Source organism: Phyllostomus hastatus, unplaced genomic scaffold (assembly GCF_019186645.2).
Source record: "Phyllostomus hastatus isolate PE091 unplaced genomic scaffold, TTU_PhHast_1.1 phas_contig_283, whole genome shotgun sequence".
Lineage (NCBI taxonomy): Eukaryota > Metazoa > Chordata > Mammalia > Chiroptera > Phyllostomidae > Phyllostomus > Phyllostomus hastatus.
In genome coordinates, this window is record NW_025333833.1 from 4,152,076 (window position 1) to 4,282,995 (window position 130,920).

The 130,920-nt window shown below is 47.4% G+C and overlaps 2 protein-coding genes across 18 annotated transcripts; one reads left to right on the forward strand and one right to left on the reverse strand.

Annotated features, from left to right (window-relative positions):
• Window positions 1-16,386: 16,386 nt before the first annotated feature.
• PRRC2C (proline rich coiled-coil 2C) lies at window positions 16,387-92,236 on the forward strand. Of its 17 annotated transcripts, none has more exons than XM_045838695.1 (36): window positions 16,387-16,595; window positions 32,424-32,589; window positions 33,338-33,515; window positions 35,252-35,361; window positions 36,479-36,604; window positions 38,258-38,481; window positions 41,769-41,851; window positions 42,425-42,558; window positions 42,635-42,722; window positions 43,937-44,081; window positions 45,502-45,555; window positions 48,769-49,375; window positions 54,415-54,584; window positions 54,984-55,245; window positions 56,415-56,625; window positions 57,821-60,067; window positions 62,005-62,213; window positions 63,425-63,579; window positions 64,637-65,429; window positions 65,769-65,854; window positions 69,555-69,740; window positions 69,882-70,133; window positions 71,288-71,380; window positions 74,173-74,274; window positions 77,613-77,814; window positions 79,579-79,782; window positions 80,915-81,027; window positions 81,382-81,518; window positions 84,638-84,869; window positions 85,073-85,195; window positions 86,162-86,380; window positions 86,753-86,856; window positions 87,240-87,366; window positions 88,222-88,458; window positions 89,913-89,965; window positions 90,402-90,611. In XM_045838695.1, exons 2-36 carry the CDS (start codon window positions 32,478-32,480, stop codon window positions 90,472-90,474), a joined length of 8,451 nt encoding a protein of 2,816 aa, XP_045694651.1. In that variant the 5' UTR covers window positions 16,387-16,595; window positions 32,424-32,477; the 3' UTR covers window positions 90,475-90,611. The 17 variants fall into 17 exon arrangements, with proteins under 17 accessions (XP_045694651.1, XP_045694652.1, XP_045694644.1 ...); XM_045838696.1 differs by having other exon boundaries at window positions 89,913-89,961; window positions 90,402-90,592; XM_045838688.1 differs by lacking the exon at window positions 89,913-89,965 and having other exon boundaries at window positions 90,402-92,236.
• Window positions 92,237-101,226: 8,990 nt separating this feature from the next.
• On the reverse strand, window positions 101,227-109,762 carry MYOC (myocilin). The gene is made up of 3 exons (XM_045838600.1): window positions 109,096-109,762; window positions 103,197-103,322; window positions 101,227-102,046 (listed from the first exon to the last, which is right to left on the reverse strand). Exons 1-3 carry the CDS (start codon window positions 109,655-109,657, stop codon window positions 101,262-101,264), a joined length of 1,473 nt encoding a protein of 490 aa, XP_045694556.1. The 5' UTR covers window positions 109,658-109,762; the 3' UTR covers window positions 101,227-101,261.
• Window positions 109,763-130,920: the final 21,158 nt, after the last annotated feature.

Consider the following 130,920-nt stretch of genomic DNA (forward strand, 5'->3'; position numbering starts at 1 on the left):
AGAAAGAAGGGCATGAGAACGTTTCCTGAAGTTTAATTGTATCAACTAAAAAAGCAGAAGACATTCAGTGCCCAACACCACTTACAAAGGAGGAAAAAGGAAAACCACATTAACCATTTTGTCTTCAGGCAGAGTTGAAGGTCAAACAATTTTAAACCTGACTTTTGTCTATCAACATAATTAATAGTTAGATTTTCACCTGTATAAAGAGGGCTTTTACTCTTTTAAAATTCTTTAAAGTTTTACTGAGAGACTTAAATCATCTCTGCTGTTAACACTGTTTCCCCAGCTCCCTGCAATTTAAAAAAAAAGCAAAACAAACAAACAAACCTTATAAACAAGTCTGTGAAATGGTGACTGTTTGAAATCCAATCCTTTAATAACAACAACGAAAAATGACCAGGCTAATTGCTTCGGTCCAGCAGGAACAGAAAATGTGTGAGCAGTTATTTCCCATGTGCCTTTGAGGGTTATTATATAAACAGATAATAACACACTCACCAGATCATACCTCACTGAAGGGCTTATTATAAATTCTTTCATAAGGAAAATGCAATTCTTTTTGTCTGACATCAAACCGAATGCCATAAAAATCAATTTGCTAATTGTGTAAAATTTGTATCTAGGTTTCTATTTTCTAAATGCTTCTCCCTGCCTTTTCAAATACCTGAGTACTTGACTGGCAAAATTATTCGCCCCCAGACTGATTAGAAATGGAATAAGCCTTTGCAAATGAGACACATACAAATAATTAAAATTCCGAGCATTTAGGTGTGGCCTTGATGAAAAGGAGACTACCCTTTAGAGAAAGAAAATCTTCTCGATATGAACAGTTTACACTGAACAGTGACACACCCTCTAGATGACTGACCTTGTCCCCACCAGGTGGGGACACCAATTTCATCTCCTATCCTTCTGCCCCGAAGAGGAGGGTCCCTTTCCAACACGTTAGGCAACACTCCTTTTACTGTAATTGGTCGTTCTTTCAATTTACACATTTCAGGAAAGTTCTTTGTACGCAACCATCAAAAGAAAGTGAGGTCTGCTCAGGTCCTTGCCCCGCTCTTCCTGAGCCAGCGACGGATGCTTCATTCCTGAGGGGATTTCTCATCTCCCAGAGCAGCAGCGTGGTGTTCTGCCAAAGGGTTCGGACAACCAAGGCTCTCTCGTGTCTGGGGATCTTTCTTTCAACATTTTCCAGAACAAAAAATAAATCCACTTGAAATACCCAGCCACCAGGCAGACACAACAAGCACCGACCTAACCATTTCAGCACGCTATTTTTACGTGCACGCGGCCCACGGGGAACAGCGCACAAGAACATCGCCCCCCTCCTCCACCTCCCACTCCCCACCTCCCACTCCCTTCAAAAGGATGAAACACCAAAGAAAGGGAACGAGTGGAGAAGCCAATTTAAGACACCGTGGGTGAAGTTTCAAACCTGTTGGAGGATGCTTCCCAACTGTCAGCACCCCCAAACCATGGAAACGTGGGTTTCATCTGAAATGTCATTGGCCCTTAGAATCTGGATGAGCCAGTCTGCCCTTAACCAGATTGCTGAGACTGTTCTTTGTACACAGAAATCTTCACATCTTCTCAGTCTTTAAGAAAGAGGAAGACCTTACTTTGCCAAGTAAGGTTTGTTTGTAAATTATATTTTTATAGGCAAATCATAATTGAAATAAACCACTGGACCAATCAATCTAAAGGATTCTTGCAATAAATTTAATCAACCATGATTAAGGATTTAATGGGGACTACTTGGTGCTTGGTAGTCTGCCATCTGAAAATACCTTTGTACTTGTTGTATTATCTGTCTCCCATACCAGGATGCAAGCCCAGGAACTTCAGGGACTTTTAAAAAAAACTTTATCTTTTCATCTGCTTTATCTACTGCACCTACAACATAGTAATGGAGGTCAATAAATATTTGCTGAACAAATTTAAGTGTGCCAGCAGCTAGCCAAACATCTTTTATTCCTTCTAGAATCTCTCTGGTGGCCATAAAATCCCAAACCGCTTTTGCCCAAGTCTCTCTAGCATTGCCCTGGGTCCCTGCAGCAGCAGGTAGCTAACAAACTGCCTCCCAGATGTTCCCATGACGACAGTTTGCTGACGTCATCAAGGTTATCCCTCCAGGCCCTCCCTTCATTCCCTTGCTGCAAAGCTAAGACATGTCCACACCAGGTAAAATTTAGACTAGCTCGTGACTCTCAGAAGTCTTCACAAGTTTTTAAAAGATGATGTTAAAACCAGGAACCCACAGTTACTCTGATACAGATTGGGTGACCCTGTCCCCCACCCAATCCAAAATGTGAGCATCAGCAGGTGCCCAGGGTGGGGAGCGGGGACAGGAGGGGGGAATGCGAAGTGGAATGACAGCCCACCTACCTCCCGCTCTCTCTACCTGCGCACAGCTACTCTCAGAGGCAGGGGCAGCTCTGGACGGTAGTGGTTAACAGTTGGCTCTCAGTATCTAACCTGAGCGTAGGCTCCAGTCTTCCCTCTTGCCAGCAATGCTTCCCCTGCTCCCCAACTCCCCCAGATTTCTGGGTCCTTCTCACTTCAGAGACATCCCCGATGTTATTTTGACTTGATTTCACTCAGATGAGGATGGTAAAACATGTCTTCTGACTTTACCGGATTGTAATATTTTTAAAATGTTGTTTCCAAGAAACTTCTAGAATAGTCATAGATAGGTAAATATGCATCCCAAACCTCCTGGAAAGCATGCAAAGCACTAACAAAAACAACAAAGCATGAGAATTAATACCCAGTTTGTATATACCAGTGTTCATGGCAGAATTATCCACAATAGTCAAAAGGTGGAAACAACCCAAATATCCATCAAGGGATAGATGGATAAACAAAACATACATAATGGAATATGATTCAGCCTTGAAAAGAGATGAAATTCTGACACATGCTACAACGTGGATGAAGCTGTGGACATTATGCCTAATGAAATAAGACAAACACAAAAGGACAAACACCGTATGATTCCACTTATCTCAAGTACCTAGAAGAGTCAAGCACATGAGGATAGGAAGGTAGAACGGCGGTCACCAGGCTGAAGCGAGGGAAAGGTGGGGAGTCAGTGTGTAAAGGGGACAGAGTTTCGGTGTGGGCGACGAAGAAGTTCTGGACACGGGTGGACAGCAGTGATGGCTGCACAGCAGTGTGAACGTCGTAATGCTGCTGCCCATTTAAAAAATGGTTCGTGTGCTCCAGACCTCACTGGCTTTTTGCAGCTAAGAAAAATAACCGTAGTGTAGAAGGCATGAACTGCCTTTAAAACAAAAAAAAAAAAGCAAAAGTAAAAACAAAACCCTGGCTGGTGTGGCTCAGTAGATTGAACGCCAGCCTGAGAACCAAAGGGTTGTGGGTTGGATTCCCAATCAGGGCACATGCCTGGGTTGCAGGCCTGGCCCCTGGTAGGGAGCATGCAAGAGGCACCCACACATTGATGTTTCTCTCCCTCTCTTTCTCCCTCTATTCCCCTCTCTCTAAAAATACATTAAATAAAATCTTTTAAAAAGTAATTTAAAAAGAAGCTAAGCTATCAAAATGCTAAGCTAACCATTTTGATTAATATGATATTTCAGGATGTCATAAATAGTGCAAGCTAGAGCATATATGGTCTGACAATGAGTCCATCTTCTACTGAAAATAAACATGCCAGCTGATTTCAAAGATTCTCCCAAGTACTACAAACACTCTAAGTCAGGTTCTTGAATGCAACTATTTGGCTTAAAAGCCCAGATCATTCTCGAAAAGAAGCCACCGCTGGGAGAGCGCGTTCAGGGTGGCTGGCAGAGAAGTGAGTGCTATGAAGTGTCTCACGGGAAGGAGCAGACACTTACCTGGTGCAAAGCCACCTGCCCTGAGGTGCGCATGTATTCCAGGTCTCATTGTCTCACACTGTCGCAGCCACAGGATCACCACGATCCTTCTTCCCAGAAGCTGGATGCAGAGACACATAGAACTGGACAGGGATTGTCGAGGTCACCCAGTCCCGTGCTCATGGTCCGATAAGGAAACTGAAGATCAGAGGTGTGACTTGCTCATGGTGACCAGGTCACAGGCTCCTTCTTAGTCCCCTTGCTCCAGCACAGGTTCTTTGACTCATGGGCGCTGACCTTATATTTATGAACAAAGAATGGGAAGGGACATTCCCACTGTGTTTACCTCCTAGGTGTGCTCGAGGAAGAAGGTTTGCTGAAAGAAAGACTTCCAACGGAGGGCAAAGTAAGAGTCTGACATAGAACCACTGAGACAAATCTTTTAAAAAGCTTTCATTGTGGACATTTTTTTTAAATGCATGAAAAGGGAGAATATAATGAACTCCCACGTATCCATCAGCCATCTTAAACAATTACCAACATTCTGCTATTCTCCTTACAGATGTATTTCCCGATTTTCTTTTTCTTTGCGCTTTGTTTTGCCTGGCTGACATATTTTTAAAGCAAAATCAAGACGTAGCGTCATTTTACCCATAAACATTTTTGTATGTATCTCTAAGAGATGAGGACTTTTAAACAGCATTGACACAATCACATTATCACACTCTATAAAACTGACAGTGAGTTCTTAAATAGGCTAACTGCTAGTCCAGGAGAAACAATTCTTTGGAAGTGGTCACTAATGGGTCAAGTTCGAAAATGACAGTCCTTCAGTAAGGCTGAGAACTCGAAAAAAGAAAAGAGGAGAACTTTACAACTAAAAATAGCAATTTCCTTTTTTCTTGTAATGCTCTGCAAATACAAATCTGGACACTCATATTCCAGAGCAGGATAAAAACAGGCTATGAATCAAAATGTTAATCATATCCTGTTATTTTGTTATTGATTTCCTCCTGATATATTAATTTAGCATCAGCTTAATATGTTTAATCATACTTTTTCAGGGAAAAATTTTTTAGATCAATCATGGAAATTTTTGACCAAAAGTAAATTTAAAGCTAATGTAGGGTGATGGTCAGGACCTACGTCCATGACCTTGGATGAGACGCTAACTTAGTCCCTTGGAAAGTCCTGTGTTAATAGTCTGTCCTGTGATCCAACTGTCTGCCATTTAGAAGAGTGTAAAACACCCTCAAAAGACTCATACCTACACACGTGAAAAATAAAATCACAAAAAAATAAATAAGTGAGAACTGGGTGATAAGTCTCATTACCCTCCCTGCTAAAAGCAGACACTTTTAACAGGAAGGTTGAGATAGCTTTTAAACATTTTGCTCTAAATAAACTCAGAGTTAACTAAATGGCTTTTTCATTGGAATATTTAGAAAGACCCTTCCGTACATAATAGGTGCGCAATAATATTTGTTGATTGGGTGTAACGTTGGGACCAAACTTTTCCATCCTAGTAACTGTCAAATTTGTGATTGTGTAAAATGCAGTAGCTAGGCATTATTTCACATGCAGGAACTGAGGAGGAGAAAAGCTTCTACTGCTAGAGGCCTTGGCTCGGCACTGAGCACATTTCCTGCTGTCCCAAATCGACACATTCGTATTCGGGATTAGGGCTTACTTTGTGTTTGTGTGGGTAGGGATGTCCAGCGCCCCCACATTATCCTTGCCTCATCCCCATTCCCAGTTTCCAGGGAAGCCAGAGGACTGTCCACAGGGTGGACGATACTGCAGACATTTTCTGAATATTGATAGAAAGGCGCATATCAATATTTTGACACGTCAGTATATTGATTCTCCTAGATTAACAACCTGTTTGGTAAGTCATACCTCTGCAGACAGTCTGATCCAATCTTTTCCTGGCCTGCAGTCATTAGACCTAAGTCGAGTTTATGTTACCGTGCATGCTTCTAATTATGGGCTAGCTTGTGTACATAAACACATTCCATCAGCCCACATATTCTCCTACCAGCACGCCTTCAGCCCCAACAGCAGTAACACGAATACAACAATATTCCTTGACCTTGTCTACGGAAGCCTTAGGCTCTGTTTTGCAGGATGGACGACATGGGCCAATAGATTCCTTCTACCCAGAGCCAAAACAAACCAACAAACAAAAACAAACCAACATTACTTGACTGAGTTTTTTGTATTACCTGTGCTCCAACCATCTTTGTGGATAGGGACAGAGCCTTTAGTGTGTTCCCTTTCCCAGAATAGTGCATCAGCATCACGTGAAATGTTTTTCTAAAACACAGCCCCAGGGCCACCCTGGGCTTTATCAGAGTGTGACACCCAAGCACCTGTAACTTTAGTTCCGTGGGTGACGTTTCCATGGCCGGCACTAGAGGTGTGAGCCTCACTGCCCAGAGTACCTAGAGCAGCAGTCTACGTACAGAGAGCTTTGTATGGATGTGTTATATAAGTGTTTGATGGATGAATGAATCCAAACAGGACATCAGCAACTCCATGGGCTCTGGCTCTGGCCACACCCAAGGTCTACAGGTCCGTGGATCTTCTAAGTGTCGTGCATCTTGCACTGTCTGGCCTGGAGAGATGCCGACTCAACCCTCTCTGTGCTGCCTCTCCCCACCCTGGGCAACCAGCAACGATCCCACTCGGCTGAGAAACAGCCATTTTTAAAAAACCACTCTGCGGTATTCACTCCTTGACTTGTATATTAAGGAGACTGAAATCCTAAACCCTAGCCCCACAAAAATATTATGTACCATCTAACTACTTACTGACTATCTGCTAGAGACTCTATATATGCCAGGCAGAGGACAGGATATAAAATGATGCTAAGGTTTGATACTTGCCCTTCAATAGTTCACATTCAAGGTTGGAAATACAAAAGGATGTGTCACATTCTATGCTGAGAACTTTTTGATACCATCGTATTTGTTCCCGAGAGCAATTCTGTAAGGGGGACAAGTACTATCATCTCTATTTTATAGAGGAAGAAAGGGAGGCTCAGAGAGGTTAAACAGCAGCTCGAGGTTATACGTATATTGGCAGAATTTGGACTTGAACTCCTTTCCGACTCCAGAATCCAAGCTATTGCCACAGAGAGACGTGGTGCAGTGGAGATTCTGATGCGTTCAACATCCACTCGAGAAGTCCTGTAAGCAAGTCTTGTAAGCTCTGTGCCCTTGGCCCTGGCACGGAAGCGAATCGCACAGGGTCCCTGTCCTCACACAGCTTCGGTTTAACCGGGAAGGCAGACATTTAATAGTGAGTGGAATGTCTGTGTTATACGGGACAGCTGGAGGCTGTGGCCCAGGAGCCTAGGACCAGGGACTTTCCTCGGTCTGAGGATTCAGCAAGCAGCTGTACCTCAACCCAGCAACTTCACTTCCAGCTGCACGATTCGGGGGAAGGTTCAGGTCCTGGTGTGCAAAATAAGGACGCCACCACCAACTGCAGGTTTTGTGAGGATCAAGTGATAGGATGTGGGTGAAGCAGAAGCCTGACAAAAAGCAAGCACTTAAAAACCATCAATTAGCAGTTACTTGCAATACTCATTCATATTCGAAAATATGCTGAAGCAGGGGCAAAAGCAGAGAGAAAAGAACAGTAGAGGGAGAGCAGGAGGCATGGGCAAAGGCCCTGAGGCCGGGGGCAGGGGGTGGGGAGGAACACAGCAGCACATAACTTAGTTTAAGATCCAGTCCGGCCTGGCTAGAAGACAGGCGTGCCAGAGAACCCTGGAAAGGTGGGTGGGGGACCAGACTGAACCTTCAGGTAGGTAAAGACTTTTACCTTTATCCAAAGGTAATTGAAGCAATTAAAGGGATTTAAGCCCAGGCCAGGTGGCTCAGTTGGTTGGAGCATTGCCCCGTGCACCAAAAGTTCAGAGGTTCGATCCCTGGTCAGAACACATACCTAGGTTGTAGGTTTGAGCAATACGGGCAGCAGCCAGTGACATTTCTCTCTCCTTCTCTCTATCCTGCTTCCTCTTTTCTAAAAGCAATAAACATATCCTTAGGCAAGGATTTAAAAAAAAAAGTAATTTGAGACAAGGAAGAAACTTGTTGAGATTTGCATTGTAAAAGATTACCCCAAGAGATCCTATTGCATGTGTCCACATATTTGCCCAACCAGCCTGCACATCTTTCGTAACTTAAACATCATAAAGTTAGTGACAGATTTTGAATATGGTCCTAGTTTTACAATTATAGACATATGTCAAAATGTATCAACTTGTACACTTTAAATATACGCAGTATATTGTAGGTGAAATATACCTCAATAAATACACTAAGCATAATACTTTTTAGAAATAGTCATTTTGATCAAGACAAAGGTAAAGACAGGGAGACAAATTAACGGCAATCAAAACAGTGCGGCTAGAGGACAGGTGGCGATGCCCCGGGTCCTGATGGTGGCCACTGGGAGGCAGGAAGCAAGGGTTTGGTGACTGAGCGGACACGGAGGGTGCCCAAGGTTACAGGAGAGGGAGGGGCCTGGAGTTTCCGGACTTCTGGCTCGAGCGGGCTGGGTAAGCGGTGGCATTGCAGGTGGGCGGGAAGATGACACCGCTTCAGCACTTTGACGAGACTGCTCTGCGGATCCCCACCAGTGGAAGCGGGGAGGGAAGAGGCAGAACGAGGCAGACTGAGGCGTCGATTACAACCGGTCCCAGGGAGATGTGCCCTCAAATAGTCCTCCGAAGAGGCAGAAGGACCAGGCCTTCACACGCAACCATCAGTCATTAGAGGGCGGCGCCATAGGCAGGAGGAATGACCTCGGGCAAGGCAGGGTCTTAGACTAGGCGGTCCCCCAGGAGGGCTCCTTCCTGAAGCCCTCCTGGGGAGGATCTGGGTAGCACGTCTCAGGGGCCTCCACAGTGGGCGGCCCTCTCCCGGAGACACGGGACAGTTTTCTCAGCCTGATGACAATGTTTTTTAATCGTGCTGTGGCAGGAATGCCTCCCGGGTTTCTGATGATGATAGGGAGGAAGTTTCTGTGAAATAAAAGCCATCTGAGGAAACGGGCTCTGCCTTTTCTCTCCGGCCACACTGCAGGGTCCAAGCCCCGCTGACTCATCCTTGGGTTCCTGGGATCGTCCTCAAGCAGCTGCTCCTGTGCCCAGGCCCCGCTTCCCTACATTTCCGCTGAACAAATGTCTCCAACACTAACCATTCATATCCGCAGCTGCTAGCTCAGTGCCCCGCACGCACAGTACATGCTCAATTAATATCTGTTGGAAGAAGAAATGCTATGGAGTTATATACAGTGAGCTCTGTTTCATGGGATGTCAGTAAGTTTCCAGTTCACACCCATTCACAGGCTCCTCTTGTTCGGGGAGTGGTAAAATCCAAACTCGGTTGGGAGGGCTCTTTGCAGACTGGTCTCTGATCACCCGGGCAGGTGTGCCTTCTTCCTCCTAGTTCTTCCCTCCCCCTTTCTACACAACAGGACTGAGAGGCTTTAACGTCCTCCAACGGGTCATGTTCCCCTTGGTTTGGAGGCTCTTCTGCTTGAACATTCTCCCCACCTGGGCTCTCTACGCAAGCCTCACTGTCCCCTGCCATTGTCCCATCATGTTGCCATACCTCCTCCCAATGCAGAGACACACTCAATCAGTCCCTTTTAACACACACACACACACACACACACACACACACACACACACATACACACAGCTGATTCCCATAAAACATGAGGGTTCATCTTGCCTGGCTGGCCCCTCCCCTGCAAACCTGGGATGAGTACCTTCTCATTCCCTCATCAGTGTGTTTTATTCCCTTTATTGGTGATCATGTATAATGTGTTTTACCTCGCCCCTCTCCCACCTCGTGTGACCAGAAACACCCAGGAGCAGGAGTCTAGCCTACAGTAGTCATGTCACGTCTTCTGCGGCTGGCACAAGCCTGGCAGGCACAGGTTCTTATGTGTGTGTTGAAGAAAAGAGTGAGTCAAGCACAGCACATACTGAGTTCAGTGTCCTATATTAAAAATAAAAGCAAATGACACAGGTTTACGATGTATGCCGTGACACTAACAAATCGCAGATACAGAGTTGGAGAAAGGAACCAAGTCCCGTTCCATTTGCAGGGGTGGGCAAAAGCAGGTTTATAGTTAGGAGTCTGAGAAACACAGTTTATTCTTGGATTATTACGTATTCATTATGATATTACTTATTATTAGCCTGTGTTGTCCACCCCTGTATTTTCGGTGATCCATGCAGAGAAAGGTGAACTCTTCCCCTATCATCAGGCCGCTTCTGTGACCCAGTCAAGTTCCATGCAGTTCCTGTGTGCACGCGAGAGGCCAGTTTCTGAACCACTGCTACGTCGGGTTGCGTCAATGAGCTGTGGTAGACCGAAATTTTTCACCCCTGGTCCTGCCTTGCTCCTCGGCAACCGAGTGTGGTGGTAGCCACTGTGTGTCCTCTCGCTGATGCGCTCAGGAGTAACACCGAGAACTTCCAACTCTGAAAATGACACCAATAAAACTCATGTATGGGAAAGGTGGGGAAAAAAGAAAAAGGGTATCAGTTCTTCAAAGCAACATTCCCCTCGAAAGGTGACTGAAGGGAAATCTCTCTGATTACAAGACGACATGCTGGTTGGCCCCTAAACCCTCAGCAGGGACTGGGCCTGGCTGGTTGGCCCGGCAGCCACACTGCCAGAGAGCAGGCCAGCGCCTGCTGCTGCTGCTCTTGGAAGAAATTTTCTTCTCCGCTGCTCCTGGAAGAAAAAGTTTGACTTTTGCAACTTTGGGTACTGAGCACGAGACCAAAATTTTCTCTTACCTTTTGACCTCAGAGGTCAAACTGTGAAGTGCGTAACACACTCGGTACTGTCTAGGCGTCAGTGCTTTTCCATTATCTCATTTCGTGATGCTGATGAAGGAGGTTGAATAGACACAGAGTGCAGTGCTGAACTGTCGATTCGATTTGAATCTGAAGGAGGGGAGGCGTTCCACTCCCCAAATCTATCAGCAGTCGTTACTTTGTTAGTGCTTTTCACTGTATCAGATAGACCAAACTCCTGATGATTCGTTACTTAATGATTTTGTTTTCTTGCATTGGGTGCTGATCTTTTTACAGTGGATAGTATTCATACATGCTTATTGTTTGTGTGTGTGTGTGTGTGTGTGTGTGCACGCACGCAGGCGCTTTTTAGAGAATCACTTTAAATTGCTCTGTAGAGACAGATGGCACCAGCACAGGTCACGGGGCCTAATGGTCTCAGGAGCCTGGTCTGGTCAACGGCATCGGTCAACGTGCCTCCAGGTCACAGAGCAAGTGAAGAGACCAGGTCCTTGAGAGAAGGGTCAAAGAAAAACCGCCACCGCCTGGGAGGCTGCAGGGTGGACGAGGGCATCAGCTGTGTTTGACGTTGGACCTCAGCTCACGCGCCAGCTCCATCACCGATGAGCACCGTGAGCTCAAAGCAGGTCCCTTGTCCCCTTTGAGCCTCAGTCTCAGAATCCACAGTGCAGTCTACCAAGTACCGTGACATGTGCGGAGCACCTGGCGCAGGGCTGGCCCCCGTAGGCCTTGGCTGACTCGCAGCTCTAAGGGGGTGAACGGAGCAAAGGCAGCAATGACAGCCAGGTGGGAACCACGCCGGCTGTCCAGTCGCTGCTGGGGCTCTGCAGGCCCACCTTCTCCGCTTGGCTAGCCCCTCGAGATTCAAAAGACCTTTTCAGGGATCAGGCACAGCACCTAGTGGTGTCCTCCTAGTGGCCTCATCAAGGGCATCGTCTCAGGCAAATGGTAGGGACCAGAAGGAAATTTTAATGTGGAAGAAGTTTGAAATGAAGACCCATGTCCCCACCTCACTGTGGCCAGCGTGGGGTGACCAACTGTCCCATTCTGCCCTGGACGGAGAACTTTCCTGAGTCATAGGAAGCCACAGAGCTCTGACAGTCCTGTGCAAGCTGGGATGATTCACCACCCCACCAGCCTCTTCTCAAGATCGAGCCGGTGGCCTGGTCACACGAAGCTGACAGGTGGCCCTAGGTTGTTAATCATTACCATGATTACGGCTTGGCAATTAGACGTTTCCTGTAAGTAATACTGAATGTTGACACGAAGAGTTTCATTTCACTGCAATTTACCCAGGCTGTTCAGTACTTGGAGAAGCTTTTTCCCAGTTCTCTTTGCCGAGGCTCCTCTTCCTTTGCCTTCCTACCAGGACTGTCCCCCTTAAGTTACCAGCAGCCTCATCCTCAGAGCACCGGGCGACCAATTCCCATTGGCAGCAATTAGCTCACGGAGACTCAAAGAAATATTTCTGAAGTAACTCTTAATTAACCCCAGCAGAAATAAGAATGGAGACTACAAAGAAACAAAATCTGAAGCAGGCATGAGCTGCCGATTCTCTGTAACACATGAAATTCTCTTTGCCATCAGCAGCCTAAAAGTTATTCAAGATACTCTGAGCCACTGCCGCCAAAGAAGTGGACTACCCATCATAGTTCTCTTAATTACTCTGGAGCAATAAAAGATTTGAAACTGGGTGGTTTCATTTATACATTGTATATACAATTGGTTGGGTAGCAAAAAAAAAATAAAAATAAAAAGTGCCTTAAACTTTAAGAAATGTAACAGAAAGCAGCCCGAGTTACAATTTTAGAGGTAATTCTATCCATTATCAGTATCTCCAGTTTCTATTTTCTGGCCTAAAATGTTAAGAAATCACCTATTTTGTATCTTCAGTTACTGCCTTGGCTGATTTCCTTTGTCCCCTTTTCTGCTCCGCATTCCCCAGACCCACCCCATTTCCTTTTGGTCTCTTGACCTTTATCATTACTCACTTCCTGTCTCAGGTGAACTTCCAGCCTGGGGAGGAGCTGTGAGCCTGCAAGTCTCCTTGCCTTTCCCCTCCCTTCTTCCCAGATATTACTCATTAACAACCCTGTGACCTCTCAGCTGGGGGCCACTGCTCCCAGAACTTGGTTTCCTCCTCTCAGCTAAGAAAATCTGGGGGAAATTTCAGGGGGACAGTAAACCCCATGAACATATAACCTGTGGTAAACAAATAACATTTTGGCCAACAAGTAGCTACATACTTTTTATTCCATTATAAAAAGGGGTTACTGAGATAAATAATAATAGCAGGTAGTTATTCCACTTTAGAGATGATGTAGTATTTTGCATCTAGCACATATAATAAATATATAATTTATTATATAACCTTCTACAAGTTGGCCAAGGTGATTTTTCAAGCACTGGCAATATTTTTTTTATCTTAATTAGCAAAGTTACAATATCTGTTGACATTCACAACGGAGATTACATTTTCATACAGTATTTGGGTATTATGATATTTATTACACCAGGCATATAATGTTTCACAGTTTTACTACATATGATTTTCTGGAACATCATTGAAGAAAAGAAACCAAAATCGTCACGTGCACACAAACCTTTAAAGAAGCATTACTACTAATAAAACATGATACCTTCATCGATTCTTTTATTTTTTATTTTCACTTGATAAAGGCCTCTCCTGCTTTTCTGAAAATTCACATCACGCCGCTTTGCTTTCAGGAAAGACCTACCTTAGTACCTCTTTTCACTAACTGACAGAAATCCGAAGAGGACCTTCACCTCGAGGGAAAAGGGTGAAAGGTGAAAACGGTGTTCTGCCGTGACACGTTTGGCAGCGAGGCCTATAAGTCAGCATGCACCGAGCAGCGAGGGTGGTCGCGCGAGGCTCCTTTCCCAGAAACCACCGCACTGAGCGTCTCAGTTCAAGGCCCCCAGCGCACTGATCTGAGTCTGGGAGCATCCGCGCTTCATGCCTATTGACCCTATGCATCCGTTAGCAATGTGTGTCCCAAGGTCTCAGGAAGGCCCAAGAGCGCTGGTAAGGGTGTTTGCTTAGCAGAAAACTGCACGTAATTAAGCATATTTGATTTAGTAGGTTATTTGGGGGGTCTGGAAACTCTTAAAATTTTTTCCATGTAAATGAATGCTGATTGCTACTTTGCGCCATGCTTACAAGAAGTTTCATAGGAACACTCTAATTTTGGATATTGGGAAAACCTATATCCCATTAAGTCTTTGGTGCCTACAAGTTTATAGAATCAATCCCAGTGAGAGAGGTAGAAATTCAATAAAACCATTCATTAGCTTAACAAGGCTGGGCAATCACAAAGGAAATAGGTTATACTGTTTGGGTAATCCCTTTGTTTTCAAAAAGAAACTTGTCTGCCTGAGTTTATATCCCCAAGTGACAAGTTGATGATATTACCCTAAAATTACTGTTTACAAAGCAGAACTGGAAATTAATCTGCCATGAAAATGTTTTGTTATGGCAAATTTATTTACACTGAAGGAGTTACTCGGAGAGGTGCAAATAAGCCATAACAAAGTAAATTTTAAAAGAATATTATTTGACTTTGGATGCTGTACCAATATGTAGCAATTGCCCCCAAGATAATGGAAATAAGGGAAGTAAGACTGCTCTCTGAGGAGTGGCAGGAAATCCTCAGATTTAACACACACCATAGATCATTCATAAAGTAGACACAGTTACCATCCACCACACACACACCAGATGTCCAAACTCAATATTACAGTCGCTCACCTACAGAGGCCTTCACCTCTCCAGATTACACTCGCCTGAAAAAAACCCAGCCCCGGGGAATCAAACCGACTGTCTTCTCTGCTGCTGCGCCAAAGAGCTGCCCACTGCAGGAGAAATCATGTAAGTCATCGGGACGGCACAGTTCACACCCATAATCGCAAACGTGCAAAGTGCTCTCTGCAGAGCATGCCGTCCCAGCAGGGCTCCTCACACCAGATTTACCTGCTCACTTTGGGATCCTCCTCTCCTCAGACCCCTACACACTGAGCCTGAAAAGCAGGCTACCTTGTCCCTCACTGCACTGAAATAATAGAAGCCATCAGTGGGACGTGCCTTAGGTCCCCACCATCAAATAATCAACAGTCCCTAGAGGTGTACCTCCTTCTCCTTCAAAGGCAGATGCTGGGCCTGCACTCTGGCCACACCCACACACACACACACCTTCCCGAGGACTTGCCTCCCTCAGCTTCCACCCCCTGCTACCTAATTGCTGCCCACCTCGTTCTTCTGAATTATTCCCATCACCATCCAAACATGATCTACTGTCCCCAATACTTTAAACTGCCTCTCTTGACTCTACATTCCTTCCAGCCACGACCTTGTTTCTCAGTCCCGGCTGAATTCAGGCCCTGGAAAAACTTGTTTATCTAGTCTCCATTTTCTCAACATCTATTTTGCTCACAAGCATTTGGCTTTTTGACCTCATTGCTCCACCAAAACTTCTTGAAAAAGGATACCAGTGACCTACCTCCCTCCCCATTGCCAAGTACAGTAGACACCCCTGGCTCCTCCTTTTTAGCCAGACCTCTCAGCAGCGTTTCACTTAGCTGATTGCTCACAGGCCCCTGTAAAACTCTCCTCTCCTGGCTTTTGTGACATCATCCTCTTTGGGTTGTCCGGTTCTAGGCTTCCCTTCTGTGCCCGTTGCTAAGCGCGCTCCGCCTCCACCCAACCTCTAAATGTTTAGGTCTGGGCCCCTTTACCCTTCTTCCCCCCACTCTGTCTCTGAGTGACCTTATCACGTCCCACTATTTTTAAACACGTGTCTGTGGAGCCGAAATCTCCAATACCGATCTCCCCTCTGAGCTCGAGACGTGGCAGCGGCCTACTTAATCTACAGTGGGACATTGCACAAACACCTCGAATTTAACACGTTAAAGAACTTCCCCCATTTTTGAGTATTTAATTTGTATTGCTCTACCAACCAAAATGTTTTGTTTTCCTTTCCTCTTCCATCTCCATAGTCTCCATAAACGTCGGTCATCCACCGCGGTTGTTCAAGCCATAAATCTACACGTTGTCATCGACACTTTACTTCCCCACCACCCATTGAGAAACGATCATCTCGCACCAGAAAGTATATTCTCGCTCCAAAATATATGCCATACTCGGTCTACTTCTCTCCATCTCCACTGTAGGAGTATTTTCCTGCTCATTAATATTATTCTGAATTTAATGGCTTTACAATATTATGGGACATAGATGTTTCATAACGTATTTACGTCTCTATCAACGGGCAGGTTTTGGTATTACGAATGTTGCGCGTGTACCTTTCTGAAAAACATCAAAGTATTGTCAAATATGAAGATGAAAGATTATTCATAGTTTAATTTTGCTTCATACTGCCGGACTGTCGCGAAGCAAATCACACACCTATCCCCCACGCCCTGGAGTGCTCGCTCTCCTTCGGTGAGGCTTAAAGACCTGTAATCGTGGTCTACCCGAGAAATCCTGGATTTCACGGCGCCGCCGGAACTCCGACTGCGGGAACTCCCTCCGTCCAGCAGGTGGCGACGTCGCCTTCCGCCGGGGCTGGGTCGCCACGGAGGCTTCACGTGATCCGGCCGTGTCTGCGCCGGGGGGCGGTCTTGCGGAGATTGCCTTACGTACGCCGCGGCATAACGTCATACGTAGGGGCTGGCTAGCCGCCATCTTGCTTCTTTTTCTCGCTTGCTCTCAGCGTTTCGGGCGGCAGCGAAAGTGCTTTGGAGGTTTGTCCATCCGCAGCTGCGGCTCTGCCAGTCCTGTGGTCTTTCAGCCACTCCCTGCGCTTAGCCCTCCCTTTCCCCTTCCCTGGGTCCGGGGTCGCGGAGACCCTCGAAGTGCGCACACACTCGGCTTGACACCCTGGCCGGTAAGAAAAGCAGCGCGGCGGAGGGGCCGCGATCACCGCGGGCCCCATCGGGGCGGGCGGGCGTGGGAGCACCCCGACCCTGGGGAGCCGCGTGGGGAGGGCCTGGGGCCCGGGCATCCCTTCCTTTTTCTGCGGCAGCCTCCCTCCCCGTGGCTGGGGAAGTCTTGGCCTCCTGCTCGGTGAGCGGGAAACCGGAGTCAGACCCGCCCCATGTGGTCTGCCGCGGGAGTTCCGGACCCGCCGGCCTCTCCCACCCACCCGGGCCGGCTTGGGGACGGCGCGCGTGGCCGGGGAGGAGGTGAAGGGGGTTTCCGTCCCGTGGGGTGGGCGAGCGCGCGGCCTCTCTCCAGCGTCCCCCCCGACCATTCCAGGGCTTCTCCAGGGCCTTTCCTGCGCGCCTTTCGTGTGTGTGTAGCGTGGGGGGAATTGCAGCGAGCGGGGTCCGGGAGACCGGATTACAGACCTGACTCGGTGAGAGGCTCACGGAGGAATCGGGACCAGCCCTGCTTCCGCTAGGGACGTGCTGCCCCAACTCCCGCGGAGCGTTCGCGTAGGCTTTCGCACCCTAGGCCTCTCCATCCCCTAACCTGCGTGGTCAGTCCCACTCCGCGGCTCCCCCACTTTGAGTTACCAGTAGTGTTGTCCATGTTACCGACAAGGCTCACGGTAGGACTTGAAGAAAGGGACAGGGGCGCCAATGAACACGGATAAATTCTTCGTTGGCCCTAGAGGAATGCGTCAAATTCCTGTAAAGGGATGTATATTTGTTTTGACTTGATTTGAGATTTCTTTGGGAGATTTCCGACATGCCTGATGTTTGCTGGCTTCTGAAGCCACCCGGATTTCCGCATTGGCTGTTTTTCAGCCTAGGCTCATAGATTCTTACTTCGCTAGGGTATTTGAGGTTGTACTGTAAGCGGCTGTGCTGTGAGATTTCATTTGGAATGCACTGGAAGCATCAGGATCCTTGATTAAGTGCTCGATAGCTTATTCCTGCAAATAAAAGGGATACTTAAGCGCCCACCAAGCCTACCTCTCGCATTAGTTAAAAGTAGACTTACCCTCCTCTCTCGGTATTTAAGATGCTGTTCCGACTGGAGCCATTTTTAGGTGTGTGTCTCAGATGCACTGCAGCATCTTTTCTGACCCCCCTCAAATGCATTGGTCTTCTAAAACCGTTAGGAATAGGTCGAATTTGAGTTTTATCTTTAGCAGATCGTCAAATTGTCTCTCCTTTTTTTACAAAGGGATTTTCAAAACACAGACTTTTTACTTAATATTTTGGTCTGGTGAGCTTATAGATGTGGCTGTTCTCCCTCCACTGTTAGGTTGACCTTTTTCTGTGTGCCGAACACAGCGATCAGCCCTTCACACGCGTTACCCTTTTTAATCTACAGCAAGCCTTTGAGGGAGGTGCTGTTTATTATCATTCCCATTTTACAGATGAGGAAGTGAAATCTGAGAGATGAGAGCAGTTTGCGGTAATTGGTGGTGCTGTACAGAATCAAATCCGGACTGTCTGAACCCAAGAGAATGCTCTGAGTCTAAACCATCAAACTGCTTCCCTGTTCCGTGTAATTTTATGAACTGTGGAAACATTAAAATACAGCATTATTAACCTAGTTTCTCCCACTTGACTTAAGTATAGAAACACTGTTACATGTGAGGGTGTAAAGAATGGATTATAGCTGTTTCGGGGATAGGGGAGGAGCTCATTTTTGTACACTTCACTGTTTAAAGGCCAGTCGAGTAAAACTAACTCTACAGTATGACAGATAAAATTTTTAAATTTTGTGATTTGGCCTATATTAGTGATACAGTATTTCTTCATCTGTAAAATGGAGGTGATGATAATAATAGCTTCTCCCCAGAAGGCTTGCTGTAGGATTAACAAAGATAATGTAGGTAGAGGATTTAGTACTGTTCTCAGTACATAGTAAAAGGTAAGTAAGTAGTAGAGGGAGAATGGTAGAATATTGGCAAAATACTCTCTCCCAAGCAGTAAGGGGAGTCTGCCTGGAAAGTATCCATCTGCATAATATGAAAAATAAGAGACATTTACTGAAGAAGGTACAAGATACAAGAAACATTGTACATAGGACAATGACGCCTCAGTCCCCTTCAAAGTAGGCACCTTGGGCCCCCACACAGCTTTCCCAATCGCCATCAGTTGCCCCATCATATTTTCCTGAATCTCATTGATGGTCTGAAATCTCTGCCCTTTCAAAGGTGATTTTAGTTTGGGGAAAAGCCAGAAGTCACAGAGTGCCAAATCTGGGCTATAGGGGGCTGAGACACCTGGGTGATTTGATGTTTCACCAAAAAAAAATCCACACAAAAAACAAATTTGGCCCTGGCCGATGTGCATGGGCCTGCAAACCAAAGGGTTGCTGGTTCGACTCCCAGTCAAGGCACATGCCTGGGTTGTGGGCCTGGTCCCCAGTAAGGGGCAAAAGAGAGACAACCACACATTGATGTTTCTCTCCCTCTCTGTCTTTCCCTTCCCTTCTCTCTAAAGAATAAATAAATAAAATTAAAACAAACAAACTTGGCAGCAGATAAGATACATGAGCCCACCTGTAGCCTTGATGGAGCTGCCAGTCACCAGTTGCCCATAGCTGTGGCCTTCTGAATCATCCAGATGGTTTCCACAGAGTAATGTTCAAGCTTAACGCAATATTTGAAGCAGGTTCATTGCTCTTCTCAGTCATTTTGAATGTGATGGCTACACAGTACACTTGCTCACTCAATGGTGTCTACCGCCCCCACTCACTAGTACAGTGAAGTCCTCATTGTCCACGCATGCCAGCCCACTCTCCTGGGCCGCCAGGTTATGTTGATGTTGTGCACACTCTTCTCATTATATTTTGGCTGGGCTTTTTCCAGACAGACCTTGTATTCTCAGAAAGGAATATATATTCTGGAAATTTAAGACCTATATTTTATGTTCTTTTTTTAATTAAAGATACTTTTTCACGCTTCCATGCTGGATTTTGTTTCTTAAAGATTTATTACTGCTACACAGTCTAACTCTGTAATCAGCATATTACACATAGCTGAAATACAGAAGTCCTGGCTCATTCCAGCCCGTCCCCACCCACCCCTACTCGATCTCACCATCCTTACTGGTGAAATGTCTTTGAAGAGTATTACGCCTCTCTTTCCCTCTCCAGTGGTTTTCTCCAACCGCCTAAACAGTGCTTCAGTTTTTGTAGTCAGTTTAATGATTTGCACAAATATTTGTACCATATTTGTTTAAGACAAGGACTGATCATTGATACAAATGTTACACAAATTGGTACAGAGTCCTGTTGTTCTAGTGAATGACATCCCAAAATTGTATGACTGAGTTATGACTAGGGAACTTCCAGTAAATTGAGATTTGTCACCTCATAAATAGGGTAACACAGTGAAAGCTTATCTCAGTCTGTTAACTGTAGCTTAGAGGTCTTGAGAATTAGTTTACTGAGTCACAGCATTTTAAATTTCTCAATAATGCCATTGATGTGTCAGTCAGGACATCTTTGTGAATAAGAGTGTTCTCTGGAGAGGGTACCTTCAGTAAATTTTCTATAGTATATTTTTACCAACCTCCAGAAAGGCTAAATAGATACCGATCTGCTGGTTGCATTTCTAGTTATTTTGCTCTAGATTAACAGAATGCCAGTCATGTTTTGGGACTTGCGTGTACATGTATTTGCTCACAAGTCAGATCAGACAAGGGCTGTCACTGAGTTTCAACACTTGCCTGGTTGGGAGACGAAAACTTTGATATGGTTAGCCGATACTTGGAGTGTGAACACAGAGGAGCAGTGAGGTTGCTGGTCCCTGTGGTGCTGCTGGTGCTCTGCGTCATGGGGCGGGGGTGGCACAGTCAGCGTTTGTGGAGCATAGCTGGGATGGAAACACTATTGGGTATTCTTTACATAGCACCTCATCTGGTAATTTTCTCTCTACTCGCTTGTATTCCAGAAGTGGTCTCTTCCTGTTCTAGACTGTGTCCGTGTCCCCCATCCCTTTGCATGGTGGGTGGCACATACCTGGTGGTTATTGAATGAATGAGATTGGGAAATGGGAGTAGACCCATCAGCTGAGGCTCCGCTGATGACTGTCTCAGTGGAGCAGAGGAACACCCTGTGGCTTTTCCTCTACTTACCCATCAGGATAGCATCAGAGCTTTCAAGTAGTGGATGTACCGTGCATGGTGAGGTTCTTCTGCATCAAAGACTCTTTTAATTTTGTAAGGCCCAGTAATCTGAGGAAATGGCTTTTGGTTCCCTCTGCCAAGATGTTCAGTCTTAGGAATGAATGATAACAGTTATTGTGTGATTTTTTTTTAATTTGTACCAGAAGATAAAACTGAAGACAGTACAAACAGGTAAGGGAAATTTGGGGCAGAAACCCCTTCTGTGGAAGATTGCCTGTAATACAGATCGAGTGCCTAGTGGACTACGAGTGGAGACGTGATGGCCTGCAGAGATCAGGAGTAACTGTAAATGTTAATATTTCTGAGCACTCACAGTGCCAGGCAGGCACCCAGCTAAGAACATCTTGTAGATGATCTCTTTCGGCCTGTAGAGCAGGTTTAGGAGGGGGTTACTTTATCCCCACTATACCACTAGAAAACTGGGATTTAAAGAGATTTAAGTAATTTGTTCAAAATTGCTTAGCTCATAGGTGAGATTCTAATCATTGATCCACAGCCTGAGTGCTTAACTTCTGTGTTCCATGGGTTTCCCAGCGGCCAGTATTTCTGACAAGACATTCACGGTTTTTGCTTTGTCTTCAAGTCATCTGTCTGTTAATATCTTTATTTAATTCAACTGACTGTCTTTTAATTAAAAGAAAAACTTACATGGTTATGTGGTTTTACAGCTTCCCCCCAACATGTGTTAAAATAAACGTAATTTTAAGTATTCCTCTGTGGACCCCTTAAAGTCATTATAGCATACCATCAGCAGTCCTGTCTCCTACCCTCGGGGACGGAACCGCTACGAAGCGAGTGCTGCACAGGCCCGGGCAGCAGCTGGAACTGAGGAAGGCCAGGAGTGATTGAGCCTAGAACGGACTAGATCCATGAAACAGGAAATGGCAGCATTACAGGCAGAGAAAGAGATCGGAGGCATTACTACATAACTGGGACAAGCATTCCATGATGAACTGCAGAGTGGAGTGGGTTTATTTAGACGGAGTTGTAACAGGGTGCTGCAGACAGTCTATGGCGAGAAAAGGAGAGCAAGAATGAGGGAGGGAGGGAGGAAGTCCCTAGTGAGGTAAGGGTGGAGGAGAATAGTCTGAAAAGTGCAGTGTTAGAGCCCAATGCAGCCAAGTTCAGAAGAATGCTGTATACGAGAGGTGGATTTGGATTTGGCTGAGAGGTCCTTGGTGACCTGAAAGAATTTAGGTCGAGTCGTGAGGATGAAGGGTTAAGCAGAGAGGACTGAGTAGTGAGACGTCTTAACTTTTAGGCATTTTGAAACTCAAAATGAGCTCTGGATTTGGAGTTTAAAAATGTAAGTTTAGTCAGCTGTCAGCTGGGCCAGTGACTTGGCCTCTTCGGGTTTTAAATATATTCATCTGTGAAATTAGGAGACTGCCTTTTCCCCAGTCAGAACATTGTTTCAAAGATCACATTAAATGTGTTTCCATGTATCTTTTGAATTTAATATTTTTTGATATCATGCAAATCTTGACCACATTTAAAGTAAAAAAAAGAGAGAAACCGTGAAAAATTGGAAGTTAAAGGTAAAGGGAGAAAAGGTTCTCTAAGAAGTTGGAAGGTCCCCTCCAAACAAATCTTGTGTTGGCACGGTAAGGGATGGGCACGTATGTTGGTGGAGAATGGGTGTCTGGCGAAGTTAATAATGGAGCTTCCTCTCTCCCTGTTCCCAGGGAAGAACCTGAAGGTGCGGAGCTGCGGTCTGCAGCTGTGCGTTTGTGCGCTGCACAGAGGTGCGGGGCCGAGGGGTCAGCAGACTGCAGCCCTGCCTGCAGATCGCCCGCGTCCTGGCTGGGGCTGGGGGCGGGCTTGTGCCTCCACCTCTCAGAAGACCTCGGCCCCTCATCCAGAGGAGCGCCTGCGACCTCCCAGGAGGACAGGCCCTGTGGAGGCCAGAGACGCTCTGCGAGGCTCCTTAAGGAGGCACACTAAAGATATGTTTAGAAATACATCAGAAGCAATTTGGTGATTGGAGAAGTGGTCACTGAGAAATAAAAAGCTTAGAACTTTTTCCTGAGATTGGGTAAATAGTTGGGCAAATACAGAATTCCAGTTTACCCAGTGCTGTTTTGGAGATGGGTATTATAGCTTATTAAATATTTCTAGTAAATGGGAAATAATATATTAAGTGTACATTCTCAAATTTTAAAGAGAGGAGGAAAATACTGTCTTTAAAAAATCACTTTATAAGTTTTCAGTTCCTGTTAACACTAGGATTATTGGCAGTATGGCTAGTGTAGGTTGGCCTGTGTTTTAAGTAACTGGTTTTAATGTTCGGTTGAAATGTTGTAGATCTTAATTGAAGAAGCACACTATGGGAGGTATAGAGCTGCTTTCGAAAGTTAGGGAAATGAAACAAATAGAGGAATTTTACTTTAAAAGCAGAATAAAAGGTGATTGAAATGAGGCTTTGACGGAGAGGTGGAGATTGGTTATATTGCTGTGTGAATGCTTAGACTAGGAAACACTGGACTTGCTGGTGTGCAGTTCTGGGAGTTTTCATTTGTATAGGCCTGCAGCCCACACCACAGCTGGGGCAGAATGTAAAAAGATGAAATATCACCCGGTTGTAGAACCAGTCTTCTGACATTTTAGAGGCAGAGAAAATCTGTCTTCCTGCTGAAGAAAGAACTATTGAATAAGGATTTAAAAGGCAAGAATAGCCTACATATATTGATTGCATGCTTTCCTGACCAGAAAAGACAAATTGTTCAGTTAATATCATTAGTTCTGTCATGACACAAGAAAGCAAAAAGTGGGAGAAAGAAGGACATGGGCAGGTGCCCATGGGTAGCTGTCCACCGGACGGGCATGTACTAGTGGTCGAGGGATGAGCCAGCCCTTGGTGGGGAGGGGTGCTGACCGATTCTCTGCACTTAGAAATTGCAGCTGAAAATTCCAGCCTTTACAGGCAGCCCTTGAATTACCTGTTCCAGTCTCTCAGGGCCTGAGCCCTTCTCCCCTTCTAATTAGAACTCCGACAGATTTGTTTTGTGCTGTTTTTTGAATGAACAGTGTTTAATGCTTTTGCTGTAGTGCTATTTATTGTAAAGGCGTTCAACATGTGGTGGTCTTAGCTTTATTATAACAGCTTCAAGTGTGATCTTGAAAATATTTGATGTCAGTAACTTCAGAGTTACTAATGATTGATTATAACAATTAGAAATGGAAGTGACCTTAGAAGTTGACCAGTTCAACCTCTTACCCAAAGTAAGAATTACCTTTTAAGATATTTCTGACACAGAGTTAGCTTGCTTTTTTTTAAGGCATCTGGTGATCAGAAGGTTACTATAGTCAGCCTTTAACATTCATATCTTACTTAACGATCTTCCAAATATTTGAACATCATGCTGGCATTCAAACCTTATCGTTTTCCCTTTACTTCCATCATCATCAGTAGAATTTGGCTTTCTTTTCAGAGGTTTGTTTTGGGGTGTGTTTTTTGTTTGTTTGCTTGGTTGGTTGGTTGGTTGGTTGGTTTTTTAGAAAGTTATGTACCTCTTTGCAAGAGTTACTGCATCTCTAAAAGAAGAAAGCAAGCCTTGGGGAAGGGAGTACAGCAAGAGAGGTAGGGAGGAAAGTCCAAGTTTATTTCCTAGAAGTGCCCTTCTCGAAGTTCCTTGGGGCATGGGATGCAAACTTTGTGCCTCAGCAAAATTACAGATTGCTTCATTTCACAGCGCTGTGGGTTGCTTGGCAATTGTGAAAATAGAGAATGCTAGGAATTAGTTTTCAGATAACTTGTTTATACCTATGGATAAACCGAACAGTTAGAAAGTTTTTCCTTTGTATCCAGCTTAGTTTGTTTTTAATATTTGTCTTAATGAAGCCCAGATTTGAGCATAATATTTTAAGCATTGTGAGGGGGAGAATACACCACAAAATTCAGTGGAATTTGTACAATTCCAGATCTGTGCATTAATGTTCTCCTCAAGGCACAAGTCTCACTGAGCACGGCTGTGACGATACTGCCTGTCACTGGCCCTCCTGTTCCGTATTAGCAGGCTGGGTCTGGGTTCTGCACCGCAGTTTCTGAACTGTGGCTGTACAGCTGTTCTTCTGGCCAGTTTAACTCTCCCTGGCATTCCAAGACCTTTCTAAATCTTAAAGTCACTGACTGCATGTTACTGTCAAGGGTAAAGTGATTTTCAACTTCACATATTCTATAATTCTCATTGGTGTTGTATTTAAGGAGGAGTGTGTAGAGACTAGTACTTTGCTTAATGAATGTCTTTAATATCTAGTGGGGGAGAGTTCATCTAGGTGTAAATTTTTTAGGAAGTTTGTATTTTGTGAATGCTGCCTGATTGGCCTGCAATTCAGAGAAGTGTGGTAAATTTATGGACTTTTTGTTTTAATGGAAAATGTAGTTAAAATTTGAGTGATAAACAAAATGCTCTTTTTCTGAAGTTAATACATCTGTTCCCCCTTTTTGTCACCTCTGTCTGCCATGAGAAAATGCCATAGCCTAGGTGACTTAGTAAAAGTTTATCACAGATCTAGAAGTGCAATAAATCAATTTATTTATTATCACAGAGGCTGGAAGTCCAAGATCAGGGCGCCAGCAGTTAGGTTCCGCCTTGCACGACGTGGCCTTCTGTCACGCTGCAGGGCTGGCGTCTCCTCTTACTTAGTAAGAGCATGGTCCCCAGTGAGACCCCGTCCCAGATCCATCCATCACTCTGAGAATTAGGACTTCAACTTATGGGTTGGGGGAGGCACAATCCAGTGCATAGTACCCCCTTTTTTCACCCCTTTTTTAGGGTTTTTTGTTTTGTTTTGTTTGTTTATTTTAGAGGGGGGAGAGAAGGAGAGGGAGAGAAGCATCACTGTATGGTTGCCTCGCATGCACCCCTTGTTGGGGACCTGGCCCACAACCCAGGCATGTGCCCTGAATGGGAATTGAACTGGCAACCCTTTGGTCTGCAGCCTGCGCTCAATCCACTGAGCCACACCAGCCAGGGCTGATTCTTATATTTCTTAATTATACTTCAAAATGACATTTCTACAACAGATGAAATACTTTGGTTAATAGAGATTAGAGATATTATTGTGTTTTGTTGGTATAATTTTTTATCCTTGGTATTTTACTCTATCGTAGCACAAGTTTTGATAATAGAAACTTGAATCTCCTAGGGTCTCTTAACCTCTTGATAGTTATTTATTATTATATATTTTAAAGGTTTGGTGTTTATTTCTTCTATAATGAAAATTGAATTCTGACTTTCATAAGGTTTTTATCTTGGGCATTGGCTTTGAGGTCAAGCTTGGATTTAGTCTTGGCCCCTCGCTGTTGGCTGACTGAGTCTGAGGCGAGTTATTTTACTTCTCTAAGGTTGTTTCTTTATTGGTAAGTTTTGGTGACTTGGGTTAGGAGCTCTTATTCCCAAACTGATACTCTTTACATTACACTCCATCTCTAGAGCTTCATTTTTTTTAATTGGCTTCAAGAGGCATTACTAAATTAGAATGTATGAAAGTTGGATTCATCTCTATGTTAGAATTGGGAAAAATGAATATCAGAGATTACTCAAGGTCAGGGAAGATGGCTCTGTGAAATTGGGGAAAGGAAGATGTTTGGGAGAACGGATGAGCTTTTTCAAAAAAAAAAAAAAGTTTTTTTTTTTTTAAGGGAGAGAGAGATTTATTGTTCCACTTACTTATGCATTCATTGGTTGGTTCTTTTACATGCACTGACCAGGGATTGAACTCACAGCCTTGGCTTATCTGAACAACTCTTGAACCAAACTACCCAGCCAGTGACAGAACCAAAAAAAAACCCTTTCTCTTTTGGAATAATTTTAATCTTACAGAAAAGTTGTGAAGCTAGTACAGAAAGTCCCATGTTCCCTCATCTGCATTCCCGAGCGTTAATAGTCCACCACATCGGTTTCATCATTCTCTGTGTGTTCCTCTACATATGCACATGCAGTTGGTCACACAGTGTGTGTGTGGTTAAATTTAAGCCACAGGCTCCTGTGCCTCTACTTTTCTCACTCGAGAAAAGTGTAAGGACGCTTTCTCCTGTTGCGCTTACGTGAATAAAGCAGCCCATGGAAACTCGACTCAGCCAGCATTCGGTAATCACTGTAGACCTCCTGTTCGTCCTTGGCGAAGCTGCCTGCCCCTCCTGCTCTCCGCATTCTCTCCCACCCTGGACTTCCCGGAGATGCTCCTCAGACCGACCCCTGGCAGCAGCCTCTTCCCCCGGCTTGGCTTGTCTCACCTCCGCTGCACCAGCACGGCTGTCCTTCCTTCCTCCCCGCCACTCCCCCGCCTGGACCAGGGGCTGGATGTCCGTCCGAGGAGTGTTCAGCCGTCCAGGCTGCAGAGGACTGTGCACCCTGCCCTCCAGCTCCCGCGGGGTTTCTGTGTGCTGGCCAGTGCCCTGCGGGCCGTCTTTCCTCTGGGTTCTTTGCAGACCTTTTCCAGCCATCTCAGGTTTCCAGGTGTTACCTGCACTCTGCTGATGAGGACAGTGTGTCTCTTCTCCGTCTGTTTCTAGTAGCACCTGATAACCTCGTAGGCACTAGGTAATGTTCGAGTGAGCGAATGGTGGGATTCAGCATTTGGAGTGTGTAGTTCTGTTGGAAGTTTTAAGCTGTTTTCTATAGACAGTTAAAAAGGTATGTCTGAAGACTGGAGTTTGCAGGAAGGTTTTGGGAATCATCCTTACTGAAAGCGGTGAGCCAGAGGTGGGGCGGCCAAAGCGCAAAGCACGCGGAGAGGGGGGGAGAGATGGCGGCAGCCTGTGAGCGTGAGCGTGGACGAGGGGCGGGAAGAAAGGGGACTGAGGGCGGCGGGGTCACAGAGACCAAAGAAAATGGCTTGCGAAGCAGCTGCGACTCCTTGTGCTTGTACGGGAGGCCGACGTGCTGCTTCGTGGACCTACTCCTCGACTTGTTCGGTAAGATGTTTGTGCAGTGTGTACCGTGCTCTCATCTGGAAATGGTTCCGGTTTCTTTTGAATGCTAAGTGTTTAAATCAGCGGGGCACTGTACTATATTTAGCAGAGGAACTAAACTCTCACTCCGGGAAAAATGAGGAAAAGGAGAAAGCACAACCTGGGTGGATGCTTAGAAGTCCATCATGGCTGGAACCATGACTGTCTTTTAGCTGAATTTACCAAGTTGACAATTTGCAATTTTTTTTTGCCAAATATACTAGATTTTAAATATGACTTGAAATATTTTCGGCATCGAATACTTTTGAATCCTTTTGTGATTGATAAATGAGTAACCTTAGGCTCTCATAATTTTTAGCACTGAAGGAATTTTAGGGATCACAGCTTAATCAACAGTCTTCTTTAGAAACACTGGTTTTTCCTTTATTCCTTTTCTTATCTTAACATTTTTTTGCCACAAAAATATCTGTTTACATGGTGATTAACTGTTCAAAATCTGGAAAATGCATATGAACATGTTTTGGTGCACCTAATTTCCATGAAAAATGCTAGGTGTTTTGTTTGTTGCTGGCATTGCTCAGTTGGTCATGGAATCTTGAATTTAGGAATATGATTGCTTTCTCGTCCCTTAAACAGAGAAAGGGGGTGTGTTATTCAGATGGCTTTGATTTTGCTGTTACTCTCAGCTCTTAATGACTTCAGTTTTTAGGTACACAGCAAGCAGAACAGTAACATTAAAAGTATTCTTAACAACATACAAATACAAATAACAAGGAACATTTCAAAGTTAAAAGTGGTAGAAGAATGATGGAGTTCTTTGGTCCCCTTCCTGTAACTGTGCCGATCCTTGTTTTGAAATCAGAAGTTAGCAAGTGGAAAAGAAATGTTCCTGTTGACCTTACTGTTTCAAGGGTTTTGAATTACTGTTTTATGTAAATTGTACAATTTTGTTATTTAAGTGTGGGTCTGCTGAATGCAGCCAAGCATTAACTCAGCTGTTGAGATTTTTTAAAATTAGTTTTTGCCTGGCATTTAGAATAAATTCAGGCAATGCAGCTTTTCCCAGACTAACTGCTGGGTTCTGCTAAATGTGCCTTCTACCTACCCTGGCTTTCTCCGACTTCCCCGCTGCCCCTCAGGCATGGCCCCTGTCTACAATGGCACCTCCTTCTCCCGACTACAGCTGGCTTGCCTTCTCAGTGCTTCTCTCGGTGTGTCTGTCCTGCAGGCGCCCACAGGGAGCTTTTCAAAGAACACCGCTGCCAGCCCAGCCCAGCAGGTCCGAGTTAATTGGTCTGGCATGAGGCCTGGACTGGAGTGTCTCCTACAGTTTTCCTGGATAAGTCTGTGCAGCCTGGGTTTTTCCATCCTATCCAACTTCTTCCCCTGTTTGCTCTCCCTTTACCCAGTGAGGTTTTCCATCCCTGTGTTTTTGTTTACTTATTTATCGTTTGTTAAAAGGTCCATGAAGACAGGGTCCCCGTCTATCTTCTCACAACCCAGCCCTGTTTATTAGTTCTCAACCCAGTTTGTTTGTAGCTGTTGTTGAATGACTGTGTTGCTGAAGCAAGAGGGAGGTCCTGTGTTCTCCTGTGCTAGCCATAGAGGATGGCTGTGCCCCGAGGTCTTGCAGAGAAGACACTAACTGCTCAGCGGGCTTGGAGAGGACCTTGTTTTCGGTGAGGCTTTAGTATCCAGGCACGAGAGCACACGAGAGAGATCTGTCGTCCCTCGGAAACTGTTGCGTGTGGGTCCGGTTCCCAAGCCAGCTCTCAGAAGGAAGAGGCCTTGCTGCACTTGCAAGCAGCTGTGAAGGTGTGAGGAAGGTTCACAACTATCCTGTATCCAGTTTCCCGTTTCCAGCCACAGCGACATCATCTGTGTCTAGGCTGTTGCCGTCTGCGGTGTCTCTGCATTCCTCTCTTGGCCCCCGTCCGCATTCTCCACCTGTAGCCAGATGAGACTTCTAGACAGGCACAGCTATCTGCTCAGAATCTAATGGTCCCCCATTGCTTCCGTGGGGAAGGGGGGAGAAAGAGAGGGAGGGAAACATGTGCCAGAGAAACACTGATCAGTAGCCTCTCACACACCCCCCAACTGGGGACCTGGCTCACAACCCAGGCGTGTGCCCTGACTGGGAATCGAACCTGCAACCTTCTGGTTCCAGGTGGGCACTCAACCTGCTGAGCCACACTAGCCTTTTCCTCAGAGAGGCCCTATCCTCCTCCAGAGAGGGGAGAGGAACTGGAGGTTAAATTCATAGCCCATGGCCAGTGATTTAACCAGCAGTGCTATTAAAATCCCTGAACTCTGTTGGTTGGGGGACCTCCTGGAGGTGGAGCACCACAGACTCGCGTGCTCCGGACCCTTCTGGGTTTCCTCCCGCACACCTCTTCCTCTGGCGGTGTCCTTGAGCATCTTTGTAATAAACCAGTCATCTAGTAGATGCACTGTTCCCCTGGATCCTGTGCAACGCTCTGCTAAACTAACCAAACCTCTGGTTTATAGCCAGCCAGTCAGAGACCCAGGCAACACCCTGGGCTTTTAAATGGCATCTGAAGTGGTGGCCGCGATGGCAGCGATGATCCCTTGTTCACCTGAGGGATTTGATGCCATCTCCAGGTAGATAGTGTTGGAATTGAGTTCAATTGTAGGACACCCAACTAGTTGGCCAGAGAATCTAAGAATTGCTGGGTGTGGGGAACCGCCCCCCACCTTACACACACACGCGCATGCACCACCAGAAATATCAGAAGGGAACTAGTGTATTAAGAGTATAGGAGACGTGCAGGAGTAGTTTTATTTTTCTTTACTCAAGGGAAGAGGGGTGCAAGGGAGGCACACAGTTTGGTGAGATTTGAAATTGCAGAAAGCAGCGGCCCTGATAAGGAATAATGAGAAACAGTGTAATAATAGATCTAATATTGAAGCAGAAAATGTCACAATCAGTAAGGAGTCACAAATAATGTTTTTGTCCCTAGGGTTGTTGATAGGAAAGCAGTTTAAGATTCTTGTGGCTACATTGTTAACCAACAGATAGAGCTGGAAATGTGGAAGTGAATCCATTGGAGATGAAAAGCAAGCCTCTCTTGGAAAAAGGAGGAACTCAGAACCAGCCCGGGGAGTCTTCAGCCCCCACTGCGCTCCTGCTCAGTCCGGGAGCCGGGGGCTCACTTCGTTGTGTCGCGTCTCCGTTATTGCTGTCCTTCCTGCTTGTGGGCCCCTGATTCATTGATTCACTTTAGGCATCCAAACAGGAATTACATTTTTAAAAATGTTTTTATGTAATTATACAAAGTGAAGCTAAGTCTTACGATGGTCCTTATTCTGAATGGGCTGAACTCTTTCGACACTGTGTCCTAAAAGGAATCTTTCTTAAAAATACATAATTTTATTTTATGTAGTTTTGCATTCCTAAAAGTAATTTTAATTTTTGAACTGGTCCCTGCCTTTTCTCTCAAGCATATGTTGAATGAAGTTTCAACCTGTTGACTGTTTCAGGGTGTCTCTCAAGACTTTCAGAAGTGAAACACCAAACTAAGGTAGTAGGCTAAATTAAACTTTGACTGTACACTAAAAGTACCCACTCTTTTTTTCCCTAAGATTTTTTTTTTTTTTTAATCTTTACTGAGAGAGGGAGGGGGGGAGAAAGAAGGGGAGAGAAACATCAGTGTGTGATTGCTTTCGCACGGCCTGCACTGGGGACCCTGCCTGCAGCCCAGGCATGCACCCTGACTGGGAATCGAACCAGCGACCCTTTGGTTCTGTTTTCCTCAATACGTTGACTAGTGAACATACATTGTGGTTGAATAGTCTTCCCCTGTCTTTTGTTATTGGTGAACACCTGTCAACAAGGACAAATTCTGGGAGTACAGCTCTCTTCACCCTGTCGTCATTCTCAGCACCCTCGGGGTATAATTGATTACATTCTTCTGCATACGATAGCAACCCCTCTGTCTACCAGGGTGGTTTTAGCTGCGGATGAGGTTTTCACAGTTTGTCTCCAGGACTGGTGGCTTACTGTAAATGTGTGCTCAGAGCACTGAGAGGTCACCTGGCTGTGTGAGGGGGACGTGGTCTGGTGCCGTGGACTGACCCAAAAGCCTTGATTTTTGGATCCAGTCTCAGTTACCTCTCAACGTTGGCTTCCTTGTCTGTCAAACCAGAGTGCTGACTGTGCCATCTGGTTTTTAGACTGGAACGAGATAATGCGGAAATTGTTGATAAATTAAGTGGCATTACACAAATGTTGTGTGTGTGGCAGTTGGTGTGCATATAAAACCACATCCTGCATGTGATGCTGGTCCTGCAGTGGACAAATATGAAATGATCGTTATGTCCTTAGGGCCTGCTCCTTGACCTTGAATGCCTTTTGCAGGATGTACCTGTCCTGCGCCATCTTTGACTCCTGCGCCTCCGCTGTCCATGGTGACTTCTTGGTAGAATTCGCCACTTTCTGCCCTGCTGTGCCCCAGCCCCTCCAGACAGACAGCCCTAAGGCTGACGTGTGTGTGCACCTTACTAAATTGAAGGGAAATGGGATGAGATGTAGTTTGTGGATTATTATTGGTATGAGTTACTGAAGATTGATTGAATTTTTCACTTTTTATTTCTCAGAATTTCTGCAAACATTTACATATGAGGAGTATTTAGTAAGCTAATTCTAAAACTTTTCTTACTTTTCTTTTTTATGTGCATCTTAAAGGCTGGTTTTAAGGGGTGTGGCAGGAGGTTTCGGACTCGATGAGTTTCCACCGAAATGTCGGAGAAGTCAGGCCAGAGCACAAAAGCAAAGGATGGGAAAAAGTATGCAACACTCAGTTTATTTAATACGTACAAGGGTAAATCACTAGAAACTCAGAAAACCACAGGTGAGTAAAATCAAGTGGCATTTACATTTTTAGGGTTTTGTGCTATTGTTACTAGAGGTGATACGCTGGGGCTCTTGCTGTTAGGAACTGGGACAAACCATACTTACATTGGACTTATATACGCAACACTTTTCACGGGGCATCAAGTAAATATCTTACAATTAAAAATCCATAAATACGTTTAAATACATTTATTTTTCCTTGTTTGTTGTCAGTACAGTTGTGGGGCTCCAAAGGGGAAACTCAGTCAGTAGGATTGGTAGGCAAAGAGCTACAGATCAGTGGGTGTTTATTTCCACCCCGAGTTATGCACTAGAGAGTCCTGTGGTGTTTTGTTTTGGTTTTTGATACCTTGGACCCAGTGTTTGCAGTTAAAACTGGACCATGTATTACATTGGCAGTTTCATTATGCATATAAAGTTGGCATATTTATTCTTTAACATGCTAAGTTTTGAGTTTGAAATAGAGTCCCTGGAAAATACAAAACAGCATCGTCAGTGTTTTTTTCATAGTGTACAGAGTTTATTATTAGAATTTTTACAGCATTTGTTCAGTGGCTTGATAGTTTATTTTAAATACAATTTCTGCATTGGATATTGTTGCAGGTGTCTGACTTACAGATTCTTACCTTAAAATATTAGAAAATAATAGTTGCAGATTTTATTAATTCCTGTTTCTATATGGTTTTTAAGAATAAGGTGGGTGATAAAATAGATGTTCTAAGAAAGTTGATGTTATTGATCTTTAGTTGCAGCTCGACATGGATTACAGAGTCTTGGAAAAGTCGGTATTTCACGGCGCATGCCTCCACCCGCCAACCTCCCCAGTCTCAAAGCGGAAAACAAAGGCAACGACCCCAATGTGAACATCGTACCTAAAGACGGCACAGGGTGGGCATCAAAGCAAGAGCAGCATGAAGAAGAAAAGTAAGTCAGCGTCTGCTAAAGAATGGGACCAGTCCCCGTCCTTGCAGGGAACTTCGAGTTCCTCGTGCGTGCTAGGTGTCGTGCTGCGCATATGGCGTGTCTCGTGCCCTTTAGAGTCTTCCACGTACGACTTTGGATCCCTCCTCCCTCCGCGTGGAGGTAGTGGCGGTATTTCCATGTGTCAGGGCATAGCAGTGACAATTGCTCGTGACAACTTTTCATATATGCTTTGTCGGGTCCTCCCTCTCTCACTCCCACCAAATCAGGCATTCTCTTTCTGCTGTGATTAGAAGTGGGTTCTTACAGGGGTGTCCAACACGCAGGCCACATGCGGCCTAACACAAAATCGCAAATTTACTGAAAACATGATGAGATTCTTTTGTGATTACGAGTCGCAATGTAGTTAATGTGTGGCCCAAGACAACAACTTCTTCCACTGTGGCCCAGAGACACCAAAAGGTTGTACGCTGATTGATTGATTGATTTAAAAAAATTTTTTTTTAGATTTTATTTCTTTATTTTTAGACAGAGGGGAAGGGAGGGAGGGGGAGAGAGGGGGCAGGGACAGAGAGAAATATCAATGTGTGGTTGCCTCTCGCACAGCACCCACTGGGGACCTGGCCCACAACCCCAGCATGTGCTCTGACTGGGAATCAAACCAGCGGTCCCTCAGTTCACAGGCCAGCACTCAATCCACTGAGCCACACCTGCCAGGGCTGTATGATAGGAATTTTTGGTTGCCTGGTTCCCTGGAACTATGCCTGATACACATTGTAGGTACTCAAGTAATGTTTCAATGGATAAAGATAAGAAAGCCAGCATAGAATTAATAATGTCCTTACTGATCATCATTCATTCAGCAAATATTTAACATTCTGTCAGTAAATATTTAACATTCTGTATGTCAAGGATTATGCAGGGCTCTTAGTTTATTAAATGACCAAGTTAGGTAGTGGTAATTTTAAAAAATAAGGCAAGCATTTGGGGACTTGGTGCTTTTTGCCTGTATCTGTTACCAGATTTTCTATACTCTTGTTTGGGGAGCCAGCTCTCTGTAGAAAATTTGACTAGTAAAATGAAGCCTGTCGAAGTCAGACTGACCTTTGCTTCCTAGTTGTAGAATTATGTCGTAATAGTAAGAGTCTGAGTATACCAGAAATAGATTGTATTTGTTAAGTCTGCTAACCACCTTTTTCATTTTTAAACAATCAGCTTATTACAAGGATTGAATAAACCTGTGTAGACCCCTTTTCAAACACCTTTTACTTGGGGTGCATCAGGCAGGTTGCTGTTAGCTCTGAATACAGTAATAATTACAGGCGCGAACCTGTTGACTGCCCGGTGGAGAACTTGCTTAGCCTCGCCCCAGGGCTAATTCTGTTAGTCCAGACCATATGTATGCCTGCGCTGGTACTTCTCGTTATAAATGCTCACTTCTTCAAAACAGGTTTTTGGGAGCTGTGTTCAATAATGAGTGTTTCTTTCTTTGCAAAGTGAAAAACGAACAGAGCTGTCTTTTCCTCGGGTTATTTACTGAAAGGGAGACATGAGAGGGGACAGAAACAACCGCGCTGTGCTGACAGGAGTGTTGCCGAGGGAAGCTTCTGTGGAGGCTACATGTACAAGTGAATGTGTAGCCAGGATCATGGGCACAGGAACTCACCTTAGGTGTAGTATTCCATCTGTTTCATTTAAACATACAATATCTGAAATAATGGATTCATATTTTTTTTAAGAACGCCAGAAGTTCCACCAGCACAGCCAAAACCTGGGGTTGCAGCTCCCCCAGAAGTAGCACCTGCTCCAAAATCATGGGCCAGTAACAAGCAAGGTGGGCAAGGAGATGGTAAGTGGACATTAGCCGGGGAACCTGGTCAGGCTCGGTAGTTACTGAACAGCCATGCAGGAGATGCGGGCGCTTCAGCATGCTGGCGGGGCCGGAGAGCATCCTCACAGGGCATGCTCCGGCCCTGTGGGGGGTCTTTAAAAATGTCTTGGGCTAGTGAAGTTTCTGTCAAGAGCCATGCATGCCCTAATAAAAATGACCAGGATTTCAAAGGGAGTCTTTGAGATGCCCTCTGCCCCACATTGTTTTATCTTAACCCTCCACGACCAGGCAAGACCTTGCACTTCCCGGTCTTCGGGCCCTAAGCACCCGGGCAGTGCATAGGTTGCTAGAAACCGCTTCATCTCCGTCTGTGCCCCAGCCTCTCTGTTGCGAACGTGCTGCTCAGGACTCCCGCACAGGCACAGGGAGGGAAGAGCCGGGGAGGAGACACGCAGCGCAGTAGCTGCAGTACCTCCCTCCCCCTGAGGAAGGATGGCCACCCCCCCACCCCCCAGCAAAAAATTTTCCGCTAGCAAAACAGGAAATGTCTATAAAACATAGTACAGAAAAACCCACCTAGGCCCTAAGGCTAATAGCATCAGCTCTTTTAACTTATAGAAGTATAAAGTAAATACACAGGCAGGAGGGTGGGTTGAATAGTGAGGCGTAACCAGTATCTCAGCTCAGCGGTAAATTAAATGAGGTTAGTCAATTAAATGAAGACATTTCACCCTCATTGTGGTACTAGTGGTGTTTACTCATAAACTCTACTTCAATGATGTAATTTGAACTGATTCTTAGAGATATTAGCAAAGGAATTTGACTTTTACAGAAATAAATGAGAGAGAGAGAGAGAGACAGAAGTGAACCTCTGCACTTGCTTCACCATCTTAATGAGTCCTCTGGGACAGCGTCTGGCAGGTTCCTTCCTCGGATTTTTATCTCCTCATGGCTGTTCATTAACTTTCCAAGGGATTCTAAACCTAAATAATTAAAAAGTTGTATGGATATGACTAGTCATCATTGAAATGTGAAATAATTTATCAAAAAAAGGCAGAGAGCTATATCCAGGGAGGGTTTTTTAATTATCTTTGGTATGAAAGTTACATTTAATGCTTTCTTAAAAAACCTCTAGGAATCCAGGTGAATAGTCATTTTCAGCAAGAATTTCCCAGCCTGCAGGCAGCTGGGGATCAGGAAAAAAAAGAAAAAGAAGCCAATGATGACAACTATGGACCTGGGCCCAGTTTACGCCCACCAAGTAAGAGTGCTGCCTGTTTAGTAAAGACACCAAAGGAGATTATGTGTGTGTGTCATGTCTTGTGATGCCTGCCTGCTAGTGTCGTGTGTGTGACTTGCCTGCTTTTCAAAAGCAGACAGACAGTAGCTAGGTGCTCGCCACTCAGGTGCGGTTTCTGTATGCACAGCTTCAGTCCAACTTGAGAACTGGTTGGAAGTGTGCCTCTTAACAAGGTGCCTGGGTGACTTATTTGCACAGTAACACTTGGTCAATTTTGCAGTAGTAAAGTATTTAGGGCAGACTTCTCATATGCAAATACTTATTTATAAATTATATCCACTTATTTGCTACACCGTTAATATTCAGGGATCACTTGCTTTCTGAACTCAGAGCCAGGAACCAAATCAGTTTGGGATAGTGAGAGAAACTTGCATTATGTACATTACAAAGCAAAAACTAAAATTAGAAATATAAAGTCTTTGAGAGGTTTCTCTAATGCTTATTAATTTTAGTAGCTTCATACTGTCATTACCAAATATCTCAGGACCTATATACATGGGGAAAGTTCCTCTTTACAGTAATAGTTACAGATCCATATTTCTGATAACCTGATGTTTCACATTTCTTTTGGCTCATTTCTTGTCAGGTCTGGATAAAGCATCTTCTATTTTTTAATTGTCATAATGATCATGAGTTTTTATTAGGAATAGACGTATAATCTCTACTGTTTTGTTTTCACTTGATTTTCATCAGTTCTCTGTTGCTGCAAAACAGATTTGTCAGCTTCAGACAAGAAGCTGGAGTGCATTTGGGGTTTGATACTGCCTCAGGGTCGGGGAGTAGGAGCAGCTTAGCTGGGGCCAGCTAAGGAACTGCCGGCAGAGTCGCAGTGGAGCCGTTGTCTAAGGCTGACTGGGCTGCGGCTCCTGCCCCAGGCTTACTCGTGGTGGCTCTGCTTGTGTGCGGCTGCTCACAGTGTGGCTTCCCAGAAAAAGTAAGGACAGACCGACGGGCGTCGCCCACCTCAGATGGAAGCCCAGTCTTTCGTAACCCAGTCTCAGAAGAGATGTGCCATCACTTCTGTTGTGTTCTGCGTGTTTCACAGACCAGTCCTGGTACACTGTGAGAGGGTGGCACTCAGGGTGTGAATGCCAGGTGCTAGAGACCCTTTGGACCATCTGGGAGGCTACTGGCCAAACAAGGTTTCCCTGTAAAACCATCTCCCAGTCTCATTTGGCTGAGTGCAGTTAAACCAGATGGTATCATCATTAAGTCTGCTCACTTGGGCCCATGTAACTAGCAACCGTAGACTGAAAACAAAGGAAGAGCTTCACTGCCCACCCTTCCGGGGGAAGAACCCCATCCCTTAGGACACCACAGGCGTAACTGTGACGGTAACTCCCTATCACATGCTAGTAACGTTCCACGGAGAGGTTCTGCGGAGAGGTACGAGTGTTTCCTTCCCGCCCCAGTATTTGATTTGGGTGACACCCTCTGATGTGTGGCTTCTCTGCTTCCATTTAAAAGCATTAGGAGGGCCTGAATTAGACTTGTCCTGCTCCCTCACTGCGCTTACTTGTCACATGCTGAAATTTTCTTGAACTACCTGTGTGGTTCCACTCTGTTCCATTTTCAGATTTTTTTTTATTGGTTTCTTATCTATCTCTGTGCTAGATGTTGCTTGTTGGAGAGACGGTGGTAAGTCTGCTGGCTCATCCTCAGTATCTGACCAAGACGAAAAGCTCCCTGGCCAGGATGAAAGCACAGCTGGGTCATCGGAGCAAAACGACATCCTCAAAGTGGTGGAAAAGAGGATAGCTTGTGGTCCTCCCCAGGCTAAGCTGAACGGACAGCAGCCTGCCCTGGCGTCCCAGTACCGCGCCATGATGCCTCCTTACGTGAGTGTTGCTGGATGAGCAGATGCTTGAGTGGGAGCTTTTCGACCCGGGTTCAAAGAAGAGAACTGAAATGGGGAGAAGTTTGGGTCTTTAGTAACACCTAATAAAAACTAGCATTTTATTTGACTGTAAGTATAGGAAACATCGCAGTACCTGTGCTTTTACCGTTAGTGGGGATGACAGGTATTGTCAGCCAGCCAGAGGGGTTGTTTATGGCACAGAGGAGGTTAATAACTATTTTAGTTGTAAACTTATTATTGGTATACCTTTAATTTTTTAGCTTTTCATTATGGAATATTTCAAACATGAAGAATGAGAAAAATAGATAGTACAGTGAACCTCTCTCTCCCCATATCTGTCATCCATCTCGAACAGTTAATCAGTTTGTGGTCAGTCTTGTCTCCACTTTCTTTCCATCTTGGATTACTAAGGCAACTCCCAAATACCTTCTTTTCATACATATCTATACAGTGACATGCGTGCATGTGTGTGTGTGTGTGTGTGTGTGTAATCTTTTTTAAAAATTTATTTACTGATTTTGAGAGAGAAGAACACTGAATTGTTCCACTAATTCATGCATTCATTGGTTGATTCTTGTACATGCCCTAACCAGGGATCGAACCTGCAAACTGGGCGTATCAGGATAACACTAACCAACTGAGCTACCTGGCTAGCGTCTTATGTTGTTATCTTTTTTAAAGATAAAACTATTGGGAGAATTCACAGTGCAATTATCATACCTGAAAAGAAATGTTCTTTAAAAGCATCAAGTCAATACTCAAATTTCCCTTATTGTCTCATAAATAGGACCCAGATACTGTCTGTTCCTGGAGATCGGTTCATATTTCTCTTAGGAATGTCATTATCTTTGGGTGCCTTTTTCCCTCCATCTCTTATTTTTCTTTGGACCTTATCTGTTACAATTTACTTTTGTCCTGTTGGGTTTCTCAGTCTGGATTACTTTTATCCCGTTGGGAAACTCAGTCTGAGTTGCTCAGTGCTGATTTCAATCTTTGTAGTCTTGTTTAATACATACTTCTGACCCTTATATTTTCCATAAATTAGTAGTTAGATTTGGTGCCCTCACTCATTGGTTCTCAGCCTACTGTGAAATTAATATGGCAAGTTACATGTGCCCAAGTAAATAAATTTACATTTTTAAGAGGCCACTAATCTCAGAGGGAGGAAGTAACATAGTTCCTATGTTTATTTTTTTATGATTTAACTTTTAAGTATTTGAGCTTTAAATATCATATTTTCTTTTTTCATATTTTCTGTACTTTGAATTATTATTTTTATTTAGCCATTCTCTGGCAGAGAAGGGAAATAAATGATTAAAAACAATTACTTGTTAAGTATTTTCTTTTAAAAAAATTGGGAGTGTGATCAAAATCAGCCACATGCTAACCTGTCCTTGAAAAATAATTTACACCCAAGTACTTGTATGCTGATCTCACTGTTTCCGGAGACCCTTGCTTGTTCGGATGTGGGGGCGGGATGGGATGGTGGGGGCAAACGGGGGGACCGAGTGGGCTTTGTCGCCAGTGTCATCAGTGATTTCATTTGAATAAAGTGTTCCACTAATTAGCAACAATAAAAGCATTTTGAAAACCACTACCGTATACTGAGAATTTAAAGGTTGTTTCTACAATTAATTTTATGGCAAATTTCTAAATTTTAAACATTTAATACCACACAAAATTACTCTGGGTAGTCTGCATGGGGATACAGTGCATTTTACCTATGAGCATTTGCCCCCAATAGTGTATTTGCTAATAATTTCAGTACAAAAGCGCGAGTGATGCAACTCCTGGTGCTCCGGAGCAGTCCCCAGACAAAAGGCTTTTCCAGTGGGGTTTCGGTTGCTGCTTAACTTAATTCACTTAGCTCTGACCCTGAGTTTCTTCAGACAGCTTAATCATGTAAGCATAGCCTTTCAGGTACGAAGTAATTTCCTCATCAAACAGCTACTTCTTTTTAAGAAAAAGTAGTCTGTTTTAGGAGTACAATTTCATATATTTATTGGATTGGCCAAAAATTTGGTTTGGTTTTTTTCTGTACGATGGCTCTAGCAGCACACACTTGTCTTTAACTTCATATGAAACAGTTTTGTTAGATTTTATTGTGACAGCTGTCATATCAGCGTGCATTTAAAAAGTAACAAAATTGGTGAATTTTTGTGCAGCCATTTTAATATTGAAAATGGAAGAAAATACGCAACATTTTTAGTGTATTATGCTTTATCATTTCAAGAAAGGTAAAAGCACAACTGAAACACACAGAAAAGTTTTGTGCAGTGTATGGAGAAGGTGCTGTGACTGATCCAATGTGTCAGAAGTGGTTTGTGAAGTTTCTTGGTACTGTTGACATTTTGGCCAAATAATTCTTTGCTGTGGGGCTGTCTCACACACTGGAAGATGTTTAGCAGCACCCCTGGCCTCTGCCCACTAGAAGCCAATAACGGGAGTTAGCCGACATACTCAACATATCCAAATCAATGAAGTTATTGATGAAAATGAAAAATGGTCTTTTATTTTACAAAAAAAAAAACAAAAATACATTTTTTATAAGCAGATAGTAAGTAACCAAGGACTCCTTGATATTTCTTCCCTTTCAAATCATAGGATGAATGAATGCTTTGATGTGTTATTTCTCTTTAAAATCTGTCTTATAACTTCTTCTAAATTTAGCTTGTCCAAGCCAAGTTCTCATAGAGAACATCATTTTTGTGCCTCAGTTTATAATTACTGTGTGTGTAGTGACTTGACTCAGAACCCGCCTGTGCTCTGTACAGAGAATCTCCAAGTCACTTCGCACCCACCTCCTTTCTCATTCATCCCCTTGGGTTATGGACTCCCTAATTTTTTATCTGAACTGAGTTTCTCTTTATCAGCCCATCTGCCTTCAATTAATCTACTCCTGCACTAGGATAAAGTCTCACATTATTTTCTTTCAAATGTCCAAACTTGGTTAAGGCTTTGCTGTTTTCTGGTGTGCCTGCACGTTATCTTCTTTAGTTTTTCATGTCAGTACACAGTCACGTTTATGTGATTTGTTAATGGGACTACAAGTTCTCCCTATGTGGTGTGCTAGTTATTAGTTGTTACCTTCATAAAGACTTGGTGGAGGCAGTAGTCTTACAAAGCGCTTGTTGTTGAGGGTGAATGATGATCTGTACTGGCAGATAAAATGAATTATTCGTAGCAGTTACAATTTCAGGCTTAGGGTGATCATTTCTTTAAATGACTGGGTTGCTAAATTTATCAGTGTTTGTTTCCCACATTCAGATGTTTCAGCAGTATCCAAGGATGGCGTATCCCCCTCTTCATGGTCCCATGCGGTTCCCACCTTCCTTATCTGAAACAAACAAGTAAGACGATTAAATGATTCAAGTTTTCAAGGCATCTATGTGCTCATTAAGATTTTCTGGAGGTTGAAAGGATTGAAGTACAACTGCCGCACTTGGCTAGCTGTCATACAAAGAAATGCTTTATTCCTCCTAAACTTTAAACTGTCTTTCACAAAACTCTGAAAACGGGGAAGTATGACCCCCAAAGTTGGCATGTGTTTCTCCTTCTTTCCATAATGTTAAGGACCCCCGTTCTCTTTTTTGCTGAATGCTGAGCATCCTCCTGAATGATGGTTTTTCTTAAAATTCTGTAGTTTGAGATTAGTATGAGTCTTAGCCACATTCTTTAATCTACATTTGTTTTATTTTAAATCTTTGACAATTAAAAAACCTTGCCTGCTATTAAATACTTGCGTAAGAATTATTACGTATTGCCCAAAGGTTATGAAATTTCATACACGTCAGGTGCAAAATATTTTTATATCATGTAGATAACACTGTTGAATCAAAATGAGCTAATTTCTCATCTTTTACTTGTTAAAATGTAGTATTAAAACTCTGCGTCCTTTTCCCCTACCACATCTTGTTCATTAGAGGCCTTCGAGGAAGAGGCCCCCCTCCCTCCTGGGCCTCTGAGCCCGAGCGCCCCTCCATTCTCAGCGCGTCCGAACTGAAGGAGCTGGACAAATTCGACAACCTCGATGCTGAGGCTGACGAAGGCTGGGCAGGTATGAGGCACAGTTAATTACTTTTATTCTTTACGTGCTCCGAAAGGGTCGTTCTGAGTGTCCCCTCGCTGTGTAGGTGCCCAGATGGAAGTTGACTACACGGAGCAGCTGAACTTCAGTGATGACGACGAGCAGGGCGGCGGCAGCCCCAAAGAGGACAGCAGGCAAGTCGTGGTGTTGCTCGCGGCCCTCGCTGAGTGTGGATGGGACGCTGCCGTCTCATCAGAGGGGTTTCATTAACAGGCCTTCGTTCCTTACTAACAGTTTCTACATTCTGCCCCAGGGGTTTTCGTTGAGTGGGAAGGTGATTAACGGGCTAAACTTTGAAGGTACAGCCAATCGAGGAATTAAAGTTCGACGTTTCTAAAGAAAGTACAAATCATTCTGCCATGTATCATGTGCGCTTTTTTGCCCTAATTTTTGAGAGAAGAATAAAGATGTTCATTGTTTATATACACACCATGAATATAGCAATGTGTATGGTAATCCTATGTCTAATGCGCACGGAAACGTGGGTGTGCATTGTACACGGCAAAATACAGTATGTAACAACGATGTTCAGGTGCTTGCCATCTAATTGGAGTTACTTTGGGAAACAGTATTAAGGACCATTAAAAACTTGTTACTTGCTTGACCTAATTCGTACTTATAAAACTAGTTAAAAATTACTTGGGTTACAATAGCTATTTCAAGTCTTTGATTTTTTTCAGCTTAGCAACCAATGTCTTAGAAAATGGGAGCTTTTCCTTTTCTTCTGAAAAAATGGGGGCGTCCAAGTCAGGAATGTGTGGGTTGTATGGCATACCAGTTGGGTTCCTGCCATGTGCAGAAACTTGCATGTAGACATGGGTATAGTTTTTCAGCTATTAGTTTTACAGAGTTGTAACGCACTGCTGTTGCGTGACCAATTGATTGTGAGATGCCTGTGATTTGTTGTGATTTTTAAAAATATTGTAATTAGATTTATGCTTTTCATTAAGTCAGTATAAATTAGAATACAGGTATGAATTACCTGTAACATCACTTAGTTGCATTCAGGTGAGGTTTTTATTGAGGGTGGTGAGAGAAACGGTGGGGTTCTGTCCCACTATCGGGTTCTGTGCTGGGTGTGAGCATCCGTGCCTGATAGCGGCTGCGCTGTGCTTTTTGTCTCGTGGTGATAACCTGGCCGAGGCCGATCCCCGCCACGTTGTAGACGCATGGCACACACTGACTGAGTCAGCAAACCCGCACTGTTGTGTCCCCAACTCGTCTCATTCCTTGATAGATTTCCCCTCAACACCATATGGTGGTAATGTCTTTTTCACATAAAGAAAATGCATTTACTTAGGGTAAAATCTGTCTGCTTTTTTATTTCCTCTGGTTTTTTACTCTCCAGTGAGGATCAGGGTTCAAAGGCCTCTGAAACCACTGAGACCCGAAAAGAGGCAGACGAAGGGTGCAACGCCAAGCCGCCGTCTCAGCCCCCCGCCCCGCCAGCGGCGGCCAAGGGCCCCTACGGCAAGGGGCCGCCGTTCAGTCAGGTTTGTTCGTCCCGAGGGCTTTGTCACTGCGGTGCTGTGGGTTCATGAACCTTAGAATCCTGGAGTTGGGTGAAGAAGACTTAGGAAAAGGAAATACATTTTTTCTTGATTAGCTCTGGATTTGAACCATAATTTTACTGTCTATAACAGAAACTATTAATATAGTAGCTAAAATTATCAAGTAGAAACTAAAGTTTTACTTTTTTTTCCTTGTAACAGTTCAGTCATATCAAAGTAGAGGGATAAAATATTTTGCCAAACTGTAATGCCGTTGCTGCAGTGCTTTATGGCATACTGAATACTTTGTACATCCTAGCACATGTGAAATCGTACCCTGAGTAGGGAGATCACTCGCAGGGACCAGAGAAATCTCTGAACTCTGAGCCATTTGAAGAACATTGTTAAAGAAGGGACGACAGCATGTGGGCAACAGACAATCCTACTTCTAACATGTAACAAGAGTTGCCTTGAGAACAGGGAATAAGAAAGGGCTTCCTTCCAGAGAGTCCACTGAACTCCTAGCCCGTTGAGCTCATACAGACAGATGGAGGAACCTGTCCCTTCAGGGGGGCAAGAGTGTAGCTCACATTCTCTGTGAAAGGAAAAGCAAGCCAACAAGCATCAGTTACAACCTGCCGTGACAGAGAGTGCTCTGGAAGAGCTTTTGCCAAGGGACTTGGTACTCAGAGCAGGAACTAGCCGGTGGACACAGAAGAGCAGGGGTTTCCCAGCAGTGGGAGCAGGAGTGAGAGCTGTGTAAGGACCCGTCGTCAGTTTTGTGTGCTGTACAGGGGCTTTGAGCTTCGTTCCTAAGGCATCGGTTAGCCACTGGGGGATGCATTTGAGAGCTCTGGAAAAGGGTTTTTCAAGTATTATTTTTTAACAAAATCCATGTTTTGTGTGATTTTTAACCTATTAGCATAATAGGGAATGATAATTCATTTTTATGTGAAAGAATACAGGAATATTGTACACCATACTTTGATGTCTAAATTTTTTCTGTTTCCTGATACTGATGTATATATTAGTAAGCGAATATTTCACATATTCTGTCTGGTTCCAACATGTTTTAGATTTTTTTCTTTAGGTAAATCTCAGTTTTCATTTGCTATTATAAAATCCAGAAAAAGTATTGGGTTTACATAAATAAAAATTTAAAATTAGAGGTGTGCTTCCAGAATTTATACACTAAAATTCTACTTTTTGCAAAGTTTGGGATTCTAACCCCATTGAAATTGCAGGGTACTTCTCTGGTGTGTAAAGTTGCCTTGCCAGTGACTGGCATACTTCTGTTAAACATGGGAAAAAGATAATGATGATTTGCTTTTTGTAATCTTGAGGTCTCCCTGAAATAATCACATTCAGAAATATTTTCAGTAGATACTTTCCCTCTGATTGATTATTTTATAACCCTTTATAGGAACGGGGACCATCTTCTCACCTGCCACCACCTCCAAAGTTGCTTGCACAGCAGGTAAATTTTAACTGGTTTGTGGTCTCTCTGTATTGGACTGTTTGCGTGGAAAGATTCTCTGTGTGTGTTTTATTTATAACTTGTGTGAAACAGCTGTGGACGTTACCTTGCACCTCCTGCGTGCCTCCCCGTCACCCTCCCCTCTGCTGTGCGCTGTTGCGTGCACTGCCCGCTTCGCTGCGGAAAGGAGAAGCGCCCCTAGTTTTCCCATTTAGTGTCTTTCCTCGTCGGCTTCCTCCCTGTCGTCCTTACTGCTGAGGACACTTCTCCCTCTTCCCTGTGTCCCATCTCCTGTCGGTTGCTGGTAGTGCTGTCTTGCTAACGATAGCATTTTTGACAACAGCCCTCCTTTAACTCCCACCACCCTTCATCCCCGGCCGTCTCTGCCCTGTTGCTCTGCTCTCCGCAGGGCAGAGCCATTCCAGCAGGCTGTTGGCACTTTCTGTCGTCACCTGCTCTCGTTGACATCTCCCACTAGACCTTTGGGACTCTTATCGTCAATGTCTGTAATGACTACCATCTTGCCAAGTCCAGTTTTCTTGTCATTTTATTTCATCTCAATAGCCGTTGACATAGTTAATTTCTCCATCCTTCTTGAAAACTTTCTGGGCTTACTTTTGAGACATACTATTTTCTCCCCTTCTATGATTGGTATCCGCCTGGACCCTCAGTACTGAACTTCGGTGTTGCGGGCTTACGGCCATGTTCTCGTTCCTTTCTCTCGCTGCGGTTGACCCTTGAACAACGAGGGGGCTGGGCGCACCAGCCCCTCTCCCTGGTGGTTGAAAATCCAGATTTAACTTTTGACTCCCCCAAGATTTAACCACAGTCATCCTTCTGTATCCATGCGGTTGGTTCCAGGCCCCCCGCGGATACCAAAGTCCACAGATGCTTGTGTCCCTTGTGTAAAGTAGCCGTGGACTGTCCAGTTGACTCTGCATCCTCAGGTGCCCAACCATGGATCGAAAATACTGTTTCAGTTCACACCTCCACTTGGGTCTCTGAAAGATATTTCACACTTACTGTGTCCGGACCGTGACAGCCCCGGCTTCCACACACGGCCCCGCGGTCCTGCTTCTGCCTGTCTTCCCCGTCTCGGGGGATGGCATTGCTCACCTGTTGGCTCAGGTTAAAACCTGTAAGTCACTCTTAACTCTTCTTTTTTACCTCACACCCAGCACAGGAGGTCACCTCTGCCCCCAGACGCCCCCCACACGGAGCACTTCCTGGGTCGTGTGCAGCGTCGCAGTAGGTTGGCGGGTCGTCTTGTTTGCTCTCTGCTGCCTGCTCGCCCGGCACCGTCGTCCCAGATTCTCTGCAGCAGACGCATCCAGTCTTTCGAAGTGTGTGTTAGGCCAGTCAGTCCTGCTCAGCTCCTTTCCGTGGTCTTGAAGGTCTCTGTCTACTTCCCTGTTCTCGCCACACAACGCATATTGCTCTTGTTTTTTGTATCACCCTCAAGACACTTTATTTGCTGTTTCCTGGCTAAAAGGCTCTTTTCCTGAGATCTTTCCTGTCACCAAGTTCTGTGATCAGATAATACCACTGTAGAGGCCTTCCAGAATTACTCTAAAAACATCTCTTAAGGCAATGAAAAGTTTTGTCACAGAAAAAAATATTAATACACCTAAGAACTTATATTGGGATATATTTGTTTTTAAAAAAAAAAAGAACTTTACAACTCAGTAATAAGACAGATCGCCTGACAAATTACCCAGCTAAATGATTTGAATATTCATGTGACACAGTAAGGTATGCAAATGGCCAAAGAGTACATCAAAAGATGCCCAGTGTCTTTAGTCACCAGGGAAATGCGCGTTGAAGCCACAGCACCCCCGAACGAAAACAGCTGGTGGCACCGAGTGTTGGTGAGGACGAAGGGCAGCTGGCGCCCTCGTCTGTCCCTGGTGGGGCCCATCGGGCAGTTCCTTCTGAAGTGAGACATACATACGCTTACCCTGTCGCCCAGCAGTCCCAGTCCTAGATGCGCGTCCAGGAGCCCGGCCGACGGATCAGCCGTCCTGGGGGCCAGGCCCGGGTGTGGGCGGAGGAGGGCTGATCAGGGTGCTCAGTGCGAGGTGGAGGCAGAGGCGTTCGGGCGTGTCATTCGTCCGCCTTCGTCAAACCGCACCGTCCAGTGTGCGTGTGTCGTGCTTTATGTACATCATCCTTCCACAAAGTTGCTTCTAAGAAATGCTTGCTCTGGGTTTACTGTGGAAATTGGGTACTTTTGTGGAATTGCTTTGTTTTTTCAGCGTGTCTTCGAGGTACAGATGGAGTTAACAGAGCGGCAGAGAGATGAAGTGGTTTGCCTACAGCACCACTGCTGGTGTGGGTCAGAGGCTAGATTTCTGTTGGGTTTTGTTTGTTTTTTATATTCAGTCCAATGTTTCTACTCTACCATTATTTTTTAGGACTCTCATTAGGTATATGGCTTTTAAGGTTTCATGTTAGTAGCTATTAATATTTTTAAAACTTTTGTTAATGTTGCTGCCCTTTTCATTCTGCTTGTCCTTACTTGGTTGCTGGCAGTGATTTCAGACCGAGGAACACATTAATTGAAAGTTAAGTCATTGAAACACAGGCTGCGAAGCGACCCTCCCTCGCTTCTCTCTGGGCCTCAGTAGGCCTGCCTCGATCTCTCGGTTTAGAACTAGACTCTGGCGCGCAGGCTGATTTCTGGGGCAGCGCCGCCTTCTTCCCGCTCGGTGTCTTCGGCCGGCTGCCCTCCCCCTGCAAGCCCCCCCGCGTCCTCAGGGCTGATGCGGTGTCACCGAGCGTCTTTCTGGACTTGCCCTCCCTAGGCATCCCATCTCCAGCAGCTGCCGCCGGAACTCACGCGCTGCAGCACTCGCGGGCAGCCCCTTTCCTTTGCCTCTGCATTTAGATTTTGACGTCACGTTGTGACAGCTTCCCGGCGGACTCAGCAAATACTGAGTGAGCATCCTGTCCAGCACAGCATATAGGTGCATGCTCAGTAAATATTACATGGCTGGACTAATAATTCCAGTTTTAGTTTGGGAATTAATCTAGATTTTGAAGTTTTCCCCATCTTCTCACTTACTTAGACTCTAATGTGTATGTTTATCAGGATAATTTCTGACATTTTGTGGAGTTGGTTTTTTTTTTTTCTTTTACTCCATGCCAACGATATCCACTGTTAGTCAGAAATAGATTTGTCGTCTCACCTGATAATTTCTCTGAACGTTTCAGCATCCTCCTCCAGACCGACAGGCGGTACCTGGGCGACCAGGCCCTTTCCCCCCCAAGCAGCCGGTGCCAGATGAAGATGAAATATGGAAGCAGAGAAGAAGGCAGCAGTCAGAGCTTTCTGCTGCGGTGGAGCGCGCTCGTAAACGGCGCGAAGAGGAAGAGCGGAGGATGGAAGAACAGAGGAAGGCGGCTTGTGCCGAGAAACTGAAACGATTAGATGAGAAGCTGGGCATCGTGGACAAACAGCCAACTCCAGAGGAAATCCGAGAAAGGGAGCGGGAGAAAGAAAGGGAGCGTGAGAAGGAGCTCGAAAAAGAGCAAGAACGGGAACGAGAGAAGGAGAGGGAAAAGCAGCAGGAGAAGGAGCGGGAACTGGAGAAAGAGCAGGAAAAACAGAGAGAAATGGAGAAGGAAAGAAAGCAAGAAAAAGAGAAGGAAGTAGAACGGCAGCCGGAAAAAGAAGTAGAAGTGCAGAAAACAGAGCAGGAGAAGGAGCGGGAGTTGGAGAAGAAAGAAAGGGACAAGGTGGAGGAGAAAACGGAGCACAAAGAGCCTGCTCTGGAGCCTGTGGCGGAAAAGCCAGAGAGTGAGAAGAGCTGCAATAAAGGTATGATAGTGGTTTGTCCCTGTGTACGCTTTACAAAGCCCTTCATTGCTCACAGTGTCGGTATTTGTGTGTTGTAATTTGTGTAACCTAAATTTTTGGATAGAAAAGAACTTTTACTGGATACCTTAATATGTTCTTTTCCCTGCATGGGGCATGAAATTTAGCATCCTGACCACTTTCAGGTGCACAGCCGAGTGGTGTTGATACATTCACACTGTTGTGCAGTCATCACCACCCTCCGTCCCCAGAACTCGGGGCGTCCTGCAGAACTGAAACTCTGTGCCCTGTGAACCATAGCTCCCTGTCCCCCCCCCCCCCCCCGCCCCCCAGCGCCTCACGGGGGGCTGGGAGGGGGTAAACCATTCTGCTTTCTGTCTTTTTGATATGGAGTCATACAGTATTTGCCTTTTGTGACTGGCTTATTTTACTCAGCATAATGTCTTCCAGCCTACTCCATGTTTTAGTGTATTACAAGAATTCCTTTTTTCTTTTTCTTTCTTTCTTTTTTTTTAATTTAGTAATCCTTTGTATATATATACCACATTTTGGTTATCCGTCCGCTGGTGAACACTTGGATTGTTTTCTGTGTTTACCTGTTTTGAGTAATGTTGCTGTTAATATGAGTGTACAGAAATCCTTTGAGACCTGCTTTCATTTCTTGAGTTTAAACCCAAAAATGGAATTGCTGGACCATAGAGTATATTCTGTTTTTAATTTTTTGAGGAACCAACATACTGTTTTTTTGCAGTAACTATACCATTTTACATTCTCACCAGTAGTGTGCAGGGGTTCTTCTAATCTCTCTAGGTCCTTGACAACATTCATTATATTCTGGGGTTTTTGGTTGGTTGGTTGGTTGTGTTTGTTTGTTTGTTTTTGTATTCTGTTTTTTTTGTTTTGTTTTTGTTTTTGTTTTTTTGTTTTTTTTTTTGCCATCCTAATGAATGTGAGCTGGTATCTTGTTGTATTTTGATTTGCATTTGATTCGTGAGGTTGAATATCTTTTCTGTGTTTATTGGCCAATTGTGTATTTTTGGAGAAATGTGTATTCAAGTCCTTTGCCCATTTTTTTAATCTAATTGGTTGTTTTTCAGTTTAGGAGTTGGCTGTATATATTTGGATGTTGATCCCTTATCAGATATATGATTTGCCAGTATTTTCCCCCATTCCATGGGTTATCTTTTCACTCGATATTTTTTTGATGCACAAAACTGTAGTTTTCATGAACTCCAATTTGTACGGTTTTTTTTCCTTTTGCTGCCTCCTCTGCCTTTAGTGTCATATCCAAGAAGTCATTGCCAAATTCAGCATCATCAAGTTCAAGCTTTGCCCTATGTTTTCTTATGAGTTTCATAGTTTTATGTCTGCCGTGTAGGTCTTTGACCCATTTTGATTTAAGCTTTTTATATGGTGTTAGGTAAGGGTCCAGCCTCATTCTTTTGCATGTGAATATCCAGTTTTCCCAACACCGTTTCTTGAAAAGACCGTCCTTTTCACCATGGAGGGTCTCAGCACCCTTGTCTTAAATCGTTGGACATTATGGCCGATGGTTTGTTTTGGGACTCTGTCTTCATCCCATCGGTGGGTCTGCGTCACACCGTCTGCATGACTGGAGCTCTGTAGTGAGCGTTTCTCGTCAGCATGGGAGAGCCGTCCGTCTCTGTCGTTCTTCGGGGTTGTCTCAGCTGTTCTAGGTTCGTGGGGACTCTTAGGTGGGCGTTTCTGTTTCTGGAAAGAATGATCGTTTGGGGCAATATTGACATGTTAACAACAATATTAAGTCTTACAATCCATGAGCATGGAATGTATTTCCATTTATAAGCATTTTATTCTTTTTGATACTTTAGTGAATGGAATTGTGTTAATTTCCTTTCATATTGTTTGTGTATAGAAGTACAGGTAATTTTTGTGTGTTAATTTTGCATCTGCTAATTTGTTGGATTCATTTATTAGTTCCAATAGTTTTTGTGGAATCTTTAGGGTTTTCTATTATAACATCATGTCATCTGTGAAAAGATGTTCTTTTCCTTTTCAGTTTGGATATCTTATTTGTTTTTTCTTGCCTAATTACTCTAGCTAGAACTTCAGTACCTAGTTGAATAAACATGGTGAAAGTGGACACCCTCATCTTGTTCCTGACCTTAGGAACAGCTTTCAGTCGATCACCATTGAGTGGGGTGTTTTTCATATGCGGCTTTTATTGTGTTGAGGTAGTTTCCTTCTGGTACTAGCTTGTTGAATGTTTTTATCATGAATGTGTGTTGAATTTGGTAAAATGTCTTTTCTGCATCAGTTGTGATGATCATGTGTTGCTGTTTTGTTTTTTTTTTTCTTAATTTTGTCCATGTGATTTATTACATTAATCAATTTTTTTATGTTGAACCATTCTTGCATTCCAGAAGTATGTCCCACTTGGTCATAGTGTATCACCCTTTCAGTACCCTGCTGAGTTCTGTTTGCCATTGCTGTGTTGAGAGTTTTTGGACCATTGATCATGAGGGATGCATGTCTGTAGCTTTCTTGTAGTATCTTTGTCTAGCTTTGGCTGGCCTCAGAATGAATCAGGAAGTTGTCCTTCCTTTATAATTATTCGGTAAAGTTTGAGAGGAATGGATGTTAATTCTTTTTTAAATGTTTAGTAGAATTCACCAGCAAAGCCATCAGGTCCAGGGCTTTTCTTTGTCGTGAGATTTTTGATTACTGAGTCAGTCTGTTGACTAGTTAAAAATCTGGTTGCATTTTCTAGTTACTTGTGATTTAGTCCTGGTAGGTTGTGTGCCCTTGGGAATGTGGTGATGCCATCCTGCTCGTCCAGTTTGTTGGTGTGCCAGTTGTCCGCAGTGCTCTCAAAATCCTTTTTGTTTCTGTAGAACTGGCTGTGATGTCCCGATTTTATTTCTGATTTCAGTATCATGAATCTTCTCTTTTTCTAATCTCTATTCTATTGATCTCTGCTGTGATCGTTATACCCTTTGTTCTGGTAACCCTCAACCTTCAGTCTAGTTGGTTCTTTCATTCCTTATGTTATACCACTAGGTTATTTATTTGAGGTACTACTTGAGTAAGTGTGTGTTGTTCACTTGCCACAGATTTGTGAGTTTTCCTATTGTACTTCTGTTACTGGTTTCTAACTTCATCCCTTTGTGATCAGAGAAAACACTTTATATCATATATCTGCCTTTTTAAATCTTTTGAGACTTAATTGGTGTCCTGACATACGGTCTGTCTTGGAAAATATCCTGTGTGCACTTGAGGAGAGTGTGCGTGCTGTTGTTGGGTGGGGTCTTCTGTGTGTGTTAGACCCGGCTCCTCTGCTGCGTTGAGTGCTCCCTTTTCTCGCCGTCTGTCTGCATACACTCTCGTGGGGAGCTGGGCGTTCAAGCCTCCAGCTGCTGGTGTGGAATTGTCTGTCCCTTTAGTTCTCTCAGTGTTTTGCTTCGTATATTTTCGTGGTTTATTACTAGGTGTGTCAATATTCATAATGGTTGTATTTTGATTTAAAGTAGATTTTGTCTGATACTAGTATAGCCATCCTGCTCTCTTTCAGTTACTATTTCCAGAGAATATCTTTGTAACCTCTGTGTCTTTGGATCTAAAGTGAAGTTTTTGTAGAGAATATTACAGTTGGATCACGCGTTTTTATTCATTCTGCCAGTCTGTCCTTTCACTGCAGTCCAGTTTAATGCATTGACGTTGAAAGCAAGTGTTGATTTGTTAGGGACTTGTTTCTGTCATTTTGCTGTTGGTGTTCTGTAGCCTTACAGCTATTTTGTCCCTCATTTCTTGCCTTACTGTCTTTTTTATTTACTTGATTTTGTGAGGTAAAAAGTTCAAATTCTTTCTCATATCCTTTTGTTTGTATTTTATAGCCTTACTTTGTTTTTGTCTTTACTGTGAAGGTTACATTTAACATTCAAGTTGTAACACTCCAATTGAATTTATACCAACTTAATTTCAATAACATAATTCAGTCCTAGTTTTGCCAATGAGTACATGTATTAATCCTGATTAATTCACTTAGTGGTCAGTGGTGACTATATCCACATAAATTAATTATTTTTAAATAGTTATTTAGTGGCACTGTAATTTTTGTTGATTGTGTACGTTTACTGACATTTTATGATCTCTGAGGGCAGTTTAATTTTAACAAGGTTTATCAGTGAGCTGTATCCATTTGATTTTTGAGTGGTGTGCCTACTTGGCTCTCTTCCTCCAGTATTTTGTTTTCCCTTTTACAACATTCCTAATGCTGAATGTAATGCTGACAAGAAAATGTGTTTTGTGGTTCTTTACAGCATAGTTTTACATTGGCAAAATTAACTACCTTTGAAGATTCAACCCCAGTTCTCTGAGAAAAGAATTTGCAGTAGGTTTGGCTTTGTAATTGTGACAAATGACATTTTGTAGAACAAACATGAATCTGGTTTTCTTTGGGATGAAAACTTCTTGGCATGTGTATGGTTCTCCTTCTTGTGTAATAATCATACCTGACCCCCTTTCATGGAGTAATGATTCAGATGTGTTTTAAGATAGCCAGTGATCACTCTGTTGTTATCAGGTTTAGATTCATTCATTTTCTTTATAGATCATAGTCCTTTGATAAAAAAAAAATTAAATAAACTAGTATGTTCTGTTTTAAGTATTTATATGTCATTTGTGTTTTCACATACGTCCTTGTGAACCACAAGTAAATATTGACATCAGCATTAATGTTTATTAAACCATGGAAGATAGTGTTGGAATTGTTTTATTGTTGCAAAAATTCAAATACAGGTTTTTGTTCGGTGAAGCATTTGGACATGTAATCTCAGTATTAATAAGAATCCACCTTTGAGGAAATCAAAGATTCTGTTAATCTAACGTTACTTCATTGATGGCTACCAGTATTAGAATGCAAAACAGTGTTTTGGAGTATTGAAGATAATCTCATCCTCCTTACCTTTTATTATATATCTAATAGTTTTACTTCAGCACAAACATCATGTATTTGATAAGAGTTACAGAAAAATGTCATTATCTTTTATCCCTTCTTTGGGCAGAGGGTGACCTGGTTTTCACTAGACAAGACAGCAGTCGCAATGAGAAAGAGACCACACAAGTGGCGCATGAAACAGAGCCTGAACCAGGTTCTCAGCCCCGGCCTGCTGTTTTATCTGGTTACTTCAAACAGTTTCAGAAGTCCTTACCACCACGATTCCAGCGGCAGCAGGTAATGACAAAAACATTTTGTTGTGTATAGTTGGAAAGGTTTATTGGTCAGTAGTCTGAGAAATACTTGGACATGAAACCTAGAATATACAAAGCACACTGATTTTCTGTAAAATTCTTTTCCATGTGAATTCGGTGTCATTTTCCTTTGTCTCCTTCATAGATACCACATCCCTTTCTAAGGAATGGTTTCTATAGCATAATTAACGAGTGATTAGTTGCTTAAGTCAAGATGCCATAACTTACCCTTTGTTCTTTTGTCTTGCCACCTGTCACTGTTAAACGTCTTTAGTTCTTTTCCCTAAAGGATTCGGAAGAGTCTGTTATTTCTGGTGGGATTGGCCATGTTGATGTGTCACGTGGAACTAGAATCTCAGGCTGTGGGAACCTGCTTTTTCAGGAGCAGATGAAGCAGCAGCAGTGGCAGCAGCAGCAGCAGCAGCAGCAGCAGCAGCAGCAGCAGGGTGTCCTTCCCCAGGCAGTGCCGTCCCAGCCGTCGGGGGCTGCTGTCCCGCCTCCGCCACACCGCCCTCTGTACCAGCCCATGCAGCCCCACCCCCAGCACTTGGCTTCCATGGGCTTTGACCCGAGGTGGCTCATGATCATGGACCCTCGAATGATGTCGGGGAGACCTGCCATGGACATTCCTCCCATCCACCCCGGTGAGTTGAGGTCTGCTTTGTTGCATGACTCGTTTACAGGGATGGGAGATCGAAGTGTTCAGTTTGCCCCCATTTTTAGTCTGAATTCCTTTGAGAGTTATAAGGATGCTTATATTTTTAAGCATAAAATGATGCAACTTTCATTTAGCACAGAGAAATTAAATGCCAGGCACTGGTAAGATCAAATTACTAGTTATTTCCAGTTTTGTATATATTACTTAAAAATTTTAAAGTGGAAAATTACTGTCTTTTTAACAGTATCTATTTTTTACTACATACAGTGCTTTCATTCTTTTGTTGTAGCATTTGAAATTTTCCGTATGTGTTCAAGCTTATTGGTTTTCTACCAACATTTACCAGGCTAACACTTGCTTCCTCATAGTTTAGCTAAAAACAAATGACAAGCAGCCTTTTATGGAATCTATCAATAAATCAAGACAATCCATTATCAAAATGATATCAAGGAAAATTAACGTGATAAAAACGTGATCAAGAATCCCATTGTGGCCCTAGCTAGTGTGGCTAGGCTGTGAATTGAGCACAGGCTGCGAATCAAAGGGTTGCCAGTTCAATTCCCAGTCAGGGCACATGCCTGGGTTGCAGGCCAGGTCCCCAGTATGGGGCATTTGAGAGGCAACCACACATTGATGTTTCTTTCCCTCTCTTTCTCTTCCCCTTCCCCTCTCTCTAAAAATGAATAAATAAAAATCTTTAATAAAAAAAAGAATCCTTTGTGATTTTAAAATTTTAGTGCATTAATCAACTAATTAAACTAGAGGTATAGAATTTTCTATAGGAAATTGTTTACTCTGAACGTATCACTGTTAGTGTAATTCTCATTATGTTTGTATTAGAGTGCAGAGAATTACATTGCTTGTTGTCTGATTACAGTTTTGCTCCTGTACAGTAAAGTAGGCTGCTGTTGTGGTTTTGCTCGCTTTGCTTCCTCAGTTCTTAAATCTGTTAATTTAACAACAACAATAAGAATCTGATTCATTTTCATTGTCAACGATCATTTGTTGAGTTCATCAGTTTTAGTTGGCAAAAAGTGTGTTTAACTTCAGTATAAAGAATACTTAATAACAATTAATAACCTAGATTCTGTGTCTCTGTGACTTTCTTTCATCCCCCGGCCCCCACCTCCCATCTCTTCCTCACCTTCTGTGCAGGAATGATTCCTCCTAAGCCCTTGATGAGAAGAGACCAGATGGAAGGGTCACCCGGCAGTTCTGAGTCATTCGAGCACATAGCTCGGTCTGCAAGAGATCACGCAGTGTCCCTCTCTGAGCCTCGCATGATGTGGGGGTCGGACCCCTACCCTCATCCAGAGGCCCAGCAGGCCACTGCTCCCGAGGCAGTGGGAGAACCCGAGGCTGTGAGGTAATGACGAGACGTATGGGTAGACCCCGCAGGACCGTGTGGGGAGGGAGCACCCGTCGGCGTCCCTGACGGACGGCCGCGCTGGTTCGGGGCTGGGCTGCAGAGCTGACGTCCTCCCGCTGCGTGTGTGTGGGAGCGGGGGGGTTCACTTCTGGGCATTTATATTTCTGGCATTTCTATATTGAGGCTTTTTGTAAAGTAGTTCTGTGTACTGAACTAAATGCTGAAATTTAGTGTTACGTGTTAAAATTGGCAGATTTCTAACCATTGATTAAGTATTTGACATAGTAGCTGAAGAGTTGATGTAATTCTTCCACTAATGAGAAATGGTGGACATTTAGTTGTCAGTATCTTGTGGACATTTTCTAAAGCCAATGTAAGACATAATCTAATTTACAAAGAAATTTTAAAGTGGCAGATAGTTAGTCTTAATTTATACCCATAAAGTTAAAATTTCTGCCCTTTTATATTGTGATATTTTAATAATTCTGGTTCTTTGGGAAAGACGGACCTACTCAAGGTACTTTGTAGGTGAAAACTATTAGTCTTGATGGATTAAAAAGTCACATCAGCATGCATGGACTGAAGGAATGAACCTTCAGTCTCAAATGGGGGGCAAACACAATTTCCTAACAAAACTTCAGGTGTACAGCACACTCTTCATGCTCAGCACAGCGCTACACAGCAGAACAGTGCTCTGGACCTTGCTGGTCCTGCCCCGCTGGAACACGCCGCATTTAGGAGCAGCTCCTCAATCCCCTCCCCCAGGCGCTGGCCGTCAGCATTCTGCTGTCTGCCGGGATGCGGTCACACATCCAGGACACACCCCCTACAGGTGGGGTCGTGCGGCATTTGTCCTTGTGTGGCGGACTTATTGCACTTCGCGTCATGTTATTGTCCCTGTGGTAGTTTATAAGATTTTCTCGTTGTTCTTTCTTTTAATGGCTCCGTGACGATCCATTATATGTATATATACTACGTTTTCTTAAGTTATTCGTCTGTCAGGGACATTTAAGTTGTTTCTACCTCTTAGCTATTTTGAATAATGCTGCAGTAAACTTTATAGAGACCTGAAGGTGCTCCTTATGATTAGAGTCCATGGTTTGTGTGAACATTAGAGAGTTGCTTTGCTGTGCACTACATGCGAGAAAGATGGTGCCCTGACGGTTATGCCTTTGAATTCCCCCCATCCTAGGCCTGAAGCCCCGCTGGATCAGGAGCCGGTAACCACTGCATATCCTGTAGAGCATAGTCAGTTAGAGGCGCGTTCAAAGGCAGACTTTGTCCGAGAGCCCAATGAGGCCGACGTGCAGAAGTTTCTGAGCAGATCTGTAGAAGACATTCGGCCTCACCACGCTGATGCAAATAGTCAGCCAGCTTGTTTTGATGCCCCTGATCAAAAGACCATCTCCACTCCTCAGGAGGAGCGAGCTTCTGCCGGAGAGAGTCAGCCCGCCCGGAAAAGAAGTGTTTCCCATGGATCCAACCACACTCAGAAATCAGAGGAGCAAAGAAACGAGCCCTCGGCAAGCATTCCTAAAATAACCAGCAGGTGCATGGATTCAAAAGAGCAAGCAGAAAGGTCAGAGGACAAGCCAAAAAAGGATGGCTTTATACGATCCTCTGAAGGACCAAAACCAGAAAAACTGTATAAACCTAAATCGGAAACTCGTTGGGGCCCAAGGCCAGGCTCTAGCAGGAGAGAAGAAGGCAATGATAGGCCCGTGAGAAGGTCGGGTCCCATTAAAAAGCCTGTCCTTAGAGATATGAAAGAGGAGCGGGAGCAGAGGAAGGAGAAGGAGGGAGAGAAGGGAGAGAGAGTCACTGAGAAGGTTGTGAAACCGGAAAAAGTAGAAAAGAAAGAGCCTCTTCCTCCACCCGCACCACCTGCAGCACCCACTCAGCCACAGTCTGCTCCTCCACCACCTCCCCCAGAGCCAGAGACTTCGCCTTCAACAGAGACCCCCACTCCGGTGCAGAAGCCGCCTCCAGAGACTGAGAAGCCCTTGGAGCGTGGAAGTGGTGCTGAGGTGGAGCCTGCGGCCAAAACTGCAAGTCAGGCCGTCGCAGCACCAACCGTCAAAGAAGAGAAACAGCCTGAAAAAGTCGTCGGCAAAGAACTTGTTACAGAGAGGCCTCGACCAGATTCAAGACCAGCAGTTAAAAAAGAATCAACTCTGCCTCCCAGGACCTATTGGAAGGAAGCCCGAGACAGAGATTGGTTTCCAGAGCAAGGATACAGAGGTCGAGGCCGAGGGGAGTACTACTCCCGAGGCCGGAGCTACAGAGGCTCCTACGGAGGGCGGGGCCGCGGGGGGCGAGGGCACGCCCGAGAGTACCCCCAGTACCGGGACAGCAAGCCTCGCACGGAGCACGTGCCCTCGGGGCCTCTCCGGCAGCGAGAGGAGAGTGAAACTCGCAGCGAGAGCTCCGACTTCGAGGTCGTTCCCAAAAGAAGACGGCAGCGAGGTTCCGAGACGGACACAGACAGTGAGGTTCACGAGAGTGCAAGCGACAAGGACAGTTTAAGCAAAGGTAAACTTCCCAAAAGAGAGGAGCGGTCTGAAAACAAAAAACCTGTGAAGCCTCAGTCTTCTTTCAAGCCTGAAAATCACGTCCGAGTAGATAACAGACCTCTGGACAAGCCGTACATAAGGGACGACGACAAGTCCAAACCAGGTTTCCTTCCCAAAGGAGAGCCCACCCGGCGAGGCAGAGGGGGCACGTTCAGGCGCGGCGGGAGGGACCCCGGAGGCCGCCCCTCTCGCCCTTCCACCTTACGCAGACCTGCCTATCGGGACAATCAGTGGAACCCAAGGCCGGTCGAAGCTCCCAAACCTGATGATGGAGAGCCACCAAGAAGACAGGAGCCGTTCATTCCCGTACCGGCCGATAAACGGCCTCCCAAGTTCGAGCGGAAATTTGACCCAGCCAGAGAGAGGCCCCGGAGGCAGCGTCCTACCCGGCCACCCAGGCAAGATAAGCCACCTCGGTTTCGACGGCTCAGAGAGCGGGAGGCGGCCTCCAAAACCAGCGAGGTGGCCGCGCCCACAAGCGGCACAGTGAGCACTGTGGTTCCAGAGCCCGTTGCTGCTGCCGGGGACGTTTCCGGGAATAAGACGCCAGATTTATCCAATCAGAACTCTTCCGATCAGGCCAACGAAGAATGGGAAACAGCTTCGGAAAGCAGTGATTTCAATGAGAGGCGGGAGAGGGATGAAAAAAAAAATGCGGATTTGAATGCACAAGCTGTCGTGAAGGCTGGAGAGAATGTCTCGGCCCCAAAGAGAGAAACAGCAAAGAGAAGTTTTTCTAGTCAGAGGCCTGGGGTAGACCGCCAGAATCGGCGTGGCAACGGTGGCCCACCCAAGTCCGGGAGGAATTTCTCAGGTCCCAGGAGTGAAAGGAGAAGCGGCCCACCGTCCAAAAGTGGGAAGCGAGGGTGAGTACTTTGTGTCACGTGTAATTACTTCCTCAGATTCCCAGAGCCACCTCTTGGTTGGACTGTGCGGTGGAGCCGGTCGAGGCAGAGGCGGACTCCTGTCCTCCCCAGATTCTCTTCTCTGTCCTCAAAGTGGGAAGGAGCCTGAAACAGTGGGCTAATGTAGCTCAGGCGTCTCTGCCTGCGGCGTTGTCCCGGAGAGGCTTCTTAGGAATCTGTGCCTTTGGGAAAAGCTGCGCACCTGGGGCTGGGCATGCCCAGTGTCCTCCTGTGAGTCAGTTCTTGCACTGGTGCTGCTGTCCTTCTTTCTCGTGCACTCTGGTGTTCACAGGTGTCCTCTGGAGACCTGGTGTCGCAGCATGAACTGTATCATCACTCTGAATCGTAGGGAGTGAGCGTGGGCCCTTAAGGATAAGTTAACATTCCCCCTCTAGCTGCAAATCCACAGTAAACGGTCCAGCCGCAGGGGCCCAGACAGCACGTTCCACCCTGCTGACAGCACAGCGCCACCCCGCCACCAAGGCCGCCGGTGACGAGGACCAGGCCGCTGGCTTTTGTCACAAAGAATTTTTCTAAATTGTGTCAGGCTTAATCTGTCCTTTCAAATGTTAAAGTGTTGGCTGTAGTAAATTATTGATTTCTTTAGTATTGTAAACAATTATAGCAGTATGCCTGCTTTTAAATCTAGGCTCTGGTACTTACTAGTTACATAAACTCTTCGCTTCCTTGTTACTAAAATGGGAGAAAGCAGTAATACTTATAAAAATATGTAAAGATGCTGATGTGGTATTTGCGAAGCATTCAACATTCCTGGTTTATATATAGTAAGCAACTGTTACGGTGTGCCTTTTTTTTTTTATTTCTTGACCAAAATCCCCAGGTTTGCAGCCTGAGCTAGTAAGAAATTTATTTACTTAGTATTACATTCCGCATTGGCTAGTTGCATAGGCTTAGCATTTCAGGTTATTACATCTATCAGTGAAAAAACATTTTTGCTTTCTGATAATTTAGAAAAAGTTGTAGGGAGATATGTAAAGTCCAAAAGAAGGACAACATGTAGTTAAAATACAGTAATAGTTTTGACTACACCTGAACTATTAGAAGTATGAATAATAAGGCAAATACTGAGCCGATTTCAACTTCTTAGCAAGACTTGGGTGCCATGTAAATGCTGGCGACATTGAACCTGCAGAAACAGCAGCTTGTAGTTGAAGCTAATGGTTTGTCAGTCCTGCTTAGAAGAATTGAATTCACCCTGCAGATATTTGAGGTCATGCTTGTGTCGGGCACTTGGTAAACTTTTATCTTGAGTGACTCTGTAGGCTAAGATGTAAATGAAATTGTAAACACATTTTCCATGGTCCATTTTCATAAAATTTTTATGAAATGAACCCAAGAATAAAATTTGTCTGTTATGAAACAAAAACTGTAGGCATACATACAGTTTGTGAATTGTTTCCATATAAAAGTTTTTGATTTATTTACATTAATGTACAATCTTACTGAACTTTAAAAATCATACAAAGAAAGCTTTTCAAATATTTTTCATATGCTGCCCTCTTGTGGAGAAGATCCAGTAGTAAATACTTTAGACTAGCTTGCATTGTAACTTTTCTGCTATAAACGGTGTTGCTTTAGCATTTACAACATGATAGGCAAATAGACAAAAGAAGAACTTTCAGGGGATGATTAGAATTCTAGAATGTGATCGCTGGAAAGAACTATCCTGGGGAGCTGGTCCATCTCCTTCCTTGGGTAGCTCAGTTTCAGTGACGTTCTACTCAGCACCCATCACTGAAGCTCGTTGGTTTTGGGTTAGTTTCTGTCCCACCGCTGTTTCTTCTTAGACTAAACTTTAAGAGCTTCCAGCGAAGAGCCCCCTCTCCCCCTGCACCCCAAGTGTAGAAGCAGTACTCTCTCACGTTGATGCTCCGTAGGCCGTTCGATGAGCAGTCTGCGGGCAGCCCTGGCGCAGATCCCGTCGGCGGCAGCTCTGCGCACCACCAGGAAGGAGCGCCAAACGGCACCGGGCAGAAGAACTCCAAAGATGCTGCCGGGAAGAAAAGAGAGGACCCCAAAGCAGGCCCAAAGAAACCCAAAGAAAAAGTGGATGCGCTGTCACAGTTCGACCTCAACAATTATGCAAGTACGTCTTAGGTTTCCTTCCTTCATTTGTTCGTTTACCTGCTTGTTTCATTGAGTTGGATGCTATAAGTAAAGACATTCAAAAAAGGAGAGTTGAACCTAGAAGGTGGCTATAGAAGCCGAATATGAATCACTGACTGACGTAACTGGAACTAGAAGAACATCTGTGTATTACGCTGTGTCTTACATGAAAGAAATGTTAAGCCTCATTGAGTTGTGACCTTGATAAGATTGGTATCTAAGAGATGGTAAATAGAGAATAAGTGATAGGAAGGGAGGCAGTGTTGCTATGGATACTTTCAGAAAACCATGGACTGACGGGATATCAAACGCAAAGGATGACAAGCAAGAAGGAAATGTGTGATGAGGAAGTGAAGGAATGTCTGTGAGCAGACTCTTAGGTGAAAGTGAGCTGTTTGTCACTGGCTCGGATGAGACTTAAACTGGAAGCACTGAGTAAACCGGAGAGATTTACTGAGCTAAAACCAGGCAGTGGTGATGGGAAACCTTGGTTAGGCACTGTGTACTTGAACTGTTTTACTACTTTTAACATTGTTTAATGTACCTAGATTTCTAATGCTTCCTGAGATCTATGATAATTTTAACAAGATAGCCAGAATAGTTGTTAGCTGGACAACAAGGAGAGTTGTTCACATGCTAGGTGATCATGTGTGCACATCCCCACCACTATTTTTAACAGCCACACGCTGTTGACACTGGTCTATGTAAGATGGAGGCCGTACGCATCATAGGGCTGCCATGGCTAGTCACAACCCCACCGAGCAAATCCAAGCTTATTGTGGCCTTGGAGAAAGAGACACAGCAGTGCCTGCCTCTTGGGTGGTTGGGTGCAGGTGGGGTAAAGTGCTGTGTAGTCTTTATAGCACAGTGCGGGTCTCACTCTGGCTGGGGTAGGTGGGGTCAAAGGGATTTGACTGGACAATAATAATAGGGTGATTTTGTTTTGTAGAAATACATTACCACTGTATTGCTTAACGAAAAAACACATATTACTCAAAGTGGATAAATTTAGGGCTTTTATTTCTAACCTTATTCAAGTCTTACTAATAAATGGACATCACATGGTGTGAGAAATGGGACACACTGAGTCACAGAACCTGATCTTTGCTTTGTCTTTCAAACTAAAATGTCTCATTTGTCTTCTCTGTTAAAAATTTGTCTTCTCTGTTAAAACCTTCCCCATACCCATAGGCGTTGTTATCATTGACGACCACCCCGAAGTGACGGTGGTCGAAGACCCACAGTCGAACCTGAACGACGACGGGTTTACTGAAGTGGTGTCCAAGAAGCAGCAGAAACGGCTGCAGGACGAGGAGCGCCGCAAGAAGGAAGAACAAGTCATACAGGTTTGGTGTTTCAGCCTGTTGCTGCTGATTTCGCTTGTGCCCAGAATACATTAGCAAATGATCAAGGTTTCGATCTACCTGGAAAGTCAAGGGTACATTTATTATTCAAGTGTTGAGAATGTTGATTCTCAAGTGTTGATTTTCACAACTTTAAGCTTTTAAACCGGTATTGACGTGAATTTTAAATGCAATATAATCACTGTTTGGTTTAGCATAGACCATCTTTACTTTAGCAGGGTATTTTATGTTCCAGTACCAGTCATCTTATTCACTCCACGTCCAAGGTAGAGTTTGAAAGATTTGTGTCTCGGAAATCTGACAGACACAACTGTCATGATTTAATAAATTGCAGATTCTTGACTTAGAAAGTCTGTATGGTAATCTAAATTAGTTGACTTGATTAGACACATCATGAATAGCTTATTCCACTGAAATCAAGCCAAACACCCATTTTGCTAAATGCTGACACACGATAAAAATAAGTAGAACACATGAATGATAGTGCTGGAGCTCTAATAGATGAAAAGGCTTCAAAACAGGAAACTGAAAATCTTGTGTGGATGGTAGTACTGAGAGAAGTTTGTATATAACTAGGTAATTTCAGAGGTCACTTACGCATTAGCACCTCGGGGACAGTAGAACCAGTAGTGCGTATGTCCCGTGTGGCACAGTGCCCCGCCGGCACTTCGGAGTTGATCCTTCTCTGGCAAAAACGAGTTAAGTCGATAGCAGCTTTATCTCAGATCAGATTTTGCTGCTGGATGAATTTACTGCAAACTTACTTAATTTTTTGAATTTCAGAGTTGTGGAAAAGAGATTGTGGCCCTTGATATGAAGAATGTATAACATGTATTTGTCTTTTTTCCCCACTTGCATCTTGGCTTCTCATCATTTAAAATCTTGTTAGCAGCCTTGACACATTTGCTCTGTGAAGTACGTGTTTTGAAAAGTAAAGGAGCTGAATTAGCAGTATAGGTGGCTTTGTTAGAAAGCATATTTATGAACTGTTAATGGTAGCTGCATTATTGACAAAAATGTTTTCTGCCGATTTTTAAAGGTCTGGAACAAAAAAAATGCCAATGAAAAAGGAAGAAGTCAGACTTCTAAGCTTCCTCCAAGGTTTGCCAAAAAACAGGCTACGGGGACCCAGCAAGCACAGTCTCCAGCTCCAGCCCCAGGTCCAGCTTCGTCCTCGGCTTCAGGTCCAGTGCCGACCTCGGCCTCACCCTCGCCCTCTGCTCCAGTTCCGGCCTCAGCCTCAGCCACAGCCATGGCCACCGTCCCGGTCCTGCCCGCCGCCTCCACTCCACTCTCGGCTCCAACCTCCGCTCCTGCTGCAGCCTCCTCCCCTTCAGTTCCAGCTCCAACCCCCATCCTTGCCTCAGCTTCGGCCCCAGCCTCTGTCCCCATCCTTGCCTCAGCCTCCATTCCCATTCTTGCTTCAGCCCTACCACCAACTGCAGCTCCTCCTCCAGCCAGCTCAGCCCCAACAGCCCCAGCCAGCTCAACCCCAACTGCCCCAGCCAGTTCAGCTCCAGTTCCGGCCCCAGCCCCTATGCCAGCCCCAGCCCTCGTCACAGTCGCAATCCCAGGCCCCGGCCCCACCGTCCCACCCCAGACTCAGGGACAGACTCACAAACCAATCCCGAGTCCCCTGCAGAGCACAGCGCAGTCTTCACCACAGCCACCCCCTTCCATCAGACTGCCCTCAGCTCAGACACCCAACGGCACAGGTTACGCAGCCACGGGAAAGGCCATCCAGACCTCACAGCCACATGGCACTCTCCCCACTGAACTGTGGGATAACAAGGTGGCCGCCCCAGCGGTGCTGAGTGACATCTCGAAGAAATGTAAGTGTGCAGCGGAGGAGTGAGTGCTGGGGAGTGGCGTGGATGTCAGCGTTTGTTTTCCATTTTATTTGTTTATTTAGCGTGGGGTTTTATAGCCATCTCCTCTTCTTTTCCTGAAAACGTTTTTCTTCTAAAACAAGTGTGTTACACTTTTAATAGCTGTATTTCATATGTTGATAAAAGCAATACACGATATTGGGGGACTTATGTTTGTTTTGGTATGAGTGTGGTGTGGAAAGCAATTGTTTCATTGTGTAGCTGCTGTTACAGAAGGGGAAACACTGGATAATTAGCCTCTTCATTTTAACGGCCCCATTTCCTGTGGCTTCTTCTCTTCAGTAGGGCCCATTAGTCCACCACAGCCTCCTTCGGTCAGTGCCTGGAATAAGCCTCTGACGTCGTTTGGATCGCCTGCTTCATCAGAGGTAGGAGCAGACCCGCTGGTGGTCTCAGTGGGGTTGCGAGGGCAGAGTTCTGTTAAAGCAGTTTCCCCTCGCGTCAGCAGTCAGCAGGCATCAGAATCCTCTGTGCCTGGGGCTTCTGATTCATGATCTTGGCTGAGGCCTGACGACATTCTAACAAATTCCTGCATGCTGTTAATGCTGCTGGATACTTGCATTTGTAAGCTGCTGCTTGTGTTTAGACATTTAAGGTTAACATTTTTTTAAGCATGCTTACTATTTTCTGGACTTTCCTACCCCTTTTTATTATGAATAATTAGGCAGTGTGATTACTTACTTAGACTCAGAGTTTGCAGGAGGTTCTTCCAACATAATTTCTCAGATGTGCCTTACTGGTAAGTGACTGCTTGGGTGAGCAGTTCTTCATTTATTCAGGGAGTGGACATTGAGTGCTGGCGACGCAGCCTGCGCTGTTCTGACCTGTGGGGTTATTACGGGAGGGGGAGAAAGTGGACCGAAAGCTCTATCTATGCTCGTGTGGCTTCCATCATACTGTGGGGGAGCCAGCAGGACACATACTGTGCAGTAGATGGTGGTCAGTGCTGAAGTGAAAGCAGCGCAGGGAGGGCGCGTGAGGGACTTCCCAAGGGGTGTGAAGACCGTGTAAAACGGAGTGGCCAAGAAAGGCTACTTAGGGGACATTTGTGAGTGAAAGACTTGAAGGAGGTAAGAGAGCGTGCTATTCACATGTCTGAGGAAGGGCGAATTCCTGATTCAGGACATAGCAGACAGAAAGGCCTGAGAAGGAACAGGCCCTGTGTGTGTGGGGAAGGCTAGGGAGGTCCACGTGGCCCAAGGGAGGTAAGGGATGGAGAGAACAGATGCAGTTGGGAAGGCAATAGGGGTGGATCCTCTAAGGCCTTTGGGAGATATAGGAAGACAATAGACAGTTTTGAGCAAAAGAGTCCCAGAATCTGACTTCTATTTTTTTGTTTGTTTGTTTGTTTTTAATTGTTCTTTCTTTTTTTTTTTTAAAAGATTTTATTTATTTATTTTAGAGAGGGAAGGGAGGGAGGGAGAGAGAGAGAGAGAGAGAGAGAGAGAGAGAGAGAGAGAGAAACATCAATGTGCGGTTGCTGGGGGTTATGGCCTGCAACCCAGGAATGTACCCTGGCTGGGAATCGAACCTGGGACACTAGAATCTGACTTTTAAAAGATCATTCTGGGTAGTCTTAAAAGTAGTCAGTGTGAGGGCAAAAGAATAGGAGAGGGAAAGTGTCACCATGACCGAATGCTGATAACTTAGTCCAGGGATGTGGCACTAGAGGTGGATAAGAAGAGGTTGGTTTCTGAGTGCTTGGCGCAGACAAAGATGCTGATGGATCAAATGTAGTATGGGAGCAAAAGAAGTCCAAGTTCTCGCCAAAGCTTTTGGCTTATACAAGAAGAAGGGTGTTTGTGTCCGCTGAGATCGGGAAGCTGTGGAATGGATCGGCACTGGGAGAGAAGGTGAGAGGCCAGTCAGTTTGGGGCATGTCAGGTTTCAGGTGTTGATTACACATCTGGATGGACTTGTCAGGTAGATAGTTGGACATGAGTTCAGAGGAGATGATCTAGTTCAGAGACATGAATTTGAAAGTCAGTAGAGTTTGCTTGACGTGATACGATAGTTGGATGAGATCGCCAAGGGATTCTGAGTTCTAAGTAGTTAAAAAAGAAAAGAGATTAAAAAATTTAAGTGCTAAGGAGATGTAGGAGATGGAGAAGCTAAGTGATTGGAAAAGTGGCCTGGAAACCAAGCGAAGATGAGTTTGTAGAAAGCGATAAATCAGGTGTGTCAGATGCTGCTGGAAGGTCAAGTCAGACAGGCCTTGCGAATCAACAGTCGTAGTTAACAGCGTGGAGGCCCCTGGCGACTTAGACGTGAGAGACACGATTGAGCTGCTGGCAGGCGGGAAAGCCTGGCCTTCGTGAGTGTAATGTAAGGAAACTGGGGGGGAAGATGAGTGTGGAGAACTTATTGTTCCTGTGAAGGGGAGGCAGAGAAGTGGGGCGGGGGTAGGGGGTAAAGATACAGTTGACGTTTTTCCGAAGAAGTGGGTCTGGAGCCCCTCCCCCGCGGCAGCTTCTGGCCGAGGGTCTGGGGCAGGCCTCGCCGCCGCCTGTTTTAAATGTTCCCCAGAGAAACTCCCTGTGCGGGTGGAATTCGCAGTCCCTGGGTTCCATATTTCAAGGTCTCAGTCAAATTCTTTTTCTTCTGTCTGTAGTATTGACATGATGCTTAATCGCAGAGCATTTCTTACACAGAAGGTTCAAGATTTTCATGCTGATACAAAGGATGAAGTGGGAAGTTTCTTTGCTTTAGATGGGTGCACTGGATTGAATAATTTTAAAACGTTTGGTCCAGGCTTTTAAATTGCGTTAAAGTATAGGAATAATAATTTCTCAGCTACAAGATTTTTTGTGCAATCTACTACAAGTTTGCGATGCTAAAAGGCATTTACATTCACCTTTAGCCGGTTGGAGGAGCAAGATAGTTTGGTATCTCATTTTTGTCATACCTCATTTTTCGTCATTCTGTTTATTTAATGTTATGTTTTCTGGTTAGAGTGTGGTTTTGTTGATGGTGCTGTTTATTGTTCATGACTTTGGAGTATTTGTGGTAAAGTTCTTAATTAACAAAGTTGGTAGTTTACTTTTAATTTATTTCACCAGATAAAAAGAAATTTGTCATGGGACTTCTTGAATGACTAGTGAAATAGACTTCTTCATGATTAAGATTTTGTTTATTACTGTGAATGTTAGTTACACTAAGTACATTCACAAAGATCCGTATTATGATCTAAGCTTTATTTTCCTTCCTTGTATTATGTATATTTTCTAAACATTTTTATAATGGTCTTCCTAAAACTAATAGTCCTATTAACTGTGAGTCTTTACCAGTTTTGTGGGGGGGTTTTTTGGTACATAAAATTAATAGCTTTAGTCATTAATTACTGTGATTTGCTCTTCTGATACTAAAATTTATGCTGAACTTACTATAGAATTTCAGCGTCAACTAAAGCAGATAGAAAGTTTTATTCTAAGTGATATGATGTTTACTTATACATTACTTGTATAGATCCACCTGCAAGTGGATATTCAGATATTGAAAATAATCTGAATTGCATGCCTTATTAATACTGTTGACATGGTCACACTGATAAACTCAACAAGAACCTTATACAGTGATTTCACACTGAGCACAGGGGGTCTGAAAATGGTGTGAAGCAGTGACTCGATTATATGATCAAGGCCTGAAGGTGAACTTTATCCTTGGTGTTTTGTTTGTTCTTCCATGAAAATATTAAGTGATTGTTAGGCATTGCTGTCTTCTTTTCCTCATTCATTCATTTATTCGTTCATTCATCTCTTTCTTGCTGGTGGTATGTTTCTGTGTTTGTTGCTTTTACATTTCAGTGATGGAATAACTTAAAGTTGTGATTGGCTCATGACCACACTCACGACACGTAAAGCCAGGACTTTAAAAACTTGTGTCTTTATCCTAGTTTTCATTTAATCACTTGTTTCCTAAAACATACAAATCGTTGTTAAGGGAAAGATCTCTTAGTTAATCTCAGTTACTAGGTAGGTTGCCTCAAACCTCCTCCTATTAAACTTTAAAATATGTGCTGCCACATAAATCATTGTCAAGTCTGAACTCTGTTTTGATTTCCCTTACTAGAGAACAAAGAATGGTCAAGAAGGAGTTGAGATTGGAATTGACACAATTCAGTTTGGTGCTCCCGCTTCGAATGGGAACGAAAACGAAGTTGTTCCAGTGCTTGCGGAGAAAACTACTGACAAAGTACCTGAACCGAAAGAGCAGCGGCAGAAGCAGCCCCGGGCAGGCCCCATCAAAGCCCAGAAGGTAAATACAATTCCTGCCCCAGGTGTCATTGCATAAAAACCACTAACGCTTAGGAGAGCAGGTAACAGTTCTGAGTCGAGTTTTGTGTTCAGTGAATGCCTTTGATCGTCATGTCTTTTTGCTAATGAACGTTGACTTCAGCTTCCAGATTTGAGTCCGGTAGAAAACAAAGAGCATAAACCTGGTCCTATTGGAAAGGAGCGGTCACTGAAAAACAGGAAGGTAAAAGACGCCCAGCAGGTGGAGCCAGAAGGACCGGAGAAACTGGGCCCCGCTGCGGTGAGAAGCGCGGACCCCGCGACGACAAAGGAAGCCAAAGCCGCGTCAGAGATGTCTGCCGAGATCGGCACGATGATCTCGGTGTCCTCCGCCGAGTACGCCGCTAACGTGAAGGTGAGCGCCGCGGGGAGTCCGAGTGCAGCCGCGCAGAGTGAGCCGTGTAGTTCTACGTACTCTGTCGGTTATTGCAGTATTTCTTGATAGAAGCCTTTGTTTCATGATGTGCATGTGTGGTCCAAAGAAATCTCTCCCAGTTAGTGGTTTCTTTCTGTAGAAACTTACTCTTACTTCCGGACCCCTCGGTAGTCAAAAGTGAAAAATGCTTACACAAGATTACAGTGGTTTTCATTGGGTTTGTAGTCTTTGAAAGGGTCCGTCTGCATTACTTTTTCTTTTGTTAATGGAGTTACAACGGAGCCTTATTTTGCCCACTATGAGATTTTGAACTTGGGAACTAAGCAGACTTCAGCCAGTTTTCTTCCGGGGTTGGACCAGGTCGCTGTTGCACTGGGTGAGCACTAGAGGAAGTAATTGCCTTGTGCTTAGGGACCACATTGAATGAAAGATGCGTGGGGCTAAAACTCATTAATGAGTGAGTTCACTGCACTGGGTAGCCCCAGGGACTCACACTTGTGGGAGTAGCAAATCTCCGTCAGCCCTGCTGGGACATGTACTCTCTGAGAAGAAAGGTGGGTGGACTCTTCTGCACTATTTGCGTATTTCTCTGGTAGAAATTCATGTGATTTAGTTCTACCACGTTTAAATACAGAGTTTAACGATGATAAACAAGATGTTTATCCTAAAACCTAATGCATTGCAGTAGCTAAGATCTTGACATTCATTTACTTACATTGTTTTATTTTGAAGAGAATAAGAAATGAATGGTTGAAAGTAAGCTGTAGGTTATGACAGCAGGAGATCCACACACAGTTCTTTTCGTAACCCACAGACAGTAAGCATCCAGTGCTGTTGGCAACTCCTGACACCGTGCAGTGCTGCTGCTTTTATTTTCTTACTTTATTTTATTTTTTTAATGTGTTTTTAAAATTGTGCAGACCCCAGCAGGAACAGTAGTAGTACCATTTCAGTGGTGCTTCCATGCTTGTTTGGCCCCACTGCTAGTGTTTGTTGAGACTGGAGGTAGCTGGTTCTTCGGGCCTGCTCTCCTCCCCTGCTCTCTTCCAAAACGTTGTAACGGTCAGGCTGTCATTAGGAGGTGACTCGATAATTCAGTTTGAAACGTGTTTTTTTCTATTACTCCTCCACAGGAGTCTGTAACAGACTATACTACACCTTCCTCTTCTCTGCCTAACACTGTGGCTACTAATAATGCAAAGATGGAGGATACTTTGGTAAATAATGTAAGTAATCGACCTGGTGTGGCGAGTTGGGATAGGAGCCTGGCCCTTGTCTAATAGATACTGTGTGGCCTAACTCTTCTTGGGGCAAGAGGTGGTCGCAAGTTTGTATTTAGGAGTCCTGTAATCCAATTACAATTAGCAAAAATGTTAAACTGAGGTTTTGCTTTTTCCCCTAAAAGCCATCTGCTTTCCATTTAAGATCCAGGAGTGTGGTGCTTGGGCTTGGGTTTCATTAGTACTAATCCTATTAACCTGGTTTGGGTGAGAATTTTTGTTCTTAGCTGTTACATTCTGTAGATTCAGCACTCTTTTTTGTTGTGTGTGGGTTTTTTTTTTTTTTTTGGTAATTTTGTTCTTAAATGAAACCTTTTTATAATGTGGTGAAAGCTTGCTCAATTAAAACAGTGTTGCCAAAGATTCAGCTATTTCCTTTCATACGGGACCTTAGCCAAAGATTCAGCTATTTCCTTTCATACGGGACCTTAACAACAGCATGCCTGTTGTAAAGACTGAGCTGTAATGCATATGTAAGTACTTCAGCAGTTCTTAAATGCTTTAGTAAAAGGCCATAACAAGTCGTGTAACTTTGGCTCTAGTTTCCCAGAGCAACCAGGTTTTCAGAATTATGAAGAATTATGTTAGAAATCATCTCAGCCTGTCACTCTGCCCAGTCCACTGACAAACTGAAACCCGAGGAGGTTGGGCGCCCCGCTGCGGTACAGAGGCGTGTAGGGGTCACGTGTGCGGCCCTCGCTTAGGAGGACAGGGGTGGTAGGAGTTTGGTCAGCTGCTCTCTTTTAAAATGTTTCCTCTACAATAAGCAAAGGCATTTTCGAAAATATCTTTTGTAGATATATTTAGAAGTATCTCGCTCCAGGCTTTAACTATATTGTTTTGAGAATAAAAATCTTGATTGTGTCTTTGCACAGAGTTTTTCCTATGCTTTCTGTTGTTCCCTCAGCGTCAGGTATATAGAATTTCCGAGAGGTGACCTGTGTTGGGGGCCATTTAATCCAGCTTGGTCGCCCAGCTGGAGGACCCCTACTGTGTAGCTGAGGAAGAGGGAGAAAAAAGAGTGCCTCGCACATTTCTGAGCTGCAGTAGTAGCTCAGTCTAGGAGCTGATTAATGTAATTTGTCTAACTTTTAGCTGTTAGAAAACTTCATCTCATGTGCCAGAACCATTGCTCTGAACTTCTGGAGAAAGGTTAGAATTTATTTAACTTCCTATAGGAAGTAATGGAAAACTTGGGAAGGACAAAAAGACTTACTGGCAAAGTGAGTGCTGGCTGGTGTCACTGTGTCGGTTATCAAATACTGAATCTGTAACATCTCAGTGAAGTTACTTGTACTTGAGTTGTGGTGTCTTCACTCTTTTTTAAAAATACAGAGTATTTCTTAGGTGTTACTTTTTTCTTTCCTTTTTTAAAAGATTTTATTTATTTACTTTTCGAGAGAGGAGGGAGAGAAACATCAGTGTGTGGTTGCCTCCCATGCACCCCCCACTGGGGACCCAGTCTACAACCCAGGCACATGACCTGACTGGGAGTCAAACCCGTGACCCTTTGGTTCATGGGCCGGCACCCAGTCTACTGCGCCACACCAGCCAGGGCTTAGGCGTTACTTTTTCAAGAAAGTATATGATGCTTTTCTGGCAAATTACGCTCTAAAAGTTAATTTATGAAATAGGGAAGAGGAAGGAAAGATTATTCTCAGTCCCTTTTAAAAGTCATTGGGAATGCCCGTGAGCATCTGAATGGTTTCTGTGCGGTTTGCAGGCTAACGAGCATGGTGACTTGGGCACAGAGACCCACGGAGGGGCAGAGACCGGTCTGGTGGGCAGTGACTGGTCTGCGTTGGATTCGGGGCAGTGTGTCCAGCGTGTGGTTGAGCACAGAAAGCTCGGGCAGGTTCAAGGAATGTTGTCAGTGGTCTTCCATTTGGAAAGGTATCACGGTGTTACTTGTGCAGACTGTGGTGGTGGTTTTGAACTTAGTTAATACAGTGTTAAAAACAATATCCAGAATTACAGGACCTTTTGAAATGTTTCTGTTTCCTTCATTAATCCATTTGGGAGATCTGCTTTATGCCAGAACTTCTGTCGTTTTTAAAAGGAGGCTTATTTCTCTTTCTTACTGAAGCTTAATATACTTTTTTTGGATCTCAGTTTATATTTATTGGTTAGTGTTACCTGATATTCCCGTTGTTTGGAATGTCTTGGAGATTGTTGTAGCACAGCCAGTCTCCGTGAAGTCGTCCGTGGTATTAGGGTCTCCATCAGTTAGTCCACAGTGTTCCAGAGTGACCACCGGCCACCCGCCTTCTCAGTCACTGTTCCTGAGCACGTGAGTGAGCCATCCAGAGCAGTCAGGCGGCGAGTAGTGCGCCACAGAAATCTCCAGGTCCTGAGACTCAGAGCGAAGGAAGAGAGGTGGCGGTGGGCGTCTGATGCCTCCGAGCATCGAACGGCAAGTGCGGTGGTCACGTCACTGCTGCTGCTCCAGGAAGTCGGTGGCCCCGGGAAGCATGGGCTCGGGTGCCCAGCCTTCTCTTTGGGACAGACTCTTTCCGTTCAGCCGTAGACAGGCAGGTGATATTTCTCTTCAGGAATTTTATCTAAGGTGTCCAAAATTGTCAGCTACCACAAATACAGTGTAACTCTAAGTAATCAAAAATTCCATTTGGCTCTGATGAGAAATGAAACTTCCTTAGAGCACGGTAGCACTCCCTTCAGCAGGGCTTTGTAGCAGACCTAGCTAGTTAGATTGTGATCTGTGTTGCCTGCCTTTTCAGGTGCCCCTGCCCAACACCCTTCCCCTCCCTAAGAGGGAGACTATACAGCAGAGCTCCAGCCTAACTCCAGTTCCTCCCACTACTTTCAGCCTCACCTTCAAGGTATGTACCACCTCCACCTTAAGTCCTTCACTGTTGCATGCAAGGGGACATAAGCTAACGATACTCTTTTGTGTGTGTGTGTTTCACTGGTTTTGTATGGTAAACAACAACACTAAGCCGAGGAAGTAGAGCAATGTCAAATTGCACCTTAAACTTTTAATAGCTTCTAATACCACTTAGCAGTGACTTGATATCCTCCTACCTAAAGGGGGGCCTACTATGCTTGTGAATTTGGTCTTAAAGTGACAGGAGAGCCTTTATATTCCATGTTTGTACTAAGTTTCTCTTAGAGATTGTAACAACTTTTGTATATATTGTGCACACAAAAAACAACTAGCTTGGTACTGCATGTTTTTATCCTAAGTACAAATGATGATAAAAATGTTAATTTTTTGTCTGTCCTGTCAGTCATATGTGAATTGAATGAAAGCAATGTAGTAGTTAGAATATTTTATGAAGAGGTAGTTGATTAATGCAAGTGACTTTGAAGTGATTGTTAGTGGATAATCTTTGAATAAGGAGGCAAGAGAGACTTTAGGCAAGTGCTTTTTGCTGTCAAGTTTAGGCTTGTTTTTTATCTCTTACTGTCCTTATAATTTAGAGCTATGTTACTAACGCTTAGCTACAGTTGAGTTGTTTGAGAGTATTTTAAATGAGTTCTTTCCAAGATTAGTCAGTTGTTAAAAAGTGCAGACATGGAATTAAATAAGGGTCTTATTTTTAAGGCAAGTATTTAACCTCTGTTATCAGCAGGGCCTTCTAACGTGGCGCTGGAGGGCAGGGAATCTTTCTGATGGTCCTCAGGGGAGGGGCCCACTAAGTAGTTCTGGGATGTGGCCATGTTCACTTCCAGACTCTTCTGTTTGAGTCTCCAGCCTCCTGACCCCTTGCCCCCCCTGCCCCCCAGCTTCCTTGTAAGAGACATAATAAACGTGCGTTGATACTACAAAATTTTGTAAGACAACCACCTGAGCTTCCTGTCGTCACCGTCTTCACCCAGTTCTTACCGTTTCCTGCCAGTCCCTGCTCGGCATTGCTGTGGCCTTCCGCCAGAACGACGCGGCCTCAGCCTGCGTGTCACGTCCTGGCTCGTCCTGTTCACGGCGACGGTCTGATGCCACGTCAACGGATGTGGCACTGACTGTCCTATAGGCCAGTTGTTAATTCTCCAGAAAAACCCCTCAACATTGCCTTTCACTCAGTGCTTTCTATACTTCAAGAAGAAATAATATACAGTTAGAATTAAAATGAATTTAAATTAAATTTCATTAACTTAAAACTTTCCCTAGTGTCCTTATTTTTACTTCTGACATCTCTCTATTTGGGTAACATAAAAGGTATGTAACATAATAGAAAAGTTCTATTATATGGTTATTATTGACAGTATATTTACCAAGGGGAAAAATATAGTTAAGTAATTATACTTTTTAGTTTCCTTGAATTTCTAAAATTAAAATCTAAATTATCCTTCTGTTTAAGTAATGAAATAAAGCCAAATGTATGTGGCCTATGTATTATGCAAGTTTGATTAGCTCTAATTTGTGCTTTCAACACCATAAAATTGGTACAAAAGGCATTGTACTGTATAAAATTGCTCCAAATCACAAAATCTCAGATTGTGTAAGGAAATTGCATTAAGTTGTTTTTTAACACACACACACACACCCAAATTTTAAAGCAACTTTTGTTTAGAATAAAACACATCTGAAACCAGCAAGCAAAGTGCTGGTGAGGAAAAGATGTAAGCAAACATAAACGTGAATTGTATTTTGAATTTATGGAATAACAGTCATTTTTTTAAAAGGTTAACTTATATATTATGTCTGTTTTAAAAGGAAAGCAGGGAGGCATGTAATATTTCTCAAATTCTTACGATGGAGATAAGGTTAAAGTTTTAAAAGTTAGTACAGAGAACCTATAAACTACCTAATAACCATGCTATTTAAAATCTTGTTAAGAAGTAGTACACTCATGTAAGACATGGCATCTGAATTTTACTTAGCTCAGCGGGACTGAAAACCTCCGACCTGGGTGTGTGTGTGTGTGTGTGTGTGTGTGTGTCTTTGCTCCCTGTCCAGGTGGCCGTGGGGCTGTGAGGGTCTGCACCTGTGCTCGCAGCCCCGCGCCCACTGGCACGGGGAGTCACTGGGCGCTGCGTGGGCCAGTCCGAGTGAGGGGAGGCGTGTGCCTCAGCATACAGTGAAATGGACGCTGGGTCTGCAATGGTCATTTTTTTGTTTGTTTTGTTTTTTAATTACAGCATCTCAGCTTTTACATTAACAGGTTTTTATATTGAGTTGAATAAAATGTTATCGAAATTAGTAGTACCTCTTTATTTTTTTAAATACAACTACTAAATTTTAAATTATGTATATGGCTTACATTTTTATGTCTGTTGAACAGCACTGCTCTAGAGAGACTGAAAATAGATTAAAGTAAGACCTGTTTGCCACCTTTCAGAAGCTAGGAGACTGCAGCTAGAACCGGTAGCCCCAAACACAAATGGCGCAGCCAGGACCCGAAATGTCTGTCCTAGGGGGCCACAGTGGGAAACAGGTGTCTCTGCTACACCCAAGCCTAAAACCTAGCTGCTTACATTACCATTTGTCTGTCTGTCTATTTATCTATGTATGTGTTTATTTTTGGTTGATTGATTCCAGAGAGGGAGGGAAACATTGATCAGCCTCCTTTTGACACGTGCCCTGACTGGGGACCAAACCTACAACCCAGGTGTGCGGGCTGCCTGGGAATCGAACTCACGACCTTTTGGTTTGCAGGGTGATACCCAATCCACTGAGCCACACCGGCCAGAGCCTACATTACCAGTGTTTTAAAACACTGTGAGCGTAAAACAGCCAAACAAAAGGTGCCTGGCGTATGCCATGTGAAAACTGCTGGCTTAAAAAAAAAACAGAGGGCATGGGCATTGGTGGAGAGCCTCTAGTGCCTTTCCCACTAGTCAGAGCCTCACATCAGTCCTGCAGGGGCCTGGTAGCTCCATCTTCTTCGTCACTGGTCAGGGCAGGGACTCAGGTCTAGATGATACTGGAGCTGTGCCATTATCTGTCACTGGCCTGTTCGCCAGAGCTGTCAACAAGCTCTCTATAGAGATATCATTAAAGCCCACTGTCTCCCAATTCAAGTAAAAAAGCAGAGATACAGGGGGGTAATGAAAAGTTTGAAACCCCTTGGGTCTTCATCTTTTATTTTTGTGGTTTCTGAAAGATTATATTTAGAATGTAAATACAGATCTATGTACATGTGTGCAATATATTTATGTACATACATATACGCGTATTCTGTGTTAGCATAGTAACTTGTTTGTCGTTTCATTGCAGATGGAGTCTGCCCGGAAGGCATGGGAGAATTCTCCAAATGTGAGGGAAAAGGGCTCTCCAGTAACTTCCACAGCCCCCCCGATCGCCCCTGGGGTCAGCAGCAGTGCCAGTGGGCCGAGCGGCGCCAACTACAACTCCTTCTCCAGTGCGTCCATGCCGCAGATCCCTGTCGCCTCGGTCACCCCCACGACGTCGCTGTCAGGTGGAAGTCTTTGTGCCCTTTCTCTAAGAACCTTCCCTTCGTGCCGACTTCTCAGGATGGCTTTCTGTTTACTGTTCCCCCAAAAAGCGTTGTTTGCAAAAGATGGCAGATCGTGCATGAGTAACTTCTCGCCATTCTCACCCCCGCCCCTCTCTTTGCCCTCTCGCAGTTTTCGTTTAGCAAATGCTTCTTGATGGCTTCCTAAAACCCTCTGCTGGACCTTCCTTTTTCCCCATCCCCACCCTGTCCCCCACCGTAGATGCTAGTAAGTAATTGGTGAAGAAAATTTTACCATGTTTCTCTACATTTTTCTGTAAAATTTATCTCTTGATTTTTACTTTTGAATTCACACACAGCTAATTTAACCAACTCAAAGATAAAACAATCGTACAGGTTTTAAAGTTTTTGTGATCTTTATCTCATTTGAAGGAGATGTGGGCCTAAGTCTATTGGGTTAACATTGCCTGGTGAAGAGTTATGAGTAGAGAATTTCCAGTCTCTGCTTTTTGAGTGGACGATGTCTGCTGGTTTGGGGTTTTTGTCTTGTTTGTTTCTAAGGAGGGTCCATCAGCATCCCAGGTTAGAAGGTGATCTTCCCCCCGTACTTACCCCTAGTGCGCAGTCCTGTCAGGTGGGAGGCTCTGCAGTCCTCGGAGGGTCGCAGGGGCTGTTCCTAAAATGCTCGACTCGGGGGACACACCCTTTCTCCATGTGCATAATCATGTTTCTTCTACTGAACATGGAAATTTCGTGTCAAGCTTCCCAGTGTTCTCTGACATTTCCAAAGCAGTTGCTAAACTCTTTTCCAATAGTTATAAAATATATGCAGCAAAGAATTTACCTTTTCCGAATTTACCTTTACTGGTCTTCTTTACTTCTGGGAATACTGCTTTTTCTTTTTCTGGCATTCTGCTAGTTTTAAGTTTTACCAAACCAACCAATCTTTGGGTTACACTACAGTTATTTTGGTACTATTTAGAATCAGAAGTACGTGTTGTTATTTATTTATTTATTAAGACAAACCCAGAGATTCAAATCAAAAGGAGTCTTCCAGCTCTGTGTCTGCTGCTGTGCAAGCGTCCCCTGCCCCAGCTCTGCCCCTGGCTCTTGCTTGGGCCTCAGCCCACTGCAGGAGGGTCTGTCGGAAGATTCGGAAATACTGGGGCTGCAGAGCTTCCTAGCTCTTCCTTTGGAACCCAGCTACTTCAATTTTTTCCAGGTCTGTGTGGTTTCTCCTTGGTCTTCCAACTAGGATAAATTTTTTGCCATGAGGGCCTTCCTGTCATCCTGCTGGTAGAGAGAGACCCAAGTGGAAGAGCAGAGGTCCCTTGATCTTGTCCTCTCTTAGATACGGCATCACTAGTCGTCTGACAGTAAATGTCCGCCCCATCTCCCTTTCTCATCAAATACCAGTGCTGTAATTTGCTCCAGTATTGCAGTCATTAGAGCTCATTGATCACCAGAAATCTTTGATCTTTCAGGTTGTAGAAGGCCACTTACTTGTGTGTCTGTCTCTCTCTCTCTCTCTCTCTCGGTACACGCAGGGGGGTGCTGGACGGGGGGGAGAGCTATAGATAGTGATAATTATGATAATGACATGTCTCCTTTTAGCCTGCGGCACATACAGCTTCTAAGTGCATGGTGGGGCAGTAGACATTAATTTTCTGGTTTCCGATTGGCACTTGAGTTATTTTACCCTGAACAGCAGCGGCACTTTAAAATATACTACATTGTTCCCTTATTTTACCCCTCTCCCAAATACAGGAGCTGGTACATACACTACCTCTTCTCTGAGCACAAAATCGACGACCACGTCAGACCCTCCTAACATTTGTAAAGTGAAACCCCAGCAGTTGCAGACGAGCAGCCTGCCCTCCGCCAGCCACTTTTCACAGCTGAGCTGCATGCCTTCCCTCATCGCCCAGCAGCAGCAGAGCCCGCAGGTCTACGTGTCCCAGTCTGCGGCAGGTGGGGTCGGGCTGGAGTGGGAGGAGCTTCGGAAATGCAGGCTTCTGAGCGCTTGTTTCTTCTCTCCTTAGTTACCCTTTCCAGCTTCAGTATTTTTTATCTGCTTTGCAAATTTATTTCCACAAAGAATTGACTGCCGTCCTCTTGATAAGCATTCTGGGGCTCTTGGCAGTTGTTCCTTACACATACATTTGACAAGTTAGTGTCTAATAACATGAAAAATAACTTACGCATTTGATACTATTGCAATCATTATAGAAGTTTGTTATCTGAAACTTGCCAGATACTAAAATTCATGGGGAGAAATAAACCTAAAAAAATAGCAGAGAAGAAAAAATTATTTATTGAGGGTGGGGAAACTTGTATTACTAAATGTCACAATATTAATCTGAGCTAAATAGTAAATAAACATTTGAATAATATTCAAGTCATTAATTATTTAAATTCAAAACAACAGTGAGGCTATTTCTCGACTTTACATGTGGGCACTTGTAGAACGATTGATAACCAGCGTCTTTAATACCCAGTATCTGTAAGGGTCATGGGTGTTGTATTGGGCTCTTCATTAAGTACCTTGCTGGTGAGCATATGAATTTGTCGTAATTCTTCTAGAAAAATTTCACCAGGTATTTTATGCGTACCTACTATAGTAACAATTTCATTGTTAGTAAGTTTATCTGTATCAGATGAATAAGTTTACTTTTTTACAGATAAATTTATTAATCAGAGATACGTATATGAGGGTGTTCGTTCATTGCAGTACCATTTCTAATGGTGCCAAATTTAAAACAATATGGGAAGTTCTTCAAAACAAAAATAGCAAATTGCAAAATAGTGTGCGTAATACATAGAAATCTATTAAAAATCTGCACCACAAATTATTTCAATATTTTGCTGAACTGTAGTTGATAGAGTTAAGATGGGAGTGGGTTTGCTGTCCAACAGGTTCACTTGTAATTTGAACGGAGTATGTGACACGTTACTGGTTTACACCCCGTTGGCAGTGCACGAGAGTCCGTTTCTCGACACCTTCGCCGGTGCTTGAGAGTCGCCGTTTTAATTTCATAGACCGGTGTGTTAAATTCTGAGGTGAGGCACTCACGGCTGCTTGTTTCCTCCCGCCGGCGTGTAGCTCAGATCCCGGCCTTCTACATGGACACCAGCCACCTGTTTGGCACCCAGCACGCACGGCTGGCCCCGCCGTCGCTGGCGCAGCAGCAGGGCTTCCAGCCGGGCCTCTCCCAGGTGGGTGCCGTGGGCTCCTCCCATGCTGCGGGGGCTCGCTGGCGGTTTTACGGTGTAACCGTTATCTTGGGCTGCAAACAGTAGCCTCTTCGAAGTTACAAACTTCTTTTAACAACACGGGACAACCCATAATTACCAGTGTTAAAGCCTTCCCAAGTCTTGCCAGTGTTTAATGGTTAACAATGTAGAATCAAGTAATGGCTTGAAAGGAAAAGGTAAATGTGCACATTCGGTTTTGCTTGCAGAGGAAACTGGCATGCGGCGTGAATCTTTCATTCTTTTCGTAGCTGATTGTATTTTCCCTGTCGCGAGCTGTGTCCGCGGCGCTCACACTGCTCTCCCCTTGCTCCGCAGCCCGCCTCGGTGCAGCAGATCCCGATCCCCATCTACGCGCCCCTGCAAGGGCAGCACCAGGCCCCGCTGAGTCTGGGGGCTGCGCCCGCCGTCTCCCAGGCTCAGGAACTGTTCGGCTCTTCCCTGCAACCCTATAGGTAACCACTTGGGAGTGTGTCTGTGGTTTGGAGACATAATTGCTGAGCTTTTTTACCATATCCTTCTGCTGCTTCCTGCACCTTCTAAGCTCGGGTGGTCCTGTTAGAAACTGCATTATGTTGTTGGTCAGGTTGATTGTGTGATGAACCTCAGTCTCTGCTCATTTCGGTCAGACTTCAGTGAACAAAGTCAGGCCACAGAGCTCCTTGAGGAAGAGGCAGCAGCAATCCCAGGGCAGTTAAAGTCACAGAAGATAGCCGCTAAGGGTCTCAGAAGTGCGAGTGCCATCTTGCTGCTAACGGCCAGAACCCTGGCTGCCCTCTGCGGTGTCAGAGTGCAGGCCAGGGCAGAGGGTGATGCGGAGGAGGAGTGGAGGCCGGGCGAAGAGGGGAAGTCGCAGTGACAGTGTGGTCGCTCCGGCCGTCTGCGCACGGCAGCTCACGGAGTTCGTCTGCACACGAACATCTCCGGTAGTCTGCGTCCTGCCCATTCCACGGGGAGGTGGGGCTTGAAGGGGTCGGGTTGTTTGTTTGTTTGGTTGTTTGCCTAAGGTGACGCTGCAAATAAGTGACAGAGCCCATGTTCAACCACAGGTGTGCCTCATCTCCAGCTCATGAGAGCGGAGGTCTGGGGACGAGAATTGGTGACAGCAGCACTCACAGCAAGGCTGCTGTCATCCCTGCTCGTTGTGGCGGCAATAAAACCCTCTAAACGAAAACTGAATTATTTCTTAGGGCAGCTTAGGAAGATTGCAGAGTTTTGCGTTTGCTTTTAGATATGCGCTGGGTTTTGATACGGTTCAGATAGAATTTTCACACTTTGTAGCTGAGACTTGGCATTGATCAGTGAAGCTCAGCAGTTTTCCGCTGGTGTGCCACGGGCGTTTTACAGACGCAGTCCCTGGCTGCTCGGCTGGGCGGTGGCCTCTCTCTCTTCAGGTGATCACATTTTAAAAAATGACAGCAGCCACTTAGCTGGGCATGTCACACTACAATAGCTGTCCAGTGTGAGTGGCTGAAAATGCTTTTTTTTTGTCAGATCAACAAAAAATATATTTTCGGTGTGCCGCGGAGTTTCAGTAACTAGTCTGCGTGTGTCCTGAGATGACAAAGGTTGGAAGTCGCTGGCCGAGCTCGTTCCTTTCAGGCTACGTAAACCGTAACCCTGTGCCAGCCTGGGGTCAGCTGCCTGCCCTTCCTTAGCGGGGCAGGGCTGTCAGTAGACGGACTCTAACGATGTGGCTCTCGCTCTTATTTTTTGATGAGAGCGTCCCCAGTAGAATTTAGTACATCTGTGTAAGTTGTATAGTATGTTTTATTTTCTGTTACTGCCCCATCGTTTAGTTTGCTCATTCCAAGATTGTCTGCCTGTAAAAGTAAAACTGTTTACCCCAACTAGAAGTTAGAGGCTGTCTCTTTCATATTACTAAATTTGGGGTTATCTTAGAATTTGTGGTAAAAAATAAAAATTTAAAATTTCTAATTCAGAAAGAGCGAACAGATTCGATCTCACAAAGCAGCATCCTTTGCATTGGTGTCAGCTGCTTAAAGCGTTGAAAAGCTGCAGCTACCTTCCCGCTCGGGCAGAGAGGTCAGTGGTTGTGGCCGCGGAGGCAGAGGGGCAGTGCGCCGCGAGTGTGACTGTGGCTGCCGGCTGGGAAGGCCCCGGCGTGGACTCCGAGCACAGGCCGAGTCTGCACCGCGACAGTGTGCTGCTCCTGGCTCTTGGCCTGCGTCATTTGTGTTTATTAACAGGGAATCCCTGAATTAATTTCGCCCAGCACAGTTTTACAATGTGTTTGTGTTTTCCCATTTATATTTGAAGCATAAATTACGAGGAGACGTTGTTAAGATTACTCGTGACACTAGAGCAGAGGTGTCAGACTCATTTTCCCCGGGGGCCCATCAGCCTCTCGGTTGCCTTCAAAGGGCCGATGTAAGTTAAGACTGTATCAGTGGGACTGCTCCTCACAGTTAAGCGAGAGCTCAGTTCTTGGTACAAGAATCAGGGTGGAGATCAACACTCCTGGGTAGTGGCTTTTGTCCTGCCACGCGTCATTTTAACAAAGTCAAATGTTAACTGGTGATACTATCTTTACCACTACTTCAGTTACTTACTTTTTATCTTAGCATTTTATGAAGTATAGATTGGAGGTCTCTCTCCTGAGGGTTATTTCAGCATTGAATTTCCTTACTGGTCTTCAAATTGTTGTCTTGGTGTACACTACAGCCTTGTGACTGGTTTATTGTTTAAATGGGAGTTTTGACCCTCGATCATAATGCTGTGCTGTGCACTTGAAAGTCGCTAGGAGAGTAGATCTTAGAAGTTCGCGTTTGAGAAACATATGCCTCTGCGCTGACAGGTGTTGACTTGCCGTGCTGGTTGCTCTGCAGTGTACTAATACCAAATCATTATGCTGATTATACCTCAATTTAAAAAAAAAGCCCTGGCTGGTGGAGTGGCTCAGCGGTTGAGTGCTGGCCTGCGAATCGAAAGGTTGCTGGTTCGATTCCCAGTCAGGGCACACGCCTGGGTTGCAGGCCAGGCAGTGGGGGGCCATTGTGAGAGACAACCACACACTGATGTTTACCTCCCTCTCTTTCTCCCTCCCTTCCCCTCTCTAAAAAATAAATAAGTAAAAATTTTTAAGAAAAAAGATACTTCATGAATAATCCTGACACGAACAGTACTCTGCTTCACTCCATAGCGGTGTTGAGGCTCTTGTGAGAAACACGTGAGGGAAAGTGCTGAGACACAGGCAGTAAAAGTCAGCTGCTGGTGCTGAGTTGCAGGCAGTGTCGGTACCAAAGAGGAAAGGATAGGTTTGGCTCTGAGCTTGCTAACGAATGCATGAAATGAGAATCATTCTCATTGTTCAAGAGGAGGAAAAAGGTTTCTAGGAAGAGGAAACCTTTTTCCAGAACTTGGGTCCCAGGCACATGGGACCTCCTTGTGTAGTGGGCTCCAAGCCTCAGAACGAGCACCTCACACGAGGTCTGTGTTCTCTGCCTCTGATGCTCACCAGAGCTCTTGGCACTTGGGCCACTCGCTCTCGAGCTTTCCAGATTGCAGACAGAACTGACCTCTGACACAGCCTTCCGCTTCCACGCCCGTGTAGATCTCAGCCGGCCTTCATGCAGAGCAGCTTGTCCCAGCCGTCCGTGGTCCTCTCCGGCACTGCCATCCACAACTTCCCGGCAGTCCAGCACCAGGAGCTGGCCAAGGCGCAGTCGGGCCTCGCCTTCCAGCAGACCTCCAGCACTCAGCCCATCCCCATCCTGTACGAACACCAGCTGGGCCAGGCGTCGGGGCTGGGGGCCTCGCAGCTGATGGACACACACCTCCTTCAGGTGAGTCCCGGCGGGGCTGCGGCAGGCGGCGGCGTCATGTTCTCGTGCAGCAGGTGGCTTAGGGGCGGTTTTTCAAGAAAATGTGAAAAGATACTACGAAAAACAAAGGTCTTCTTGTTTATCTAATACTGAATTCTTACAAGATCGCTTTGAAGCCATAACCTTAAAGATCTTACTGCTCTTTTCTTGTTGCTGCTCTCTAGGCTAGAGCAAATCTCACCCAGGCTTCAAATCTTTATTCTGGGCAAGTCCAGCAGCCTGGTCAGACGAACTTCTACAACACTGCCCAGTCGCCGAGTGCTCTCCAGCAGGTAAACTGTGGCATGGTAAATTTCCTCCGTTTTCGTTACTACTACTGTTACCATTTCTTCTCTCGTGTGGGCGATTCAGCAGAACCAGGGTGGGGACACGCGTGGGAGTTTTCTCCGAGACAGCCTAGGCCTTCCACGGGGGCCACTGGAGTCCCACAACACCCATCTCCCCTCCCCCGCCTGCGTCAGTGCTGCTTTTTATTTTAGTTTTTGTAACGGGTTTCCATGTGATTGTTCATTCTGACAAAGGACCCCACGAATATAAACGTTTGAAGGTTGTCATTAGGGGTGTGCAGTTACAAAGTCAGCGTGATGGGGGCTTTAACCCGTCCGTGCCAGGAGTGAAGGGAAACTGAGGACCACCGCACCGGTGACTGTAACACATAGGGTGGCCGGCAGAGGGTGGGTGGCAAGCACATTTCTTAAGTGTATGATTGTAATAATAGTTTTCAGTGGGGAAAAATGTGTACTTTTTGAAGCTATCTCCTAGCAATATCATTAATGGGTTTACTCTTTAAAAGTGAGTGGGGGCAAGATGAAGGAGGCAAGCCCTAAGTCATTTTCTCGTAACTATTTTTGGTGGCTATTTCAGGAGTGACAACTCAGATATATTACTTTATTGATACTCAAAATAAATTGGTACTTGGGAAGTTGTCACTACTTTCTTACAATGTATCCCCATGATTTTATTGTATTCTGTGGTTATTTGGCATGTACTGTAGATTACTTCAAAGACAGTTCTGATTATTTCAGTTAAATAGTTTCTCCACTGCCAATTTGTTATGCTGTTGCACCCTTAGTAAAGGAGTGGTGACCGTCACTAAATAAGCAGCAGGTTGATGTGGGAGACGTATTACTAGGTTGCTGTCTTCTGGTTCGGGTCGTGGGTGCACGTGAAGGGTTGTGCTGTGGGCGAGGGGGCGCATGCGCACCGGCTCTGTACAAGCCCCTCGCTCCAGTTTCGGTTTGCTTTTGTCCCAGGTCACCGTGCCTCTGCCAGCGCCCCAACTCTCCCTGCCGAACTTCGGGTCTGCCGGGCAGCCTTTGATTGCTCTGCCTCAGGCTCTGCAGCCCCCCCTGCAGCACACCGCCCCCCAGGCCCAGGCCCAGAGCCTGGGGCGCCCTGCACAAGCCAGCCAGCCCTTCCGGGGGCTGGTCCCTGCGGGGGCTCAGCACAGCATGATCGCAGCCGCAGGGAAAGTGAGTGATGGGGGGAAGGGGGGGTGCAGGTGGGTGCCGTGTGGTCTGTAAAACTGAGTGCAATGGTGTTGCCGCCCCTGGGAGATCACAGACCCCAGCACACTTTAAATGTGTCTGGCCTCCCCTGCGTCTGACCTCAGAACAAAGAATTCATCAGTTTTGTGGGAGAGTTGTGTTTACACTGCCTCGTAGACTTTTCAGCCACAAATTTGGCCTTGTTAATTTTATGGTATTTGAAAGCCAATTACAGGATTTTGGTACTGAGGTTCTTTGTCCTTTCCTGGATTAAGTTTTCATATATAGAATATTAAACACAGCACGTTAGCTTACGGGATTGCAGAAACGCTAGGTTTATTTTGTGCTCTTTCTCAGATGTCTGAAATGGAACTAAAGGCCTTCGGAAGTGGCATTGACATCAAACCAGGCACCCCTCCAATCAGCGGAAGGAGCACCACACCCACCTCTAGTCCCTTCCGGTAAAACGGGCGTTTGTGTTTGCTATGGAACCCCCAAATAACTGAGCACCGTTTGTTTGTTAGATGCGTGCTGTGCCGCCAGTCCTGTGGTAAGCACGAGACGTTCTGATAGTTCTATCTGAAATGTTAAGCTGTTGAATTATTAAGAATGTATTTGGTGTACTGTATTGCAAGAAAAACTTTTAAATACAGGGCAAATGTAGCCAGTGTCCTTTCTCACCTCTGCCCCTCCCGTGTCTCCCTACCGCCGTGACGTTTGGTAACTCGTCTTGGTAAATCTTACCAACGACCAAATCTATGAGTCTGCCAAGCGCACTGTCTAGGAATCTGACAGCATCATTACCCGGCACTGCCATACTGACCAGTGACGACTTCTTTCCAAGGGCCACTTCCACAAGTCCGAACAGCCAGTCCAGCAAAATGAGCAGCATTGTGTATCAGAAGCAGTTCCCGTCAGCCCCCGCCACTGTGAGAATGACCCAGCCATTTCCTGCACAGTTCGCACCCCAGGTGGGCAGAGGCGAGTGAGAAACGAGGGTGGTTTCGTGCAAGTGCTTGCTGACCTGGCGACTCTGCGGAGCTGATAGCCCGGCCCTGTCAGGACCAGTTCAGGCACACGGTGTTCGCTGAGAGGGAGCTTCTTACCCGACAGCAGATGTCTGGCGTTTCAGCGTAGGCTCTGTCCTTGCAGCTGGACACAGCTGACTGGAGTTCTAGAGCAGACAGTGGAAGCAGAGGACCCCCCATGCAGCTCTAGTAACTTGTGTTCTGTTCCCTTTATCTTTTGAAGAGGTGGGTTTTTCAGAGAAGGGTCCCAGTGCTTAGGGTTTTCCAGGGTTTTTTGTTAGATTTTGGTGTGTTTTTTTTTTTTTGTTTTCTTGTTTGTTTTTGGTTTTGTTTTTTTTTTTTAAGATAACTGTGTAGGTGAAGTAAATTTTCCAAGAGGTATTTTAATATATGTATAAAAAAATGTTGGCCTCACTTCTCTTTGCTGATCAGATAAAAGGACTAACTCAAATTAATAAGAACACTCACAAACTAGAATCGGTATGTGAAAAAACATGTATTTGTCAAATTAGCATTTTTTTTATTTATTTTCTGATTATGATTGGTATAGGTGTATGTCTTTTCTGCAATTACATCTTTTTTAAAAGATACCCTAAGTAATAGCCTCCCTGCCCGCGTCTCCCGTTAGAGGGCCCAGGCGGGCCTGTCCGTCCTGGGCCGGGTGCTAGGATGGCACAGTGTGTACACCCCCTTCCCTGGCGGAATTGGTGCAGATTTACTCTGGGGTGAGCTAACCGATCTAGTTGGCAAAAATTTTTTTAACAGTTTAATGTTGTATGTTTTGTTTTTTTCACTCAGATTCTCTCTCAGCCTAACCTGGTCCCTCCATTGGTAAGAGCCCCACATACTAACACCTTCCCAGCGCCCGTTCAGAGGCCGCCAATGGCACTGGCCAGTCAGATGCCTCCTCCGCTGACCACAGGCCTCATGAGCCATGCTCGTGTGCCCCATGTGGCCAGGGGTCCTTGTGGATCGCTGGCGGGAGCCAGAGGCACTCAGGCCCAGGCCGCGCTGAAGGCTGAACAGGACATGAAGGTTAGTACAGTGCTGGCGGCCGCCAGAGCGACCCTCTGAGCCGCGTCCGCGGCGCTCTGGGCCCGCCCCGCACCCCCAGCACTCCCGTCCCGCAGGCTGGGCCGTGGGCCACTCGCAGGCATTCTCCTTTTTTTCTATTATCATCATTATTATTATTATTATCATTATTATTATTATTATTATTATTATTATTATTTACTTTTTTTCTCCGTTCCCCCCACACACACTTTTTTCCTTTTTTTTTTTTTTTCCTCTTTTTTTTTCTTTTGCAACTGTTGTCAACCAACAAGTTAACATTTTAAACTTGTGGCCAAATGAATTGCTTATAAAATAAATATTTGAGGGAGATCTGAGTTTAGCTGCTACATTTTTTGAAAGAGCAAAAAAAAAGTAATATGGACTCTTGTGGGCTTTCCCATTTTCTTTCTTTGTTTTTCTCCCCCAACCCCTTCCCCAAGCTTACGACACAAATCGTGGTTCTCTGAGAACTTTGGTGGGTGAGACGTGCCACCCAGTCTGAGCCACCCAAGCCCCGTGTTCTTCTCAGACTGTGTTCACGCCCCTTGTGGCCTGCCACCTGGCATGGCCGTGTCCCACGGCAGTTAGTGTGGCTGTAGGTGAGGAATTCAGACGAGCACCCGGGGGTCCTTTGCCATGAGAGGCACAAAACCCAGGAGGCGTGCTGGTGCGGCAGGCGCCCATAGGCGCCCGTGCGTGACGGTCTCTGTGGCGGGAGCCTCACCGGCTGCCTGTGCAGCTGGCCGACCCGCTTGCCTTGTGTTCACTTAGACGGGGCTCGAGAGGCCTCCGTCGTTGGGCCTGTTTTCGCCATTGCTCTGTGTCGGGTCGGACTAGCACAGGGACGAGCTTGCTGCTTCCAGACAGGGACAGGCGGCCATCGGCTGGGCCCTGGGCGGGAGCCCTTTTATCATAGCCCCGCAGAACGCCAGGCGGGCGGGCTCCACAGGTTCCTCCGGGCGGACAGCCCCGCGTCCGACCCTGAGAGGTCAGACTGAAGACTGCCCCTCGGGGGGACTCCCGGTGCCTGTGGCCTGCGTGACAGGCACAGGCGCCAGCGTCTGTGTGGACCTCTCTGGGTACCGTTTGGCCGTGGTTTCCAGTTCTGTTGGCACTTGACTTTCCGTAAATCCCCGTGTTGGAAATGGCACTGTAGCTTAATAACGGGGTGGAGAAGGGCACAGATTTCTTGAGAACGGCTTCAGCGTTTTGGACAGTGCTGAGGATGCGTAGAATGTATGGGGCTTTTTTATGTACAGGTGTAGAAACGTGTTACATTGGTGTAATGTACAGACGGACGTAAGTATGTATGGACCTGGGGCATGCAGTCATTAAAGCGAGGTGGCTCTGTTGCCAGCTCAGTGTGGTAGGAGCGCTCAGAATTCAGCGACCCAGTGAGGGTGTAGTTACTAATTTCTGATGCTCTTCCCCTGCAGAAGAGAGCTGTGGGAAGAGGACTCAGCCACAAGACCTTTGGTCCTAGGTGTTGGTAATACCGCAATATAAGTGCTTCCTTTCCGTTCTGTCATAGACCACATGTTGATAACTAGCAGCTTTAAGTGTTCCGTATGTTTCAAGTTTGCGAGCAGGCTCCCTAAATAGAATTTGTTATTTATAAGGTTTGTTCCAGACAAGATACAAACCAAAGCAACTCCCATTTAATTATTTTATTATAAGAGGGTAAACTTTGAAAAAGTGGTGGGAGGCGGTCCTATTCTTTTCTGATATTTTTTAAAAATCACATGGAATGTTTTCAGTGATAGGAAGAAATCCTTCCATTAAAAGATCAATGAGGTACTTTTGGTTTGGGTCAAACCAGCGTGGGGGAAGCTGATTGGTGATTGGTGAAAGAATTCAAACTGAGAGTGATTGACAGGCTTTGGTGATGCTGCCGCGTCTTCAGCTGTTGTTTCTCGTTCTTTAAGGCAAAGCAGAGAGCAGAGGTTCTCCAGTCCACGCAGCGCTTCTTCTCTGAACAGCAGCAGAGCAAACAGATAGGCGGCAAGGCCCCGAAGGTGGACGGCGACGCAAGCAAGCCTCCCGAGACGCTGGCCGACACCCCTGGCGTCTGTCAGGAGAAAGTAGAAGAAAAGCCCCCCCCTGCACCCACCATGGCCACCAAACCTGTTCGAACTGGACCCATCAAACCTCAGGCCATCAAAACCGAAGAAACAAAATCTTAAAAGGCTGTGGTTTATTGCAGGGCCTGGGGGAGGGGCGAGGGGAGGAGGCAGGGTGCAGTCGGCAGTGCCAGCAGCCAGAGGGGTAAAAGGTCTGTGACAGGGTCCCGTCCGGAGCTCGGAGGCGCACGAGGGGACACAGGAGCCGTTCACCCTGAGACGAGCCGCACCCACTACACAACACGCACCCTGTCGGTTGCCGTTTTTGCATCTCAGCCTGAATTTACACACAGACACACGCACACAGTCCTGGAGTGCGCACCCTTCAGAACTAACCGTCACAGTTAGGTGGGGCCCAGAAGTAAGAGGGAAGGAGGAGCCCGGCCCTGTCGGTGGGGTGAGCCCAGCTGGCAGAGCAGCGGCCAGGGCACTGGTGGGCCCGGGGGGTGACGAGCGGATAAGGACTGGGGCTGTGCCGAGGAGCCTGTGTCTGACTCTGGCGGCTTGCTGTTCTTGTAACGTGGTGGTTGAGTTGAACACGAAGTATCATAACCAACCTTTCCTTCTTCCTGGATGAGTGAACGGTGGTGAAACGGTGCCGCCAGCATCCTGACCGTCCCCGAGGGGCAGGGTTTGGCGGCGGCTGCTGCTGCTGCTGGAATGGTGCTGTGTTTGGTTGTGGCCCGAAGCTTTGAAGTGCGGCTGGGCTTCTCACCTCCGTGGAGCTCCGCCCACTCAGACGCAGCAGCTTTGGTGAACACTAGTCAGGGCGAGTCTTGCCCACCTCTACGTGGTCATCTTTGTATGAATCTGTGGGGTGTGGCGGGGTGTTTTGTTTTGGTTTGTTTTGATCTTTTTAAAACGGTTTTTAGCTGATACTCATGAAGACCCGCGAGCACCCAGAACAATGCCACCGATGAAATCCTGGCGGGGAAGGTGCACACTTCACCAGAGCCGCCGCATCCCACCCTGCCGGCCGGGCCCTCTGCTGGGGAAACAAAATCAAGTCTCAAGTAATGCCTTTGTCATTGTACCCTCTAGTATTCTAGCTGTAGGACAGTCCTGTATCATACCTCTGTGAGTGTAAACCATGTTGTCCCTGCTTACGGTGCGTGGTCGTGACCGTGCTTGATCGGAGCTGTTTCTGATGATGTTATTCCAGAATGTTTTCTTTCCAGATGATGATGGAGAAGCTAATAAAAAAATGGTGCCAGGTACCACAACAGTAACAGAACTTTGCTGTTTTCTGGGGATTTGTTTTTTACTTTTTTTTTTTTTTTTTAACGGAGTGTGCTGGATGTCTCTAATTTGTTCAGATGACTGCAGAACCTGGAAAGGCTGTTGCTGCTATCGATGCATAACATACTGCTATTGGTCTTTTTATATAAATAAATATATATACATATATATATAATTTGAATTTTTGGAAACTTTAGCTGTGCTGTCAACTTTGGAAAAACTATCTCGGTTGTACCGTGTTGGGTTGGCATTGTACAGAAATTAACAGCCATATTGGTCTAGAAATGTTCGACATAATTTTTTCCATTTGTACAGGGGTAACGCACTGTATTAAATATGTAAGGTCTTAATCTACATGGGTTTGATTACAGAAACTAATAAAGTATTCTCTAAATAATGAACCTTGGAGCTTCTGATCCATTCCTAGAATCTGAGGTGGGGTCTGCCACACATCACAAGCGGTGACCAGCGTTCTGCAAAGTCTTGGTTTCTGACTTCCAGTAGCTATGAGCTCCCAGTAAGAGCCGTCGTGGAGGGCCAGGGGCATGGCCTGCCCCTGGAGCGGCCGCATTTGTGTTGGGGCTGTTGCGGAGGTGGGGGCGGGGGGCCTGAATGATGCACAGTGCTGAGTGTCAAGGAGTTGCATCATTTTTCTGTGCCGGAATTGGACCTAAACTTCACAGTACTGTGGACTGTGTTTTTGCCACGCTCGTTCACACGCACACAGTCCCTTCACCTGCAAAAGCAGACGGGAGAGGCTGGGTTCGTCATTCACTCAGCCTGCAGAAGGAAGTGCTGAGAGTTTCTGGAACACACGGCTTCCAGACCCGGCGCTGCTACTGAAGGCCTGTCCGTGTGCCTTCCTCACTCGAGGCCCCTGCGGCTCTGCCACCCGCACCAGCCTCCCCTTCTAGTGGGCGCTGCCGCGGTCGCCAAGCCTCTCGGTGTGGGGCTCTTCTCAGCACACGCTCCAGGGTGGCGTGGTGGGTGCGGTTGGGGCACAGACCTGTTCCAGAGAGCTGTGGTCCCCCCTTCATGTATCTGTCTTCCCTGTCGCCACTGTTTCTCATATTCAGTCCTAAACGTTTGGGACCTACAGAGGAACTGAGTACACAGCTTAGTGTTCTCTTCATATGCAGGCCACTGGGCGTCTCTGCTCAGCTGGTTGAAGTCACCCAAAACCCCTCCGGTGCCTCGGGCCCTTTTCTGGCTGGCGCCTGCAACGGGAAACAATGACAAACACCTACCCAGTGGACAGGACACTCGGATGCCACTTCTCTGCCCTCTGCTCCCACCAGTCTCGTGGCTTCCCCAGCGGGACAGGGTCAGGTGCCGCAGTGGGCAGTGGGCTTGCTCACGTGAACCCACGTTCTCTGCCCCTCACACTGTCGGGTGAGGAAGAGGAGGGCGTGTTTCTGTCCTTAGCTGAAAACACACGGCACTTGGTGGTGGAAGGAAAGACGGGCTGCAGAGTTGGAGGATGGGGGAGAGGCCAGTTTGAAAAGGCTTTTTTTTTTTTTTTCTTTTTACTAGTTTTCGCAATACACATTACAGGAAGCAAAGCTCAACGTACATTCTTGGCCAGAGGCAGGATGTATCTCGGACGAAGAAGAGGTCGAGGGGACAAGCAGAGCTCCCGTGTCAGGCATGCCTTACCTAACTAACGGGTCACCAGGTCACAGCTTGGCCGCCCCACGTCTCATAGGTCCTGGGAGTTCTCCGCATTTCACAACCCTTAGCAGTCCCTTCTACCCACGGTCCCCAGTGAACCGCAGCCGACCTCTCTGAAAACCACCTTAATTTCATTTTATATGCTGTGCTGACCGTCGCCGCGTTGGCACGTTGCTGCTTTTACGTTGTCGCTGAGAAACGGGTGCTCAGCCCCCTCTGCTGGTCTCCGTCACACCCTCGGGTGTGGGGCCGAGTCCGCCGTTGGGGATCCAAGCAGCATCTCCGTAGTTTTCCTCAAATACCCACAAGTCGATGATGGCATCCGATCTCAAGCCAGGAGTGCTGTTGGTCTTCAGCCTGTCTTGGGTCCAATGGGTAGAAATTCATTGCCGTTGTGGGGCGAACTTGGATTCTGAAGTAAAAGCCCTCGACTTTTTCTGGACTGGTGGCCCATCAAAGCGCTAAGTTCAAGGAGCATAGGCACCTCAGAAGCCTGATTGTAGGTAGACATTTCTGTCTGGAAGAAGCCCACGCCCTTTTTTTAAGACACGTCTGCTTCAACAGTCTTCACCTCGAACGTGTTTAAGGGCCCCGGTCTCTCACTGTCTTTGCCAAACTCCCCAATGGCCCTCAGCAAGGGGCATTGTCCTGAAAGTAGGACTTCCCCTTGACCTCTCAAAGGCTTGACGTGCTCAATTTGTCCGTTTATTCCCTTTCAACAGAATCCCATCCCAACGCCCTGTCAGTGAAAAGTGTACCAACCAGCCAGAACAGCTTGCTGGGGGCGGCGTTGGGGTGGGGGGTGGTATTCGTGCTCCACTCACCACCAGCAGCAGGCTTCTCTGCCCGGCCATCTGCCGCCAACCTCTCTCCCGTGACGCAGTTGCAGCGGAGACCTCCGTCAGTCCCACAGGCAGCTCGAGCAGGGATGGCCCTTCAGAGCCACCCCAAGCCAAGGCAAGGGGGCTGGGCATTCGTTCTTTCACAGTGGTCCCACCTGGGCCGGGGGCCGTGAACCTGGCTAAGGCAGCAGCTATCCAGCTGAAAACGGTGTCTGGGGCAGGACCGGCCATCCACACCCCTAGCAGCGGATAAACCAGGGCCTCAGCCTGAAGGGCTTGGAGCAAGACAGGAAACAAGCTCTTGAGACATTTGGGGCAAAAGTATTCCAAGCAGGGGAGTCCCTGGAGGCTCAGAGATCAGCAAGGCGGCCAAGTGGCTGGAGCAGAATAAAGGGAAGGGAGTGGTGGTTGAGGTCAGGGGTGGTCAGGGACAGCAGGTGGGAGGGAAGGGAGCAGAGTGGGCTTTGAAGGCCATGGTGAGGGTTCGGGCTTTTACCCTGAAACATGAAGCCATTAGCGAGTTTGGCGCAGAGGAGTAATGGGCCGTGACCCGCAATAGCTAGAGGGTTGCTCTGGTGATATGTTAAGAACAGACTGGCCCTGGCTGGTGTAGCTCAGTGGATTGAGCTCGGGCTGCGAACCAAAGTGTCGCAGGTTCGATTCCCAGTCAGGGCACATTCCTGGATTGCAGGCCACGGCCCCCAGCAACTGCACAATGATGTTGCTCTCTCTCTCTATCTCCCTCCCTTCCCTCTCTAAAAATAAATAAATAAAATCTTTAAAAAAAAAAAAACAGACTGGAGAAGGGACAGGGTTGAGAACACACCAGTTGGGAGGTTTCTCGATGATTCCTGCCAGAGATGCCCGGGACCTGTGGAGGGGGGCGCTGGCAGTGAAGGGGGGGAGGAGTGGCCAGCTTCTGGGTGGGACTTCAAGAGTGGAGCTGAGTGCACTCCTGCATCTAAAGTGCGACTGGTCATCAAGTCTTGTGGTTTTCACACACAGCCACGTGGGGGGGCGGGCGGGGGCAGCAGGTGGAGAGGGGCATGGGACTCAGGTTTGGCATGCAGCCAAGCGCGTGGCTCAGGGAGCTGAGAATGCCCTCGAGGGCCTCCTCGTCCCGGGCCAGCACCAAGTACCCTGTTACCTCAGCCGTGTGGGGGGTCTGTGAGAACACCTGGCTTATAAACCCGCAGAGATCCGGGCTGCCTCCCACCCACAGCAGAGCATGAGAGCCCCAAACTTGGGCTGGCGTAGGTGTGGCGAGGCCCACAGTCCCTACGGGTGCCTTTGGCTCCTGGGTTCCAGTCTTCCCGTGAGGCCCAGTAGGGTCACCTACCCTGTTCTCCCAAGAGGCTCCCTGTCCTTTTTGCCACACCTGTCCTCACAGGAGCCCTGTCACTTCAGATATCCTCCGTCTACCTCCCACGCAACCGAGAGCCCCTTCGCGGACAAGTGTCCAAGGCCCCGTTTTCAATGTAACAGTGACATCGAGGGGCTGTCTGTTTCTCTCGCCTGGAACGAACACGCGTCTTCGTGTCACTTCCACCTCCCCGTCCTTGGTGAGTGGGAAAATGTCGTCGTCAAACTGACGGACACGCTTTGAATCCCAGCCCTGTCACTCACGTGTGACCTCAGCGTAGCAGCTCTCCCCGGTGGGGCTTCAGGGCCACGTAGAGACTCAGACCGCCCCCTGCTGTCCCGCCCCTACAGGTCTGACACACGGGCTTCTCGCTGGGACACCGGGGCTCGGGGACGTGCGTAGAGAGGGGAGCATCCGTCCTCGAGGGTGGCTGGCGGGGGAGCCACGGTGTTCCCGGGACTGCGTGCTGGCCGTCACCTCAGAGGGGTCTGGACGGGAGCCGACTTCCCCCGGCGTTCCCACCCAACGCCCAGACTTTGTGCTCCAAAGCCGGCGGAACAACACAGCAGCAAGCCCAAAGCAGACCATTGCCGGACCCCAGGACGGCCACCGCGTCCCTCCTGACGCCAGCATGCAACGGGACACGTGACACGGAAGTCTGTTTGTACTTTGCCAACCCTTCCCAACGGGAGACCCTGCACTGCTCTGGCTCAAGGAAACAGGTGGGGGACGGTGCCCCACACGTTCTGATGCCCCTTACATCATTGGTGGGCTCCCACCCGGAGCTCGACTCCTCCCAGCCCTGGGGGTGGGGGTCGGGGGCAGGGAGGACAACATTGGGAGCCTGCTTTCAAAAAGTACAGATTTGGGTTTGTGAGGAAAAGACTTATGCTATATTCATGGTGCTGTGTGAGTGGTAATAGCTGGATACACATGTGCATGTGTATATATATATATATATTTTTTTTTCACATTCCTCCCTGGACTAAATGCACATATGCAATTGTTTAGCTCTGGCTGGTGTGGCTCAGTGGACTGAGTGATAACCTGCAGACCAAAAGGTCACAGGTTCGATTCCCAGTCAGGACACGTCTGGGTTGTGGGCCAAGTCCCCCAACCCCGTCCCCGGTGGGGGCCACGTGAAGGGCAATCACACATTGATGTTCCTCTCCCTCTTTCTCCCTCCTTTCCCCCTCTAAAAATAAATAAATAAAATCCTTTTAAAAAGAAAACATTTAAAAATGCAACAACAAAAAGAGTAAAACTGGGGGTTTTAGCAAGTATTTTCTCAATCGTCACAGCCCTAGGAGGAGAATACTACTCCTCTCTTTACGTGTAAGAAAAAACAGGCCTGTGGATGTTAAATGACTTGCCCAAGACCACTCCGCTCAACCTGGGGAGGCCTGCCACCAATCGGCTCCTCTCAAAGCCCAAACACCTGCGCGCTCAGAAGGCGCGCTGTCAATCACAAAGAGCCTGGTGGTGCTGGGAGGAGGGGATCCCTGCGAGCGCTCTGAAGGGCAGTCCGTGGATAGAGGTCAAGGCCTAGTGTTCACCAGCATCTGAAGTGGGGCTCCCTCCTTGCCCGGCGGGGGCGGGGGGGCACATCGCCCCTCGCTGGTGCCGCACTCTGGACCCAGCATCACCTGCCACATCTGCGGGGATTTCCCATCAAGGGCCACGCTGCAGGGATAATTCCCATCAGCTGCCACCTTCTGAGGACGCCAGTGAAGGCCATTAACTCTAGCTCCTGAGAGAGACGGCCTCCAGGAGGATAAAAGCCTGAGCCGCAGGCAGTGAGGGGTGGGGTTTGGCCTCTTCTTTCCCTAAGGAGGGGCAGTCTCTGAAATGCGGGGACAGGGCTTGCCGAAGGGCATTTCTTCGCGAGACCGTGCGCGGAGGTGCGGAAGGGGCTGCAGATGAGCCCGTCGGGAATCAAAAGGTACGTCGGTCGGCTTCCTCTGAAGAGCACACTTCTCCAGCGGAGGCCGATGCCATCCCTGCTCCAAGGACAGCTCTGCTGCCGCACGGGCGAGACCAGGAGGTGGCCAGGAGTGGGGACCCGTCTCCAGGCCCTGGGCCATGCCCTGGCACCGAGGCAGGCGGTGAGGGCGGGTCGGTCCTGCCGCGGGGAGGGCACCGTCCACAGGCGGAACCTAGCTCCATGGCCCTGGGGGGGCTCCTGAGCTTCCCTGCTGCCCAGTCTCCCCCTTCGTTGGTGGGGACCTTGCAGAGTTACTGTGGTCGTCACGTAAGGACACCCCTCAGCGGCTGGCACTGCATGGGGGGCCGATGGGATTTCTGGTATCAACGTTGAGCCTCACTCGGTGCACATCTGAGCACGCAGCCTGGCCCCGAGCCCCCGTATCCCCAAGCCCCCGTATTCCCCAGCCCCCTTAGTGCTCTGGGTACAAAGCTTGGCAGGGGCCAGGGGTGCCCCCCCCCGGGCCTGGGAGCTAGGGGAACCGTGGCAGTGGCCTGGGTTCCAGGGGAGTCAGTTCACCTCTCCCGGCCTCCATCGCCCCAGCTGTGACCTGGGGGAGCGGTAGGCACCCTGAGCTCCCACACTGCATGACTGGGGAAGAATGCCTGTCCTACCTCAGGGGCGGGAGGGCCTCCCTCCTGCCCAAGGCAGGTGTCGGAGGAAGCCTGGCCCTGGACAGGCCTGGGGCTGGGCGCAGGCTACAGGAAGGACCCAGGCACAGTGACCGCCTCCACTTTCCTCTGCCGCTGACACCTGTGTTGCTGACGCTTGTGGTTTAGACCCGCAGGTGGACTGAATCTCAGTTCCTCTGGGCCCAAGGCCATGGCTGAGAGGAGACTTGAGCTCAATGGACTGAAGCTCCCCTACAGCGACCTGGCCTCCGAGGTGACCAGGCGCAGGTTCACCATGGCCTCCAGGTACTCCAAGCTAGGTGGGTGGGTGGTGCCTGAAGCTGCAGGAGACACTGGATTATGTAAATGTATTCAAATGTATTCAAATGTGCCCGTGGCTGAAAGGAGGAGGCTGCCTTTGTGAATGAGACACTGTCTGGTCAGCCACCGTGGGAAACAGACCTTTTCCACGTGGTCCTTCGAGAAGTGAAAATAGGGGTGCTGGGATGAATTTCAGATCCGTGGCTCTTTAATTGGGGGGGACCACTTTGATAATCAGGTGGAAGTTGTGAAGTTCCCTCTTAGTATAAAAAGGCATGACTTTGCAAAGTTTGGGGATGGCATGGATCCCCTGAAACTTGCCCTCATTCCCAAGAGGCTGGGAGCTCGCTGCAGGCAGGGACGCTGTCTCCTTCCCTGTGGCATGCCTGGTGCCCAGGGCTGTGCCCCTGAGGCCCTTAGAAAGAAGCCAGGGCGGGAGGGGGGAGTGGGGGTCAGCTGGGCAGAGAGGAGAGGTGCTGGGTGCCCGGGGCTAAACTGGCGGAGAAAAGCTGGGAGGCCAGGGGAACCCCGAGCGCGAGCCTGCCCTGGCCTGACCTAGGAGCCCTGGGGGGTAGGGTGGACCCCGGGCCGTGGGTTCCAGGGGCCAGTGCGGGAAGGGCCGACTCACAGTTAAAGCACAGCACACAGCTCACTCCGCCCAGCGACCCTGTGTCCGCATCTGCACGCAGGCGGGGGAGGAAGTGGCTCTCTTTCTCTCTGGATGGGGTCTGAGGGGGTCTTTTTCTCTTTTTAAAAACCTGCCCTCCTCGTGCCTTTCCTCCCAGGGAAGAGACGTTCACCAGGAAACCCGAGGAAACCCGGGCGAAGCTCTTCGATCCAGATCTGGATCAAGTCCCTCCCTGGGGCATGGCCGACCCCCCAGTCCCCCCAGCCCCGCCTCCCTCTCCAGCTGAGGACCCCCACGTCTCCTAGGCACACAGAGCCACAGAGCGTCAGTCATTCGGAGATGCGCTGTGACACAGAACTCCAGAACACAGTTTCCGGGACGTCCTCAGGCTGTCTTTGAAGACTGTCTCAGAAGACCTTTCCTTCCTGTCTTCCCCTCCTCACTCACTGTTGCCTGTTGTTATCCACAAATGCACTGTTTCTGGTTCTTCCAGCCAAGTCTCTGCTGTGTGGATGTGTTTATCTTTCATTGCCGTCCTGCAGTAGGGCACGTAGGGCAGTCAGTGGTATTTGAATGAAACACACACACACACACACACACACACACACACACACACACACACACACACTGTATCCTGTGTCAGGAGAGGATTCGTGGAAAAGAAGTTCTAAAATAATAAGACAGGGTGAGGAAGATCGGACGTGGCAGTTTTCATAGGGAGGGTGGCCTGGCTACAGCTCCGTGGCAGGGTCTGAGTGAGGACTTGAAAATGAGGGCACTGGGCGCGAAGACTTCAGGGACAGAGCGGGGAGGCAGCGCAAAGCCCTGGAGACTAAAGTGGGCCTGGCTGTTCAGAGGACGGCCAGGGGGCCATGGGCCTTGGCCGGGGTGGAAGGACTCTGGGGACATTAGGAGAGACGGAGCCACCAAGGGGGGACTCTGCCTTTGACTTGGGATGGGATGGGGAGCCCCCGAGGGTTTTCGGGCATGGACGGGCCCGGCCCTTCTCTCAGCCAGGGCAGAGGAAAACCCTGAATGAGCCAAAAAGGCTAATGGTCACAAGTCTAAACTGAACTGGCCACAAGAAAATGTTCTGACCGCTAGGTATGACGGCACCTCAAGATACAAACTCAGTGTAATTATTAAAACAATGATGCCCTGAGTTGAGGAAGGATGAAAAGGCGGGTCAGGAAGGACCAAGAGCACCTGGAGACGTGGCTGGGAAGGCGTGCATTCCACTGCTGGCCAGGTGCCACCCCGGGCACCGCCCTTGTCGCACAGGTGCACACGCATCACACACCTTGACCATCCTGCCATCACAGTTCCCAGCCCGCAGAAGTTTTCTGATGGCTGGAATCTCTACTTTCCTCTTATGCAAAATACCCCACAATATCCCAGGAGAATGTGTGCACGGTCACTTTATTGCACAGGCAAAGGTCATGGAGTGCCCACCTGGGCTCTCCCTGAAGCACACGAGAAGCCAACTATTGTCAGTGCATCTTCCAGAAGCTCAGGACTGGCCCAGAGCTCGCCCCTCCCCACACACGGGCTGCTTCCCACCGCAGCTGGTGCTGACTGTGCAGCACGCAAGCGCAGCCGGTGGCCCAGCCTCACCTGGAGTCCAGCCCCTTTCCCTAAACCCTCCTCCAAGCATCCTCCTTAGCCAGCGAAGGCCGTTCATAAAAAGCCTTGTGGTTTCCATGAAGAAACAGCTACGCGTTATAGCTTGTGCCCAAGATCACCCGGAAACTTAACACTATTTTAGCTAAATAGCCCTTTAAAAGCTGGCAGAGGGCAAGCCTAGCTGTTGTGAAACTCTGCGTGCCCAGAGCGCTGTCCCTGCAGCGTCAGACACCTGCTCCTGGATTAACGAGAGCTCGTGCAAAGCAGAGGAGAGGGAAGTTGCCTGGGCTTCGGCTGGCCTAACCCCCACCCCCCCCACCCCCACCCCCCCACCCCCCCACCCCCTGCTCCTGCCGTTCCTGATGCAGCCAGGCGGCGGCGGTTCACATCTTGGAGAGCCTGGTGTCGTAGGTGACCATGTTGAAGTTGTCCCAGGCGAAGAGCTTCTTCTCCAGGGGGTTGTAGTCGATCATGCTGTTGTACTTGTAGCGGTTCTTGAACGGCACGGCCAGGGCCTTGCTGCTGCCCGTGCCCGTGTCGAACGCAAAGTTGACGGTGGCGTCAGGCGAAGAATAGCTGCTGACGGTGTACAAGGTGCCGCAGATGACGAAGGCGTTGGCGACCGACTGCTTCCGGATGTTCGTCTCCCAGGTCTGTTCCCGTTCCAGGCTCTCGGGGTTCAGCTTGGAGAGGACGATGGCCCCTTTGGCCGCCTCCGTGCTGTAGATGACCCAGAGGCCCGACTCGTCCACCGCCAGGTCAATGTCGGTGTAGCCGCCCCAGGCGTATGGGAACTGCCCGTGGTAGCCGGCCCCAGGGATGTCCTTCTCCGCCTTGACCGTCTGGGTGCTCAGCTCGTACCGGACCACCGCCCTGGACTCCGCCCCCTGGAAGTAGAGGCTCCCGGCGTAGACCACTGCGCCGGTGCTTTCCAGCGGCCTGGGCAGCACGTGCACCTTGGAAGGGTAGCCCTGCGCGAACTGGCTGGCCAGGCTGTACTCCAACACCTGGCGGACGCCCGTGCCCACCGTGTCGATGCGCCACGTGGTCTCCCGCGTGTGGGGGTACACGGGCTTGGGGTCTCTCATCCACACACCGTACTTGCCCGTGATGGTTTCGGCTGTTCTCAGAGTGACCGGCTCGCCCACCCAGACCAGTTCTCCGCATCCTGGTGAATTGAAAACAAAACAAAAACAAAACACTGATTCACTGTCCCTCCGCGATGTGGGCTCCACAGAAGCCAAGAGCCCAGAGACAGACTGGGTTTAAATCCAGGCTCTGCCACCTGCTGGCGGTGTGACCTTCCATGGGCTCCTTGGCTCTGTAAGCCTCGGTTTTCTCATTTGGAAAGGGGGTAATAACAGTGTTTGGGGGAGTAGGGCCATTGTTAGTTTCAGTGTGATTTTAAACATGTCGGGTGCTCAGTTGGACTAAATGGCCAGTAAACGTTTGTGATCATACGTGACCAGGACCGAAGCTTGACGGAAGGCCACCAAGAGGACTTCACACTCGATTTGTCACGTCGGACTTACCCTGGCCAGGGTCTCCTGTGTACTCACTTCATTCTTCTTTTGTGTGTAACTGACCGCATTTTTTAAAAACACGAGACAAAAATCAAGTCGTGATCGTCATCTCTATACAACAACAGAATTTTTGCAAGCTGTAACTGATGGGCCATATATTTCAGGCATCATTTTAATACAATAAAATCTGAATATGATTTTAAAAATATGATGAAGAGGTTTTTGCACTTTAACGGGAACCCTCCATTCCCTTGTAGGAGGTGGAAACGTCCTCAAGGAGGCGCTCCTATCTCGGGGAAGCATATTTTGCCTATTTCCAACGCCCTGACCCCATGCGTGCCTTTCAGGGCTGGCAATAATTGTCAATGACGTGGAGCCACGGTTTCTGAAAACCAGTCTGTGTCCTGACATCGGGGTCTCAGGGGACACCTCGGAGTGTTTTCTCTGAGCACCCAGGGTTCAGGAAAGAAGCCTTTAGTAGCACGACCTGTGTGCTCAGACGGTGATGGTGTCCGGCTGGCCCTCTGATACAGACAGGAAGGGCCCACTGACACATGTCATTGTTCGGGGGTAATCAAGTCAGTGGAACAGCTGTGTGGGTGAAACAGAAACACCCCTCCTTGTCCCCCATGCAGCCCGGCCCAGCCCGCTGTCCCAAGGGCAGGCGACAAGACACAGGGCTTTGCTGGGGAAGGGCTGACTTCCAGCTGGCGTGCCCTGGTGAGGGAGCAGACAGAGGACCAGACGCAGGTAGAGACCACGTGGGGACAAAAGAGAACACATTTAACTCCATACCCATGTCCCCCTCTTCACTCCCGGGATGTCCTGGTGGGCTCTCCTTCAAGATCCGGGGAGCAGACACCTCAGTGAGCTCTGACTTCAGTTCCTGGAAGTCCAGGTTCTCCAAATTCCACCTAGAAACTATGTGAAAAGAAAGAGATGGTGTTGTACCATGAGTAAGAATGGTGCATTGACTGGGTTGAGGATGGCATTTAAACAGGCTTCCAAAGATGTGATAATGTTTGAGCCCTGGCTGGTGTGGCTCAGTGGATTGAATGTTAGCCTGCGAACCAAAGGGTTGCTGGTTCGATTCCTAGTCAGGGCACAGGCCTGGGTTGTGGGCCAGGTCCCCAGTAGGGGGCAGCACCAGAGGCAACCACACATTAATGTTTCTCTCCCTCTCTCTTCCTCCCTCACCCTCTCTCTAAAAATAAATTTAAAAATATTTTTTAAAAGATCATGCTGGGGATTTATTTGAAGATAGTAAATGGTGGTAGGAGGGCAGTGAGATAAAAACAAGATCGGACTTTGCTAACAACTGTCAGAGCCAGGAGATGGGTTTGTTGGGGTTCCCACCGGTCTCTCCACTTTTGCGAGTGTTGGATAAATTCCATAATAAAAAGCTCACAAACTATAAATTGCATAGCAATGCTCCAAGCAGAAAAGAGGGTATTCAGAATAACGGAAGGCAGCTTGTGCACCATCCTACTAACTCCCACTAGGAGGTCTGATTTCTGCGTAGGTGCCTGTGATTCGGGTTATTGGGAAGGCTCTGGTGTCTGCTGGGGTGCCTGGAATTCCATGGTGAGGAGTTCCCTGCATGACTTTGGGCTTTTCCCCCGCTTTGCCACAAAGCAAACCTTCCTCTAAGGGGTGGTGTATCAAACTTTCCGTGCTCAGCTGAAACATTCTGTTGGATCTCTTTCTGAGAGGAGCTTTGCACAAGGAACAGAGGGCAGGGCTCCTACAGGAGCTTAGGGGAGGGTTAGAGCCACAGAGAAGGGAAGAGGTTTGAGGACACTGGCTGGATGTTGCCACCACACTCGTTTGGTACAGGGCTGTGGTCCTCAAGGACCCTTGAGCACAAGGAAAAAGCAGCAGCCACAAGGGGCAGCCCTCGCCGCTTTCCAATGTAGGTCTGTGATTCAGGTGTGGTGAGGCCAGCAGGTCAGAAGCCCATCCTGAGAGGAGGGGTCTCACACCGCAGGGGGCCACGTGGGGTGGGGGAAGGTACCAGGGGCCCCTGGGCAAGAGCCCTTGTTGTGGTTTCCATGGGGACCAGTGAGGCAGGGTCGCAGGTTTTCTATTGGCCAGCGTGGATAATTTCAGCGGGCTCTGGGGGCCTGGAGGGATGGGGCAGGGGCATCACCAGCCTGAGTGAGGATCTGAGAGAGGAGGGTGGGGGGTGTGGTCTGGACAGGTCAGTTTGCATCTGAGAGGTGTGGTCCCAGGTGAGGGCCGCTGCCTCAGAGCATCAGAATCGAAAGACGTGATTAAAGCACCGCCTTTCCTCTTGCGGACCGTCTCTGCCCCTTTTGAGTGACCTGGCTGCCAGCGGGGAGGGATCCAAGTGACTCGCCGGCCGGGCCCCCATGCGGTGAGCTCAGGCTAAGCTCTCTCAGTAGAGGGCGCTGCAGGGACGTTGTGGGAGGCGGAGGTTTGCAGTCTCCCGCGTGGGGGAGGGGCTGGCGCTGGGTGGGCAGCCTGGGTGTGAGATCATCGGGTGGATCTCTAGAAGCCTTGACCTGGCTATAACCTTTCCACAGCGGTGGGTGGGTGGGGGCAGAGTCCCTGCCAGGGACCCTTTGGGGCTCTGCAGGGCTCCCGAAGCCTGTCTCTGACACCACTGGGCCCCCGGATACAGGCTGCCAGTCACTCCCCCTGCACTGGGGAGGTGGCCTTTGCAGCTCCGGACCAGCTCCAGCCACCTGCCCTACTACCTGATGGGCTGAACCCCACCTTCCTACTGAGGCGCCAGCCCCTGCAAGTCTGTCCTTCCTCAGCCTGAGGGTGCATGTAGAGTCTACTTACATCCTTGGTTACTCTTTTATCGTTGTAAATGGTTCTTTCTATTGAATGTCCCTACTGACCCTGCTCTGTGGACCCAGATTGTTACCAAGGCTTTACAAGAGCCTCGAGGACGCTGCTCTCCATCTCTATCTCTCCCTCTCTCTCTCTGTCCTCCCTGTTTCCACCGCACTTTGCAGGAACCACGCCTCCCGTGCTGTGGAGCAAACAAGAAGCACAATGAAGCGTGACGTCAGGGAATGGCTCCCCGGATGGCTGCAAGGCCAGGTCTCCGTTGGCAGGTGGGTGGCTGGATAGTAACTCGATGGCTTCCTCTGGGACCCAGAGCACTGGGCAGTGGCCAGGCTCCCGGGGAGAGCTGTCCGGGTGAGGTCTGAGCCCGTGGGGAGAAGGCCTGAAGGTCCACAAGCCCGAAGGCAGGGAATGACTCACAGTGCGTAAAGGGGCCTGGACTGGGCCACAAGTCGTAGCTTCCTAGCTCAGTCCTGCCCTGTGCTTGCTGTGTGACTTTGGACAAGTTACTCAACCTCTCTGAGCCTCGGTATTTTTAGCTCAAAATATAAATAAAATGGCCCTCAATAAGGATGAGTCAAAACAAAAATTTCCCAGGAATGTTTCAAAATCATATCTCATTCTGAATGGGGGGGGGGAAGAGCTTATGAAAATGTTAAGAACTATCTTGTATAAAATGGCTAAACATTTTCAGGGCTTTGTTTCTATTAAAATCCACATCTATTATGAAATTCTGAAAATCTGCGTATTCTTCCCTATGTCCCTCACCTCTGCTTTAGAGACGCCGTCCAGACAGCTTGACCCAGAAGTGGAATTTGTTAACTTGCTTGTATAAAAATGCCGTGTAGAGGCAAGGGATACTGAAATGATTTTTATAGTCCTTTTCTCTCGCTGCCCGAAGGGTTCGGCCAGGCTGGCAGGCGTGGAAAGGACGGCGGGCAGGGAGGGTCCCCCACGCGTGCGGGCCGTCCCGGTTCTCCAGGGCCGTGCGGCTGAACTAGCAGGCGGCTGGCCTGGGTGCCGCTCCACACCCACGCTCCCTGGAATAAGGGTGTGTCATAGAACTGTCGTGTCCACACTGACGTTCTGATCGTTTTTACACGGCATTTTCCAACAACGGTGGAGCTCAAGCAAGAGCAGGCCTTTGTAGCTGCAGCCCGTTTCCTGGGAGGCCACTCCACGCTGGAGGCTCCTTCTACCACCCACTCGACTGCTGACCTGTGTGATGAGCCCAGCAGGGACTGTCAGCCCCATCCTGGAGGCGAGGAAGTGAAATCTACAGTGGTAGTGAAGACCTGTGGTGTCCCCGCTGCATATTCTGCCACCTTTTCCCAGCTGTTCCTGTGGCAACCTGCCTGGAGCAGGTGTCACCTGCTGGGAGCTGGCCCCAGCTTCTCTGATGGCCTCCAAGCACCAGCCTGGTGCCCTTATCTGTGTATCATGAATGTGAGTGCTATGTAGCCAATGGGATGACCCTCAGCCAACAGGAATAGCCAATAGGATGACCCTCAGCCAACAGGAATAGCCAGTGGGATGGCCCTCAGCCAACAGGAATAGCCAATGGGATGGCCCTCAGCCAACAGGAATAGCCAATGGGATGACTCTCAGCCAACAGGAATAGCCAATGGGATGACCCTGAGCCAACAGGGATAACCAATGGGATGACCCTCGGCCAATAGGGATAACCAATGGGATGACCCTCGGCCAATAGGTATCAACTCTAATGAATGTCCCCTTGGGTACAGCCACTCCTGCCTAAAGCACACCCACGCTTCAATCCAGCTGCCCAGAACTCACTCCCCCCAAGATCCGAGGCCTTGAAGCAGATCTTCTGATCGAAGCATTCCTTCCCCTGATGTTTCAGTGTAGCTTTTCTGTCTTTTTACCTTTAATGTTCTTCTATAATCCAGAGGTCCCCTCAGGGTCCTGAAGGATCCCTGACCCTCACTCGGGTGGAGGGGTCTAATTCTAGGCCTGACTCTGCCACCAGCGAGCTGGGTGACCAGAGACCCGCTGAGTAACCGCTCGGACTCAGTCGCCTTCCAGCTCACTCGCCCGGGCTAATGGGATCTGCTGCCCAGGAAAAGCCTGCTGCTAGAAAAGAACCCCCAAGGCTGGAGTTCATTGTCACGGGCTGTTGTTCTTATTCCGACAGCAGAGCAGCCAGAGAGACGGAAAGAACTATAAAATCAGAGATTGCATCCCGTAAGTTCCCCGACACTTGTTAAATGACCGTACATAATAAAACAGACAAAATGTCACTTCTGTTCACACACACACACACACACACACACACACACACACACGGGTGCTGGGAGTGCAGCTTCCTTGGGTTAACTGTCCGAAATAAGCGCTGCCTCGTGGCACTCCTATTAATAACGGTTCCTTCCTTCGCTGTCCTCAAAACTGCAGTCCACCCAACCTCAGCTCTGCCCCGGGCACCTCTGCGCCCTGGGCCCCTCCCTCGATGCGTTCACACCTCACTCGCCTTGAGTTGTAAAATCTAAAGCTGGGTCTCTCCCAGCTCTGAGGATAAAGGGTTTCAGAAGTGCTTTACAACTCAGAGTTATTTTATTTGAGCCCCATAAAAATTGTTATTCGCAGTAGGAATTTCCAGTGCCGTGCTGCGGGGAGGAAACCAGGGGGCAGTGGCTGAACGGCTTATCCCAGGTCACACCCAGGCACTGATGCTCGGCTTCTCCTGTGCTGAGCTTGTCTATCACGTCTAGAAAGGCTTTTTAGGAGATGTTTTTCCACTGTTTTATTTTGAAGACATTCGCACCTCTCGAAAAGTTGAAGGAATATTACAGTTACGGTTCCCTCACAGTGATGGTTACTGTTTTGCCTCAAATGCTTTACCTTTCTTCCTCCCACTCTGTCTGCCTGCACTCTGTGCTGGACCACTGCACAGGAAATTGCAGACCTCCCGACACCCCCTAAGCTCGATACCATGTCTCCCCCAGAACACCTGACACCGATCCAGGGACACGATCGCCCAAGCAGTCCACGTGCAAATTCCCTCAGCAATCCCACACCTGCCCCTTGCACCTCTTTTCCCCGGGGTGCAGGAGCCTGTCTGGGGTCCTCCTGAATTTGCTCTCCAGGCCCCTCCCTTCTGAGTGAGCCCCGACCCCTCCCCTTCCCTTTCACTCCTGACACCAGCATCTTTGAAGAGTCCACACCGACGGTCCCACAGCCGGATTGGCTTGCTCGTTCCCTCCTGATCGGACAATGGACTCAACACTGAGCACTGGGGGACACAGTTTCACAAGCAGTGACACAAGTGCTGTCTTCCCCACTACTGGGGAGGGTGTACCCCCTGTCCCGGCCCAGCACACACTCACAGACACCCCACCTGCAGGGGTCGGGCAACAAAAGCCGCCTGGAGGGGTGGCCTGGCGACTCCCACGCAGAGGTCCTCAATTGGACAAAGTGGGGGAAAGCTTCCAAACGGCAGACCGAGACAAGTGACAAAGTGTTACCGCCTCTTTATTTTGCCAAGGAAGGGCATTTAAAAGTTTTTAAAAACACTACCTGGCATCATTTCATACACTTCTTGCCGTTTCATGAAGAGAGGTCACGTTCACCCCAAAAGGTAGGAATCGGCCTCCCTGAACAAAGGTTCACAAAAGGACAGCTTTCTAAAAAGGACAGCGGGCACTTTCTACTGGTCACGCGGGGACAGGTGCACCTTCCAGGTTTCATGCTGCCGCTGCCGCTGCCGCGGGCTACGCAAACTCTGTCACGGGCAGGCGCAAAACTTGGAGCTCTCACCTACACGGAACCATCGGGGGTTAACTCACTGGGAATGGGAAGGAGAGGGCAGGCCTGGACCACCTGTAGCAGGCCACCCTGACTGATGTCCCCCTCTTACCTTCCCTGGCGCCCGGTGGCACTTCCTGAGGGGCGCCCCGGGCTTGGGGGCACTGGCCCCTCCTCAGCCTTTCTATCTCCTGGCTGCTGCTTTCCAGCCTCCGGGCCAGGTCCTCGTTCTCCGCCCCCAGCCGCCTCCTCTCTTCCTCCAGCACCGCCTTGTCTCGGAGGAGGTTGCTGTGGGCTGCCTCCAGCTCCCTGGTTTGGGTTTCCAGCTGCTCCCGCTCCTGCCTCAGGGTGGCCAGCTCCCTGTGCGGCCCCTCCAGGGTCTCCGAGGGCCCGGCCGCCTGGGCCGAGCTCAGCCGGTGCAGGAGGCCCTCCAGGGAGCTGAGCCTGGCCTTGGTGCTCTCCAGGTCGGCGCGCTGGGTGCTGCTGTCCCTCTGCAGGTCCTGGATGGCTGACATGGCCTGGCCCTGCTCGGGGCAGCTGGACTCACTGGGGCTGGCCACGCTGAAGGTGTAATGGCACCGGCCACTCCGGTCGTTGGCCTTCCGGAGCTCGGCTGCCCTGGCCCCCACGCCCCATAGCAGGCAGGCCAGAAGCAGCGGCCGGACAGCTGGCATCCTGGGCCCGGGGCTGCCGTGCTGTGCACGGAGTCCTTGGTGCAGAGGCTGGGCGAGGCTTGCTCCAGAAAGCCCTCCTGCTCGCTGGGGCTCCTGGCTGGGTGGCCCTGCCCCTTCATATATACTGGGGAGCCAGCCCTGCAGGGGGGAGCGAGGGCCACGTGAGGCCGGGTGTGGCCACACACGGGATGGTTGTTTTCACACTGCCGGCAAGACTCGTAGGAAACGACCTTCCAGAAGTCTGTTTTGAATTTCTTTTAAAAGACCGTCCCACGTCCCCGTAAACTCCCTCTCCCCCTACCCTGTCTTGCACACCCCCAGCCCCGTGCCCATCTCACCCAGCGTGGCTGCTTATGTGCTGATTCCAGCGAGGGTTTACTTCCAGATTATCTTTCCATGTACTCTGGGTCAGACACTGTGCAAGGAGCCGGGGACACAGACCCAGTCGCTCTGTCCCTGTAGCAGTGACAGAGACTGCAGCCAGCCAAAGGACCGGGGCAGCGGGCCACCGGACTTCAGGGGGCAGCAGAGCAGAACCGTCCCCTCATCCCCGGCTTCGCAACAAGTATGGGGGTCTCTGGGGGAGCTTTCCGATGGCAGCCTTGCATCGCAGGCACCGGGGTCGACACTGGTCTCTGCTGTGTGTGCACCTGTGTGTTCACGTGTGTGCAAGGGGCCAGGAACCGCCGTGAAGAAGTCTGTGGAACCCTTCCCAGGAACATGTTTTAAAATGTACGAATGACATAGGGTGGCAAAGAAAAGAAATCGTATTGAGTTACCATTATCAAAAATTTTTTAAATTTGAAATACACCTGTCCTTTACTGGCACATTAAAAACCAGGTCTGGCAGGGGTGGGCTTGGGGGGGGGGTGTCTCTTTTCCAGGCAGTTTTGAGTGCAAATGCTACCGCATGGTGTCTGCTATAACAGTGACGGACTGCAAAGTGGCTGTGATTTTGCAGCCACTTGGTGGTGACCAAGTCGCCAGCACGGCTGACACAGTGTTAGATTTATGGCTCTGTCCACAGTCCAGTGAAATGTTAAACATCAATTTCAGTTAGAAGTCGGAGACGACAAAGATGTATTTTTTCCCATCCACATGTATGAGCTTTCTGAGCCCTTGGTTAATAATCCCGCTCTACATTAATGAACCAAAAAGAAAAAATAAAAACAAAATCAATAAAAAGACTCACCCACTAAGCCAAGAGGAGGTCTGTGCAAACCAGAACATGCACGATATATCCTTGTCAGTAACTGTTACAAGAATGTTTGCTTTGGAGCAATTTAGGTCGCCTGATACCAGTGACACCTGCACTGTTTGTGACATAGATACTTCAGATGTGCCCCGGCAGACTCGCCTCGAAACTGGGGAAGCACATTTTGCTCTAAAGATTCTATTCTTATTCAATTGGTTCTAAAGTTAGACTTGAACTTGAGACATTCACAAATGGGTATGCGCTTACTGCTGACTAGAGGGTCCTATTCTCGGTGCCTGAATCAGACCATAAACATTACTGAAATGATTTTTTTTTACAACGGTATCTTATGGTCGTCAGCAAGAAGCGGTTTGTCTTTACCCTTAGAAACGCTTTCTTTCTGCTGAAACTTCATGGAGGAAAGGGGGTCCAGATAGAGTAGTGATTTTACAACTTCAGTTTGCTCAGGACGCCTCGGCCCATGAAGGAGAACGTAGGACTAGAGGCAGGTCTTCCGACGCCCCCGGGACCAATTTCCTTTCCGTGGTGCCTCCTCGGCCCGGATAACGCAGGAGCACCAAACCCTAAACGGCTTTTCCAGCTCGTTCCCCGGGCCCTTCCAGGAACCTGGTCTCTGCCGCCAGAGCTCTCCCTTCCCTCTGCCGCCCCTCCCCCGTGCGGCAGGCCAGTGGGTGGCCCGTGAGCAGTCACTGTTGAGCCGGGTGGGTGCTGCTGCTCTGGGGTGAAGACTTGAACAATCCCTGGCGTTTTCGCTTGGTCCAACCCAGTTTTGGAAAGCCAGGGGAAAGCCACCACCAGTCTTTCTCCGAGTTCCCCATGGTGCCCGGCCAATGCCACCGTGTGCACGTCCGGGGAAGGAGGTGTGGCTGTGGGCGCCCTTGAACTTTGCTCAGCCAGGGTGGTCTGCTGCCCTCTCTTCCTCCCCAGGGGCCTGACGTGGGCTGTGCAAGCCCTGGGCTGCCCAGCTTGCACCAACCTCAGCTCCTCTCAAAGCCTTGGAGGAACGCTGGAGCCGCCGGGCCCTCACAGTCGAGAAAACGAAGGCCCAGAGAGGGAGAGGGACTTGCTCAGGGTCACACAGCCGGGAAGTGGCGGGAACAGAGGAAACTGAGGCCCCCTGATGCCGAGTTTTCCATCTTCCTCCAGGTGCCGGCTGGCAGCTCAGAATCGGGGAAAGAGCCCAGTCCCTTCGTCCCAGGAGCCCACGTGCTGGGAAGTGAGCTGGCTTCCTACCTCCCCATTAAGGAAAGGCCTCCAGTGGCCGGACACTCATGCCCGCCCTGGGGTTTGCAGTGATTTTGTGCAACTGCGTCCTTTCACGAAAGAGAGGGACGTGTTCTCCCAAAAGCACAGGAAAGCGTTCACTGGAAGGAAGACACAGGAAGCTCCCCCGGGGCCCCGAAGAACAGTAAACATCTGGTCAGCTTCAGCCTGCCCTCTTCACCTTCCGGCCCTCACCGCCCTCTGGGGGCCCGGCCCCCACGCCTGCAGCTCCGCCTCCTGGAATTCAGGACGCGGAGACCTCTGTCGCCTCCCGGTTGGCTGTTAGGCCGTGTTCCATCTCCATTTCCTTTCTGGAGCCTGCAGCCAGGGAGCGTCCCGCTCCGATGCTCCAGGCAGCCAGGAAGATAGATGCTCCGGGGAGTGTATCCCGCCAGCTGCAGAGCTAAACTCGCGGCTGGAGCAGAGGCAGAAGGCGCCGCCATGCACAACGGAGGCCGCAGGGGGCGCTGGGGAGCGGCATCCTAACGGCGTATTCGGTTCCGCTCCAGGCTGTGTTTATTGCTCACGGGTTTAAGCTGGTTGGCTCCAGTTTTCTCCTGAAGTTCGTTTTTCCTTAACAAATGTCACCCGCGTGCAGGTAGGGTTGTGACTGCTTTGCTCGCCGTTTTGTCCGCAGGGTCTGGCAGACATAAATGCTCGATACATTCTCAGTGGATGCATGGACGGACACGTCATTCAAGCAGAAGTAGAACCCAAAGGTCCCTAAGGAGGGAGGACCAAGCTTCCCGTGGCACCTTCCCCTGGGCTGCTCAGGACGCTTCTGGACCACTTGGGGGCGCTCCTTCTCACCCACGCGCAGGGAAGGAAGGAAACTCGCGCATGCGGTAGCTACAGCACATGCAAAATGGATGTTTATGGGTTTTTCTGGGACTCTGCTTATTATTTACATTTTTTCTATGGGAAAATGCTTCTCATGGCTTGTATTAAAGAGGAAAAACATACTTCTTAAACTCTCACGGGCTGTATTTGGGGACATTGGGGGAAGTGAAAACAAACATTCGTTCACACTGGGTAGGAATTAGAGCCTTGAACCTTTGTGGTCCAGGAATCTATGTGACCACATGGATTTTCTCCATCAACACGTGTTACACGCCCAACAGCCATTCACAGGGGGACCTGTGGAACGTTCGGGTGTTTACAATAGCTTCTCATTCGCTGAAGTTTATAAATGATGGCGGGGCACAATCCGCTAGTGATCTTTGGTGTGGAGTCAAGGCTATTATTCTTGACTTATTGTTAATGAAATGCATGCTGACAGGCGTGGTCAGCATCTCAGAGCGCCCCCTGCCACCGGAGCAACACATCGGAGAATACGCCCAAACCGCAGCCACGTGGGGGCTGAGCTTGCGGAGCAAAACCACTCGGTCCCAGACTTTGGGTTCGTGAGAAAGTTCACAAATAGGTAAACTGCTGCTTTCTCAAAATGCTGCTTTCTTTTTCGACAGTCCCTTGTACCTAGACATATATTTTACATTGAACAACTCATTTTCATTTTGAATCTTGTGATCGTCTTGAGAGGTAAGTATCATTCACCCCATTTTATAAAGGAGAAAACTGGAAATTCAGTGACTGGCCAATCCACAAGTAGGCTAAAACAGAGTCTAGCGCCTCCTGGTGGCATCTTCCACACCCTCCCATGACACGGCCCCTCCCTGTTCCACTGGTCAAAATTGATGTAACATTTAAAAAATTTAAGCCCTGATCTATATTAAGTTCATCATGATTTTTCCTGGCAGGTAATTAGTATAAACTTTACTTTCCAAATAACAGTCTAGGAAGAATTCACAGAAAAGCAGAATATTTTCCATGAAGAGTGATAAAAGTGCATTAAACTCTTCCCATGTTATTGCTTTTAGCCTGACAGTGGAAGATTCATCACCAACTTGAACTTGCCTTGAGTCATGATTAAATAACCTCTTAAAATTTTATTCAGCCTCTTCTGATCTATCTTCCCTTTTATTTATTCCCGATCTTTCTGTCCCCTCAGGAGTCAGGAGATTACAGCAGAGAGTTGCTGGGGTCTATGTCTGTCCACATGGCCCGCTCATCCCGGGTCACCGGAGGTCAGCTGGCCCTTCCTCCCTTTCTCCAGATTTAACACGCCTCCGGACGTCCTTGTGACGGCCAGGGGACCAGATGAACACAAAAGCCCAATGAGCACGACCCCAGCATCTTCAGTGCCCACTACTACTCGCCCTCCCTCTGGTGGAGCGAGGGGGCCCCATAAGGATGGACATCCCTCCCGAATTCACTTCACAGGAAGGATGTTGCTGGATGATACAAGGACTGGGACTCCTTTCCCTGTAGAAGAGCACCATGTATTATGCCCCGACTGTATACTCGGAGTGTTACAGAGTCTCTCATCCTTCCCACCAGCCTCCTAGATGGTTAATATTCTCCCCAGCCCACTTGGAAGTTTAGTTTCTGAGTCTCGGAGAGAGACACATCGGTAGTGATGGGGCTGGGACGTGAACCCAGCTTTGGTGGCCCCAGGGCCTGGGCTCCCTGCGCGGCTGGTCGGTTCTTTCTTGTCTGACTCGTGTTAAGCAAACTCACCAATAGATCATGCCTCGGTGTGACATGAGTGATTAAGAGGGGGAAGTCATTACTGGAACATTTTCATCTGCTTGTTTCCTTTCTGAATTCTTTTATTCCACTGAGAACAGAAAGTGTCCTCCCTGCCGATCAGTGAAATCCATGTAATAGATTTCAGGACACATAGCTCAAAGGGTGTTTAATTAACAATGCATTGCAGGATAGTTTATTTTTAAGGATGGGACTGTGACCTCTCACCCACAAAACTCAGTCACGAGAGAATGCCAAGGAGGGAGGCACGCACAGAAGTGAGAACAGTTTGTTCTTCAAAAACCTAGTTACGGCAGGTCGTATCCGATGCTCGAGGCTGGGGAATTGTCTCAAAAGAAAGAGCTGTTTTCTTGGTCCCATTATATAATAAAAGTGGAATCACATCAGCTGTGGAAAGCCAGGAGGTGACCATGTCAGTGACCTGAGCGTCTGGTGGGGACGACACGCATTGCACGCTCTCTGTGGATGTATTTTAGGTCCAGGAGCTCCCTCGGAAGCTCCGAGGACCCCAGGCTACTTTCCCACAAAATCTAGCCAGTGTAGGGTCAGAAAGTCCGAGGGATTTTTATTACTGGCACCAGGAGGGAGTGAATCAAAAAAAGTAAGTCTGCTAAAAGCAAAAACAGACAAATAAACAAAACCCAAGAACCCAGTGCGGCCCAAGTTAAATAGAACTATGAATTTGTTAGAACATATTATGTCCCTTCCCATCATCACAACGTTTGGTACCAATTCTGCACTCCTTCTGGGAACTTGCTTCATTCTTGGGGCAGTGACGTTGACACCGCCGGTCTCCTGGCCCCTCTGGCTGTCCCGCTGTCTAGCTGGGCTCTCTTCCTCCTTCTGCCCAGATCTGTGGGTTCGCCGGTGCTCCTTCTGCTGATCCTCGCTGCAATATTGCGATTGGTCTGGAATATACGCATATATTTGGTTATTCAAATGACCAAAATATATATCTCATTCACATGTGGTCATTCTCCCAAATCCTTGGAATTTCCTAAGTGATGAGAGCATAAAGGAGTCTTGTTATGTTTACGAGGTGACTTTTGGACCCTGATTGAGGATGGAGGCTGGTTGCCATGGCAGCCAACCACTTGATAGAGAGTTGGACAGTTCAGTGGCCCCAGTCCCACCACCTCCAGGGAGCGGACAAGACCTGGAGGTTGAGTCAGTCGCCAACGGCCAATGATTTCATCAATCACAGTTATGTAATGAAGCCTCCACAAAAGCCCAAGAGGATGTGGCTCAGAGAGCTGGTGAGCATGTGCAGATCTGGGGACAGTGACAGCCCTGGAAAGGGCAGGAAGCTCCCAGCCCCTACCCCACCTGTTGCCCTGGGCATCTCTTCCATCTGGCCGTCCCTGGGTCGGAACTTCTTATCATAAATCAGCAAAATGGTCAGTGAAATGTCTCCCTGATTTCTGTGAGCTGCTCTAGCAAAACAACAGAGCCTGAAGGTCGGAGGGTGGGGTGGGAACCTCTGATCTGTAGCTGGTCTGACAGAGCCCAGGGGAGAGTGTGTGGTGTGGCAGGCATCTGAATCAGACAGGCTTGTGGGACCGAGTCCTCAACCCGTGGAATGTGATGCTCTCTCCGGGTAGACAGTGTCAGGATTGAGTTGAATGCTGGGACACCCTGCTGGTCTCCAGTATTGGAGGTGGGGTCTCAGAATATCCTAAAGACCTACCTTCCTCACGATCTACACAGTTGCTTGGCGAGTTGGTGTGTGGCCGCCAGCCTCTGTGTCAGCCTCCAAGATCCTGCTCCCTGGCCTTCAGGGGGATTGCCAGTTAAAATGTGCTTTGCATTTTAGGTTATATTTGCTTCTCACCATGCACCGGGTACCTTCTGTGTTCCAGGTGTTGTGCTGTGCATTCCACCTGCCTCATCTGTTTTGATGTCACTGCATCCCCAGCTCGTCGGTGAGGATGCTGAGGTTCAGAGATGGCCAGAAACTTGCCCAAGGTCACACACCGAGGAGGTCACAGAGCCAGGATTCGGAGGCATGACCCCCTGGCTCTTAACCTCACACTCTCCTTCTGTGCCCGGTGCCTGTCTTGCCGCGGCACTTGACCCTGGGCTGTGGCCTGTTACTGTTTTTTAGGATGAAAAAACCAGAATGTGTTTATACACTAAAGGGGAAGAGCCAGTGGGACAGGAGAAGCGTGAGTCTTCATGATAAAAACAGCTGGCATTTGTTAAGCGTAGCCGTGTGCCAGGAGCTCTGCTAAGCGCTGCAGCAGCATGACACCCCGAGTCTTTCATAACACACTTGTAAAGTGGGCACTGATCGCTTGCAGATGGGAAGAGTGCTGCTTGGTCCGTGATCTCCCAAAGCGGGTGATTTGAACACGGCGGGGCTGAACTGCTGTGCTGGGAGATGCAGAGGTTGCTGCCTTCCCCGTACGGGCACCCAGCTTCCGTTCAGGGGGCACCTGCTCCGCGCCAAGCGCCTTATTTACGTGAACGCTTAGTGTCTCCCTCAGGGGAACCCTATGGCGTCCCCATCTGAACAGTCGGAAGAGAGAACCTGCGTGGCTGGTGACCTGCTCCAAGACTTTCTCTGGTCTCTTAACATGCTGGACCATGAAGGAGGATGGACGTGGGGCCCTGCACCCTCAGATCATCCCCAGCATTGCGCCCAGCACTTCCTGCCTTGTAAACCGGCCTGGGAGCCCCAGCTCAGCCCGGGGATGCCCTGGAGTGCGGGGACCTAGCCACTCACAGCCCTGACTCCACTGTAGGGACTGGGGCTGCTCTGGCAACTACACCTCTGCTTCTTTTTTCTGCGTCTTTGTAAAAACGTGATTCTGTTTCCAGGCAGAATGTTAAGATTTACTTGTTATTTTCAAAACACAGCCAACTGAAGTAAAATATACAAGAAGTTTATGATAGAAGATACACATGAGCAAACCTGAAGGGTTAGCTTCATGTGCCCTTCCAGGCCCGTGAGGACTTGTAGAAATCACACTGGCCTTGTAGATCAGTAATTTGTTTTTTCTAAAAGTCCTTGTTGACCCTCTCAAAGAGCAGATTGTCCTGTGGTGTCTAAGAAATCGGTGAATAGCTAGGTTTTTCATTTCATCAGAGTACAAAGCATTAATTTCAACCCCTGGCCTTCTGACAGAATCCAGTATCTGTTTTCGTAAAAGAACACTTTTATTAAGTGTGCAATAAGACCGGGAATGTGTGAAAACAGAAAGCATTAAGAGAGTAAAGGAAATCCAGAAACAAGCTGAAAAAAGGTGTTTTTCAGTAAGAGACCATGGAGAAGTTTTATTATTCCAAATGACAGAATTTGGGATTTTAAAAAAGTACCAGATGTTTACCTTCTTGAGTCTTCATTGATTTCCTTTGTGGTATAAAGACGCCGTGTAGCTGCTTTCTGATTCAATAATTCCTTAATATGATTTCATCAACAAACTTAGTAACAAGAAAAGAAAGTATTCCTTTTCGGTTTGCTTCTGACCAGGGAGCCCTTGGTCCATGGCGCTGTGAAAGGCACCCCCTTCACTAAATAAAACATTTCTTTTTTAGAAAAATGTTTATTGATTTTTTCTTTTTTCAGAGACAGAGGAAGAGAAGGAGAAAGAGAGAGAAATATCGATGCAAGAGAGAAACATCAGCCCTGGCTGGCGTAGCTCAGTGGATTGAGCTTGGGCTGCAAACCAAAGTTCGATTCCCAGCCAGGGCACATGCCTGGGTTACAGGCCATAACCCCCAGCAACCGCACATTGATGTCTCTCTCTCTCTCTCTCTATCTCCCTCCCTTCCCTCTCTAAAAAAAATAAATAATTGAATAAAATCTTAAAAAAAGAATACAAAAAAACTATATTAACCTTTATTTTTAAAAAAAAAGAGAAACATCGATCTATTGCCTCCCGCACGTGCCCTGACTGGGGATTGAACACACAACCCAGACATGTGCCCTGACGGGGGATCCAACCTGCACCTTTGTACAGGGTGATCCTCCAACCCACTGAGCCATCAGGCCAGGGCAAGGGTGGTTGCTGCTGCTGCTGTTGTTGTTGTTTGAAATGGTGATGCACAGTGTATTTTGGTCTAAAAAATTTATTGAAAATAATCAGTCAGGAAAAAGTCATTGAAAAAACGTTGAAAAAGAACAGGAAACGTAATACACATTTTTGACGAATGAGAAGCTTGGGGAGGCACAGAGGTCGGCAGGAGAAAGACGGTAAGCACGTTAGGACTTCCATATGTCACGGACCAGCAGACGGTGTCTGAAATGTTTACGTTGGTTTCCCGTTTTCCGGAGCTCAGTCTCATCCCGCTGGTATGTCAGTTAGGGAGGCTCTCGCCTGCAGGAAACAGGACGCCTGGCTTGGGCGGATGGCGGTTGTTTTTCTCATCCACCCGGAGTCTGGGATGCGGCTTTGCGGGATGCGAGGGCCAGCGGTGCCATCAAAGCCCAGGCTCCTTCCACCTTCCACTTTACCCTCCGGGTGGGAACGTTGGCCTCGCGCCCTCAGTGTCGGTTTATGGTTGCCAGCGAGGTGCTCCTGGCCTCCTATCTGCGCCGATGCCAGGAAGGGAAGATTACTAGGGACACCTTTGCTTTTATGAGAAAAGCAAGAACTTTCCTAACAGACCTTCCATTGGCCAGCACGCTGTGTCTCGGCCAGCCTCGCCGCAAAGCGGGGTGGGGGAGGCCGCGCGCAGCTCTCCCAGCCTGGCTGTGATGGACCGAGGTCAGGGGGCGCGAGGCACCACCGGGCGCAGGAGTCTGCTGCACCAGCCAGCTGCGCGCACCGCGTCGGGTTAGTTTCAGCTCCAGCTCGCAGAGGAGAGAAAGCTCACGGGTATCGCGCCCCCTGGGGTACAAGGAGGCGGAGCTGGGCGCCAGCACCCATGTTTTTCCCACCCGAGCTCTCCGCGTGTCTGAACGCGGCCGCAGTAAAGCGTGGCATCTCTCAAACGTGTTTATGGCGGGCGTACCTCCTGATCCGTTCCTTTTTAAACCAGTAGTTAGAGGATATCAATACATTATCTTTATCACTGTTGTGTAATAAGCATTATTATTCCAGTTTTTAAAAATGTGTTTAACACAACTAAGCCTTAAAAATATTGATGGAAGCATCGTTTATAATGGAGACGCACTGCAGGAAAGCCTTCGATTTTTAGCGGTAGGGGAGAGATTGGAAAAGGCGTGCACCACAAACAATGATAGAGACAGCTTCAGGAGAATGTTGATATTTACAATATTCTATTAAATAGATAAGTTAGAAAACTCTATGTACAATGTGACCCTGAGTTTGTAAATATACATCCTGTACATAAAAGCTACATGTAAATATAGCAAAACATTCTTGGTGGTTATATTTAGGTGATGAGAATATGTGACGTTTTGGTTTTCATTTTGCATTTTTTACAATATGCAGTAATTTAATTTTTTTTCATGTTGACTACTTTCTTTTTTTTTAAGATTTTATTTATTTATTTTAGAGAGGGAAGGGAGGGAGAAAGAAAGAGAAAAACATCAATGTGCGGTTGCTGGGGGCTGTGGCCTGCAACCCAGGCACGTGCCCTGACTGGGATCGAACCTGCGATGCTTTGGTTCACAGCCTGAGCTCAATCCACTGAGCTACGCCAGCCGGGGTAGTAATTTAATTTTTTAAAGTCAAGTTTATTGAGGTACAACTTACAGACAGTAAAATTCACCCTTTTTATGTGTGTGACTTTTTATAAAAATGTAGTTATACATCCACCATTACAATAAAAATGCAGACTATTTCCTTTGCCTCTCAAAAGTTCCCTTCTGTCCTTTTGTGGTTGATCCCTTCCTCCTCCCCACTGGCTCATGGCAACCACCGATCTGATTTCTGTGTCTATAGTTCTACCTTCTCAGGAATGTCCTGTACGTGAAAATAGGTAATACTCGGGCTTCTATCAGTTAAAGCTAGTGATTTTGAGATCATCCGTGCTGTGGCATGGACCAGCCGTTCATTCCTTCTTACTGCTGAGTGGTATTCCACAGTGCATGCTCCATGACTCGTGCATCCTTTCAGCGGCTGGTGGACACTTCCGGTGTTCAATTTCGGACCCATAGTACATGTCAGTTTCCTGCGGCCGCCACAACGAAGTCCCACAGACTGTGCGGCTCACATAACAAAAATGTATCGTCTAACGTCGAAAAAACGAGAAGAGAGGAAACAATGACCAACCAGAGGACGTGACAGGGAGGCTGAACTTGTCTCCTGAAGGAGACGTCTGCGGAGAAGCTGAGGCTGCCATGCACCTGCCCAGGTCCGCAGGTCGGATTGGTGCTCAGTGGCCCTCAAACCCCCAGGGTGAGAGACACTTTAAATACGGACCCCTGACAATGCTCTTGCAAGGCTGGGCAGAACTGCCGAAAAACTGCAAAGCAACTTCTAGGGGTCCTCACGGGATAAAAGACCCCTCCTCACCTGAGAAGCCGTCTGCCATCGGCGACGGCCAGCGGGCACTCCAACTGGGACCTCATGCTATTGTCTTAACAATGACATGGACGAGAACATAAAACAGGCATCGTAAAAGTGATTGGAGACTTGAAAGGAAGACTTGAATCCTCAGAAAATAACAAGATGCTCTAAAAAAAAAAAGAACTGGCAGATTTGAAGAGTACATACAACTCCTAAAAGTGATAAATACAGTCAACCTAAAAACTCATATCTAGATGAATCAGATACAGATGAAGGGGCAGCTGATGCGCTGGAGGAGAAATGGGAAGATATTCCAAGATCACATCGCAGAGAATAAAGAGATAGAAAATATGACAGAAATTAAAGGGCTTGGGGGTCTCCCATGTTTTAAGATGTGGCTCCTTTGCAGACTTCTCTTATAGAAAAGGGACTATTACAAGGCAATATGCTCTTTAATTTTCTCCATTTTAGGAACTAAAAAAAAAAGATATAGAGAACAGTCTTAAGAAAGGATCTGGTCTTTAGGGATATTGACCCCGTGAAAGGGTTTCTTATTAGGAAATTAGAATTAATAACAAGGTGATTCACCCTGGCTGGTGTGGCTCAGTGGACTGGGCACCAGCCTGTAAACCAAAGGGTCACCAGTTCAATTCCCAGTCAGGTCACGTGCCTGGGTTGCAAGCCAGGTCCCCAGTGCGGGGCACATGAGAGGCAGCCACACATTGATGTTTCCCTCTCTTTTTCCCTACTTTACCCTCTCTCTAAAAATAAATAAATAAATTTTAAGAAATAACAAGGTGATTCAATGAAGGCTACAGTTGCTATGAAGGCAGAGGAGACTGGGACAGACAGTAGCTCTCTGTTCGGGCATTTAATACCCAAACTCCCCATGAAAGAAGTTTTTTTAAAAACCTTTATGGGCGAATGGGAGAAATAATCATTCAATGGTGATACTTAATGCTTGAGTTTAATGTGCAAAGACAGCGAACTTTGACCCTGGTGCATATGCTTCTTTTAAGTCTTATTCCAAATATTTACTTCTACGAAGCCAAAGAGTCATGGGCAAAGTGAGAAAGTTATGTTCATAGTTCAAGTTTTTCTTGCTAAAGTCATCCTGATTATTTCAGTCACATCTGGATCAAGTTTATAATTGGGGGCCCACGGCCAAATACAAGGATCCAATATTTACTTGGAAATAGCAACTACAGGCACGAGCAGCAGGCCAAGGAGGAGACGATCGGTCTCTTTGGAGCTGACTGGTATTTCCAGCTGATACAGTACAACGTGCATCTGATGACAATTGCCTTTCAGAAACAGCACGGACTGCTGGCCAGTGGACGGAGGACGAGCTGGAGGCTCCTCCGGGCCATGGACTGGTCCGCTTTTGGAAGTCCTCAGACGACAATGGCCTTCAACCAGTCTTTCTTAAAATAGAATAAAGAAGGACTCATTCCAAATGTTTAAAGTAGATCGGTAAAAAATGTTCGCTGGCTGCTTCTGGGAAAGCTATTTTGTTCTCCCCCGAACCCCCTCTCCCTCCTCAAGGAGGGCGAAACTTCAGAATCCAAGACCCGCCTGCCAGGTTTCTCGGATAAACAAGACTTGGCGGCTCTAAGGTGGTCCCTGTCTTGAAAGCTGATGGAGCTTGGAAATGGGGGTGAAGGAAGAGGAAGGGCTGTTCTTAATGACAAGGAATAGGGGCTTCCAAAATAACTAAGGAGTTTGAAATGCCTGGCCTTGGTTCCTGGCACGGCGTTTCTCCAGGCGATTTTAGGCACAGAGAATAAACTCGAAGCCAACTTGGCTACGCCAGGGGCTGGCGGTCGACCCGGCGGAAACGCCAGGGCGAGAGCCATCAGGCAGCCAGAACTGGGCTTAGTGTATAGAGAGACCAGGTTTTAAAAGACAATAAACTTTTGGAGAAAGCAGGATAATATAAACTTTGGGGGGAAACTAAGCTTTATAGGAAAGCCAGGAAAAAAACTGCCACTCTTTGAGATACAGGAGAAGAAAAACGCTCCCCAGAACAACACTCAGTGACTATGAAGCACCAGAAATGAAAGAAAACGAAGAGAGTGTTTGGCTTTGCTGCTGTTGGTCGATATTTGTTCGAAATGGAGGGTTTTAAAGTGTTTCAGTCCTCCTTTAGGATCCTGAGGAAGTCCCTGGATTCAAGCAAAGTAGGTGAGAAGTAGGAGCTTCCACTGGAAGGACAGTAAACAGGTTGAGTTAGCACTCGCCAGCGACACTGAAGGAGAAAGGGGGAAAAGTTGCAAAACAATAAATAGTATTTTTCCAGCTTTCTTACAAAAGAAGCCATTGTTCACTGAGCTGCTAATACTTCTTTTTTTCAGTAAGAAAATTGTGGCTTTCTTACAATGCTAAAAAAATCTGCTTTTTCGCTCTCCCTGTTGGGAAGCTCTGAAGCCCTTGGACTCGCTGTGAGACAGTTCTGATGACCGCAGCAAGGTGTGAAAAGGAATGAAGTTTTTAAAATTGTACACGTGTGTGCAAAAGAATCAAAGGCAAAACCTCAGTTTTTCTTAATGGGGCATCATTCCCAAACCCTATCAAAGGTTCCTTTGTCTCAGGGTTCATCAGCCTCAGCACTATGGACATTCTGAGCTGGATGATTTTCTGAAGTGGGGGCGGGGGGCTCTTTTCTGTGTGTTTTAGAACATGCAGCGGCATCCCTGACCTCCCCCAACTACATACCCACGACAGCCCCTCCTCCCCGCAAGCTCCGATAATGAAAAACACCTCCAGATACTGAGAAGTGTCCTGGGAGACCCAGGGCTCTGAACCCCTGGTTTGTTTTCACGGTGTTAAGATTGAGCACTTGAGATTCCCCGTCTAGTTACAGTAGAACTGGAGTAGCCCATGTGTTTCACTGGTACCCTCGCCAGTGGAGTGCTCGAGACCAGGCGACTCCTGTCGAAGTGGCACCTGTACAGCATCTCTGGACTCTGCCTGGCTTTACAAGTACCAGTGATGACAACGATGCTGTGAAGACGACGGAGGGGCGGGGAGAGGGAGGGGGCGGAGAAGGGGGGGAGGTGAGAACCCGAGAGTGAAGAGAGAATAAAGACAGAGCGTATATACCCCACTCTCCACGCAGGAGAGAGGGGACCGCGGACCAGTCAGGTGAAGGCAAGAGGACTCGATGAGTTTTTTCATCGAGAACGGTTCTCCTTGTTGCAGTGACCTCTGTGGCTTAATTCCTTCACACCCAGGGCGTTTCCTGGTAGCAATGAACACTGACTCAGCCTCGTGGAAATAGCCCCCCTCCCCCACCCCATCTGACCAGGAGGATTTATTTCCAGGACAGATTTCAACAAAGTCAATGTTCTGTTAGGCACTGATTGAGAAAAGCTTTTAAACCTGCTCAGATTGTGTTGAGATTTATTGACATCCACGCCGATTTGGATACCGATTCAAAAAACGTGCGCTGGACGCAAGGCACTCGACGAACGCTAACAGCGTGCACTTGGATGCACTTGGATGCACTTGACTGCGACGAACACCAGCAAGGATCTTCCTCGGCAAACGTCCCTAGCGTGTACAGAGGACAGAGCATCTGGCACACGGACACTGAAGCGAGTGCACGGAGTTGAACTGTGAGGTGAGCGCAGGAGTTCCTCCTGAGAGCGGGGGCTGGTGCAGCCCCCGCACAGCTGCGCCCCATGAACTCGAGAGCTGGGCCCTCCGCACGGGCAGGCCAGCACGCCCGACCTGAGCGGTGGCAGGTGTTCTTGCGCCTCTCTGTCTTTCTGCTTCTTCACCGCGGTCCCTCCGCATCAGGGCCCTAGCCTGCCAGTGACCTCCGCCTCCTCGCTCACCTGTCCTGCCAAAGGGAAACGGAGATCAAGGGCTGGGTGTGGCGCTCAGGCTGGGACTGGGCCACTGCGCTGAGGTACAACCGTTCCCAAAGCTCCCAAAGGGGTGATTGATCTTTGGTTTTGCCCCCGTCACAGCGGGCAAGGTGCGGCACCAGGCCTATGGTTATTACAGGGCAGCTGTGAGGACGACTGTACGGTTCTGAACTTGTCGACACAGTTCCTTCTCTTCCGTAAACTGCTGAGGGGCCCTGCCCTGACCCTGGGCCCCGTCCTCCCAAATATTTAAAAATATTTTGAATATTATCTCGCTCGGGTTAGTGCTTTGAATGTTTCTAGCTAATGACTGGGTTGTAGAGGGGGAAAAAATGTCCTTGAGTTTGCAGGTCACACCTGCAAGGAATATTAAGAGGACACATTTGTCGATCTTTGGGGGCGGATGGCTAGTTAGAAATGGGGAGAGGTTTCAGAGGAGTGCACGGAAACACGGTAGTCATTCCCTGCACCCTGGCGTTGCTGACCGTCACCCTCGGTCCGAGGAGAGCACGTGTGTGCCCTGGGGCAGGTGAGCGCTCCGTGAGCATCTGTGACGGGACCTGTGCTGGAATGCAGGTCTGCATGTCGAGTGGAAGTGCACCTCGGGATATTTTTTTAAAGACTTTATTTATTTATTTTTAGAGAGGGAAGGGAGGGAGAAAGAGAGAGAGAGAGAGAGAGAGAGAAACATCAATGTGCAGTTGCTGGGGGTCATGGCCTGCAACCCAGGCATGTACCCTGGCTGGGAATCGAACCTGCGACACTTTGGTTCGCAGCCCAAGCTCAATCCACTGAGCTACGCCAGCCAGGGGGATACTTTTTCATGAGGGTTAATAAGATAATTGATTAATCAGCGCAACAAAGGCGAAGCACGTGTTCTGTGACAGGTTTGGTCTAAGATACAGGGTGGAACCCAGCCACAGACTAGCCGTCGATTTAGAGGGAAACGTAAGGTTGAGAAAATGAAACTACGCAGCCAGGAATTGGTGGGCCAGAGACAGGTCTGGCATTTGGAAAAGGATATGAAACATAATGAGCAGAGAACGAAGCCAGCCACGGGCACAGACATTAGAGACGGTTCCCGTGACACCGGAATCCGCAGACGCAGGACACCGTGCTCTGTGAGGCAACTCTCCCACTATACTTGACCTTGCTAGACCTGAGCCGCTGAGCTCAGCCTGGGCCCCGCCGTGCAGGCAGGATGCTGGGAACGTGCACATGCTCGGAGAGTAGCCGAGGAGCAGGCAGAGCATCACGGACGCATGACAAAGGCAGTCACTCCGGGTGCTCTGGGGACACTGTGCCCGGGTACAAGCTCTGTTGCTGTCTGTAGATTCTTAGCAACTTTACCTTTGAGCTTGTGTTTTGTGGGTGAAGTGAACGCGACAGTGGGGCACGCGTGTGCGCAGAGGACATGCGTGCATGCTCATGTCCTTGTGCCACGGAGTCACACACAGCGTTCCGGATGGCCCCCTGGCTTCCGGGGCACACGTAACTGGTACCTGCGCTGAGTCTTGCCCTACTCGCGTGGACCCTGGGCCCACTGGAACCCTGTGCTCGTGGTCTTACCCCCACGTCTGCACCGGCAGGGGTGCTGACCTCCCCAGGGAGCCCCCCCGCTCTGCACTGGAAGCAGACGCTGCTTCCCACACAGAAGGGAGCTAATGGCATGCAGAGAAACAAGACCGAGGAACCCCGTCACTTCCTTCCTTTCTCGGGAGCTTCCTGTGAGGGCCAAGCCCTGATGCTGAGAAGGATGGTGCAGGAGGGAAGGGAAAAACGGGGCAGCCCACGTCCCTTTTGGTCCTTCCTTGGCCGCGTCAGGGAGAGTGCGCGGGTTCAGTGGGCGCGTGTCAACGAGTGGAGTGAGCTTTGTGTGGCATCTTCACTGTTCTGAGAGGAGTGACACACATGCATTTATGAGTTATGAAATACAGACTGTGTAATTTTGGTGTTTCTGCTCTCTTATAGTTTGCATTTAACACTGGCATTGCATAACATAAGATGAATGGTAGATTCGTTTGGACAATTAAACCCTTAAAGTTTTCTTTGCTTAAATGGTTGTTGGTCCTACTATGCACTCAATAATTATTATTAAAATGTTTTATTTATTGATTTTTAGATAGAAAGTGGGGTAGGGAGAGAGAGTCTCTTCTGCTTATTTATGCATTCATTGTTTTTTTTTTCTTGTATGTGCCCTGGCTGGGGATTGAACCCACAACCTTGGCATACTGGGATGATGCTCTAACCAACTGAGCTACCCAGAAAACTGCTAGTATTTTTAATTATGGTAAAATAGACGCAAAACTCACCATCTTAACCCTTTTTAAGTGTACCATTCAGTGGCATTAGGCATAGTCACATTATTGCATAACCATCGCCACTACCTGTTTTGGAACTTTCTGTCTTCTGCAACTGAAATTTTGTCCCCACTAAAAAATAACTCCCCATTCTTCCCTCCTCCCAGCCTCCGGCAACCGCCGTCCTGCTTTCTGTCTCTATGTACTTCACACAAACAGTTACAGATACCTGTTCTCTGTGACTGGCTTATTTCACTTACTGTCCCCAACCTTCTGTCACGTGGCAGAGTGTCAGAATGTCCTTCCTCCTCGAAGGCTGAACAAGATGTCCTTGTGTGAATGTTACCACATTTTGTTTACCCGTTTATCTGCTGATGGACACCTGGGTTACCTCCACCTCTTGGCCACCGGGCATAGGTGTGCAAACGCTGGGTCAAGTTCAAGTTCCTGCTTTCTGTCCTTTAGGGTTTACGCCCAGAAGTGGGGTTGCTGGGTCCCATGGTAGTTCTAGCTTTACGTTTCTGAGGAACCTCCACACTGGTTGCACAGTGGCTGTGCTACCAACCATGCGCCGCGGGGCCAGCTGCGCAGCCTGGTTAACACCTATGTTCTCTTCTCTTGAGCTCCCCTCACGGGTGTGCGGTGGCAACCCATCGGAGTTTGGACGTGCATCTCCCTGTGGTTATTTTTTTTTAATGATTTTATATTTATTTTTAGAGAGGGAAGGGAGGGAGAAAGAGAGAGAGAGAGAGAGAGAAACATCAATGTGCGGTTGTTGGGGGCTGTGGCCTGCAACCCAGGCATGTGCCCTGACTGGGAATCGAACCTGCGATGCTTTGGTTCGCAGCCTGCACTCAATCCACTGAGCTACGCCAGCCAGGGCTTCCCTGTGGTTATTGATGTTGTCCCTGCTTTATAACACATACACATATTTTTCAAGGAAAAAGTGTACAAAATTAACACTTTAACATCACTTTCCCCTGCTTTTTGAGAAAAGGGCCCCACCTTTTCATTTTGCATGGAGTTCCAGAAATTCTGTGGCCAGTTCTGCTGGTGAGAGAGGACTGATCGGGAAAACAGGCTGGGTAGTGGTTTAATCTGAGCTTGTGACACTTTGCAAGCAGATTCGATCGCCTGGTGCCCCTGTGTCTGGACCGTGAAAATGGACAAAGCAGATTCAGTGGGAGTTGTCAGAATTTAGTTGTGAAGGAAAACAGCTTTGTGCAAGGCGGTGCTGCTTGAAGGATCTGGTGAATGATTTCTCTTGGGCTTCCAGCTTCCAGGCTGCCACCGGTCACCTGTGCAAATGCTGGGCAGGCCTGTTAAATCTCTCCTGAGCCTTGATTGGCCAGGCAGGAAGGCGGGGGTGGGTCTGAGATGGGCCAGCTTTGTCTTGTCAGGCACTTGCCTCGAGCTAGCGAGCTAGCGGAAGCTGAGGTGGGGAGGAAGCTTTGTCTTTTGACAAGGGAGACTGGGTCATTTCTGCAGGCCCAGAAAGTTCTGGGGAACCTGAGGATTCAGGATTCTCCAGTGTATCTGCGCAGACAACTCCGCCCCAAGTCTCGAGGTCCTGCTCCTGCCCCACCAGGACCCTGACTTTGGCATCGGAGACTTGCCCCGGCTCAGGAGGCATTCCTTGAAGCCCTGGGCCGGGTCTTCAACTTCGGGAAATGAGGGTCTCCTTAGAGACTTCCAAGGAAGTCTCTCGCTCATTGTCACATTTTGCTTTAAATTCACGATTGGGTGCCTGTACTTGTCACTTTCCTTTTTGAAAGCCATGAATGGTGTTTGGCAGTAGGCACCCCATTCCAAAGTCCTTATATTGGGTTGGCCAAAAAGTTCATCTGGTTTTTCTGTACAATGGCTCTAGTAGCACTTAGTTGTCTTTAACGTACATCATTTGAAACAATTTTGTTAGGTTGTATTGTGACAGCTGTCATACCTGCGTGCATTAAAAAAAAATCAAAATCGGTGAACTTTTGTGCAGCCATTTTAATATTGAAGTTGGAAGAAAATATGCAACATTTGCAGTGTATTGTGCTTTATTATTTCAAGAAAGGCAAAAACGCAACTGAAACACAAACACCTTTGTGCAGTGTATGGGGTAGGCGCTGTGACTGACTGAATGTGTCAAAAGTGGTTTGCGAAAGTTCTGTGCCAGAGATTTCTCATTCGAAGGTGCCCCACAGGTTGGGTAGACCAGTTGAAGTTGACAGCAATCAAATCAAGACATTAACTGAGAACAATCAATGTTATACCACGCGGGAGATGGCTATCATACTCAAATATCCAAATCAATAAAGTTACTGTTGAAAATGAAAAATGTCTATTTCATGGAAAAAACTAAGCCAACTTCTCAGCCCACCCAATAATCACTCTATCCCCTAGTCCTCTCCAAGGCCGGAGCAGGCCTGGGGTGTGCTTGCTGAGTAGGGAGGAGGCCGCGAGGCTGCAGCACAGTGAGGAGGCGACAGGAGGCAGGCCAGGAGGTCACAAGCATCCCATGGGGATACATCATGAGAGACTTGTAGGCCGCTGAGAGGGTGTGGCCTTTATTCTAAAGATGGAAAGTCGCTGGTGAGTTTTGAGCAGAGGCATGGATTCCAGTGAGAAGAATCATTTCCACCCTTCTGGATTTAGCCAGGTTACTGGTGCCCGTGACAGGAGTGAGGTCAGCGAGTGTTCATGAGAATGAGCAAAGAAGGAAAGACAGCAAGTACGCACATAGTTTTCGAGGACTATTGCTGTGGAGAGGAGCCAAGAGAAGAGGGAGAAGCTACCAGGGGAAGCTTCTGGTTGACGAGAGATGGCTGGGGCGTTTCCAGGAGGAGACACAATGGTTTACTCGTACGTTGCTGGGATGCCCAGGACGCCCCCTCCCGTGCTGTGACAGTGTGCTCTGGCGCCCCACGTGCATCTTTTTAGAATGCGCGGTGAGATCTAGCCCTCCCAGCCAACACAGAGGGTCGGTGCCCTGCCCTGGGCCCCGCTCTGCGGCACCTGTGGCCTGTGTACTCACTGGGAATTGAACCTATGACTTTTCAGTTCGCAGGCTGGCGCTCAGCCCACTGAGCCGCACCAGCCAGGGCCCACGTGTTATTTGAAACAAGCTATGCTTTGAAGTTAAGGCAACAGGTCACACGCAGTGACTAAGTCAAAGGGTTGCACTTTGTTTCCTATGAAATAGTCTGTGTCACTGTTTACTATGCAAGGGCTACAGATACGTATCTGATGTGAATACAAGGATGAAACTTTGCAACAGCGGTGAAAATGGTCGAGAAGCTGGAGAACAGGGCCCACGACGTCCACGTGGCTCATCTCCCACCGCACATCTTAAGGCATCCAAGGCACTCGTCGGAATTGTTAGAGAAAAAAACGGCAGGGTGTGAAACAATGACATTTACCCACGGCATCAAATCAAGTGCTTGGCTCTTCTTAGAGTTTAATTTCTGACTCTTTGCTGGCTACAATCTCTGATTGACGCCGTTGACTCTGTAGTTTGAGAATAACTCACAGGTTTTTGGTTACGAGCCTCTCCCCTTGAAAAGAACCTGGCGGAACACTGTAAAATCAGAATTTCCCTCAC

What these genes read in the sequence shown, in the direction of transcription:
- PRRC2C (XM_045838688.1), top strand. Translation starts at nt 32,478, where the DNA reads ATGTCGGAGAAGTCAGGCCAGAGCACAAAAGCAAAGGATGGGAAAAAG. An exon ending in AGGAAGAACAAGTCATACAG is followed by an intron (nt 63,580 to 64,636) that starts GTTTGGTGTTTC and finishes CGATTTTTAAAG; the next exon opens with GTCTGGAACAAAAAAAATGC. An exon ending in CCCCACGACGTCGCTGTCAG is followed by an intron (nt 77,815 to 79,578) that starts GTGGAAGTCTTT and finishes TCCCAAATACAG; the next exon opens with GAGCTGGTACATACACTACC.
- MYOC (XM_045838600.1), bottom strand. Translation starts at nt 109,657, where the DNA reads ATGCCAGCTGTCCGGCCGCTGCTTCTGGCCTGCCTGCTATGGGGCGTG. An exon ending in GCCACCGGGCGCCAGGGAAG is followed by an intron (nt 103,323 to 109,095) that starts GTAAGAGGGGGA and finishes CTTTTCACATAG; the next exon opens with TTTCTAGGTGGAATTTGGAG. An exon ending in GAGTGAAGAGGGGGACATGG is followed by an intron (nt 102,047 to 103,196) that starts GTATGGAGTTAA and finishes TCAATTCACCAG; the next exon opens with GATGCGGAGAACTGGTCTGG.